The 138,227-nt window shown below is 32.9% G+C and overlaps 21 protein-coding genes, 2 long non-coding RNA genes and 1 other non-coding gene across 38 annotated transcripts in view; 13 read left to right on the top strand and 11 right to left on the bottom strand.

Annotated features, from left to right (window-relative positions):
• On the bottom strand, positions 1,242-5,774 carry LOC109334390 (putative pumilio homolog 7, chloroplastic). The gene is made up of 5 exons (XM_019570140.1): positions 3,974-5,774; positions 3,721-3,883; positions 2,338-2,501; positions 1,700-1,958; positions 1,242-1,530 (listed from the first exon to the last, which is right to left on the bottom strand). Exons 1-5 carry the CDS (start codon positions 5,407-5,409, stop codon positions 1,423-1,425), a joined length of 2,130 nt encoding a protein of 709 aa, XP_019425685.1. The 5' UTR covers positions 5,410-5,774; the 3' UTR covers positions 1,242-1,422.
• Positions 11,506-15,776, top strand: LOC109334392 (CD2 antigen cytoplasmic tail-binding protein 2). Its single transcript, XM_019570145.1, has 9 exons — positions 11,506-11,669; positions 11,999-12,230; positions 12,861-12,986; positions 13,071-13,223; positions 13,885-14,011; positions 14,203-14,244; positions 14,826-15,126; positions 15,316-15,393; positions 15,586-15,776. The coding sequence occupies exons 1-9, from the start codon at positions 11,593-11,595 to the stop codon at positions 15,650-15,652; spliced, it is 1,203 nt and encodes a 400-aa protein (XP_019425690.1). The 5' UTR covers positions 11,506-11,592; the 3' UTR covers positions 15,653-15,776.
• On the top strand, positions 17,587-27,759 carry LOC109334415 (calmodulin-binding transcription activator 2). 2 transcript variants are annotated; one of them, XM_019570181.1, is made up of 13 exons: positions 17,587-17,727; positions 19,294-19,413; positions 19,616-19,731; positions 20,001-20,089; positions 20,683-20,725; positions 20,974-21,151; positions 21,324-21,449; positions 21,592-21,905; positions 22,472-22,999; positions 24,443-25,131; positions 25,635-26,223; positions 27,051-27,374; positions 27,451-27,759. In XM_019570181.1, the coding sequence occupies exons 1-13, from the start codon at positions 17,688-17,690 to the stop codon at positions 27,562-27,564; spliced, it is 3,270 nt and encodes a 1,089-aa protein (XP_019425726.1). In that variant the 5' UTR covers positions 17,587-17,687; the 3' UTR covers positions 27,565-27,759. The 2 variants fall into 2 exon arrangements, with proteins under 2 accessions (XP_019425726.1, XP_019425727.1); XM_019570182.1 differs by lacking the exon at positions 21,324-21,449.
• On the top strand, positions 31,490-35,802 carry LOC109334917 (probable protein phosphatase 2C 9). Of its 3 annotated transcripts, none has more exons than XM_019570921.1 (6): positions 31,490-31,757; positions 31,939-32,023; positions 32,620-32,859; positions 33,350-33,626; positions 35,030-35,184; positions 35,553-35,802. In XM_019570921.1, the coding sequence occupies exons 2-6, from the start codon at positions 31,994-31,996 to the stop codon at positions 35,691-35,693; spliced, it is 843 nt and encodes a 280-aa protein (XP_019426466.1). In that variant the 5' UTR covers positions 31,490-31,757; positions 31,939-31,993; the 3' UTR covers positions 35,694-35,802. The 3 variants fall into 3 exon arrangements, with proteins under 3 accessions (XP_019426466.1, XP_019426464.1, XP_019426465.1); XM_019570919.1 differs by having other exon boundaries at positions 31,491-31,757; positions 31,931-32,023; XM_019570920.1 differs by having other exon boundaries at positions 31,688-31,705; positions 31,931-32,023.
• LOC109334854 (monoacylglycerol lipase ABHD6-like) lies at positions 40,584-43,744 on the top strand. Its single transcript, XM_019570841.1, has 6 exons — positions 40,584-41,126; positions 41,656-41,851; positions 42,140-42,232; positions 42,456-42,523; positions 42,849-43,024; positions 43,515-43,744. The coding sequence occupies exons 1-6, from the start codon at positions 40,672-40,674 to the stop codon at positions 43,646-43,648; spliced, it is 1,122 nt and encodes a 373-aa protein (XP_019426386.1). The 5' UTR covers positions 40,584-40,671; the 3' UTR covers positions 43,649-43,744.
• LOC109334855 (metacaspase-3) lies at positions 43,792-46,271 on the bottom strand. 2 transcript variants are annotated; one of them, XR_002106151.1, is made up of 6 exons: positions 45,810-46,271; positions 45,169-45,505; positions 44,971-45,091; positions 44,512-44,700; positions 44,282-44,423; positions 43,792-43,802 (listed from the first exon to the last, which is right to left on the bottom strand). XR_002106151.1 is itself a non-coding variant. In XM_019570842.1 (5 exons), exons 1-5 carry the CDS (start codon positions 46,204-46,206, stop codon positions 44,364-44,366), a joined length of 1,104 nt encoding a protein of 367 aa, XP_019426387.1. In that variant the 5' UTR covers positions 46,207-46,271; the 3' UTR covers positions 44,048-44,363. The 2 variants fall into 2 exon arrangements, 1 of the variants encoding a protein (XP_019426387.1); XM_019570842.1 differs by lacking the exon at positions 43,792-43,802 and having other exon boundaries at positions 44,048-44,423.
• Positions 51,076-53,250, top strand: LOC109334509 (7-deoxyloganetin glucosyltransferase-like). Its single transcript, XM_019570327.1, has 2 exons — positions 51,076-51,648; positions 52,156-53,250. Exons 1-2 carry the CDS (start codon positions 51,138-51,140, stop codon positions 53,094-53,096), a joined length of 1,452 nt encoding a protein of 483 aa, XP_019425872.1. The 5' UTR covers positions 51,076-51,137; the 3' UTR covers positions 53,097-53,250.
• On the bottom strand, positions 53,230-56,496 carry LOC109334511 (probable nitronate monooxygenase). Its single transcript, XM_019570328.1, has 6 exons — positions 56,240-56,496; positions 55,619-55,831; positions 55,124-55,219; positions 54,183-54,328; positions 53,771-53,990; positions 53,230-53,549 (listed from the first exon to the last, which is right to left on the bottom strand). Exons 1-6 carry the CDS (start codon positions 56,372-56,374, stop codon positions 53,367-53,369), a joined length of 993 nt encoding a protein of 330 aa, XP_019425873.1. The 5' UTR covers positions 56,375-56,496; the 3' UTR covers positions 53,230-53,366.
• LOC109333630 (tRNA (cytosine-5-)-methyltransferase) lies at positions 57,610-60,994 on the top strand. 3 transcript variants are annotated; one of them, XM_019569156.1, is made up of 11 exons: positions 57,610-57,765; positions 57,859-57,969; positions 58,177-58,270; positions 58,342-58,460; positions 58,556-58,678; positions 59,027-59,333; positions 59,463-59,557; positions 60,199-60,261; positions 60,421-60,485; positions 60,646-60,761; positions 60,795-60,994. In XM_019569156.1, exons 1-10 carry the CDS (start codon positions 57,703-57,705, stop codon positions 60,722-60,724), a joined length of 1,119 nt encoding a protein of 372 aa, XP_019424701.1. In that variant the 5' UTR covers positions 57,610-57,702; the 3' UTR covers positions 60,725-60,761; positions 60,795-60,994. The 3 variants fall into 3 exon arrangements, with proteins under 3 accessions (XP_019424701.1, XP_019424700.1, XP_019424702.1); XM_019569155.1 differs by having other exon boundaries at positions 60,646-60,994; XM_019569157.1 differs by lacking the exon at positions 57,610-57,765 and having other exon boundaries at positions 58,350-58,460; positions 60,646-60,994.
• LOC109334605 (probable DNA helicase MCM9) lies at positions 62,156-71,476 on the top strand. 3 transcript variants are annotated; one of them, XM_019570460.1, is made up of 18 exons: positions 62,158-62,590; positions 63,473-63,611; positions 63,814-63,880; positions 64,091-64,265; positions 65,215-65,314; positions 65,695-65,792; positions 66,053-66,118; positions 66,992-67,084; positions 67,658-67,774; positions 68,356-68,428; positions 69,073-69,139; positions 69,268-69,349; positions 69,454-69,575; positions 69,654-69,721; positions 70,253-70,362; positions 70,449-70,496; positions 70,578-70,730; positions 71,084-71,476. In XM_019570460.1, the coding sequence occupies exons 1-18, from the start codon at positions 62,257-62,259 to the stop codon at positions 71,161-71,163; spliced, it is 1,992 nt and encodes a 663-aa protein (XP_019426005.1). In that variant the 5' UTR covers positions 62,158-62,256; the 3' UTR covers positions 71,164-71,476. The 3 variants fall into 3 exon arrangements, with proteins under 3 accessions (XP_019426007.1, XP_019426006.1, XP_019426005.1); XM_019570461.1 differs by lacking the exon at positions 71,084-71,476 and having other exon boundaries at positions 62,157-62,590; positions 70,453-70,496; positions 70,578-70,691; XM_019570462.1 differs by lacking the exons at positions 70,449-70,496; positions 70,578-70,730; positions 71,084-71,476 and having other exon boundaries at positions 62,156-62,590; positions 70,236-70,362.
• On the bottom strand, positions 71,599-74,158 carry LOC109334606 (pentatricopeptide repeat-containing protein At4g31070, mitochondrial). The gene is made up of 2 exons (XM_019570463.1): positions 72,332-74,158; positions 71,599-72,188 (listed from the first exon to the last, which is right to left on the bottom strand). The coding sequence occupies exon 1, from the start codon at positions 74,111-74,113 to the stop codon at positions 72,335-72,337; it is 1,779 nt and encodes a 592-aa protein (XP_019426008.1). The 5' UTR covers positions 74,114-74,158; the 3' UTR covers positions 71,599-72,188; positions 72,332-72,334.
• Positions 76,085-79,805, top strand: LOC109334535 (gamma-glutamyl peptidase 5-like). The gene is made up of 4 exons (XM_019570360.1): positions 76,085-76,454; positions 78,958-79,113; positions 79,227-79,394; positions 79,521-79,805. Exons 1-4 carry the CDS (start codon positions 76,143-76,145, stop codon positions 79,620-79,622), a joined length of 738 nt encoding a protein of 245 aa, XP_019425905.1. The 5' UTR covers positions 76,085-76,142; the 3' UTR covers positions 79,623-79,805.
• Positions 79,891-88,752, bottom strand: LOC109334534 (dynamin-related protein 3A-like). The gene is made up of 20 exons (XM_019570359.1): positions 88,346-88,752; positions 86,086-86,368; positions 85,968-85,996; positions 85,762-85,863; positions 85,484-85,552; positions 85,343-85,402; positions 84,663-84,776; positions 84,441-84,489; positions 84,178-84,287; positions 83,397-83,489; positions 83,146-83,238; positions 82,926-83,063; positions 82,356-82,469; positions 82,166-82,261; positions 81,993-82,035; positions 81,679-81,827; positions 81,442-81,588; positions 80,966-81,018; positions 80,760-80,859; positions 79,891-80,538 (listed from the first exon to the last, which is right to left on the bottom strand). The coding sequence occupies exons 1-20, from the start codon at positions 88,709-88,711 to the stop codon at positions 80,278-80,280; spliced, it is 2,469 nt and encodes an 822-aa protein (XP_019425904.1). The 5' UTR covers positions 88,712-88,752; the 3' UTR covers positions 79,891-80,277.
• LOC109334034 (dynamin-related protein 3A-like) lies at positions 91,748-96,304 on the bottom strand. The gene is made up of 9 exons (XM_019569607.1): positions 95,892-96,304; positions 93,632-93,914; positions 93,514-93,542; positions 93,308-93,409; positions 93,030-93,098; positions 92,889-92,948; positions 92,209-92,322; positions 91,987-92,035; positions 91,748-91,833 (listed from the first exon to the last, which is right to left on the bottom strand). Exons 1-9 carry the CDS (start codon positions 96,255-96,257, stop codon positions 91,748-91,750), a joined length of 1,158 nt encoding a protein of 385 aa, XP_019425152.1. The 5' UTR covers positions 96,258-96,304.
• Positions 99,580-103,805, top strand: LOC109334593 (uncharacterized protein At4g38062-like). Of its 3 annotated transcripts, none has more exons than XM_019570443.1 (3): positions 99,580-99,683; positions 100,272-103,090; positions 103,557-103,805. In XM_019570443.1, the coding sequence occupies exon 2, from the start codon at positions 100,303-100,305 to the stop codon at positions 103,045-103,047; it is 2,745 nt and encodes a 914-aa protein (XP_019425988.1). In that variant the 5' UTR covers positions 99,580-99,683; positions 100,272-100,302; the 3' UTR covers positions 103,048-103,090; positions 103,557-103,805. The 3 variants fall into 3 exon arrangements, with proteins under 3 accessions (XP_019425988.1, XP_019425989.1, XP_019425990.1); XM_019570444.1 differs by having other exon boundaries at positions 99,602-99,688; positions 100,275-103,090; XM_019570445.1 differs by lacking the exon at positions 99,580-99,683 and adding an exon at positions 99,739-99,835 and having other exon boundaries at positions 100,275-103,090.
• LOC109334594 (beta carbonic anhydrase 5, chloroplastic-like) lies at positions 105,168-108,793 on the top strand. 2 transcript variants are annotated; one of them, XM_019570447.1, is made up of 9 exons: positions 105,168-105,429; positions 105,524-105,591; positions 106,066-106,233; positions 106,320-106,368; positions 106,527-106,640; positions 106,772-106,825; positions 107,586-107,668; positions 107,768-107,870; positions 108,216-108,793. In XM_019570447.1, the coding sequence occupies exons 1-9, from the start codon at positions 105,349-105,351 to the stop codon at positions 108,414-108,416; spliced, it is 921 nt and encodes a 306-aa protein (XP_019425992.1). In that variant the 5' UTR covers positions 105,168-105,348; the 3' UTR covers positions 108,417-108,793. The 2 variants fall into 2 exon arrangements, with proteins under 2 accessions (XP_019425992.1, XP_019425991.1); XM_019570446.1 differs by having other exon boundaries at positions 107,765-107,870.
• LOC109333598 (RNA-binding protein 12-like) lies at positions 109,670-110,421 on the top strand. Its single transcript, XM_019569109.1, has one exon. It carries the CDS (start codon positions 109,765-109,767, stop codon positions 110,200-110,202), a length of 438 nt encoding a protein of 145 aa, XP_019424654.1. The 5' UTR covers positions 109,670-109,764; the 3' UTR covers positions 110,203-110,421.
• Positions 110,870-112,236, bottom strand: LOC109333599. The gene is made up of 2 exons (XR_002106031.1): positions 112,034-112,236; positions 110,870-111,195 (listed from the first exon to the last, which is right to left on the bottom strand). It is a non-coding gene; the product is annotated as an uncharacterized LOC109333599 (long non-coding RNA).
• Positions 112,153-112,224, bottom strand: TRNAH-GUG. The gene has a single exon. It is a non-coding gene; the product is annotated as a tRNA-His (tRNA).
• Positions 113,650-117,134, bottom strand: LOC109334516 (root phototropism protein 3). Of its 2 annotated transcripts, XM_019570336.1 has the most exons (5): positions 116,915-117,134; positions 116,578-116,767; positions 116,288-116,357; positions 114,891-116,156; positions 113,650-114,391 (listed from the first exon to the last, which is right to left on the bottom strand). In XM_019570336.1, the coding sequence occupies exons 2-5, from the start codon at positions 116,682-116,684 to the stop codon at positions 113,840-113,842; spliced, it is 1,995 nt and encodes a 664-aa protein (XP_019425881.1). In that variant the 5' UTR covers positions 116,685-116,767; positions 116,915-117,134; the 3' UTR covers positions 113,650-113,839. The 2 variants fall into 2 exon arrangements, with proteins under 2 accessions (XP_019425881.1, XP_019425880.1); XM_019570335.1 differs by having other exon boundaries at positions 116,578-117,134.
• LOC109334517 (pentatricopeptide repeat-containing protein At5g09450, mitochondrial) lies at positions 119,982-123,204 on the bottom strand. The gene is made up of 3 exons (XM_019570337.1): positions 123,123-123,204; positions 122,204-122,471; positions 119,982-121,186 (listed from the first exon to the last, which is right to left on the bottom strand). The coding sequence occupies exons 1-3, from the start codon at positions 123,155-123,157 to the stop codon at positions 120,293-120,295; spliced, it is 1,197 nt and encodes a 398-aa protein (XP_019425882.1). The 5' UTR covers positions 123,158-123,204; the 3' UTR covers positions 119,982-120,292.
• On the top strand, positions 126,366-128,403 carry LOC109334424 (H/ACA ribonucleoprotein complex subunit 4-like). 2 transcript variants are annotated; one of them, XM_019570197.1, is made up of 2 exons: positions 126,366-127,937; positions 127,989-128,403. In XM_019570197.1, exons 1-2 carry the CDS (start codon positions 126,423-126,425, stop codon positions 128,169-128,171), a joined length of 1,698 nt encoding a protein of 565 aa, XP_019425742.1. In that variant the 5' UTR covers positions 126,366-126,422; the 3' UTR covers positions 128,172-128,403. The 2 variants fall into 2 exon arrangements, with proteins under 2 accessions (XP_019425742.1, XP_019425741.1); XM_019570196.1 differs by having other exon boundaries at positions 126,366-128,403.
• On the top strand, positions 132,210-137,006 carry LOC109334643. The gene is made up of 3 exons (XR_002106127.1): positions 132,210-132,363; positions 132,725-132,726; positions 136,994-137,006. It is a non-coding gene; the product is annotated as an uncharacterized LOC109334643 (long non-coding RNA).
• Positions 132,375-138,227, bottom strand: part of LOC109334642 (bifunctional riboflavin biosynthesis protein RIBA 1, chloroplastic-like) — a 12,204-nt gene continuing 6,351 nt past the window's right edge. The window contains exons 1-7 of one of the 2 annotated variants that reach the window (XM_019570522.1): positions 137,835-137,984; positions 136,475-136,859; positions 136,134-136,355; positions 135,442-135,764; positions 134,654-134,783; positions 133,750-134,046; positions 132,375-132,897 (exon numbers count right to left, since the gene is read on the bottom strand). In XM_019570522.1, the coding sequence (XP_019426067.1) occupies positions 132,649-132,897; positions 133,750-134,046; positions 134,654-134,783; positions 135,442-135,764; positions 136,134-136,355; positions 136,475-136,859; positions 137,835-137,899 (1,671 nt within the window). In that variant the 5' untranslated portion in view covers positions 137,900-137,984 and the 3' untranslated portion in view covers positions 132,375-132,648. Of the gene's footprint in view, positions 132,898-133,749; positions 134,047-134,653; positions 134,784-135,441; positions 135,765-136,133; positions 136,356-136,474; positions 136,860-137,834; positions 137,985-138,227 lie in introns of those variants that run through there. The other variant, XM_019570523.1, reaches the window with a different exon arrangement.

Below are 138,227 nucleotides of genomic sequence, written 5' to 3'. Positions count from 1 at the left end.
AAATAGTGTAAAAGTTATGTGGAAGTGCAACATTTCTTCTATGTTTCCTCTATATTCTATCATTTTTCCTCATTTCTTATTACTTATACTAAAGAGGTATTTATATATTATCGGTGTAAAAATTTATAATACAGTTGTTTTTACTTTTTGCTTATTTTTTATATAAACAAATGGCAGGTGTCAAAGTAACCGGTATTAGTTCAGGTATTTTTATATTACTTTTTGGATAGAGAAAATAACTATTAAGAGAGTTAACCTCATATGTGAATGTTCCAGACTTGAACATGATTACCTCCGATATGAGAATACATGTTAGAAAAGGCAAGTGACAATGCATGTGTTACACTATGGAAGAAATAGTTTTCTTATTGTTAGTGGCACTGCCATTAAAGTTGACTGCTATTGGTACTATTTAATAAAAGTATTTGGTTAGACACTTTTCCAAAATGTTGTTCCACCAATCTTTTCTATTATAGTGTTTTACTTAGTCTATTTTATATAATATATATTATGACACATGTTTTGTCTCAAACTTTATATTATTTTATGTATATCTCATTTTTATTGGTGAAAAATGTAAAATTAATATATATTTAATTCATGCTTTATTTTTATAACTAATGAGAAACAAGTGATACATTAAATAATACAAAGATGTATTTTATTATTTAGATTAATGAATTAGGAGAAAGTATTACTAAAATAAAATACACCTATTTATTTCTCAAGACAGAAGAAAAAAATATAATTAATTAATGATAGGCATAATTATTAAATGAGGAAATAAATGACCACATAAATTGATTAAGCCTTGAAATTGTAACATTACAAAAGTTTTGAAAATAAAAACTTAATGCTAGGATATGTATTATGAGGTTAAATATTTATACATGATCAATATATCATTTACTATTAATTTATATTATTTTTAAGAGTTAATAATAATTAAACATAAATCATGAACAAAACAGTGCATACATTTTTTTTTCTCGGAGGAAGAATATAAAAGGTGAAATGAAATAGTAAAACTATGAACATAGTATTTTTCCAGTCACAGTAAATATACTAACACTCTATACCCTGTACATTATAAGCCAGTGATAATACCATAATTAACATGATGATATAATATTCAAGAAGTTGAGATACAAAACAACATCATAGTACATATACAATGTCTAAAATATAATTCAAAGCAAAATTATCTGCTCTTTGATTCTCTCTATTTTCTTCTTTTTTTTATGAGCAGATGGAAAAGCAATTCTAGATAATAGATTCTTTGTATAGTTATATCAGCATCCCAAGTTACAGTTAAATAACCATGCAAAGCCCACAAATACACACATATATATAACTGTAGTGGCAGATTCCAAAATCACTTTTTATGTATAACAACACTTCTTGATGAGGGGAGAATATACATCATTTCTTCAACAGCTTCTGCGAGAAAATCTTCTTCGAATACGGGCTATTTCGTGATATTGTCTTGTGAGACTCGATCGCTTCAACTAGTGAACTATGCACATGGCCCTAGTTTAGAAGTAATGGTAATTGTGAGAAAAGTGAAGGAAGATAAAATGACAAATAGATTAAGAAATCGAAATGTTCATTGATGAAGCCGCCGAAAATGTTAAGATGGGATTGAAAATATGAAGAAGCAAACGAAGTGGCAAAGAAAAAAGGTGGTCATGTTACAAACCTTAGAATGTCGAAGAGCTGATTGAACAACATAATTTGCATGTGGATCTTGAAGCAACTGTCCGAAGCGATGAGCAGAGACGAGTTCAAAAATTACTCTTGACCGATTCTCGTCATTGAATACAGCAAGACATTTTTCAACCACATGGCTACCGAACTTTTGCATTGACAGGTGCAGATAGTTCCCTTCGAATTGTGAAATTATATTTTCGGTGGCAGATGGACTCCGTAACTCCAAGATAAATTGAACGACATAATTTCTGCAGAAGGCAAAAATAATCATGAGATCAAAGGGTGGAAAATCATAAGGGAAGCATAATAATATCTCAAAGTACAAGCTGGTTTCATAAAGATCAAAGTGCAGAAAATTTTCGATGTACAATTAGCCCTTAAATATGTAGGGGGAAAAACCAGTTCCGTATGAATAAAAAAATGTTTATGGCTATTTCAGATGGACTGCAACACCACATAGTTTAAGGAATTCCACAAATAGATGGAGCAAAATAGGTGATAATTATATATTGACTTTGGTTTCAAATTATACGTGTTGCAGTCTGAAAAGTAGACATTCTTAAATAAAAAAGTTAGCTATGAAGAATGTTCCATGTTTTATACATCTGATACTCTTTGAATAATTACCCAAATGGATCTTGAGCTAGCAGAAGTGCGTTGGAACATATTTCAGCGACCAGTTTTTCTCTATGCTCCCCATTCGAATGACCAATGCATCTTTGCAGAACACAACATCCATGTTGATGAGTTGCAATGTCAACACAATACTTTGCAGCAGCAACAAATATAAACTGCTCAATGCAAAAAACATACGAAATCAAATTTTTTGCACAATGTTCTGCATAATTTCATCAAACCACAACAATCAGGGGTAAAGGAATCACATTTGAGTCTAATTGACCTGCCCAATCAGCATGGCTATCAATTGAACTAGGGCCAATAAAAAAGCTTACATCCATAAAAATTCTTAGTGAATTTTAAATGTGAAATGGGATTCTATAACGACATTTCTCCAGGTGAGATGGAACTTGCCTTTTGTTGTATGTAACATTTTCATTACACAATATATACCTATCCTTAAACTACACAATTGACATCACAACAGACCCCACTTAAAAAAATACTTCAAAAGCCCTTTACCATAGATCATCATCACAAAGTAATTATTTTTAATTTATTATGACAATTTTAATGAAATCGACATCTTAAATCGGCTCTTGGAAGCCTCTCACATTTTATTTATCAGGAACACAAAAATTAAAAGATTGTGTATCCTGCTGCTATATTTGACGATACTATATAAGGGAGGTAAAAGATGCAGCCTAGAACTGTAAGTTAAAGAACAATAAAAATGAAGCACAGACACAACAATTACCTCACCACAAATGATAAAATGCAGGCAGACATAATCATTATACATGTTATCATAAATGAGTAAATTGATGAAACAAACGGATAGTCAAGAAAAATTACAGTCAAATTGACATGGTGATATCCAACATCTTATTTGAAATAACAAGCTTAGTCTATTTTGTGCACGAGGAAGAGTGCAAACTAAGTGAACAGAAATAAGTAATTCTACATGCTTAGATATCATGACGTGGTCAGTCCACAATTTTTCATTGCATGGGCATTATATGTTGGGAAAAATAAGTCTTGACGAGGCAAATAAAAATATGGGTTAAAACAATTTAGCCGAGCTATTATAACTGCCGGTAAAACAGAACAATACTTGACCATTATGCTAACCTGTGACATAATGAAGAGTTGTATATAAAGGAGCATGAGATATAAACTTTGAGAACATAATGAAACTGAGGGAAAGCAATTGTGATATTTCACACAAGATGGTCATTTATCAGTTACCATGAATCGATCCAAAAGTTGTAAGAACATAGCAATAAGAGTGAACTAAGCAGATAGGTTTCTATTCGCTCATAGCAACATCGTGTAAAAGATTGTTATCCAAATGTATAAACTTTAAATACTTAAGGATGGTAAAAGTCATGCCTTGGTATCTTCATTGCTTAGGCATTGCAAACAATGCTGAACCACATGATTTCCATTAAGATCTTTGATAAGAACCAAGAATCCTCGTTCAAGAGCTGATACAACTACTGAAATTTGCTGCTTAGTTTTGAGAGTTTCAATCAGCTTCTGTACCACACGAGTGCTGACAGAACAAACAAGGTAACGTCAAATTCAACATCACACAATCAAATATAAAATTTCAATATTTGTGTTACATAAGTTGCATGATTACCCGTGAGGGTTTAAAGAGATCCTGACAAGCTGCCCTAACTCTCGGGTAACCATGAGCCCTGTCTCTCGGGTAACCATGAGTATGATCTGCATCCTCTGCTCTTCGTTACACACATCCAACAACTTTTGCATCAGGTAATTCCCAAAAGGGTTAATCATAAGTTCCACTACATGATGAATGATCTCATTAAATATCACTTGAACATCGTCTGGTGTACCCTCATCAAACATTCTTTGCAGGAACCTACAGCCATACTGATCTTTGGCTATTAAATATATGTGACCTCGAACTTCTGATAGAGAATTAACATTGTGACCTCGAACTTCTGTTAGTAAAGGTAATGGGTAACCAATCCTAGGACTCATAGGATTTTCACAAGCTCCCACGACCCGTTGCAGGATGTCTATGCCAGTTTCACTCACAGCGTTCCGACACCTTGATCGATCTGAACCCCTTTTGCTCACACCATAATCTAAAATTTCACCTTGTAGGATGAAGCTCCCCTCACTTGTAATTGTATCTAGATTTCCTTGTGCGATTCTAGCATTCAAAGGTGGCACAGTTCTTTCATTACACGGAGGAAATCCATGGTGTAGTGAATCTTGATCACTCATATAAGGCCTTAAATTACGACAAAACGAATAGTCAGACGATCTTGGCATACCCCGTTCTTCCATCAAATTCATTCCATACTTCTGCGCATAAAGTGAAGCATCAACCATTCGATTTCTGCTTAAAGAAGCTGCGATCTCAGTTTTCAAACTTCCTCTACAATGGTCATCATTTATCAGCTGCCTCACGTGCCTTGGAGGATGCATTGAATCACGAAAGCTATTTAATTGAGAGAAAGTATTCTCTTGCCGCCCCGGAAATGTTTGTGATCTAAATAAATTAGCCATTTTATAGTCATGGCCTAGTCCTAACAATGCTGATTTCATTTCAGGTTCATGTCGAAACCCCCGATCACCAACATAATCTCTCTTGAAATTGTTATAATCCCCATGCTTAGTGCGAACACTCATTGGGTCATTTCCATTGAATGAAAATTGATACATATTAGGATTTGGTTTCTGATTAGCAATGTACATTTTACTGAGATTTGCGGCGAGTCCTAACTCATCGACGAAACCATCATTTGGTGATCCAGTGTCTGATGATGAATGCATAGCAGAGAACAAACTAGAGGAAGAACCACCAACAGAATCCAAAGAGAAACCACTAACAGGAGATGAAACACATGGATACTTAAAAGGATCATCATAATACATAATACCATTACCATTACCATAAACATGATCATCATCATCATGATGATGAAGGAGATTGTGATTGTTGTTAATGTGTGATGTTGCTAAAGGGATCTCCTCATCAAGCAACCTTTGAAGCTCATCAACCTCCCAAACATCATTCACATTATCTCTCATCTTTTTCCTCATAAACTACACAACCCTTTGACACAAAAACACAAACACAAGAAAAACAAAAATAGAAACAAACCCAGAGACAGAAAAAACAATCAGAGGAACCCCATAATCACAAAAAACAAAATTACCACTGTTTGATCATCTGGGTTGGAGAAAAACAATCAAAGGTGGAGTCTTTTGGTGATGAAAATTTCAATTACATTTGCATTATGAATTTGAGTTAATGGGTTTATGTTAATGAAGAGTTGGTGAAGCATGCAAAGATTCATAATATACGGTTACCATCCACCGTAGATATACGGCAAAACTCACCGTATATACTATTAAAGCTGAAGAAGAAGAAGAGACACACTCTCTCACCTTTCTATTTTCTCTTGAATATTTATAAATAAATGTTTATTTATAGTTTTATGAAAACAGAAACAAAAACTCAGAGAGAAGAGTGATAGAAAAAGAAACACACTATGTAGTGTTTATACTTTATACTCTATCACTATTCCTTCCTTACCAAGCTTTTAGACTACTTTTTTATCACATTTTTAAAAAAAATTGTATATTAAGTTATTAACACTTTACCCAAAAAAAACTGGTTGCGGACAGTTTAAAGATTTATACACATATAATTTATTATATGTTATTCATTTGAATTATTATTTTTTGAAAAGTCAACAACAATTAAATATCAATGATGGATAAACAATAATGATATATAAAACTCATACATTGCCGGTATATACATTTTTTTTTAAATTTTGATCATTTTTTTATATAAGTGTAATATATGAGGATGTAGATTTATTATTCATCTGTATTACTTTTATATAAGAGGAGTTATAATGATTAAACATAAATAATGAGTGATACAATTATACTATAAAAATATTTTTTTTTTTTTAAAAATAACACATATCACATTTTTATTGACTAGAGGAGATAAGTTATCTCCTGATATGAGTGATATAAGGAGATACATTATTCTCTTTTAAGATTGATGAACCTTCTTTACGATGCGTGTTGAACACGATACTGTTGAGAGTGGGATGGCGCGTGAACCGAACGAAAATGGGGAAAGAAAGATAAAATGAGAAATTTTCTGTTTCTAAATTGTAAGAAAGCAATCCTCCAAATTCCTTCGGCTGTTAGTGTAACCGTATTGTTCTTATTATTAAGAATGATTTTCTTCATTCCCCTCTTACGATTGGTGTTGGTTCAAGTGTTATATGTTTGATTCTCTTTAAGTAAGGTTTTAGGTTTAAGTTTTGTGGATGAAAAAAATGTTCATTGTGAGAGTTAGTTCCACGTACCTGTAAATATTCCCGGCTCTGACAGGATTGCCTCTGGTCCGAGGATACATGTAGTAAACCAAAAAATATTGCCCTCATTCTAACTTTCTTTTCCATCTTTGCCCTCATTTCTTTTTTATATATCGAATTGTATCGTTTATTCTCTAAGTAAGAAATTAATCTCTTCTAGGGTGTGTAATTGTCTTTCTTAATAAATATTGTTTTGATGAATTGAATCTTTAATTTGTCTTGATATCCACTAAAATCTTACACCACTAAATCTATACATTCTGACTTCATTTAGAATAATTTATAATTTAGTTAACAGCTAAAAAAATAGTTTTATAGTTTTAGATAATTGAATTTCTTAATTATATTATTTGAGAATTGAGATGTTGTATTGTTGCTATATGCATGGAAATTATTTTATTTGTAATAGCCGGATTTATTCAATGTTCTTTATGTAAAGGGGTTAACCTTTCTATGGTTTATGAACAATTTAATCACAAACAAACTTATTTCAATAATCTTAATAATTGAGGTTATAATAATGATTTAAGCTTATGATTTCAAACATTATACCTTATTATAATCAATAACCTACTTTAATTATAGAATAGGTGAGTTTTTTTAAAAATATTTATTTATTATCAACAATCAAATAAGAGATTATTTTAATTTAAAAATAAGATTGGTTTTTATGGAAAATATATATAATTCAGAAGAAGAAAAAACATAGATGTATAACTTCCGTGTTTCTGTTAAAATATATGATTTTGAGGTCACATAAAACAATATTTTATGCAAGTAAATATTTAGTTTTTATGTATTTTATTTTATATAATTATAATATTTTTTTGTATTTGATATATTTTATATTATAATATTTTATTGGATATACTTTAAAATTTAAATCATAATTAGAATATTCAATTTAAGGTAAGATAAGTAGTTTCAACTTATAGTTAATGTTTAATGGTGATTATCTAGGATTATATTATTATTTTTTTGTAAAAGCTCAAAAATATTAAGTGTCAAATGGGAAAGTAAGAATTATATCATGATAATAATTACAATATATTTCGAACTTTATAAATAACAAATAAATAGGAAGTGCTATTGTTATATCACAAATCTAATTAGAGTAGGTCAAATATATAGCAATAGATAAAAGTGGAATGTTTGAATTGCGTAAGCTACAAAACTTGTATTTTTTGGGTACCACTCAATGATAATATTCCGATTTTTATAAAAATAGTTTATGAAAATAGAATGTGTCATCGTCATTTATCCTATCTGTATATGAAAATAAACTAATTCATATATTAAGTGTCGGAGTCTATCAGAAAAAAATTATATTTATTTATCCTTAACCAATAGTATTCTCGAAATAATATAAAACATTAATTTATATTTTTTATAAATAATTCAATTAAGTAACATATTTTGATTAACTTAATATACCATTAAGGACACTAGTAATCAGAGGATCAACACCACTATATTTATTGCTCTATTCCAAACTGTATGAAAAAGTTTTGACCATAAAAAAACAAGAATACCTTGTATGGAGGGCTTAGGGAGTAAAATGATAAAAATGTTGAGGGTTCAAATTTCATTCGTCATAAAATACGAACATATTAATATTTATCGGTAGAAAAAGTCTAATCATGTAAGGTTTTACCTAATCCATATATATTATATTGATCAAATATCCTTTTCTTGTAGTAATAGTTGTTGTAAGAGATTAGTTAAAAATCTTTTAGCTAAGACCATGCAAATAAACCATATAAATCGTTGTATTTTTTAGGATTGTTATGAAGTGAGTCATTAGGCATAAAACATGTTTTAAACTTTAATATTGTGAGGTAGAAATGGCACCAAACAAGAAAAGCATATTATAATCATTTTAATTATTGAGTTTTCATCACACTCAACCTCTTCATTGCTTTTACAACAAACTAAAGTGATTAATGACCTAAAAAGAAAGAGAGAAAAAAGGATGAGTGATTAAAAACCAAACCACAACAATCATATTTATATGGAAAATGGTGAGAGGTTGACAATTGTCAACTTGATACACTCTTTTGAGCCGGCTTGGTCTCCAGGAAGAATTTTGTTTCATTTCATGTCCCGATCTAATTAAAAAAAGATAATTCATTAAAGAAAATAAAGTATCTCCTGATATAAAGAGATAAATTATCTTTTTACCGTTACTAAAATCATGATATGTGTCATATTTAATTATTTTTTATAAAATATTTCTAAAATAAAACAAATAGTACGCATGTCATACTTTTACTGACTGGATCAGATAAATTATCTTCTAATATAGGGAAATATTTTACTCTCTTTACTAAAAGATAATATGTGTTAGAATAAGAAAATGACACATTTTGCATTTTAGAAATTCCAAAGGCCAAAATATGGACTTTTAAATTGAAACATATTTAGCCTAAAAAATAAAAATAGAGATAGAATTGTAAATATAGTTCAATTGGGTTCCTTGGTGGGCAAGCAAGAAACTATGTGGGTCCATATGTGCCCACACATGAATTTTTTGAATTGGTCCACTCATGTCTTAAGAATATCCTATCAAAATTTGACACGTAGGTAACTAATTATTACTCTATGAAAGGGATGTTGTTCACATTCTCCTATCTTAATTTTGACCTTTTCAAATCCAATAGGTATATATCAACTAATGCATCAAGTGCTACATGTTTGATTCTTCTTAATTTTCCTTAAGTAATGTCTTGGGTTCGAGTTTTGTGGATGGAAAAATGTTCGCCGGGAGAGTTAACCCCACATAGTTGTGAAAGTTTCCGGCTCGGACAGGATTGCCTCTAGTGCGAGGATAATATGGGAAACCAAAAAAAAAATCCAATAGGTATATATTGCTAACTTTGTACATTATGGATGTACTTTAATTTTTATTTTTATATTATCTTAGGAAATTAAAAGTGTTAAAAAAATTATTTTTGTTTTATATTAACTATTCAAACTACTTCTATTGAATGTAAAAATAATTTTAATTATTTCAATGAATATTGTTATAGAGATATTTTAGTTAACATCAAATTGTAATTAATATTTTTAATAATTAAGTTAATATATATTACCTTAAGTTCATTATTAAGTATGTATTACCTTAAAGTAACAATTAAAATGAGATAGATAAGTATGTCATTAAAGTAATTATTTTTTTGTATGAATGGTACCTCTAATCCCAAATAAATGTATTCTTAAGAAAATAAACTTATTTCTACATATTACATTCTTTAGACAATTAAGGAAATACTAATAATTGTTTTTACAATTCCACCATTAGTTAAATTAGTATGAAATATGTTTATGTAGCTTGTAACAATTCTAAATGACACAAAAAAATATTTATTAGTTGACTCACGATTAAGTCACTCTCTTTAATACGTTTCATGGTACTGACCAATATGACTACTATTCGAAATGCCCACAATATGATTACTCGCTCGTGCCAATTCTATTTTCCTGTAATCCGACTACCAATGTTAATTCTTGAAATTCTCACAATTAGACTTTCAGTATCACAAAAAGAAAGAAAGAGAAGTAAGATAGAAATAAGTCAGCAAAGTTTATAAGGAGAAAGAAGAAGTCTAGTAAGAAAACACACAACTTGTGACAAGAAAATATAAAGGGGTGAGACTTCTATTTATAGTCTGAGTTATTTTCCAAGTTCATCTATCCCATGTGCGACTTGTGAGTAGTTTAAAAAATTCATCGTATGTGGGAGTTGTAAGTTTTTTTTTGATTACCTGTAAAAAAAAAAAAAACTACATTTCGAATTCAAGTGTATCTCACTTATTTTAGTTTTGTTAATGTGAATTGTCTCTAATCTTTTGAATACAAACCTCGCTGATCACCTTAATTGCAAATTCAAAGATGACATAACACATAGATCTTTTTAAATTTTACACAAATTACCCATAATTTTACAACTGTCGTTCTTTCAAATCGAATACTTAACCATTTGGTCATACTGTAATCTAGGGTCTTACACCATTAAACCAATACATTGTTAGTCTTTTGATAATATACACATATTTACATTTCTTACTTTATATTTTTAAACATGTATTGAAAAAATACATAAACTAATGACCCATTTTAAATCTCTTAACAAGCAAAAACTAAGGTCAAATTCTTAATTAATTAAATACACCATTTACCATTAAGGACATTTTCCCATTAATCATTGACTCATTGTCAAATCACAATAGAAAAATATTAAATTTCATCTTCCTTACACGCTTACAAATAATTTATGCAATAATTTATTATTTCATATAAACTAAAATTATGGATTCAATCAATTGAAACCAAAATTCAATTTAGTTCAATCAAATCCGTGAAAAAGAATAATAAAAATTCATTTTTTGAAATTAATAAACTAAAATAGAATTTAAGAATAAACAAACCTTTAAATACATGTAAACATTTGTACTACAACATCACATTCAAATTTTTTTCTTCAAAAAATTCAAATATCAAGTGTTAGTTTCTTTTATTTGCACAACTTAATCTCAATGATTAGTGAAAGACTAATATTGTTTAACATGAGACATTTAAAGTATAATGGAGTAAATCAAACTTTTCTTTTTTCTTTCCATATACACATAACATTACATGAGTCAAACCTAGAATTATTCAACTTATGTACCCTAACTTGGGCTAGGGCCCATTAAAATAATGGCCTTTTATTATTATTATTTTGAATCCATTTTCAAATACTAATTGTTTAAAAAATATTATCTAATTTAGCCAATATTTTTATTTAAAAAAAAATTGGAAAATTTTCATTATTCATCACATTGTGTGATAGAGGTTTTCGAAATTGAAATTGGAAGAGAAGAAATCGGTGGTTGTTTCTTCAATGGTGGGAGAATCATCTCGTAGTGGTTCTAAACGCCCTTTTCTCGATGACGTTGATGATTCAAAGTCTAAGCCACCGTAATTTCTCTTCCTCACCCATAAACCCTAATTTTACTCATTTATCAGATACGCTTCAGCTTTGATTTTCAGCTCCTCTTGTTTTATTTATTTTTAAATTCGGGGAACTGGGTATCCCTAACTTCCATCAAGTTAAATTTTTGTTGAGGGTTCACTTTAAACCCATGATGTTTTGTTTTGTTTTGTTTTGTTTTGTTTTATGTTTCCCATTAGTTGTGTTGTATTATTTGTCCCTTTGAGCTGTTTTTTTTTGTAGTTTTTATTTATTGATTTTGTGGAAATGGATTTTATGATCCTTGTATTGAATTCATGAATTTATTATTATACAGAGCTAAAAGGGTTAGATTTCCAAAGGGTAAGAAAGTGAAGCAAGGAGATGAAGTGGTTAGCACTCAAAAGTTTGAGGGTGAGGAGGATGCAAATGTCTTGATCAATCCTATTGCTGCTGCCAATGCTGCCAAAGAACGGTCGAAACATCGGAACCAATCTACTGCTGATCTCTTCATTGAGGAGAGTGAAACTGCCTTAAATGACTTATCTGAGGCTGAAGAATCTTATGAGGTTTGTTCTTAACTTTTTATTTATTTATTTATTATTATATGCATACTATAGCTTATGTGCAGATACTATTGTTTCTCACCAGAATTGAAGTCAAATTATTGTTATCTAGAGTGACTAACTCTTATCCGAAAACAATAAAAAAGAAAAACTCAAGTGACTATTGACTAGGAGTGTTGTACATTTAACAATGTATGGCCTTTATTTTTTAATGGAATCAATGATAATCTTAAGTAGGATAAAAGTGGTTAATAGATTACAGTTTATGTGATGTATTAATGTTGATGAAATATTCATTTTTCAATCTGCTGTTGAATGTTCCAGTTTACAACACCCGAAACTTTATTAATTTCCCATGCTCGATATTTACTTTTTTTTCTCGAAAAAATAAAAATATATTTGTTCTATGGAGTATTTTTGTAATGTAAATTATATGTTTGTGAAGTTTGTGGCATTTAGAATGTCGTTCACATGTTGTAGAGTGATGCTTTCATTTTGTTTTCAAGTTAGAGTGATTCTTTCTTGAATTGGCACTTTCGCAGTCGTTCTTATAGTCAAGGTGTTGCCACATACATCTGTTAATGGGTTTATATAAAGGCTAGGCAGGCAGTGATAGGTGATATATTTTGGCAGGAAAATGAAAACTTTGTTGATGACGGGATTCAGATTGAACCCTTCAACCTCAGTAAAGAAAAGGAAGAAGGTTTTTTTGATCCAGCTGGAAACTACGTTGAATTTGTCAGAGATAATGAGATTAAGGTGAGGCGTTTATATTGTTTTTCAGTTGTGATTTGTTACTAATTCATTTTGGTTATCTTGATAAATTATTAAGGACTCTTGCAGGATGCATGGCTTGATAATGTTGAAGTTGATCCAAGATATGCTGCATTAAGCTCTGTTGCAACCAATGATGAAGAGGAGATCCAAGACCTTTCTTCTAAAGATATTGGAACTATGAAGAGGCGCATTGCAAATGCACTTGAACCAGGAGAAACGGTGAGCTTACATTTTATCATTCCTAATTTTCTGGTTTTTGATATAGCATTTTGGCGTCATTCAGTCCATGTAGCCGATCCCACCTAGTGAGACTAAGGCTTAGTTGTTGATTTTGGTGTCTTTTTATTTTACTAAATCACGTTTCTACTCCATAGTAGATCATCAATTTAGTCAGACATATAAATTTAAGGCTGTGGAGTTGTGAAATTTCTTATTGAGAGAGTTTATTATCATTTAAATATACTTAGTTTAAAATTTTATCTTTTAAATGTGTAAAAAATGTGCAATTTGATATGTATTGTTTGAAGTTTGAACATGGAAATACAGAAAACAGGAGAAAGGTAGATTTTGCAGCTTACCCTGTAGCAGGTTATGTTATGCAATATTACTCATCCATTGCAAGCAGAGAAACACTAGATGATTCCTAATATACCCAAAATTAATGGTCCTGATGTTCTTAAAAATAAAAGATCAAAGACACTGTTGTAGAAAGTTATATTCAGCTGTTAACTAACCGCAGTATTAAGTTTATATCATGTTCAATTAGTTGGTCTCTTTAAATCTTGAAATTGAAGATTATTATACTTGAGTATCTTTATTTTGTTTAGAGGTGTTTGGGGATCATTTACTGGGTTTTATTATCTGTCACTTCTTCCCGTAGGTCTTACATGCCTTGAGAAGGTTAAAAGGTAGCAGTGACAGAAAGGCAAAAATGTCTGCTGAGACTAAGATTGTATTTGACCAGCTAACTGAGGATGCTATGAAGCTGATGGAGAATGGTGAATTTGGTAAGTTATTCGCTTATTCTCATTGGAATTTTTACATATTAGGCATTGCTGAAACATGTACTCAATATGAATTTATCATACCCTGGTAAGATCCTTATGTTGTGCAGATTGTCTTTGCTTTGTTGTTTTTTTAAGAGTTTAGTTTTTTGACATGTTGCTTAATTTTAGCCCCTTTGTGTTTTTTCTTGCAGATGTTTATCATGAAAAGAAAGAGGTTTTTGTGCGTGAGGCAGGTCAGTGTTATACACCTTTATTCTATTTCTATTTTCTCCACACCTTTATTTACTTTAAATTTTGCCACAGGAGTTTATTCGGCGAAATGGAGTTAATTAGAGGGTGGTAAGTTAGTCAGAAGGGGTCGTGGTAGTTAGTTAGAAGGGGGTGTTAGATAAATAGAGGGGAAAGGGTAGAAGAAATGGATGCAGATTGAGACCTTTGTAAACGAGCTTCTGCTCAGTCGTAAATGGGGAAACCCTTTTGTTAAGGGAGCAACCCTCGGAGAAGAGCTCTTTGCCCTTTTCTCGCTGACTCATTCTTGTAGTAAAGTTGTACTTTCCATTTCTCTGTTTTTCCATCTAACTCTAGCTTAATGTCCACAAAAACATTTTTTTGGGCCACAACGTAATAACTTTAGCTTTTACAAAAGTTGGTCCCTGATAGTATTAACTCTGGACATTTTCCTTGTCCATTGTCCCTTCCTTCAATGATGATATTGATACCTATTGCCTTATAAAGGAGTAATGTAGAAAATATGTTTATTTAGCAGCACCAATTGCTTAATGCTTATGCCTTTTTATAAATTTCCTTCTTTCAGAAGGATATGAGAAGTTGGCCCGAGCAAAAGGAGAAGGCACTTCTTCACACTCAGGCGAAGGGAATTCTTTTCTGAACGGGGACAAAAACTTGCTCTCTGATGGCCTGGATTCTGGTGTGGCCTCTGCATCATTCCCTACCACAGCCAATGGCACTTCAAATCCAGTTTTGGCCAGTGCTGACGTCTCAGGCAATGGAGCAGATGACTTTGATATGTTTGCTGATGATGATGCCGCCCCTACAGATGAAAATAATCAAGCTAGTGCAGTGCAAAATGATTATGTGTATGATGAATCTTCTGGGTACAACTCTCCCCCCTATATGTTTCGAGAAATACGATGTTAGTCACAGCTAGTGTTATTTAGGATAGCATAAAGAATGTAACGAAGTAAATTGATATGTATGGCCATTTCTTCTTTCTCTAAATGAATTCTTTTATAAAAAAGTTCTGACAAAATCTCGATACGACATCAAATTATTTGTTGCTCTAGGTACTACTACAGCAGCAGTCTGGGCTATTACTATGATCCAAATACAGGACTTTACTGCTCTGCATCATCCGGGCAATGGTATTGCACACTTATCTTATTGTCTATTGTGTGCGAGTTTCGTATCTTGATATTTGACCGCTTGATTTTATTGTTTTAAAGTGGAAGCCTCGTGGACTGAACCATCCTTTTTATCTGACCTCTCGATTTATTAGCGAGGGTCACAAACATGGCTTTGGAGCTCACGGGGAATGTTTCTTTGCTTGAACACAGGTATTCATTTAACGAGGAGACCGGCACCTATGACGAAGTTCAGGAGATTGCATCCAATGTGAGTTGATAGACTTGTTCCAGAAAAGAAGTGTAGACTACTATTAGAACGCATAGTAAAAATGTTGTGACATATGTACATACAGAAACATTCTTGATCTTTGCATGTACAATTATGTTGCTCCTTTTTCTTACTTGGGTGCTACCAATCATAATGCTTTTGAGTTTTATATCTTTAAAGTTTCTGTCACTAGAGCTTCATGCTTTTGGAGTAAAAATCACTTAGAATGTTGATCATTTTAGAGAACCATATTCAGTTTTGCCTTCAAATTAATGTTAATTTGCTTATACAATTAAATGATTGTTTTTTGACTTCTAACTAGTACCTTGTTAATTTGTTGCTCAAGTATGAAAAATATCATTTTTACACTACAAGATGATGTGATGTTAATGTATTATTACAATTTTTTATCATGCTTTCTGCCAAGGGACATATTCAAGTAGATGACATTAAATTTGTTTATATTTGATTAGAAAATATTTTATTATTAAAATTTTAAGTTAAATATATTTTTCTAACCAATTAAAAGTTGTGGGCTAATGTTGACTCCTTTTCCCCATTATTTCGAAGTATTTGGGATAACTAAAAGTGTATTATTGTGGAAATTAATCAACTATGATTTTTAATAAGTATTATTATTAAGAATTGAAATCTTGACCATTGAGATTACTTAAGGACCAGTGAAGTTTAAACCACTAGACTAATGTCTTTTTTGTACTATCATTCTAAGTTGATGTAATGATATAATTTAATTTTATTTTTGAAATAGGTGGTAAGATAAAAATATAACATTTTAATATAAGAATAAAACATGATAAAATTATGTTAACTACCTACAAATTTTGAATGAAGGATATAGATAATAATAAAAATTAGTTTTCGATCACTACAAGTTAAAAATACACCTACTATGTTAAAGTTAGGGTTGATACTCTTGTTTATCCAATTGACCTGATCGTGATTAGACCAAATAAGGTGATGTCTCGTTAGGTTTAGGGTCATTTCAAATTCAAAGATTAGTCATGATCAATATTTAGGGTTATGTAGGAGATAAACATGATCTGATTTAACTCCTATTATTACTTACTCATCATGTTTGTGTGCGTCTTTATTCAATTGTGTACAACGTAATGATATCTACTTGGTCGAAAATATTATTGATTTTCTATTTTTTTTATCATATATAGAATATTAACAATATGTATATATATCATTTCATATGTCAAATTACTTATCTATAATAATAAGTAATATTGAGAATATTTTATATAAAATGGGTATGCATTATATTTAATCAAATATAAAGTTGAGTTCAAAAGCTAACCCAATAGACATTTATAATCAGGTTAATTTCGACTTTAGGGTCAAGTCTGAATCTAAAAAAAGTAACTTAACCAACATTAAAGTTTGGGTAAGTGATAGATCTTACCCTCCTCATGCTCATTCTTACTTAAAGTTACATAATATCATAGAAAATTGTCCATAGTCAATCTAGATTTATGTTATCAACCTAATGGGCAGGTAGGTCCAGCAAACTCAAAATATGACTAGATAACAACAAGAGGTTCATCAAATATAAGTCAAATTAGTCATTTGACTTTAAATATAAGTCAAATTAGTCATTTTAACATGTTTTATAATACTTGGTATAAACTACTTTAACCCAAAAAAACTACTTTGATCTAAAAAACTAATTTGACTCACATTTGAATTTTTTAGAACAATTTAGGTCTTTTTTTTGTAAGACTAAACATGTAAGGTCGAAAAACATGAGAAACTAAAATATGTATTTAAATATAAAAAAAAAAAGTGTGGTGCACACCATTGGTAATAAATGTGAAACTACTTACATTTAATGTTAAATTTAGAAACTTATGTAATTGGAGAAATACAGCATCAGTTTTTCACTTTCTGACGTCACTGTGTGAGACTTAAAACAATAACACTCTCTTTCCTCGTTCTTTCTTCGCTCTCTTTCTTCAGATTGAAAATTCAACTCTCTCTCTCTCTCTCTCTCTCTCTCTCTCTATGATTCACTCTTCCCATGGCGGAAGCTGCTTCTTACGGATTGGGTCCTCGATTAGGTCATTTTTCTATTTTCCCTTTTTTTATTTCCTACAAATTGCTTGGATCCTATAATTGAATGCTTTCCTGTTATGGAATTTCAATTTTCACTTGTTTAATTATGTTTCCTTTTTCTGAATGGTGATGGAACTAACTCTGTTAGTTAATGAAATGGGTTTTTGTTGTTGCTAATTGACGTAAGGTTTGGGCGTTTCTCGGTGGAGCAAAACTGAGCTCAATCAATTTAGCGTTTTGAATCATTTTTTACCCAAATGTTTTGGGTTGTTTTCAAAAAGTGATTTTTTTAGGTGGAAGAGAGTGTTTTGTTGGCATTTAGAAAACTCTGTCTAGTTACTTGCTTTTGGGTTTGCATCAAATATTGCCAACTTGCATTTTGGTTGGCATGTTGATGAGTTTGTCTTCAATAACTTCTTAATTGTTGAAGAAGGATTGATTCAATTTTCCATAAAAAAATGGAAGGAAGTGGTGACCGGAAGGGAAAACCGTGACTTCGGCTACCCTCTCCCTGTGTGTGGCTGTGACTGGGTATTGACCGCCTCTGCCAAAAAAATGCCTATTCTGTGCCCACTGCTCAATGGCAAATATCTCACCCCATGTTTCAATTATGGCCTTTCTCCTTGCTGCATTTCATTTGCAGCTTTGATTGGTCAAGAATTTGATCCTTAGTTGAATGTCGATACAAGGTATGGTGGGCCTGTGTATTATCCACACTTCAAGATTAAAGAGCTCTTGCATGAGAGGACATGTTAGATACAAAAACCATTCACGAGCCTTCACAATAAAGCTTAAGTCTCCAGTAGAGTTGGTTATTGATATTAGATTCTATCCTGGTGTTTGTCCACCCCATTTGGCCAGTCATGCAAATTCCATGCCCCAAATGTCATCTCCATGACATGATGGGTATTAATAAGAGCTAAGTCTCACATAGTTGTGCATATGAGTAAAGAAACATTTACTCTAATATGAACTGATACCTCTTTTCATGATTTGATGGCTAGCCTTATGTTTTTGGTGGAGATGCTACTTATTCATCTTACAAATGATTGGCATAGTATGTTTTTGAGATATATAGAAAATGGTTTAACGTTTCTGAGTTCTGACCATACCTGCAAATGATCATGAGCTAGATTACAGGAGAAAAGGACCTGTTTTGTGTTTGGATTTGATTAATTTTAATCTAGTATAGGTTTTTAGCTAGAAACTCTCTTTGCACAATTTAATTTCAAGCTTTTCTGAATACAACAAACTAAAGCAAACACACATTTTAAAAAGGCTACACCAAACAGATTCTGAAAATAGTATAGTTGGTTGCTTAAGTGAATTTTGAACAGAAAGAGATGCTAAAGTTTTTTACTTGACACTTTGACCTCATATTTTCAGCTTTTGGTTGACAACACTGGTGCTCCTTTCATTACTAGATGCTAAAGTTTGTAATATTATTTACTGATGCATATTTCTTTGTGGCTATAGTTTGATTCTTTAAGCTTGCACAAATCATTGCATTTGCTTATTGGTATAATGCCTAAATCAAACATTTGACTGAACTCCGTAATATGAACGTGCAGATATTCAGCAATTACAAATTGAAGCCCAGCATCGGTGGTTGCGACCTGCAGAAATTTGTGAAATTCTCCGTAATTATCGGATATTTCACATCACACCAGAACCTCATAACAGGCCACCAAGTAAATAAGTTTGTTGTTGAATTTTATTAGAAAAAGAGCATCATATATTCTTGTTACAAGTTCAGTAGTTTTAGGAGTCTCGGTATTAATTTGCTGCTCAGGCTAAAATCTCTCCTTTTTAAGTGCAGTCCATCATTTAGCTCATATTATTAGCTTATGCTCATAAAGATGTCACTTCGTGACTTATATTTCATGATTGCAGGTGGTTCGCTTTTTCTTTTTGATCGTAAGGTTTTGAGATACTTTAGAAAGGATGGACACAATTGGAGAAAGAAAAAAGATGGAAAAACTGTGAAAGAAGCTCATGAAAAGTTGAAGGTTAGATGAAAATTTGCTTCATTTTTGAGTTTGTAGTTAATCAAAGCTCTGTAAGATGGCTTGAAAAAATTTCAACTAGTTTTGTCTAATTGGGAATAAGTGTTTATAAATGGGTGGCCTAGTGCACGAGGTCCCCACCCATTGTGTCCTGGGATGGATAGATGTACGCACCCTTACCCTGGCAAGCAAAGATGTTGAGGAGGGAAACAAGTGTTTATACGCTTTCATAATTATTTGCTGGGATTGTGACACCCTTCATGCATATTTAGGTGGGAAGTGTTGATGTGTTACACTGCTATTATGCCCATGGAGAAGATAATGAAAATTTTCAGAGGCGAAGCTACTGGATGCTTGAACCGTGAGTATGACCTGTTTTACTTCAAGATTTGTGTAATGATATATATTGGAAATGAAAGTACAGTCATATACCACAAGTATGTTGCTTTCTAATATTTAAGCACTGTGTTACTTCATTTCCGACCATATCTCAATTGTCAACTCTCAAGTCGGTATGTAGATAAAACCTTTTAAGGGTGATTTTTGTTCCTAAACATAGTAGATCTACATTTTTGGCTTCTGTTTGGTGTTTTGCTCGTCGATGTTTCGGAGGGTTTGCTAGCTTAGGTATACTGGTTGGGCAGCTTTATTGCATTCTTAGTTTTCCCTGTTCTATATTGTTTTTAGTTTGTTCTGTTTTGAAAGATTCCTAACCCCCTGGTTGTAATCCACCTATTTTCTCACCAGTAAATTTTTGTGCCACTGAAAAATATAAATGTTTTTAATGCTATTGGAGTTTTATCTATCTGGCTGTGTCTTCGCGAATTTTTAAATTTTCAATTTACATATAAAAGGGCGGTGCACGAGGAAGTTTTCATTGTACATATACTGAAATAATTTTGTTTCTTATAATTAATCAGAATATGGGTTTCTTGTGATATTGTCTTACTGCAGAGATATGATGCACATAGTTTTTGTTCACTACTTGGAAGTTAAGGTATTTTGTCGATTTCCTTTTACTTTATGTTTTTGTTTTTGTTCATGTTATCGTTGAAGAAAAAGCCCTATCTGTTAAAAATTTCAATTTATGATGCTTGATAAGATGCATAATGGTTTTTGAAAAGATCCTGAAATCAGTATTTTATTCTTGAAGTCAGGAAACAAGTATTCGAAGATGTTCAATAAAAAAGGATCGTTGTTTGAGTTGTGTATTTGGTGACTTATCGTGGGTTCTTTATCTTTCAGGGTAACAAGACAACTATTGGAGGAATTACAGAAAGTGATGATGTTACAACAGATTCCCAAAGGGTCACCTCTCCATCATCTGGCTTTCCTGTAAGTTATAGCACTGCGCCTTCACTGAGTACAGATTCCATGAGCCCAACTAGCAGCCTGACATCTTTACGTGAAGATGCTGATTCTGGTAATCTACCTAAATTTATTTAATGGGGGTTTATAATTTTATGTAATCCTTGTGAACTGAATTATATGCTAAGGTTTTAAATATCATGGTGTATTGTCACACCACATATTTAATTAAGAGTTTGTCCGGTTGTTCCATTTCGTCACTATGGTTTGATAAAATTTCTGTCCAGAGGATATTCACCAAGCAAGTTCTGGATTACGTCCGTTACGTGCGTCACAATATATAGGAAATGGTCTTCTGATGGACAAGCTGGATGCTGGATTGAACAGTTCAAATCTTCTTCATCCCATTTTAGGTTACCTTGCCTTTTTCTCTTCTTTTTAGCTGTCTTACATGATTGCTTTGTAATTAGCATTTAACTTCTATTAGCCAACCTCTCAACTCAAGTTCAATTTGACAATTAGGTTTTCTTTTGTATATGTTTAAAATATTTTCAGGTGGTCATGGGCAGTCATCAACTTCTGGAACAGATTATACCCCTCTTCTTCCTGGGGATAAATTTAGAGGAGATGATACTACTTACATTGATGGCCAGAAAGCACATGGCATGGCATCCTGGGACAATGGCTTGAATCAATGCACTACGGCATTGCATACTGATCCTTCTCTTATATCATTTCCTTCCATTCCATCCAGTTTGGTGGGGAACATTCTTGATCAAGAACATACCGTTTTCAGTGACCTGTTAGTGGGTAGAAATGGCCTCACCGGGGAGGCAGGGAGCTCTCAGTCTCTCCAATCAAATTGGCAGGTACTTACTGTTATTGCATGTCTGCTTGCTTCTCTGTCGATAGCATCATCTAGGAGACTGAGACTAACATTCTTTAGGACAGAAATGTTATCATCTCAGAGTCTTTTGAGACCAAGACTGATGTGAATGCTACTTGTGGTATTGATCTGCTTGTCTCAAACTAATTGGTTTTAAATTGTTTCTGCAATTTTATAAATGCTAGAATACATTTGAGGGTTTCTCTTCTTTATTACATTTTTTGGGTGTGACTTGAACCTTCTCCAGATGTATCTATATCAAACCTTCTACTGAGATGAGTGTTTATTAGTGTGGACTCTTCCTAAATACCTTGGTTTGTAGCCATGACAACATATTGGCTTGGTTTGGTCACTTGTTGTCAATAATTTTATATTTTGATTGCTTTATTTGAACCTGATATTTTAGCCTGGGGCTTGTTTGGTTTCTCCTATATGAAAGTTTTATACCACACCTATTAATCTATTATAAAAATAATTCAAAGCATACCAGTTTATTAGGTTTCACATCAATGTTTAACTATTTTCATCTTGTTATTTGACTTGATCCAGATTACTTTTGAAGACAATTCAGGACACTTGCCAGCCATAACCCAATCACCAAGTTTGGATTTTGGATCTGAATATAGCACTGGTTTACTAGGGAATGAAACTCATAGTGGAAGTTCTGAAATTGCTCCAAACCTGTTCAGCTTTCATGGTAAGCCAAAAGAGCAGCATTTGCAGCAATACTATCCAGAGCAGCATGCAGACGGACAATCTCAACTTGCACTAAAATTCAGTTCTGTGAATAATGTTCCTGGTGAAGAGAGTATTAACTTTGCCTTCACTGCAAAGCGCACATTATTGGATAGAGACGAAAGCCTGAAGAAGGTTGATAGCTTCTCTCGGTGGGTTAGTAAAGAACTTGGAGAGGTTGATGATTTGAATATGCAGTCCTCACCTGGTATTTCTTGGAGTACAGATGAATGTGGGCATGTGATTGATGATGCCTCATTGAGTCCATCCCTCTCCCGGGACCAGCTGTTTAGCATAAATGATTTTTCACCTAAATGGGCTTATTCTGAATCAGAAACTGAGGTACTGATCACATGGATAGTACTTTCAATAAGATAAGATAATCATGAGTGAAAAGAAAATATAGAGTAAACATCAACTTATACTTTGATATTGGACTCCATTACAGTTAAAGAATAGTTTTTCTTCAGCCAAAATTTACTAGCTATGTAGTTTCCTTCTTTTCTGTATCGGGAATGAATATTTAAATCTATATGATACATGGTATCTTTCATTGAGGACAACAATATAAACTGGATCAGAAATAAGAAAATAGAGAGTGAAATTGAAAGAACAGAGAATTGTCTGAGTTTTATTGAAGGATTTTCAATTTGGGATAGGAGACTCTAGATTGAGTAGGAAATGGATACAAAGTAATCTCCCAGGAAACTCGAGTCCTGGTCTCTCCCTCACCAAACTACCAGTTTCTAACTAACTTCCCTCCTTACCTCTTATCCTTAAACAAATTGGATATGACTATATGAGATCATGAAGAATAAAGTTTGGTGGAGCTGTTATAGTTAGTATTGAACCGAACAGTGATTAAAATTGGATTTGATCCCGTTTGAGCCACTTTGGCCACCGTTTTGGTTTACTTCCGGTTAAACACCTCAGTTTGGCCATAGCTGAACTAAACTTCAGCTTGGTCCCAGACAATCTGAACAGTTCAATCCAAAAATGACTGAGAAAGATCTTGTCATGGTCAGACACAATAGTCGTGGGAGAACCATGTAAGCAGATCACTTTGAGAAAAATCTCAGGAATGTCTTTGGCTGTAAAAGGACGACTCAGGGATATGAAATAGGCATATTTCGTAAACCTGTCTACAACAACCAGGAGAGGAACAACAGCAGTTGGAGAAGGGGTGGTGAACGGAGGAGTGGCGGTGCCATGAGAACCAGGATCACTGGCACAAGCCATAGAGGGTGCGATACCATATAAAAGTAACTACCTCTAGAGAGAGAGAGGGCAGAAGAGAGAATATTGAAAATGGAAATTAATCTTTTTCTATTTTTGAAAACTTAACTTATACAATGAGTAGGTATCTCTATTCATAGAGCTCAACTCTAACTTAGCCTAACTTACACAGTTGGCTTACAAGCTGACTATATCCGAACTTAACTACTATTCCTGAATACTCCTCGTATATACATTTCCAATAGGAGGTCTAACAGAAGAAAAGAGCTTTTTATTTTTTGCCTCTGGTATCTGTCATCTTGTCCTTGTATGATTATGCAGTTTTCTCGTTCAATTTTTCAATTTGAATGTTTTCCTTTTGTATTTATTTTGTTGTCACTCCTTACACCATGTTATTTCAAATACATCCTGTCAGCTTTAACCTTTTCCGTTTAGTATGTTATAAATGATTATTGCTTTTATTCATATTTATGTCTCTGTTGCTAACATGAAATGAGGAAGAACCCAGTGTAGTTTGACTTACATTTTATCCTATTTAAAATCATACAGGTGTTGATTATTGGAGCATTTTTGAAGAGTCAACCTGAGGGGACCAACTGTAACTGGTCCTGTATGTTTGGGGAGGTGGAGGTTCCTGCTGAGGTTTTAGCTAATGGAATTCTGTGCTGTCAAGCTCCACCTCTTAAGATTGGACGAGTCCCCTTCTATGTAACATGTTCCAATAGGTTAGCTTGTAGTGAGGTGCGGGAATTCGATTACAGAGAGAGCATTTCTGGAAATGTAGATTTCGCAGATATCTACCACAGTTCATTTGAAATGGCACTTCATTTGCAAGTGGAGGAGTTGCTTTCTTTAAAACCAGTGCACCTTCCAAATCAAACATTTGAGGGTTATATGGAGCAAAGAAACATAATTTTTAAGCTTATTTCACTGAGGGAGGAAGAGGAATATTCAAGTAAGGAAGAGCACAGTGTAGAGATGGATATATCACAACAAAAGGTTAAGGATCATCTTCACAGGCAGGTTAAAGAGAAACTGTATTCATGGCTTCTTCGCATAGTAACTGACAGTGGTAAAGGGCCAAATATCTTAGACAAAAATGGGCAGGGTGTGTTACATTTAGCTGCTGCTCTTGGTTTTGACTGGGGCATAAAACCAATTTTATTTGCTGGAGTTAATATCAATTTCCGTGATGTGAATGGTTGGACGGCTCTACATTGGGCTGCATTTTGTGGCCGGTAAGGGTCCTTGAGATTTTTTACCCTTAATTCTGTTGAGTCGATTGTTCATAAGTTACGTTTACTAGTGTTGTGGAACCTTCGTCTTCTACCTTGATATTCTTTGTATTTTCAGACTTTTTAAAATTGTTTACAAATTTAGTTTGTATTAGCGTATGAAGCTATTAATTTCAATTTTGTCCAGCACTGGGTTTTGGCATTTTGCATGATCAAAGTTCCGTTTCCCCCTTTATATTTAAACTTTCTTTGCGCTAAACTTTGCAGCAGTATTCCTTATGCATGTAAATTAGCCCACTTGGTATCCCTTAAGAAATTGCCTCTAATATGCCTTAAGAAATTGCCTCTAACAGATAAAGTCAGATTGCATCAGTCTCTAGGATTTATAATGCTTTTTTTATTAATCAGAAGTATTTATTTTAACTCTCAAACTGCTCTTGAATATATAATGTTCAGGATAACACAAATCGATTCCTTATTTTATTGTTTGTCCTCCTTTTGCTCAGAGAGCGGACAGTTGCTGTCCTTGTCTCCATGGGCGCGGATTCGGGAGCTTCGACTGATCCATCTCCAGCATTTCCTTCAGGTAGAACACCTGCAGATATTGCATCTAGCAATGGGCACAAAGGAATATCTGGTTTTCTTGCTGAGTCTTTATTAACCAGACATCTCGAATCTCTCACAATGGATGATCAACACAAAGGTGATAGGCAACAAATTTCAGGGTTGAACTCAGTGCAGACAGTTTCCGAAAAAATCGCAACACCTGTGTTCTACGGTGATATGCCAGATTCCCTCAGTCTCAAGGATTCTCTTACTGCTGTCCGTAATGCTATACAAGCTGCTGATCGTATACATCAAGTCTTCAGAATGCAGTCATTTCAGAGGAAGCAATTAAATCAGTATGAAGATGGTGATGATGAGTATGGGTTGGCGGAGCAGCAAGCGCTTTCCCTTATAGCTTCTAAGAAATGCAAATCGGGACAAGGAGATGGTTTAGTCAATGCTGCTGCAGTAAAGATACAGAAAAAGTTTCGTGGTTGGAAGAAGAGACAAGAGTTCTTGTTCATTCGTCAAAGAGTTGTTAAAATCCAGGTTCATTGATCTGCTCTATTTACTTGGAATTTCATTTTTAACACCATGGAAGTTATTTCAAGCAAACTGGACTGTTGTTAGATGCTTTTAATTTCCCATCGGATCATTCTATCAATTAATCTGCTATTTTATAAATTATAGGTGCAAAATTGATTACAACGGAGGGCTTATTAAAAAGTTAAAAACTCCATCTAAGAATGCAAATTTGCTCCTGTATTTTTCTTAATCTCTATCCCTCTTCTATAAGTTGTGTGTACACATGGTTCATACATTGGGATTGTCAAAATTGAGGATAATCTTCAGAATGTGATGAATCCCGAGGTTGAAAAGTTCTCCACATTTGGCTCACCCTTACATGGTTACTACTTGGTGTTAAATGTCTCATCAAATCATATGCTTGAGCACCAAGTGGAGGCCTTGAATAGAGTTGCATTTTGTTCCAACGAATTACATCGAATAATCATACATATGCATGTGTATATAGCACAATTTCATAAAGGTGTAAAACAGAACTGCAAATTAAGGACACACCCTACATTCACAAAAATGTTTAGGAGAGAGTCGAAAACAATTCAGAGATTTCCAACTAGCTTGAAGTTCAATTGTCTCTGACCCAAGTCAGACTATGGTGTGATTATGATATTGTGATTTGATCTTCCACCAATCCAGCTTTCCCTCACCTAGGTGCACCTTGAATATAATTAATAAGAGAAAAAGACTATAGAGATTGTCCTGTTTTCCTTGTTGTTTCTGTCACTCTCTCTTCTCTTCTTTATATTTTCGTGTCTCACCTGTTTCCACTGACTTTTGATTTCTGTGTTGTTAAGGCCCATGTTAGAGGTCACCAGGTAAGGAAGAAGTATAAAACAATCATCTGGTCTGTGGGAATATTGGAGAAGGTTATATTGCGGTGGAGACGCAAGGGCAGTGGTTTACGTGGATTTCGACAAGATGCCCTTCCTAAGGCTCCCAGCCAACAAAGTGATCCTGTGAAAGAGGATGATTATGATTTTCTCAAGGAAGGAAGGAAACAAAGTGAGGAAAAGTTCCAAAAGGCCCTTTCAAGGGTGAAGTCCATGGTTCAGTATCCAGAGGCAAGGGCTCAATACCGGCGGCTGCTAAATGTCGTTGAGGAATTCCATCAAACCAAGGTATTTATTTTCCTAACATGTAGCAGATGTCTGAACTCATTGTATTTGACTGAACACTCTTAATGATATGTGTCAGGAATGCAATATGGATTTGATCAATACTGAAGACACAGTTGAAGGTGTGGAGGATTTGATTGATATTGATATGCTTTTAGATGATGATAATTTCATTCCTATTGCATTTCATTGATTCTCTGCACTGTTTATTCTTATTCCTGTCAAACATCATCTTCATGTATATGAAAGAATGGTTCTATCTATGATTGGTTGGGGAATATTATAGCATAATGTATAATGTATAATGTATAACTGCAATTTGTACAAAAGTGGAATGTGGTAAGAGGAATGGAATCATAACCAGGATTATAGCATAATGTATAACCCTTTCCTCTTTCTGCTCTCATTCACATTTTACCTTTTTTTTTCTTCATATTATATAATTTTATTTACAATAATAAAACTTTACTCTAGTTAGGTGAGCTAAGATAGATGCAAGTGCTTGTTTTTCTGAATTTTATTTTATTTTCACAATAACAATCTACATACATTATAGAATATATGAATATTCAAAGTATGAATTTTATAATTTCTATTATTAATATTTATCAACTAAGTTCAAGTCTATAAACAATAGGATTTGTATTATATTTATTTGCTTTCCTAGGATCAAAGTGAGTTATCAAGTATTGTGTTGATTATCACTACCTAATTTTAATATTATAAGGTCAAAATCTAATAAATAATTAATAACTTAGCTTAAGTACTCATAAAAATAGCACCTAAGTTATATATATATATTTCATTCCTCTTTTCATTTTTTCTATTTCTCGGAGAATTTTCCCATCCAAGCTCGGATGTTGTATTATATTATATTTCTCTAATGAAACATGGTTGGTGAATTTTGTTCTCAATTTATTCCTATACCAGAAAAGTATTGTAACGAGTAATATTTAAAAAACCATGTATACTATCGAATTCATTGTTTTTTAAATTGTTTTCATTTGATTATAAATTTTATTTTTTATCTATACATACACTACTATCTCAATGAGTGGTTGAATTTATACCTATAATAAAATGATAATATAAAGTTAACTATACATATATTATATCTAAATTAAATACTATTTTAAATTTATATATATTAGTGCATTGACAAGCACTTTGTGTCTGTCGAGCCATATTTTTTCTAGTATTGAATATTTAGTTTTTATATATTCTGTCTTAGAGAATTATATCACATTATTTTTGTGTGTTGATTTTGCGTGATATTATATTTTTTGTGATAAAAAATATGAAAATGAATTGTGATATTATTAAAAATTGTTATTGAAAATTGTATTGGTGATTCGATATTTTTAGTGTATATAATTTCTTATAACTTCCATTAATATTTTTATTGTGTAAGAAAATATTGTAACAATAGTTAAAGAAGTGTAAATAAGTAAGTGGGAATTAACTATGTTGATAGTTATAATGTATTTTGACTTTATATAGTATAGAAGTATAGATATAGATAGGGATGATAAAAAACTCGTACTTGTAGGTATCCGTAGGTTTTACAAAACAAGTTTTTAAAAATACGTAGTACATACAGGCGGGTACAAGTATTATGGTACTCGTGCCCGTGGGTACCCATTATTTATATGAATAATATATTATATTTAATTAAAATAAAAAGTACATTATTCTAACATTCATTATATCATGTACATTGTTTATATATTTTATTGAGTTTGGTGGTAAAACACCCTACAAATATTATTACATAGGTAGAAACATGCATGTTTTACAAACAAAATATATACTTTTGTTAACGAGATAAGAACAAAAAATCACACAAATAAAAAACACTAATAAATTTAACATTTTTGTCAAATATTCAATCAAAAGGTACAAAAGTAAGTAAGTTTCATATCATTTGAAATATAATAGAATTAAAAAATTAAAAATTCATTTATAATACAAGATGATATTCATTAATTATACAACTTTTGTAAAGTAATTTGACCACTCAGGTTTTAGTGGCATCTTGGTGGACCTATGGTATATAATTTAGGACAAAAAGCCACAAAATAGAGTACGGTACTTTCTGGCTTTATGAGAAAATTGTGACCACTCTCCATTCTCTATTACTAACACAATTTAACTTCATTCTATAATTAAGCCCCACAAAGTTCCTTGCATTCAAACTTGCTTTTGTTTCAAAAATAATTAAATATATTAATATAAAGATTAAACCCATCACATTTTTTTGTCTTCAATTGCAGATTTTATGCTTCTATGCTCAGAAATTGACAACAAAGTAAATGTCCTGTCAGAAAACTCTAACCTGCAGGGTTGACTTATTTAATGCAAATCCGTATAAAGCATGAATGTATCAATAATGTAAAAGTTTTATACATTATTTATTTATTATTTATTATTAATTTTTAATTATTATAAATCTTCAAACAATTAATAGAAATAAATAATAAATATTGTATTGATTATGTATAAATCTTTAAATATTAGATTCTTTTTTATTGTTTAAGCAAGTATAAAAAAATCAAGGTACTAAAAAATGTAAATAAAACAATGTTTCTTTTGCTTTCCCTTAAGGTTAGAGTTTGTGGTGTGAGGTTAAAAATGTTGCTCATTTTTTAAGTCTTCCAAGTCCTAACTCTTGCACATGTTGTCTCAATCAATAATATAAAATTAATTTTTAGGTGTACAAATTATTAAATTGGATTTTTGTAAGTCATTTTTCACCCATCAATTTATTCTCTATTGTATTTGTATTATTTTACCTCTATCAATTAATTTATGGTCAAATCCTATTAATCAATACTTAATATTCCATCACCTAGCTTATTAGTTATTACACCTTCCATTTTTATAAACATGTTTTTTACATAAGTCAATAAAATCATTGATTTTTTGTTTTAAACAAAAAATTGTTCTTTTTAATAAAGAAATGATTTTTTCTCTGATAAACAAGTAATTAATATTATTTTGAGTTTCTAAATCTAGAATTATACAGTAATACAATTTCATTTGAAAAAAATGACAATTATAAAGAAATGAAAGAAATAACTTTTAATTATACCATGTAAACTTTGAATTTATTTATTATGAGATAGTTGTGATAAACAAAACTCAGGTTCCTTTTGTTTTAGCTTGGAAAACATGATTTCATAAACTGCATTATGCCTGGTGGCAAGTTTGTAAACGAATCTTATTTTTTCATTGATTTTTGAGTTGTTTGGGTATAAAATTTTAAAAAAATGACTTTTAATTTATGAAACTACCATAAATTAAAAGTGATTATTTCATTTTCTAGTTAAGAAATACTATCCTACATATATTCTTTATTATTTTTATTATTCTTGTTTGACTATTCAAAGTCAACATCTAGAAATTTATATCTTTAGAAACTATAATGTGATAATATACAGTATATTAAATTAAACACTGTCTGGGAATAATTCTTTCACAAACTCCAATTTTTAGATTATCAAATATACTCTTTATTCATAATTAGTTCTAATCCAAAAGTGAAATCAAATTATTGTCAAAATATAAAAAGTGTTTAGGTTATAACACTAAAAATATATGTACTGCATTATAAATTTTGTTAGATTGCTATTGCATAATTTATTTTTAATTATAATTAATTCTTAAATATAAATAAAAAATAGGTAATATATTGACCATTTATATTTAAATTAGAATAAATAAATATTATAAGAGAGATAATTCACTTATAGTAAGTTTAAAAAACATATTTCACATTTTAGCCATCCATTCTAAAATTTTTAATGATTCAAATTTAATTAATAATTCAAATCATTAGATTTCTCCATAATTAATGACTAAGATATGAAATAAGTTTTTTTAAAGTTAATCGGATCATCTCGCGTATTATAAGATTGTTTTTTTTGTTTATCACATGTATATTCGCATCGAAGACAATCATATCCAAAATACCTACAACCATGTGAGATTAACTCTTTCCACAGTTATTTTTTTCGAACCTATAAATTTAGGTCAAAAAATCAAGTATATACCACTTAACAACAAAATGTAGGAGCAATGAAAGGTGAAGACAGCTGTGATATTAAAAAACAAAAGAAAGTGGAAAGTCAACAAGAACAACCTTCCTCAGCCGTTTCAGTTTGGCAGCCATTGCAAACAAAAAACCAAGACTTTCTCAAACTTCACATAAGCGGTTACAACCATTATCTCATCACATAACCCTTTTCTATTCTTCTTCTTCTTCTCTTTCCTTCATAAAAGTCCCTTTTTTCCTCTCTCTCATTCATTCATTCATTGGTGACTACCCACTTCCTATAAATTTGTTGCGTCTCGTTTTCTTCACTAAAAGTTTTGTTTTTTGGATTGGTTAGTGAATTTGATCATCTGGGGTGTTGAAAAAAATTAATTTTTTTGTTTTTCTTTCGTTTTTTATGTTAGAATTGTTGCTTATTTGAGTGATCGGATTTTTTTATAGTTGTTGGAAAATTGTAGAGTTTTTCTGACTTCATTAATTTTTGATTTTTTTGTTTGTTTTGAATATTAGCAGAAGAGTTAGATGTTTAGTGATAGACTGAAAAGTTGAGGCTGGGCTGAAATTTTTTATGGATAGTTTCTGTTGCTTCAGCCCTCAGGTGAGAATTTCTATCCTCCTTATCATTATTATTTTTATATTTTTTTTTCATTTTGTCTTTGGAATAATCAAATATCCATGTATATGCAATTCCTTGAAGTTTTAGAAGCCTTTTGTCCTCTGATTAAACAGTGTCCAAAATGATTTCAAATTGTTTTGTTTATTTGGGATTAAGCTGTTGTGAATGCCTCTGAAATGTGACAAATTTTATTTTATAAGCTCACATGATGAAGAAAATTGAAACAGAAGGATTGTATTTGTGTTTTTGTGGTCATCAAGTAACCTTGGAACAGTTGCTGATACTGACAAGGGGCTATGATCATGGATGAATTTCTAACTTTCTTTACTTCCCTTGCGCCCCGAAAATAATTGGCATTATTTATTGTCATGTGTTTGTTACTTTACTAAACCGGAGGATTTTTCAGCATTCGGTATTGGTTATTCTGCAGTAAGCTAGTTTTATAAGATATACGGCTCATTTCGAATGGTTGCCAACCTTACACATCAATTCTGTCGATCTAATGTGCTTTAATATTTATTGTACTAATATGTTAACATTAGATTCTTTCCGTGTTGTATTTTAACTCGTATTTTTAGGCGGCTGGAGGGCGTTCTTCTTCTATCTCTGGCAAGGGCAAGAGCTATAAGAGCCCAGTCAAGTATGGCTTTAGCCTGGTTAAAGGGAAAGCAAACCACCCGATGGAGGACTATCATGTCGCAAAATTTGTCACGCTCAATGGCGAAGAACTAGGACTTTTTGCTATTTATGATGGACACTTAGGAGACACTGTACCCGCTTATTTACAAAAGCATCTCTTTTCTAATATATTGAAGGAAGTGAGTTGTTAAATCATCAAGCTAAAGATATCTTACATTGACTTTTGCCTTAATTTCATTTGGTTCCTCGTTAAATGTGTTTCCCTTCTTTTCTGTTTTATGATGCATATAGTATGAAAACTTTATTTTTGTATCCAACTTCCCATACTTTTTGTAACCATTGAGGGTTTTTGGTTCCGATTATTTTTGAGGAATAGTGGTTGTTGCTATTCCAAAACGATAATCTGCATGAGCTCGAAGGTTACTGGCAAGACCTGAGTTGTTTTCTACTGCTGCTGTTTTTTGGTCGAAAAAACACTGAATTTTTAAGTTTGAGTTTTGGACATTAAGATTACGATTATCTGGTTATTTGATGCAATTTGTAAAAGGTCTTTCTGGTCAGAAAACTTGTAGTTTAGCCTAATTTTCCTTTTGAATCTTTGTAAAGACTTTTGGCATAAATTGACACAGGAATTGGAAATTGCACTCAAACAATATTTGATTATTCCAGGATGAGTTCTGGACTGATCCAAGCAGTTCTATCATCAAAGCTTATGAAACAACAGACCAGGCCGTTCTTTCTCACGATCCTGATTTAGGGCGAGGAGGATCGACTGCAGTGACTGCAATTCTTATAAATAATCAGAAACTATGGGTAGCAAATGTTGGAGATTCACGAGCGGTTCTGTCAAAGGGAGGGGTGGCCATTCAGATGAGTATCGATCATGAGCCCAATACTGAAAGGGGTTTCATTGAGAACAAAGGCGGCTTTGTCTCAAACCTTCCAGGTTCTTTAGTAAACCTTAATGTCTACTAGCTATTGCTAATGTGTTGCACGATTTATCTTTTCATTTGTATGGTATTTCAATTTCAATGACGTCTTGAGCTTGGGAAAGGTGTTTATGTATCATGAGTCTCACTGGCATTTTCAAATAGGGGGGACATACACACATCTTATGCTACAGCGTAGCTCGACTTTCCTGTCTTGAAATTCATTTTTTGCTCTCTTTCTTGTCCATAAAGCACGTCTACGACTGATAACTGCAAATTATTACAATCTTGAAAGTGAAATTACCACTTGACTCAGGTTTTGATACTCTATGCATTGCTTACATTTATAAGTGAAGAACAGGTTCAATGAAAGTTTAAACTTTATAAACCATCCCTTTTTTGTTGAGATTTAGTGGTTGTAACCAGAATGTGTTTGTGTATTTACATATTCAATAGCGAAACAACACGCCTTTAGTTGTCTGGATAGTCAAACTTGTTTCACATCAGTCCCTGCAAGAGATAGGAAAAGGAGTGACGTAAAACAAGTTGTAATAATTTAAGTACTGACTTGTGAGTTTCTATATATTTTAAGTTAAGGACCAAATGTTAGGGTCATGTTTTACCAAAGTCTTATTTTTGCCACATTTATTACAACCTTGCCTTTTCTTCTTTCCCAAACAAATCTTTCGATTGTCCTCCGTAAAAACTTCTTCCTTTTTTTGTCACATTCCATCTAACAGAATGCAGAACTTCTATTCACAACTCACAAGTTTAATAAGTTGCATGGTATCTAGATTTGCGCGTAACCCTTATGCTACTTAACTCTAAGTTTAAAACCCTGCTTGAGATCTGAGATTTTCAACATGTGAAGAATGTTTGAAGTGTTTAATACTTCTAGGTAATGAGTATTTAAATCTTATATTTTGATTGTAATTTATGTAGCCGACACTAACTCCTCCTTGCCCCTCTCTCCATTTGATGAATAGAAAATAAGATAAGTCGTCAATACTTTATGTATACTTATATTGCATGTAACCAATCAATTTGGTTTTTCTGGAATCATTTGTTCCTGAAAGAAAATTTTCACTTGCCTCATAAGTTGTTCCAAAAAATTTGCGAACGAGTCGTGGTATTATCTTTAGAAGTCATGCTACTCATTTTGACCATAATTCAATTCAATATTGTGTTTTTGACATCCTTCCACTTTGTAGAATAGTTTTAGAAATTTTAAGTAGCAATTTCACTAACCATAGCTTCCTACACTTAGGGTAAGGTTTATATAGCTGGTAGAGACCCAACATCAAACCCAAGTTTTGGCATGTTAATATAGAGGTATATCTGCAACATTAGTGTGAAAGTGTGAATCCTATTTCTTGGAGTGTTGTGTATTTTTCTAATAATTCGGTGGATGTTATATCAGGAGATGTTGCAAGAGTGAACGGGCAGCTTGCAGTTTCTCGAGCATTCGGAGACAAAAACCTCAAGTCACACTTGCGAGCTGATCCTGACGTAGATCAAGATGATATTGACTCGGATACTGAGCTTTTGATACTTGCTAGTGATGGTGTATGGAAGGTTATCCATCAACCTATCTCTCATTCTATTATTTCTTAAAGGTTAAACTATACTATTGATCACTATTCGTGATGCCCGTTTTCAACTTCGTCCATGTACGTAAAATAATTTCAACTCGTGCCTATACTACTTATATCACAACACTTTTAGTATAGGGATTCTCATCATGTATAAGGATCAAGGTGAAAATTATATCATGTAAATGGAAAAGTAAACATATATGCTATAGTTTTATACTTACAAACAATCATGTTATATAATAATAATAAAAGGGCAAGGACCATAATGAACATAATTATAGGGTAAAGTTGAAAATGAATATGAACCAGAAGTATACTTTAATCTTGAAAATATAACTTATATTTCAGGTAATGGCAAATCAAGAAGCAGTTGATATTGCAAGAAGGATAAGAGATCCACAAAAAGCAGCAAAACAACTAGTTGATGAGGCATTGGACAGAGAGAGTAAAGATGATATATCTTGCATTGTAGTTCGTTTCAAGGCATGAAAAATGGACCATAAAGTACCCCTAAACTTTAAGGGTATATATATATATATATAAGTATATATTCAAACTATCATGACTTCCAACCCTACCATTTGTTTGGAATTTTATGCAACATAGGATTTGCACCTTACTTTGTAACATTTAGTAGTATTTCTTGATTTCTTTTGTGTAGATTCATACCATAATTTTTTTTTTCTTATTTGTAATTTGCTTATTACTTGGAGCTGTGTGAAGATGGACATATTATAGTTAACATTGAACATGGGAATTGTGGGTTGTTAAAGACACAAGGTATGGTATGCCATACTTCAAATTAAATGACTAGCTTGAGTGGATGTTTGATAAAATAATTACTCATTTCGGTCCTTCGTGTTTTTTTTATCTTAATAAATTTAAATTATTAATTTAGTCTTAGCAATTTCAATCTGGACTCATGTTAGTCTTTCCGTCTTTACTAGTCAGATAATGTTAACAGTTTGGTGTACCTGGGTGATAGCAACCTCTTTGGGTGGTTCCTTTTTGGATGATTGTTTCTTGGTTGATGTATTTGATATGTGTTGTGGATTGTATTGAATAATAATGCAGCGAAATTATATATATTTTGTGTATAGTGGATAATAGAAGATGATTAAGATATGAAGAAGGATGACACACAAATAAGAGTTTGATAAGCCAATATGAAGTTCGCCACAATAGGAAAAATATTTTTAATATAGACTTTAATGGTGTGGAAGACTTTATATACTTAAAGATAAATCATAATACATACTAAAGATGATGAACACTATCATCATATATAGCTAAAATCTTTCATGTCAAATTATCAAGAAAAATATAGATAAAACTAAAGCGGAAGCGTACCTTAATATATTCATAGAGAATATGGTTAATGAACATTATAACATCATTTGTCATGTATCCATCAACTCCATGTTCATTGTTCTTGTATGCAAATGCATGTTCATATAGAACATGTAGGTTCTTTGGTGTTCCAATTGTAGACCACCCTTAACCTTAGTTTCTCCTCTAATGGGATGAAGAGAATGACATGTTTGCATGTATGTTGTAGTTTTTGTTGTGTTATGTGTTGTCTACAATTGGGGACCATAACCCCTATTTATAAGAAGTGGATATCCTACCATGAAGGGTGATACTACTTCATTTCTTATTCCAATTTTGTCCATCATAAAATAGAAATAATACTTTAGGTATCTACATAATAATTTTCATGATAATTATGTTTATAATCATATACCTTACATGAATTAGATCACTTTAATTTGGCTACATAAAATAATGACCCTAACCACACTTAAACATTACATGTGTGACCAAAAAATTCGTACACAAATGTGATACAAACAATGGTGAATTGTTTGATAAGTCAGAGTGTAGTTTGCCACAAGAACTTCTGAAGTTCTTGATAAGACCAAGGGGGTTTTGGTTCAACCAAGAACTTATGACACAAAGCTCACTAAAGGATTAAAATGCAATTAATGTAAATTCAACTTGTATTTCTCATATCAATCTCGGTTACAAATAATTGTGTGGCTGACCACTTGGCTCCATAAAATTAACATTTGGAATGACACTTGAATGACCTAATTATGACAATGAAAATCAACTAAAGACGGATTGTAATCAGCCCCTAATCCCACACGAATTTCTCTAACAAAAGAGTTATTATTTTGAATTCAAAAAGACTAAAAGGAAACAAATAAAACACTATTAACTATAATTATAAGTCACATGGTAACCGAAAAAGGAAACAAATCATACCATATCATCTCCTTGAATCACATGGTCACAAAAGGAAACAATTCATCTCTCCTTAAATTATATTGCAATCCTCCAAGAAAGGAAACAAATAATCATATCATATTCTCTTAATTGAATATCACTCCTACTTTAAGAGGGAAATAAATCATTCTCTTTTGATTTACACACCTACTTTTAAGAGAAAAATAAATTATTCACATGACATCTTCCCATAAAGGGAATAATACCATACCACCTTCTCTCTTCATAATTGATGACAATGTTTTCATATGACACAAATTATTTCCTTATTTGATATGAAGGAATATGTGAACATAGGTCGCATGGCTACCGACAATGTTCTTGGTCCTAATTGCACACTCTTCATTTTATTGAATATAACATGATGATTTGACATGAATTAAACCTGTTCATCATATTATTTTTGAGTTTGGCTATGGAACAACCTTTTATTCTTTAAGTGTGCCTTTAACAAATGTCTTTGAGTTGGTGCTTGTCCTTCAAATTGTAGAGTACCCTCCTTTGGTTTATATGAGTGGACCTTTAACTAATGAATTGGCTAAACTTCTTATGTCCACATGTTTTTTCTGAATCAAAACGATGTCATTTTGATTCGAGAAAAACACACGTGGGCCGCTGACATGTCTGACACTTCCATGTGTATGAAAGACGTATGACCAAGTCAACAGTTAATGATTGATAGATCAAACCATTTATGTTAACTGATGGATATGGACAGAAGGACTAACATGACTACATGAGTCCATATTAAAATTGTCGGAGACTAAATTAATAATTTAAATTTATTAGAGATTAACTTGGTAATGTTGAAAAAATATGAGATACCGAAATAAATAATTACTCTATTTTTATTTTATAGGGTTGTATTTGATAAGGTATATATCCATATATATGGAAGGGGTGCATCAAATATGGATTAAGCCACATTGAAAGTGCTATAAGTTAGGGTAGAGGTGTTCAATTTCAGATTGTTTAATTATTATTAATTTAAAAAAATAATATATATGAATGGTAAATGAGATATAAATTTTTATATTGATAATGCATATTTATTATACTCTTAATTTTATATTAAAACAAGTTGAACTGTACTTTTTGAGAAAAAAAATTATATGTTCTTTTTATTGAATTTTGATTCATTTTTATACAGAATCCCGTTGAACTATACACAGTATATTTTATGTTTTTCACACTCTAAATTATAGTTACTTTAATTTGTGAATTGTATTATTGATGGTGTGTGTTGTAATATTGTAGATAGTTGTAGATTAGATAACAAACTTATTTGATAAAAAAATAAGTTAATAGTCTCGTTAAGATTCTTTAGAAAAAATCTCTAACTTATAAACTTTACCATAGTACAATATAAATCATATGTCCCAAAAATATCAGAGCCATACTCATTTACAGTAATAAAAAGAGAAGTGTTATGGAAAGCAAGACAAAAATTAAAATAAAATGATAATTATATCATTCTATTTATATTTGTAATGATATTTTTATTATTCAAATTAAGTATAAAAACAATGTCTCTCTCTAGTAATAGAAATAGAAACATCATATCTCAATATACTTAGTCAACCAAATTAAAATAAATAATATAAAAATGTTAACTTCTATTTTTATAATTTTTTAATTGGATTGAAATAACAAGTACCACATATAATAATCTCTTCAAATACATTTATTATTTTAGTCATTTGAATTATTTTAATAATTTTTCATTTTTATAAATCATTTATGGATATCATACATTCCATTTTTTAATATTACTTTTGCATTCAATCTTTTTCATAAATTATATTTTCAAATAAATAATACATTTGAGTACTGTTCCACGCATATAAGTTAGTTGAGTAATTGAGAGCACATATTTCATTGAGAACAACGTTCATTTCCATAATTAAAAATTATTTTTCATACAAATTAGTCCATGTAACAAAAAATATATAGTAATAACCCATGTAACTGTTGCAAATCACTAGATAAAATAGAGAGAAAAATTTATATTATTATATTATATATCATTCATGTTTTATGAATGTTGATTCTTCAAAAAACTAATATAAAGGAATTGTGAATAATGTATTAACTATATATAAATATAATGACAATATATAAATATTATACTATAAAAATATAAACTATTTTATCATTTTATTATTTTCTACATTTTATAATTTTTTTTAATATTTACTTGTTTTAACTTTTCTAATTTTAGAAGAAAAAAGAAAAAAAACTTTTTTTAGACATTAATCCCAGTTGGTATGGTTTGTTTTTTATTTATTTATAAAATTCAAAGTGCATGTCAAGTTGTATTCCATAATATATAAATTGTCTATTTTCAATTTAATTAACAAACTAACACCAATTCAAAATAATTCATATTCAGAAACTCAACAAAAGACTAGTAGAATGAAAATGATAAAGTAATAAAAACAATTCAACTGAAAATAACCCATATGAAATTTCTTTTACTCCTTTACCACATACAAACTAATGATTTTTAAAAAAGAATTAAAGCATGAAACCATCTCATTGATTTGATGGTTTAAACCAAAATCACTTATCTTTTATTAAAACTAGCATGTTAACTAATACTATATATCTGACAACTCACATTCTTATTTTGTTGATATCAAGTATATATACACAATTTTTATAAATGTGTATTTGGATGTTTTTTCGTGTGAGTCAAAGTTACTCTTCTTAGGATGATGAAGACAGAAAATCAAAGTAGGAAAATATATGGAACATTATCGATGCATTGACGAAAAAGAGTAAAAAAGAACATGTCAAAGTTTCTTTGAATTATTAATGAGATGTTACAAAAAGATAAAATAAGAATATGAAAATTATATCGCAGTGGTTACTAAATAAATTTGAGTAAAATTATATATGATCAATTACTTAAATATCTTTTAAATATATTTTACATTTATATATTAGTAGGTATATAGAAATTACTATTATTTAATTATCTAAATAGTAGAAAAAGGAAAACAAAATAAAGCTGTTTAAACCATTAACCGCCAAAAAAATGACAGAAAAGTTTCAGTTATATTTTTCTGTTTCTCCTTTTCCATTTTCCTGCATGTTTTTCACGCACACCCTCCTGATTTTCTTCACAAAGTTGATATAAAGTTTCAAACTTTGTGTTTTTTCATCATTACTCAACATGGTTCTTCATGCAATGTTCCCTAAACTCTCAAGATGTTTCAGTTACACTGCTTCAAGAGATTGGCTTTACCGTCAATCCTTTTCCGTGGCTGGTCTCCGTTCAGTCGCCACCAACCTTGGCGACGGAACCACCATGAGTTGTTGGGTACCCAAGATCAACCACCCTTCCAAGCCAACCCTTGTTCTCATTCATGGTTTTGGTGCTAATGCAATGTGGCAATATGGTGATCATCTTCACCATTTCATCACACACTACAATGTTTATGTGCCTGATCTTATCTTCTTTGGTGAATCCTTCACATCAAGGCCAGAAAGGACTGAGACTTTTCAAGCTCAGTGTTTGAGGAAGCTTATGGAAGCACATGGAGTTCATAGAATGAGCTTGGTTGGAACTAGCTATGGTGGATTTGTTGGATATAGTATGGCTGCACAGTTCCCTGAGGCTGTGGACAGGTTTGGAGGGACTACCCTTCTTCATTTTTTATTTTTTTTCCTTTGATATATGTTTGAACAATTTGGTATCTGAGATTACAGAAAATTTGGTGGATTGAAATTTCCCAAGTTAATCTTCAACTTATTGTATGGAATTAGTTATATATGCTTAATGTTTTTTTGTAACACCTCAACCCTGACATGCGACCTCTCATGTTCATGAATACACTGAGCGTGCCACCCAGAAGCTTAAATACTTCATGTAGTATTTTATTCCCCATAAAGGGGAGTCTTCCGCGACTTGAACGCGTGACCTCATAGATAAATAGTCACTTTACCCATGAATCGCCTAGCCAAAAGTTTATATAAAAGCTCTAATCTGATAATCCAATTGATTGAATCATAACTATTTTGCTAAGATTGGCTCTGATAGGTATATAATGACATAAGCTATTAAAAGTAGCTTATTAAATATGAAACTATAAACTCATAGCTTATCAAAAATACATTTTGCCCTTTCTTCTCATGTGTTCTGCATTTGTCCCTACAGGTTGGTGCTGTGTTGTGCTGGTGTTTGTTTTGAAGAGAATGATATGAAAGATGGGCACTTCGCGGTTTCGAATTTGGATGAGGCTTTTAGCATTTTGTTGCCTCAGACACCAGATAAGCTCAGGGAATTGGTGAAGTTGACTCATTGGAGGCCTACTATGGATGTGCCTTCTTTTTTCCTTGCAGATTTCATTCATGTATGTATTCCTCTTTTTTATTTTCTATATATGTTTTTGTGCATTGGAGCACTTCATAAATGAACATTGGATTGGAAATTTAGATTGTATATTTTATATTGTTGGTTAATGTTTTGGAACAGTTTGGTTGTTGGAAAATGCTGCAGAAACCTTGATAATAACTTCATTATTAAACGCCGAGTTCCTTTCACATTCTTATCCCTCCCACGTAACTGACCATATCTACTGAGATAAAGACTTGATTATTGTTGTCTTATTGGCTATATACGTGTCTATAAATCTGGACAGGTGATGTGTTCAACTCATGTCGAAGAAAAGAAAGAACTGATTGAGGCAATACTAAAAGCTCGACAACTTTCCAATCTTCCTAAGATCACACAGGTATTGATCCTTCTTTACATATAGTTAATTTTGTATCTTGTTCATGCATTTTTCACTACTTGAATTCAAGCATGAAGAAGTGTACAAATAAATGTATACTATATCAAGCACTCTAGTTATCTATAGGAAAAAAATAACAAAGCTAGCAGATTAATCACATGCTTCACTTTCTTTTACATTCTTAGTTATTTTGAATATTTACTAAGAATTTACAATGTAACAGCCCACACTAATTGTATGGGGAGAGCATGATCTTATATTCCCTCTGGAATTGGGCTACAGATTAAAAAGGTAAGATTTCATTTCATTGGAAGTCGTGCATGATATCCACGATTTTGCTAGAGAGTGTGTAAGAAAGTCGTGGCTCTGGTCCACGAGATTGGTGGGAAATCGCATTTCCCATCCACGACTTTGGTAAAATTGTGGATCCTATCCACGACATCCATAAAAACTATACCATTCCCGTAATTAATTCAAAACCTATATCAAATGTGGGATAGTGTAGTCAAACTACAATACCCACGTAATTTTTCCCATATTGTTGCTTATATATAATTTGCATTCAGGCATCATAATCTTAAACTAATAAGTATATATGGACTTTTATTTGGAGCAGGTATATAGGGGAAAGTGCTGAAATTGCAGTGATTAAGAATGCAGGACATGGTGTGATCTTAGAAGAGCCTAAAGAATTTGCAAGGCACTTGAAGTCATTCCTTATTGATACACAGTCAACTAGTCTCTCTCCACAACTTACTTTGAGGGAGAAAATTCAGAAGATATTTGATATCAGTAAGTGAAAGGGTTTGTTTCCTTTACAATTTAAAACTTTATAGCACCTAAAAGCTAGAACCAACTTATCTGCAAGTTATTTCAGCAGCTTTCTAATGAGCTTTTAAGTTGGAAGTTGTAGAGGTTTGCTTTTATTAGTACATAAAAATGAGTCTTAGTTATACTCTTGTTTATAACACCAACACCATATAAGATGAACCAGAAAACTTGTTTTTGTTAAGATGTTAACTTGTGGCACAAGTTTCTTCCATTTCTTTTAATAATGAGTCATATTAATGATCATATTTATAACAAGGGACAAATCTAAATAATAAAGAAAGCATCAAAATATGCATTTCTTACACTTTTTCTGTCCTATTTATGGTGTATATATATCTAGGGTATGAACTTGTGGTTGTGCACAAAACATTACTCATTGAAAATTGATGTTTAGAATCTATGTATAGTGGCTGATAAAATCTTAACACATGTTACTTATTTTACAATGCAGGATCTATCTGGGGTGCACTAGCATTATGCTGTGGTGGTATCATATTGGCTGAGTTACTTGGAACTCCTTTGCTACCATTAATGGTGATAATGTTGTGTTATCTATGTGCTAGGTTTCTATTTATATATGTTTGATTATGCTAAAATAATTAAGAGGCATCAATGTGGATTGATGAATCTAAACATCTTTTGCTTGCTTGGACAAGAGAGTAGTAATCTTGTTTATGTAACCCTAAAGACCATAAATGCTTGAATGTTGTTGTTTTTAAGGTGACGAGATTTGTTTCTTCTCTCGGAAGTGGTAATGGTAACTTCTGATAGCACCGTAAGTAGTCTCATAATTCATCTATATGATAAACCTTTTTTCTTTTAAACAAGCTAATTAGTAAGGACAAAGTACATATTTAAACATGTTTTTAATTTAGGTAAATTAGAGATTTTTTATTTTTGGATGCTGTAGAAAAAGATTCGGTTTTTGAGTAAGAATTTCATAAACCTGCAGAAAATTCATATCTGATTTTTTTACTTCAATTTTTATACAAAACATACTATTATTGATAGTGAAAAAGGTTATAATGTGTTACCTTATACAATGTGGTTTATAATAAGTTACACACAGAAACTGAAAATGTGATTTAGATAAGTCATACATAAGTGCTGAATGAATTTTACATATATAAATAAGAGAGGCTTATGCTTCTAAGTCTAGATTTTATTGTTGGGAATGACTTAATGCCTCTATAGGAAGAACAAATAGCAGTGAACAACCTCATTATATCTTGGCACTATTTTTTATTATTTCAGCAAGACCAACCTCATTATTTCTCTTATCCATTTTCTTTTTCCAGTGTTACAGCACAATAGTCTTTGAGTAAATGTCAAACTTTTCAGAACATGACAATTGTGGCTCCTGCAAAAACCATTTTAGAATATCATTCAAGTTATATAATGGTATATATGTGATCAATGTAAAGATAGAGAGTAAAGTGATGAAATACATTAACATGCTGCTGCTGAGTGTTCATGTGAAACTCTTGGTTGTTTTGGCCAAATATTCCTTCTTTAGTCTCACGAATTTTTGAGCGCATCACATGAAGCAAATTGCCATAAGTCAATTTTGGTTTATCTTGCATGGCTTGGATGAAACTGTATGTCAAGGCTCCAGTACGTTCCATGCCACTAAAAGCCTAATTAATCAACAAAATCAAACCCTTTGTTCTAAGAAACAATTGTATTCTAAATTTCTAATTCACATCAATCATGATTCATGGTTTTAAACCGCAATTACTTAACATCATTGTAGGAAAATACTGTCGGGTCGGGTTAGGATGTGGTTATTATAAGTCTATATAAATACCATAATATTACGACCACAATTGCAGTTTGAACCAGTCATGATATCAATGAAACTTCGGGAATGAATTTGAAGGGGTAAAAGGAAAGGATGCATTACTAACCGATGTGTCTGCAGCACTTCCATCATCATCACAAGCTGAAATGCAAACTGCTAGCCCTCCTCTTGTACCTTTGTAACCAGCTCTATGGCTTCTATGATCTTCCCATCCATAATAACCTTTTCTGTTGGAACTTGAACAAAATCAAATCCAATTTACCAATGATAAAATGCATTAGCCTAAAGAGATTTTGTAACTAACCGGTTTATTCTGCACATAAATGGTAGATCAAGAGCAGTACCACTAAAGCATGTATCAAGAACAGCATGAAGTTTAGCACCAAGAGGTAGAGGCCTAACAATGGTAGCATTGATTTCGTCGTCGATTATCTTCCCCTCATGCTCATAATCCACAGGGCATATTGCTTCATCATATCCATCAACCTCATCCATGCTGTGATCTACTGCTCTTGATCCATGTCCTGAGAAGTAGAAAACCATTGAGTCACCGGGTTTGCAACCTTCAACCAACCACCTCATTGCTGCTCGCATGTTATATTTTGTTGGGATTCTTAGTGGATTTTTCTCATCTGGGTCATCTGCAACTCATTTCTCAGTGTTAGAATTATATAGAATGAAAGAAAATATCATTCATGGAAACTGGTTTAAGGCCTTATTTAATGCCCTAGTTAGAAAATAATCATCTTCTCATAAGACATAAGAATCTAAATTATAACAAGAATAGAAGTTGTATAAGATATGAAACATCTAAGATATACTAATGATGGCAATAAACATTGGTTATTTTTATGCCAATAATAAATGGAAATGAACAATGAAAATAAATAAGCATTGATTATTGTTATGCCATAATATAGAGTTGAAAATTAAAGCTAGTAGTACCTGTGAGCATATTAATGGAATTTCTAGGGAAACCCAACTTATCAGTAAGAAAGTATTTCATGCAGTGAGCATCATTCAAAGAACCCTTAAGACTCTTATCATCATTACCATAACTAATTCCAAATATCACTGCCCTCTTGTTACCATATGCAGAAGGAGGAGGAGTTAACACACACTGTGGCCTAGGCTGAGGATAATGGAATTGTTCAGGTCTCACATAGGTAGGGCAGTTATTATAAGATGGTGTATTATTCCCATAAGGGTAGTTAGTTTGGACTAAAGGGGTTGCACCTTGGCACCCTGAACATTTAATGGATGAGTTGGTGTAGCCATAAGGTTCTAGTGGCACTAGGATTGGCCTTGAACATTGTGTGCATCTTGCTCTTCTAGTTGCCATGTTTTTTGGAGCTTTGAAGAGCAATGGAGAATGAGTTTACAAGTTAAAGGGTTGGTGACCTTCAACTGGAGGGTTTTCTATTTAATTCAGTGGGATGAGCCCTTTTTGGATGTGACACAGAATCTTGAATCAGATTCTAGTTTGCTTTTTTTTCTTCTAGTGGACAAAGAATATATCAAGAGAGAATCAAGTCTAAAATTTCAGGATGAGGTGTGAGAATTTCAAGTGAGTGCTGAGAGACATGGGTGATGAATAAAAATAAACAAATTATTGAAGGGTGTATAGATGAAAAATATCTACCTATATATTTAATACCTTTAGGGTCTTTTTGGTGGGTATGATAGGATAAAAATTTAAAAGATGATATTACAAATTGTAGAAAATATTCATGGTAAACTATTATATTGTATCGTGTTTGTTTTTGATGCCCAACATATAACAATGATATTGATAAGGTAGTGAATAATGGTAGTGTGGTGTTGAGATGTGAGAGTATGAAGGGAAAATTACACTATCATATTCTTCTCGTTTATAACTCAATTCCTCATGGATAGAAAATATAGTAGGTGAATAAGATATAATAGGTGAACATAATAATTTTATTCTTTCTTGCGAGCTCATCAAACTCTATATTACAACAAGGCATGTTATTTCTTTTGTCCATCTTGTCTCGGTCATCAAATTAAATGAACTAGATGTGATTTTCCTCTTAGCCATGCATATTTACTTGATGTATTTGGATCTCAACATGTTGAAGATAGTTAGATCATGAGTCACTACCACCAAATGATTTCTTGGTGTGAAATTGAAAGATGTGGTAGTATTGGTCACTTGTTTAGTTATTTGATTGGCTAGTTTCTACCCATTAGTCACAAAACTCATTTTTTTTTCATATGAGAATAAAGTACTACTCATATCAAGAGATACAATTAATTGCTTGCTAGAATTATGGTCTATTGGTCTTTTAAATTTTGTAAGCAATTATGTAGAGAGGGTGACTCATAAGCATTAGCTTGGTTAAGGGAAACCATGGGATTTATAGGGTGAAAAAGAGTCTTTATTATTGGAAAATTTCACACCTATGCTAATAGATTCGAACTTGAGCGATTTATTGATGATTTGTTAAAATGGTAGGAGTCATGGATAAGATAGATCTTTTTGATAAACAAAAATGAATGAGGAATTATAAACTTTCTATATTGAATTGAGTTACAAGCAATAATGAAATCACCATTTATATACTACAATGTCTTAATCGATTAACGAAAACAATATTACAACTAACAAACTGAAATTAATTAACAACTTTAACCCAACATGAATCTTGAGTGAAATTAAGTGGAAGTATGAACTAAGATTGTAATCGAATCATTTTGTAAACCATAAAACAATGAGCTTCATTTTATTTAGAATACTTTTCATATTTTTTTATTTCCAAAAATAAAACCACTTGAAGAAGTTGAAGAAAAGGGTCATATATTCACTATGGCAAAAGATGTGATGGTGAATGGATGTTCTCTATTTCAATATTAGAGTGAACATGTTCCGTTTGAATTCATGCTGAACAAAGAAAGTAGACAAAGATTCTTATATAATGAAATTTATGCACGTATGTTAATGTCTACAAAAAAAAACAAAACTATATTGTCTTCAACATAATATATACTATTCTTGCGTGTCATGTACGTAGAAAAGATATCACATTGCTTATGGAATATAATGTTAGAGAATATTTCCATCCGAAATCCATAGATGAAACACGAAAGTCCTTATGACCATGGTTTTGTTCCCATAACCTAATGTTTATGCTCATACATAAACCCAAATGGAACAACCATGATCCAGACCGAAGAAACCCCAAATGAGTTCATTGTGAAGACAAAGAACATGCATTGTTGAGCCATTTCCGAAATCTCGAAGGTATGATGGTGAGATGATCTTCCAGATGATAGAGCACCGAATGATTTTCCTTAGTTTTTCTCTAGAGGGGAATGAGAGAAAATGCCTTAGTTCTTGAGAGTGTCTTTTGTTTGTGAGGAGCCTTATGTTATATGCCAAATTGATGAGTTGATAGTGTTATATCCTTATGGATAACACTATTCTCATCTTACCTTATTCTCCTCAACCTTACACCCTGAAAACTTGTTGATCTATAAATGGGGACCATAACCCATAAAAGTAACCCCGTAGTAGTTACTATTTTAGTTGCAATAATTCTAATTTAGTCCCTCCATCAAATCAGAAATTGCCTGAAGGTATCTACATTTATATTATAACTGAAGATCATTTTATATTTTGGCTAATTACATAATGGCCATAACACAATTATGGAATAATATTTAGGACCCATAAATTGTCAAAATTCTAACATATAAGTCTTGTCCTATGTAGATTTAGGCCACATTTCTCAATCTTAGGGTAAAAAAACCGATATAGATAAGTTCTTCAATTTCATCTCACTTGGGTAGCTAGAATTTAAGATATCACATGATGGAAGTAATGACAATAATAGTAATAAGGTTTTCATATGTTAAGAATGCTTTAAGGTAGTAAATGTTTATTGAAGAACTAAAAATATCACGTCACAAATTCATAAAACATATAACAAATCATTTATTTACCCATGTAAATTTAATTTCTTAACTAAGCTTAGGCTACAACACATTAAAAAACCGATAATAATATTGGTAAAAAGTAAAAACTAGTAATGGTAACCCATAAATAGCATAAAAATCATAAAAAAAAGTTCTTATAAAAAGGAGCAGAATATATAGTTCTTTATATAATGAAATTTTCTTCTATAAAAAATATCATCATGTTAACAAAAAAAAATGTGAACATAAGGTGAAAGTTTTCACACTTTATTCTACATGGAGAATAAAATCTGATCACAAATTTGAGAATTGTCCATTCCATCATATTGAGAAAACAATGATAATTTGGTTAACAAAAGTATTAACTAATTTGTGCTATGCAACCCTAGCTGTCTAACTCTCTTTCTCTCTCTATATAAGACGACTTAGTATGGGATAATATATTCTTATTCTCGCAAGCGAATATATTGTTTATATGATTTGAACTCATAACTTTAATATTACAAAACAAATAATTTTACTATTGTGTCGAGTTTTACCTTAAAATCCTTGTTTTAAATTGTTGGTTTAGAAAGATTATTCCCCATCTTAAAACTAGTTTAATTCTTTTCCTTCAAAACCGTTATTACCATACCCATGCACACCTTTCAATAATACTACACCCATTAACATGATAATATAATGTGGTTTGTTGATGAAGATAAATGGCTTAAGAAATGGAGAGCAAAATATTGTGGATTCGAGTTTCATAAAAATAAAAATAAAAAGAATCATAAGGTAGTTTGAAGGTGTAAAAAAATTGAGTTTCATCCACAACAAAAAATACTAATATATAAAAAAAATCTCATACTACTTCTTAAAAATAATGGCAGGAACATGGAAGCCCATACAAAGATATGATGAAAGATCACTTGATAGAAAATAACTTTTTTATATTATTTTGTATCTAATTCAATTAAAAATATCACTTAATTAAAAAAAATTTATTAAAATAAAAATAGTTTTCTCATATTACTTGATGAAATTTGGTTAGCTTGAGACATAGAAATATGAATTTTTTAGGAGAGTTTCTAATTGTTTGCTGGAGAACATAGGTAAAAAAACCTTGCAATGAGTCCAGAACAGTGTATAACATTACATTTCAAAGGTTGGTCTTACAACTAAAGAGAGGTGAACAAGTATATGCTCATAGCTTTGCATTAATACATTACAAGGGCATATAAAAACATGTAATATTATTACTTATGGGATCATATATCTCCATTCATGTTTCACTTAGTGTATCAATCCAATAAGAAAACTTTATTCATTTAAAACAAATTATAAAACACGAAATTAATATTTTAATATTATTTTATGAACTTTGATTGATTTGAGATATGAAGACATAAAACTTATAAGATAGGTGATCCATGCACGTATTCTTATACTGTAATAATCAAACGGGACCATCATAATCTTGACAAGCACCAAGACAAATCACTACTCCACCACTTGTTTCTATGTTAATGTGACAATTTAAATATTAAAGAGACATTTTGTCTAAATGTATAACCACGCGTTCCACGATAACACACATCTAAAAGGATCTCTTACTTTGATATGATATGATACAATTTTCATACAATTTAGATATAATATAATATTTATGTATTGTTAGTGCAAAAATTTATTAGTATTTGTTGTGACTATAACTCGAACTTTCAATCTTCTTCACTTCATTCCTTCTCCTAAAGACAAATCATTAAAACACCTTATGACTTTTTTTTTATAAATTTGTTATGGATGAGACTTGAATTCATAACCTCTTTTACTTCATTTCTTAAACCACTTCATCTTAACCATTGGACCACGTTATTACTCCCTTTATTTCAAATCAATAATAAGATTGTGTAAGAATTTAAAGCTAAAAGACTAGTATTAAGTATGAAAATCTAATACCACATTGAGTTTGAGTTTGCTAAGCTATAAATCCATAACATTGTTGCCCCTTTAAGGACTGGTGTCCACAATGACTATCACTTTATCATTATCGACACTGATGCAATGCTAGCCCTTCTTTTTTGGCAGTTTCAGTCACATAATTATTCAACCATATACCTTAATTCATCTTATAGGTAGCCCTTTTCATCATGACGCAATTGATTATACACCATATAATAATTGTGGAATGTATGTCTTCCCTGCATAACATGTATACCCTTATCAACAATGTAGTGCGGTTGAGATACATACCCTTAATAATAAGATACATATCCTTAATGAGATACATATCCTTATCCCTTAAACTTTGCCTAGACTTAACTCCAAAAACAAGAAGAAGAGAAGGGTCACTCTATGGAGAAAAAGCCTCATGCTGTGTTGATACCATTTCCAGTTCAAGGCCATATAAATCCACTCTTCAAACTAGCAAAACTACTTCACCTAAGAGGCTTTCACATAACCTTTGTTAACACTGAATACAACCATAAACGTTTGCTTAAGTCAAAGGGTCCTAATGCCCTTCATGGCTTCCATGACTTTCACTTTGAGACTATCCCTGATGCTCTTCCTTCAATGGACAATGATGATGTTACTCAAGATGTAGTGTCTCTTCTTCAATCAACTAGAAAAAACTTTCTCAACCCTTTTAAGAACTTGCTTGCTACACTTAATGCTTCTTCTGCCTTGGATGGTAAGATACCTCAAGTTACTTGCTTGGTTTGTGATGGTACCATGGTGTTTACTATAAAAGCTGCTCAAGAACTTGGAATCCCTATTCTAATACTTTGGCCTGCCAGTGCTTTTTCATTGTTATCCCTTGTGCACTTTAGAACTCTTCTTGATAAGGGTCTTATACCACTCAAAGGTAGTCTTAATTCATGTTCTTTCTCCATGCAGCATTGTTTTATCAGCATTTTTTTTGGGGTACTAGGTATCCCTTCATCGTATAGATAAGAAACTAGTCCCTTTCGGGGTACATGGCTGCCCCTTTAACAAGTGTTGCTCTCAGAAATCGACTCTTGACATTTTGTCATATTGAGGATCTAGCAGAGTCTTACACCACTAGACCAATACCTTGTTAATCGTATCATATATGTATTAACATCGTTAAGGACTAAGTTGGTTAAATGTATTAGGGAAGAGAAATCTTTGTAATACACTCTTTGACATAAGAAATGGTTGCATGTGTTGTAGGAAAATCAGTTCTGATTAATAATATGAAACTTACCTATTATAGACTGTCCTATCTTTATAGGTGAATGTGGTTGGGGATATGGTCCCAAGAAAATAGCATTTATAACACATGTGTTAGGCTTACTTAGATATGAATATAAAGTTCAAGCTAATGATTTTTTGTAAACATGAAATGCAGATAAGAGTTATCTGACAAATGGGTATTTGGACACCAAAGTGGACTTTATTCCAGGTATGCAAAATTTTAGACTCAAGGACCAGGTTGATTATATAAGGACAACAGATCCAAATGATTCTATGCTACACCTTTTCATTGAGATGGTAGATGAAATTCAAAGATCAGCACCAACTATTGTTTTCAATACTAGCCATGAACTTGAGAGTGATGCATTGAATGCTCTCTCTTTTATGTTCCCTTCTCTTTACACCATTGGCCCTTTTCCTTCATTTCTCAACCAAACTCCACAGAACAACTTGCCAACTTTAGGTTCAACTTCAAGTCTTTGGGAAGAGGACACTGAGTGTCTTGAATGGCTTGAATCAAAAGAGCCAAGATCAGTAGTATATGTTAACTTTGGCAGCATCACAGTTATGTCTCCTGAGCAACTTCTAGAGTTTGCTTGGGGTTTAGCCAACAGCAAAAAAACCTTCTTATGGATCATTAGGCCTGACCTTGTTATTGGTGGCTCAGTAATTTTGTCATCAGAGTTTGTTGATGAAACTAGAGATAGAGGCCTAATAGCAAAGTGGTGTCCACAAGAGAAAGTGTTGAACCATCCTTCAGTTGGTGGATTCTTGACTCATTGTGGATGGAACTCAACTACTGAAAGCATATGTGCTGGAGTGCCAATGTTGTGTTGGCCATTTTTTGCTGATCAACCAACAAATTGTAGGTACATTTGTAATGAATGGTGCATTGGAATGGAGATTGAGAATAATGTGAAGAGGGATGAGGTTGAAAATCTAGTTAATGAACTTATTGTGGGGGAGAAAGGAAAGAAGATGAGGGAGAAGGTCATGGAGTTGAAGAATAAGGCAGAAGAGGACACTAGAGTTGGTGGTTTTTCATACAAGAATTTGGACAAAGTGATTAAGGAAGTGTTACTAAAACCAAAGTAGATCAATTAATGTTTTCCTTTTCTATAATGCAGTACTATGATAATTCATGTACCTTAAATATGTTTTCCTTTTGTTTGTTCTCTACTTCTCTAGTAATATCAAAATATTACATATCTCCAAATGAACAACATTATGAACATAAATTCAAAAAATTTATTATGAATTTTGAAGTGTTACTCTTGAGTATTGTTATTCTGGGCCACAACCATATTTGCAAGACTTGTTACACTGAAAATTATTTTGACTATGCTACTCAATGTAAAGCTACTCTTAATTAAAGTTTTGTTGTATAATAAGTTGAGCCTCTTCAACTAGTCTCTTAACCACTTCACCAGCAGATATAATTTCGTTGATGAGACCAACACCTTGGCCAGCATACAGAGCCATACTCTCAAGATCTCCTGTAGTTGTCACGTTCGGGACTGTACCAGCAAAACGCCGAATCTCTTTCTCCTGTTTGATGGCAAGAATATAGTAAAGCGCAAACGTTGAGCATGGACATGCTTATAAATAATTAACAACTTACTTGATAACTTCTAATTCTATAATGCAAAGTACTTTGTGTTATACACTCGAAGTTGTATAAGAGTTGTCGAGCCTAGACGAGTGTGAAACATTTTCCGAGTATATAAATATGCTAGCACTATTGGAGTATACATAAATTGTAACCATACCACGCCATTAATTGTTGAGTGGCCTATGACAGGCTGGTTGGCTTCATTTTCATGTGCTGGAAGGGATTTCCAATCCTTGTAGAAGGGTGTCTGCAATACGCGATGCGGTGCACCAGGCCATCTCGCCCGACCAAATACATTTGTGTACTCGGTTTCGGCCATTTCAACTAACTTCCTTTTGTATGAGGGATGAGCATAGCTTTCATTTGTTGCGACAAACCTGCAAACAAAACTCTTAGCATGGAACATATATATATTCATTATCGAACCTGGCAAGGAATGAATTGTGTAATTCATTACCCTGAAGCAACTAAACCTAAGTTGAACATATACCATAAATGCTAAGACATTCCTCCAAGAATATGAGAACAATTTCCTTAAATATGATAAGAAAAAATTAAATATGTCGAACCTAGTGCCCAGACAGACGCCACGGGCACCAAGTGCCAGAGCCGCAACATAGCCTCTAGCGTCTACAATTCCTCCAGCTGCAATAACAGGTATATCTCGGTCACCAACTAGTTCGACCACCCTTGGCACCAATGAAATCAAACCATCCTGCAATTAAATGCAGTGGCAAGCTATGTCATCTCTGAGTAGCTGAATCAAAAAATATAGTGTAGTACATCATCCACATCAACTACCGGACATTAATAAAGCAATGATAGACGATAAAAAAGAAGGATTCCTCTAAAGAATGAGAGAGCATTGCATATGTAAGTGACTATTTTCCAATGATAACCAAGTGAGAACATGAAACAGTAAATACTCAAAAGACTGAACATGCCTCATAAAAAAATCTTATAACTAGAGAAATTTTCGTTATGTATGACGGTAGAAGATTTGGTGTTGTAACCTCATTATTTGCAATAAAAAAGCATTAGATGATGAAATTTCACATTTTGATTCACTACTTCTAATGAGTTTTATACAGTTCAAAACAGAAGCTAAATGATCTAAAAATCACCACATATAAGATCGAACCCGAGAGCTGAGAGGCAAGGTGCCGAAAACTAGTGAAGGTTTTGTTGGAAAAGTTTCTCATGGAAAAAGAATATAATGCAACTTACCAAACATCTACAACCACAAATGCATATGAATCTCCATATCTTACTAAAAATGTTCCAACTTAGTCTTTCACTATTAAACACAGATATGACAGTTAGACTCAAAATTTTGTGCCTCTTCAGTTATTTGTAACACATTAGCCAAGGTAAAAACTGTAAGAGATTCTCAAAAGTAATAACTAATAACAGCATTCTTCTCTATCCTCTTATGCTTTAATTGATACAGTAAATTACTAACAACTCTTATTTATCAAAACTAGGATAAAATTATGACAAGCATGCACACCTGACCAATGACATGACCACCGGCTTCCCGTCCTTGTACAATTATCCCATCAACACCTGCATCAATTGCCTTTTTTGCGCCTTCAAAACTCCCGACCTATGATCGGATTACAAGCAAGTAACAAGTTAATTACATACCGATAATAGAGAATAATGAAAATAACGACATGCTAAGTGCTACTCTAGCAGGATCATGAGTTCTAAACACAGCAATGCTAGATATTTTTATCTGAACTCAGTTTAGCAAAAGAAAAAGAAAAAAGTGATAACAGGCTGAGAGGTTTACTTTCTTTAAACCAACTTTATGTTTAACCGAGTTCAACGAAAGCAAAACAGGCTCAGTTTAATTTTAACTAAGTATCAGAGAAACATAAGCAGAGTCATTAATTCACTAAGCAACTAAAATGAATACCAAAGTTTTAATATCATTGTCTCTTATGAATTGCATATAGTTGGTAGTTTAGTATCATAAATAAATTAGCATAATAATACTCACTTGAGGAACAACTTTGACACCAGCAGAATGAGCCTTAACTACCAATTCCCTTGTACAATCACCCCAATAAACTTGCAAGACTGCAACTTTTTCATCAAGAATGACCTTCAAGTTCTCCTCATGAGGAAATGCTAGAACGACACCAACCCCGAATGGTTTATTGGTTAAGCTCCTAGTCTTCCTTATGAGCTCCCTCAAATAATCTGGTGATTCCTACATAAGAAAAAGTCAAGTAGATTAACAAAGAAGAATCATGACTTTCTTACCATACTTTGTAATCCTTGATCAAAACCTTTTGTTTGGAAACAATAAATGTTTACATGATAGCTGATTAAGACTTAGGTCTAAAAAGTACTGTGATCAAAAAAATGATAAGATTATATATATATATTAAACAAAGAATGTTTACACTATAAAACAATGAACTTGTACTACAACTTTGCACATTGCATATGATACTCTTAGACCAGAAACAATGAACTGCTACACATATTAAAGAACACAAAGCAATCATAAACATCAAGCAAACATAGAGTATTATACATACATATATGTATATATGTATGTATACATGTATGTATAGGTATGTATATATATGTATGTATATGTATATGTATTTACCCAGTCAGGGGATCTGAGAAAGGCAAGAGCACCAGAATTGGCAACAGCAGCAACAAGGTGAGGACCAGAAATATCAGGGCCTAATGGAGCTTGAACTATACCATATTCAAAACCTAGTATCCCTTTCCAACCCATGTCTCTCTCTCTCTCTCTCTTTGATCCTTCTCTCACTAACACCAACCAAAGACTAGTTTTTTGTTAATACTATGTGGGATCATGTCACACATTCACTTCACCTTTTTGTATCCATTATGAAAAAGAAGCAAAAATCAAATGAAACACAGCAAGAATACTATATCACAAGCAAAATAATGAGATAGGCTATATATATATATATATATACTATTCACCATTTGATTTCCATCATTATTAACTATTAAAATAGAAGTAATACAAATGAATGATAACAAATCAGATAAAAATTGTATTATCAAAGGGGTGGGATTGGTACAAGTGGAGGGTAAGGGAGTATGATAGGCTTAGAAAAAGGTATCTTTATGCAAGATAGGATTGAAATACAATATTCTAGAAGTTGGCATAACAAATTTGGCTAGTGAATTTGACTAGGACTAGTTACCTAGAAAATTGGTATATAACAAAATTAGTTTTTGTTTGATCTACAAAATTACCTACAAATAAAAGTTATGTTTGTGTGTTGTCTCTGATAACTACATACTTTGATTTGAACAATTTTATTAATAGATAATATAAACTACATTAAGCAAGTTTGCAAAATTGATTTATACACCATTAATTTGATCAAGTGCATAAAAAATTCAGAACAATAAAAGCTGATTATGCACTCATTTTTTGGAGAAACTTGTTCCATTTATCTACCACACCATAAACATTATAAAAAATATTTCTAACACAAGATTTGCATATAATGTTACAACCCAACTTGACATCATTTTTTTAATCAAATGGGCACAAAAGTTTGTTAAATTATTTTAGATATTAAACAATTTTTTTTTTACTAAAACTGAATACTAAGTTTTATACTAAACACTAATTGATATTATAGGACTAATTATGATATTTACTAGAAAAAGATGAATACAGTGATATTAGGAAAGTATTTTATGTTATTACTCTATCATTTATTATTCATTTTTAATTTCAATTATTATTAACTCTTAAAACTAATATAAATGAAAATTCAACGTATAAATATTTATGAATGCATATATATTAGTTTGTATTGATATAATGAGTGTTATTTAAATTGAGACATCTCATTTTCTATAATTTTGTGTGACTCTATATATCAGAAAATATTGATTAATTAAAAAAATATTTAATAATTATAATTTTAATTTAAATATTTTTTTTCAAGACAGAAAAAGTTGGAAACTTCCTTTCAACCAAGCTTATTATTTGGGTGCCTTAACTGATCTTAGGGTTAGAATTCGACGCTCTAAATCCATTTCCCGCCGAGTAGTAAACGGACGAGTCAATCGGAAATGGCAAAATCTGACGGCGGCGGTCGGAGAGTGCTGGAATTTTACAGCGGAATCGGTGGCATGGTACAACCCTAACCAATCCTTAACCCTAATTCATTCATACACTTATTCATGCATTTCAACACTGAATTCATTCATTCATTGTTACTCTGTTAGAGGTACTCGTTGATGAAAGCTGGGGTGAACGCGCAAGTGATGGAAGCATTTGAAATCAATGACATTGCTAATGATGTTTACCAGTTTAACTTTCGCCACCGTCCTTACCAGGTTCCTTGATTTTCCCTTTCCTCTTTCACTAACGTTTCCTTAATCGCTTTTCAATTTTGTTATTTTCAACTTACTTAGTTATTTATTGTCTAGAAGAGATTATAAGGAGATTATAACTAGCTTATAAGTAAGGTAGATGAGAGCTTATAAGCTTCTTGATAATAACTGTTGATGCTGATTGTGATTTGCTTATGTTGCTTGACTTAGGGAAATATTCAATCCCTAACTGCTGCTGATCTTGACAAATATGCTGCTGATGCATGGCTTCTTTCTCCTCCTTGCCAACCTTACACACGACAAGGTAAATCGTTACTTTTCTTATCATTTTATTTTTTGTTGCCTAGCAAAAAATTCTCAATGATCTCATATTAGGTCTCCAGAAGGACACTGGTGATGCTCGAGCGTTTTCTTTTCTTCAGATTCTTGAGCTTATACCTTTCTTATTGCAGCCACCTAGTATGTTGTTTGTGGAAAATGTTGTTGGATTTGAGGTTTGTCCTGTTCAATCTAACTCATTGGCTAACACTCTAATTATCATCAATAATTTTGTCTACTCATTTTTTCTTGTTTCCTTCATTTGTTACAGACATCTGATACACATGCAAAACTGATTGAAATATTGGGAAAAACGAATTTTATCACACAAGAGTTCATTCTGAGCCCCTTGCAGTTCGGAATTCCGTATTCTAGGCCCCGTTATTTTTGTCTGGTAGGTTTCTTGAACCTTGCCATATTTTTTTCATCTGAATGTAAATAAGTGTTTCGTAACGCATATTATATCGTTAGTCAGCTGGCATTAGAAAATATGTTTTGGGATATGATCATATAATTGCAACCTTTTGCAACTGTGCCTACCTTTCTTAGTTGTTTTGAAAAATTAGAGATGTGCTTCTATCTCTCTTATGATTCATTCAAAATGAAATTAAAAAATAAAATCAATTTGTTGGGAAGCCAGCTGATTCAATCCCAAGACCATTATTTATTCATGTATCTCAAACTAGTATTCTTGATTAAAAGTTTTTGTAATGATGGGCTTGTATGTGTACACAATTTACAGGCCAAGAGAAAACCTTCATCTTTTGTAAATGAAGTTTGGAACAGCCAGCTGATTCAATCCCCAAGACCATTATTTGAGCCTTTTGATACAGTGGCTAATGACGGCGATCTGTCACAAGAAGATGGCCTCAAGTTGTTCCAGTCATGTCAACCCATTGAGAATTTTCTTGAATTGAAGAACACTGGCAATGATATAGATGTTGAATCTGTAACTTCAGTGACTGGTTTATCCAATGATGTTGAATGTGACTCTTTGGACCAGTACTATGTTCCTTCAAGCTTGGTAGAGCGATGGGGAAGTGCTATGGGTATCCTTGCTTCATTAATTGGTTAAATCGTATTCAAATCACCATTTTATAATCTGTTCACCATGTAATCTTAAAAATAAGTGTTATTAGTTTTTTGTTCTTGATTCCCATTTCCTTAAAAGAGCTTAGATGTTGTCTATCTTGATTCAAAGCGCTGCTGCTGTTTTACAAAAAGTTATTACAGATATGTGAAGGGAACTGGTTCCCTTTTAGCGACTGTCGAGGTTGGGTTTCTATTAAGCACAAGTCTTTCTTGACCATTTGTTTATTATGTTCATAAACAATGCAATTCACTTCTTGTCTTTGAAGCACTCGTATGATGTTCTGTGCTTATGAATATCCTTCATATTTTATTATGTTGATAGTTGTGATTTTGATGTGCTAAAATAATGATGTAAACTTGGGATGGATACCCATTGGGTGTTAAGTGTTTTTTAGTAGTTGACAAGGGATATGCAGTCAATTTTTAGTTTGCTTTGAGACATAATTACTATGATGCTACAGTTCAACATTTAGTTTCAGTTTCTTTTATCAAGAAAATCTATACCTGACTGAAAACAGTGAAAAGTACTATTTTTGTTAAAATTGATGTTGGAACAAACTAAGAAAATAAACTTGGCAAACCTGGATTTAATGTTCCCTAAGGTATGGTGCTGCTTGGTGTTTCAATATGTTTCATTTTGGAAATAAAGTTAAATAACAAGTTATCAGATTTATGTTTTTTTCTTGTATATATATTTTTAATTGTTGTTCTTGCTGCTGTTGTGCTATATATATTTTCATAACTATTTGGTAGCTAATTCTGTCCCTGCGGAACTGGTTAAACTCTTTGCTCTCCTCCATAACTTCAAATTTAAATGTGCAGCCAAAGAAGAGGGACAAAGCATCACTAAAGGAGCAGCGCCTTAGGTATTTTACCCCGAGAGAGGTGGGTTTCCTTAATATCCCTTTACTATCAAGAATGTCATACAATACATTTTTGTGAGTTAAATCTGTGTATGCTGCACTTGAATGAATGTGGCTGTAAACATGTCTTGATTTCAGCACATATGACTAACCTGCATGTTGTTTGTAATCCTATTACCAGGTTGCGAACCTTCATTCGTTCCCTGAAGATTTTGAGTTTCCAGAGCACATTAGTCTTAGACAACGGTATGTTGTTTCATTTGTTCAAGTTTTTTCCGCATTCTCTGATGAAACACCTTATTATTGTTGCATTATTTCAAAATACCTGCATTTATTGGCATGCATTGTTATTAGAGAACAGTTTAAGCATAGCAGTTATTTGAAAGTACATACATTGCTTGTGCAGGTATGCATTGCTAGGGAACAGTTTAAGCATAGCAGTTGTTGCTCCCCTGCTGAATTATCTTTTTACTGAACCTGTGTGATTTTTCAATGACATCATCATCCATTCAACAGAAGCATATATTTTCTACCCATGCCACAATCACCAATGATTTTGCAATGATATTGAGGTCATGCATGGATTTGGATTTCGACATCAACTCTATCATTTATAAAAGAGCTTTATGGCGTTGTTTAATCTTAATACAAGACCAGATCCCAGAAAGACTAAAAGAAAATCATGCAGGTTCAGGCAAATCCACTATATATAAAAAATCAAAATTTCATGACCTTATTTGTATGACCAGGAAAAAGTTTTATATGTGGCTGACTCCATCTTGTTGTAACTAGGTCATGGAAGATGGCCATTTATTTGAATTCTATTTTCAATCATGGGGATTATGAAACGTTCAAATATTTTATATTGAATTTTGTGGCCATTATTTCATAATTACATATGGATTCAAATGTACTTGTGAAACATAATAAAATAAAAAAGATAGTGTAGTGCATGATGCTTTTGTCTAATAGGATTTAGAGAAAAAATATATACATTTTTATTCTCCAAGAGATATTGCAGAAGGGTAAGATCTTGATGAGACAACAAAGATGTTTTATGTTATGAGTCTTACATTGAATAGAACAACAAATTCAATATGGTATTTGAGGTTCTCTTCCCTAATAGATTAGTTTTTTGGGTTGAGTTCTCTTTATATATTTAAGTTCTAATAATTGGTGTTTTTATTTAGAGTTGTGTCATAGAAAGGGCTACCTATAAGTTAGATTAAAGTACTGATAGGTGAATGAAACCCTAAAAGAGAAAGGGTTATTATCAGGTTAGTGTCGATAGAGCGAAAGTCGCCATGGATATTGGCCTTTGAAGAATATCAAACTCAATGTAATATTTAAGTCATGAGATTCTTCCACCTAATAGACTAGTTTTTTGGATTAAGTTTTCCTCACGTAATTAAGTCCTAGCATGTTACTAAATATTTACGAATATGAGCAATTAAAATAAATAGTATAGGGTTATAGCATTATTGAGTGCACACGATGATGATTTATGAGGCATAGGCTATAGTTAAATATAACATGTTTTACTTTCATTTTAATTATCAAACATGTATGCTTCATGCAGTGGTATGTTACACATGCTCTAAATGTAAAATTTAGGTCATGATTTAAGGTGTGCTTAGAAAATAGAAAGTGTATTCTTCGTTCACTGATTTTACTTGACTAACAAAGCATTGCTATATTGATTCAAGGTTTTATTGGATTCCATAAAAAAATCAAATATTCAATTTTTATAACCAATATTTTCTAGGAAGATAGTTACACATTCGAAAATGATTAGTTTCTTACAAATATTAAGTGTTAAATAAAAAAACTGTGCTTTACTGATACATGAGAATTGATTGATGTTTAAATTGAATCACAAGACTTGATTCTGAAAAGTCACATATAAACTCCACTTCATTATGCAAGAATATTAAACAAAATTATGAAGTAGTGTTATATTAGGGTTCATGAAAAAGAAGCAAATTTTGAACTTTAACTCCAATTCGAAACCCTAACAATGATTGAGAAAGATGAATGTGAGAAATCAATGGCGAGTTACCTTATCCGCCATCACTCCGACCAACTCCGCTCCATCGCTTCCTCACCAGACCCCAACCTCCACTTCCCTCTCTTCCTCGATTTCGCTGAATTCATGGCCGATGAGCCTCGCATCGCTTCCCTTCTCTTCTTCCAACCCAATACTTACTTCCAATTATTCGATGATGCTGCCCTATGGGCTCATAAGATCATCTTCTCTGAATTATTTACAACTCATAATGATAACAATGTTGTTGAAAAGAATTTCATTCATGTTCGTGTTAACATTTTTGGTTCTCCACTTGAATGCCCTGGTTGGTATAACCTGCCACTTTCACTTGTTTTTCATAATTCCATTTTTAGTTAAATACATGTGTGGGGAGTGAAATGACTATAAATTTCGGGCTTGTTTCGTGGTCGCCATAAAGATATGCCGAAATAGTAGGATATGATATGAGTATGATAAGCTCTTATTTTGTCCGGTGTTTGGTGCACAATGGTGTTGATGTGATGGTTGCAACGGTGCGGTGGTAGTAGTAGTCGTTGTAAGGATATGAGGGAAAATCATGCCATACTCTTATCCTTATGAGATAGTGTTATGCTATTGGCTCACTAAACTCTTGGTTGCAATTGGATAAGATAGACTATACTATTATGTCTGTCCTATCTTGCCCACAAAAAGAACCCTCGGTTCCTAAGATTGAGATTGATATCATCAAGACATATGGTCATGAGATTCTCTAACTTTGCACAACATCATTTAATTTCGTGAGTATGAACCTTATATAAACTTTTTTGTCAGGGACTGAATTGACTGATGATATGCAAAGTCAGGGACCAAATAGATATTTTAGTGATCTCAGAAACCAAATTGACAATTTACTCAATACATGTGTGAACAGTTAGTTCCTTGAAAGTTTTTTGTCACTAAGTAAGTGTTTGGAAGTTTTTAAACGTCACTGCATCAATATTTTTAGAGACTTAGTTGGTGACTTTAGGGATTTAATGTGATACAATGTCGTGGTGTTTTACATATTTTCAAAGAATTTATTTAGTGACAAAATTATTGCAAGGATCTAATTGACATGTGTGATTGTGTGTATCTTGGAAGACCCCAGTGATGGGTTCATTCTGCTTAAGAAGGACGAACCCCCCCAGCTCACATTATTTTGTTTTGTTTGAATGGTTTTAAAAAGAGACTTTTCCAAGCATAGGACGAGTACGAGTACAGCACCGTGGAATTCTTCTTACTCTCAAAGGGACTGTCATCAGGTCTGGAGCTACCAAGATGCATGAAGGTGAAAGGAAGTATATCTGCCAGAAATGCCAAAATAGGTATTTGCCTAAAAAAATTTATTTTTATCAACCCTTAATTCCTCTTGCTCACGTTTTTTATTATTTAATCTTGATTGCTTAATTAATCTTCCCCAGTGGTTATGCTCAAATAAATTTGGTAAAAGATATCTGTTTTATGGCCATGTACCCCTGTATCTCATGACGAGTTTGTTGGACATCAGTTAACAAATCATGTTTGCAGCTTCACAGTTTATCCTGAGGTTGAAGCTCGAAACTCCATACAATTGCCTTCAATTTGCCCAACTCGGGTATTTTCTGCTTCTGAGTATAACTCCTGCATTTCCCCTTATTACAGTTTTATCAGGTTATCTTCCAATTTGATCAGGAAGCTTAAATTGATTTTGAATCTTTTATCCTCTGAATATTCATGTGGTCATTTTCTACCAATCTGATATTAGTATACTTCTGAATTGGTAAAGAATCCTTTTTCATTTGGCTACTTTTGTTCTTAATGGCAGAAGTCTAAACCCTGTGGAGGCACAAAATTTCAGTTTGTAGAAAATACTATAGTATGCCATGATTATCAGGAGATCAAAATCCAAGAAAGTACACAGGTGCTAGGTGTCGGGGCAATTCCTCGTTCAATTCTTGTCATCTTGAAGGATGATCTTGTTGATATTGTTAAAGCCGGAGGTATTTAGATTCACGTCAATTTTCACTCATTGAAAATTATTGTGTGACATACATGTGGTATTTTATCACGGGTCCTGGTCTAGGTTCATTAGTATTGAAAAAACTAAAGACTACTAGAAACTTTCAAGTTAATACTGCGTAGCCCTATTTTACATCTAGCAATATTGGATATCCAAGCCATAAACTATGAATTTCACATTCCTAAAATTATAAGCAATGCATCCTGGGATTTTCTTACCATGGACTAGACAATTACTATCCTTCCATGTCAGCCTCTGCCTTATTATTTTGGACTTTTCAGTCTTTCAAACTTTTACTGAAGTGAAGTTGTTAATATGGGGGAATCTCTCGTTATTCTTATATGTTTGTGTTATAAGATGGCTTGTATTTGATATTGAGCTCAGACATATGATCTGACTTGAAAATGCAGTGATTGTAGAGATTAGAATGAATCTCAGTGACAGTGGGCATTAGGGTGCGTTGGGATTAAGGTTTGAAAGTTGAGTGGCTACTCATCTTCATTAATCATAGTATTTTCGTGTCCGTGGATGTAAGTCGAGTATACTTAACTCAAATCATCTACACCCTATATTCAGTGTTCTTCCCTGGTTAGAACAGTTTGAAGGCAAACAGGAATCCTTGTTGTTTGTATATTTTTTGACTCTATCTAGGATTGGATCTTTTGGGCATGGGATTTACTTTTCAGTAGAAAATGCAATTTTTCTAGCAGTAGTTTACAGTAAGTGTGATGGCCTGTCACAAGCTTAAGTTGTACTTCTGGAAGAGAATATTAGAATTGATTTTAGGTAGTTACACGAAAAAGAAAAAGTAATCAAGGATTATTTATCTTAAAATCAAATCACGTGATAATGGAATTTGCTTTAAATTAGGAATTGATAAATGCAATATTTTTGTTGGCTAGGGAGGACTTACTATATTTTACTTGCAGATGATGTGATTGTCACTGGTCTCTTAACAGCAAAATGGTCTCCAGAATTGAAGGATGTGCGCTGTGATCTTGATCCTGTTTTAATAGCCAACAACATAAGGTGAAAAATAAAGTTTTCACTGCATTTGCCTTCAAAAGGCCCGTTTAATTCTGTTAGAAATTAGACTGAAAGGTCACAGTAACTGGTGTCATTGATTTCTTCGTTGGTCCTTGGTATTACTATTGAATACCCACGATTCACTGTTCTACCCCTAATTTCTCCTAAGGTAACCCTTAATAATAGGTTCTCCATCAGAGAGTAAGTTTCACACTTTATATGTTCTAATTTAATATTCCAAAATGAAGCAGTGGTTGAGTGCTTTCACGAATTGAGCTTATGCTTTTAATTTTAGTCATTTGCTATGCATCTATTGGAACTTTGGAAGGAAAGCTAAAAATCTGATCAAGTTTATTTTAATTATATTTTGTTACTCTTGTCAGGAGAACCAAAGAACTGAAGTCAGATATTGATATTTCTGATGATATTGTTATGAAATTCAAGCAGTTTTGGGACCACTATAAAGATGCACCTTTAAAAGGTGGTATTCTGATAGAGCATGTCATTGGTATCCCTTATATCATTTGAATTCATATTTTTGAACTCTGACTACCTCCCCCAATATTGTTGTTTTATATTGCTCATACTAAACTGGATTGTACAACACAACATAGAACCTATAATATTTGTCCAACTCTGCCCACACCCCTCACCCTTCCAAACTTGGTTAATGACTGGAAAGTTGTGATTTATGAATTATGTTCCTTGAGATGACATTTTCAGAGCTGTTAAATGATCCAGGGAGGAATGCTATTCTACGAGGAGTTTGCCCACAAGTATTTGGTCTTTTCACTGTCAAGCTAGCTGGTAAACACATACATCTGGGTTGTGTCTATTTATATTACATATCCATTCAGCTTGAAATTAAAGTATATGTTTGTTACTTGCTGTTTCTCTTAAGGATTTGCTTGAACATGTTTTCTTGTTATTATTGATGGATCAACACATGGAATCAATCTATGATGGGGTCCCTTGATGCATAACTATTTTAAAATGTAAAGCATAAAAATGCAAAAACTGCAGTGCATATTTGAAAATTTATGGAAGAGAGTTAAGAGGGGAATAAATGAATGAAGATTTTTAAATTGAAATTGAATACTTGTGAATATTAAAATGATTCATTCATATAGAATGAACTTGTGAACACAAAATGAGTAGTTCATATAGAATGGAGCCTTCAATTGATCCAGGTATTTGGAAAGGGGAATCCTGTGGATGAGATATGGCCTCCCAAGATACTGCTGAATCTCATTCAAAAAAATAGGAACCTTATAAAGACAATAGTAGGAAATACACAACTTTAGAATTTATATATGGAAAAAGAAGTGTGGTGTGGGGACCCAAATTTATTTTGTTTGAAATTTCATGTCAGTGACCTGTGAGATAACTAGGCTCGGGAGTTACGGCCGCTATGCCTTTTTTTATTGTGGATAGGGACATGGAGGATTTGTTCTTCTCAAACTGAGAATTATTTTATCTTTTTGCTAAATTAGAACGACAGTCAGTCTTTTCTTCTTTAATAGAGGGTGAGCCTCCGCGCAACGGTAAGGTTGCCTCTTAGTGACCAAGAGGTCACGGTTTCAAATCCCAAAAGCCTCGTGGACTGGACCGTCCTATTTTTGTGTGAATCATTGTCATATCTTTATTTAAACTTTTTATGTCTTATGTTTCTCCGATCAGTTGCCTTAACACTTATTGGAGGTGTGCAACATGTTGATGCTTCTGGAACAAGGGTGAGAGGGGAGTCTCACTTACTCTTGGTTGGTGATCCTGGTAAGGGCTCCATTGCGATTATCCATTACTACTAGAACTACTGGTTTTGCTATTGCCTTTTGAAGATAGTAACATAGGTTTACATTTATTGCTTGATGAGTAGTTGAGTACTACAACACCCTGTAGTCTGTACACCACTGAAAATGACATGAAGTAGACAAAAAACAAAGGTTAGGTCTACCATTCTGGTGACGACATGTGGCAATTAGGATACTTAATGTAGCTTAGAAACCACCATATTGCTCAAGTTCTATTGTTGTGCTTCAGTTATGCCACTACTTGTTTAATAGTTTCTAATTAGACAAAAGGAAGTTTTATACGGACTGATTTCAATGTGTCTTTGTTAGAATTTATGTTTTTAAATTTCTATATGCTGATATACTGCCAACAAATTTGATGATTCTTCACCTTATGGCTTGAGTGTGTGCTATCTATCCACTGCAGCTTTATTAATTATATATTTGAAAAGTTGTCTTCTTTCTTCAGTTCTTATCATTGGATTAAGGAATAACAAAAGTGGAAATTTTCAGTCCTAATTTGTCTCGCATATTGTCTTTGCATGTTTGCTATTAGGAACTGGAAAATCTCAGTTTCTGAAATTTGCTGCAAAATTGAGCAATCGATCTGTTATTACCACTGGGTTAGGAAGCACCAGTGCAGGATTGACTGTTACTGCAGTGAAGGATGGAGGCAAGTTTCCATACAGTTTCTTCACAATAAAAGATCCTTTTCCGTCATTCATGCCTTAGCAGTTAGTACTTTCTTTATTTGTATCAGACTTTTTCCATATCAATGAAACCCTTTTCTGTTTTGTATTAGAGTTTTAAATATCATTCAAAATCTTTGTTTCTGTTTGAATTCATGTCTCACTATTAAAGTCAGAATATTTCAATGCTCTTCAGTTGGGATTTTCATTATTTAATAAAATTCTGTTGGGGTTGCTTGTTCAGCCCAGTAACATTGTTGTTGAACTGTGAACATGAAGGAATTATTATATTAGTTTTTTAACTGTTGATTTTTGTTATTGTTACGTGTAGGATTTTTTGTTTATGCAACGTGTATTTTTTGCATTCAGTTTGTCATGTACTTGCCTGTCATGTCATTTTCTGATTGGTAAGGTTGTTAAAGTCACAATCTCGCGATTTAAGTGTACTTCAGTTTAATTGTACATAACTCACATTATTTAACCAATTACAAATTTCAACATGCATGAATCTGCATACCTTGTTGTTGGTTATACTAAGTGCAAGGCCAATTTATGGATTCTTTAGGGGAGTGGGTGTTGGAAGCAGGGGCCCTTGTTTTGGCAGATGGAGGATTGTGTTGCATAGATGAATTTGATAGGTAAGCTCTTCAGGGTAATTGCTTGGCTTTGAAATTTTTCCTGGAGGTTTTGTCCTTGACCAAATATTATATATAGCCAAGGATTATCACAATTGTGGAGCTGTAAAAGGCAATCACAGTTTGAAATTTTAGATTGGATATCCATACTGGAAATCCTGTTTGTGACAATTACTAAAAATAATCATCTGGGTTTTCTCTATTATATGTTTATGTCTTTTGAAAATGGTGACTCACACAGTAACTTGCAAAGTAAAAAGCAATTACGCTTGCTCTTTGAGGGGCTAGATTCCTCCAAATCTCATTCTTCATACTGAATTCTTTCTTACTTCCTTTATTTCCCTGCCTCTCTTATATTCCACCCGATTCCCTCCCTTGCTGTCCTGCCCAACCAACCACTGCAGTGTGTGCAAGGTCGTTATGGTACAGTCCGTGTTCCCATTCTAACCCTTATTCCCACCATCCTTGCTGTCTTGCGTTTCCACTCCCCTATTGTTCTTTCTGTCTCCCTTAATTTGCACCTTAGTGGTCGTTTGAGATCTAACAGATGCTCTCATGAAAAGTTCACATCTAGTGGAAATTCTGGCAGAATTGTTGATTATTTAGCATGATTGCATTGGATATGAAACTGAAAGTTCTTTCTGCAGTATGAGGGAACATGATAGGGCGACAATACATGAAGCCATGGAACAACAGACAATAAGTGTTGCCAAGGTAGAATACTTGACTACACTATGGAAATAAGAATGAACTTCACCTTTCTTTAATAACAATTTTATCTTGTACTGGCAGGTCTGTGGTCCAGTAGCATAGCAACTGATTAACTCTCTTATTTTATCCAGGCTGGTCTTGTCACAACACTCAGCACTAAAACAACAGTATTTGGCGCCACAAATCCTAAAGGACATTATGATCCAGATCAACGTATCACTGAAGTTTATATATATATATACTACATTGATTGCTGCCAAATTTATGTAGTTTTCAATAGCTGTGGTTCAATACTTGTCTTGCTTAACATAAGATAGCCCTGTCTGTCAATACAACACTCTCCGGTCCTTTAATTAGCAGGTTTGATATCGTCCTCGTGCTCTTGGATACAAAGAATCCCGAATGGGATGTAGTAGTTTCATCTCATATTCTTTCTGAGGTAATCTGAACCCCTGCTCAATTCATACAGTTTCCTATGGTTGCAGATTCTAATACTTGTATGGAAACTAATATCCAGGCAGAACCGGATAGAGCCAACAATGATGAAGATCTAGCAAACATCTGGCCTCTTTCTACACTCAAGAGGTAAAGTATATCGCTAATGACCATGGTTATCATTGTTTTCAGAAAAGAAAAAGATGTTTGGAATTTAGAATCCTATCTTGCATTGGTGCTACACCGATAAGGGATGCGCAATTCTTGGTCATATTTAAGCTCTGTCAGCAAATTAGAAATTTGTGTTGCCATTATGAAGCTGCTCATAATTTTAGGCTTACTTGTCATCCCCCAACCTTTTCTGTCATTTGCTTCGAATGTCATATATTGTGCACAAAGCTTTCTAACCTAGTTTGCTCATCCGATTCCTTTTTCTTTTTTGCTGAGTAGACTCTTATTAATTTCAAAATTAAGATTTAAGGTAAACCATTCTTTTCATGGACAATTAATGATAATATATTGACCTTAGTTATCTGCAACGTTCATTTGCCATTAACTTCCTTTGGTCCTACAGAGTGCTTTCAAATTAGGCAGATCTGTTTTTTCCGAATTCCCTGATTTCAGTGTTGATGGCTATGTAAGAGACTTTGGTTACTTATAATAGGGAAATGAATCCTGCAGGTACATAAACTATGTAAAAGAAAATTTCAGACCTATCCTCACAAGAGAGGCTGAAATAGTTATATCCTGCTATTATCAACTTCAAAGGAAATCTGCTACTGATAATGCAGGTTTGAACTGGAAACATATCCTTTCTAAATTCAGCCTAATACTTCATCAATTCATGTCATTTGATTTTCTTGGAAATTTGATGTAGCTAGGACCACTGTTCGAATGCTGGAAAGTTTGATACGTCTAGCTCAAGGTATGTGACTGGCACTGTGGTGAAACTTATCTGGTCAACTTCCTGTCTCCCTTGTGTGGTTTGACTTCGTTAATGTCACAGCTCATGCAAGGCTAATGTTCAGAAATGAGGTAACTCGATTGGATGCCGTCACAGCTATTTTATGCATAGAATCCTCGATGACTACCTCAGCTATTGTGGATTGCATGGGGAATGCTCTGCATTCCAATTTTACTGAAAATCCTGATCAGGAATGTATCCTTGCTGTCTTTCTTTGCATAATTTAGCTTCACATAAATTTCATACAACAAAGGCGACCAAGCCATATCCAATAGTAATTTCATTTTCTCAAACATAACATGTTACTGATAAGTAGTGTCTACATTTAGTTTGGATGGGAAATTTTGATGTCCTCTTTTCACATAGAAATTTCATTCACCTTAGTCCATTTTTCTGCATATAGGAAAATAGGGGTGTAGATTTTGTCAGCTTTGGAGTTAAGAATGCATGTGAATGACCTACTATTTATGTGCATAAATGGTGTTGTGTACACTCCACAATATTTTAATTTTGCTTCAACACAAGAACTTAACTACATAATTAAATAGATGTTAAGCAAGAAAAGTTGATCCTAGAAAAATTGGGATCAATAGATGACTTCTCTCATATGAACAACATGGAAGACTGAAGACCAAGGAAGGACAGCAAAATGCAAGAGTCTTGTAGATTAAATGACGAAAGTGATTTTTTTGGGATGATTTTGCTAATTTTATTACAGTGGAATAGATTGCTTTAGCATTGAAGGATACTGAGAGGAAATGATATTATTTTGGTGCCTTTCATATCTTAGCTTTGTCTATAGTTTTTGTCTCTGGTGTAATTGTTCTCCACTCAGGTTGAATGCTTCTGAGATGTATACTTTACAGAATGAAAGTAAATTTGAACAACAATGACTTCCTTAACAAGTAACAGATTTGTAGCAAATTATTTTCCTTCATGATGATGAATATGAACATGTTAGTAGAGTTACTACATTTACAAATCACAATCAACTAGATTTCAGAGCAATATTCTAGAAGTTACATTATGAACTAAAGCCTGTGGCTTTTGAACCAACGAGAACCTTACCAAAGAGCACATAAATTATTTCTCTCCCTAAGAATAGCAAGAGAAAGCAGAAAGACTCATAACCCAATTTCTCAATACCCTTTTTAAGCACAATAGGGCAATGATGTGATACATCTCTAGCCAATGCCTATTAAACCAACCAACCCCACAAAGAAACCCATTCATCAATAGCATTGTCAGTTGAGAAAAACCAAGTCAATTTGTTCCCAACAAGCAACAACTTTCACCCTCCATGCCTCCCAAAGGGTAAACCTTTATTACAAGATGATGGAACTTTTTTCCTTGAGGCTGATGTTACCGATAGAACAGATGCTTTTCTCTGACTAGAAACATTTTTTTTACTAATTTCAACCAATCTTCAAGTTGTTCATTTAGAAAAATAATAATAATAATTTTCAGTGATCAAACTCTATCAGACAGATTACATGTTTTTTGGTTGAGAGGCAAAACAGAGTAAAGAAAAAGCATTCTGTCAAACCATTTCAGGGTCAGCATGTCTATCAGGTAATTAACTAATCATTCATTACATCCTTCAACTTGCACTCATCTTTTCATGAAACCCACCTGAGTGAAGTTAAACCCATTGAACATTAAAGGAGTTGGTGCCGAAATAATGTCAACACAAACCCACATGAGGACAGTAGTGCTAAGAACATGTGAACTTGTTGTCTGTCTTTGCAGTTAAGCAAAGATATTAGTTAAGAACAGAACATTGTGCTTTGCTAGAACATCTAATATCCAGCCTCAATTCTGCTGAATCCATAGCATTTCTTTAACCTTTGCAGTTTCATGGTTTCTGTCACTTGTTCTATACCAAGCCAATGACCACGCTCGGCACAAATCATATTCAACAATGTGTAATTAGCAGCGTTATTTGGTTCTGATCTTATAAGTTGTGGAGCTAGCATTTCTGCAATGTCAAATCTTCCATGAAGCTTACAAGATGATACCAAAGAGCTCCATATTCTTGCACTCGGTTTCATAGGCATTGTTCTCAGTATTTGCAATGCATCTTGAAGCTTGCCCGACCTTCCAAGAAGATCAATCATGCATGCATAGTGCTCTATAGTTAATGGAATTTCGGAATCGGCACTTGCTTGTTTGAATAGAAATTCTCCCTCCCTTACAAGGCCAGCGTGATTGCATGCAGATAAAACCGCAACCAACATGATTGCATCAAGCTTCACTCCTCTCTCTTTCATTTCATAGAAAACTTGTAAAGCTTGTTCACCACATCCATGAAGGCCATACGCACTGATCAAAGTACTCCATGAAACAGAATCTCTACTCGGCATTTCTAAGAATGTCTTACGGGAACCATCTAGACAACCACATTTGGCATACATATTTATAAGTGCATTGCCCACAGAGGTGATAAAGATAAAGCCCAATTTTAAGATATAACCATGGACTGCACAACCATGCTTCAGTGAAGAAAAGTTTATGCAGGCAGATATTACTGCTAGAAGAGTTACAGAGTTTGGTTTGGTTTCCTCGGCCAGCATCTTACTAAAAAGCGTCAAGGCTTTGTAGCTGTCCCCTCTTCGAGAATAACTCCCGATAATTGAACTCCATAGCACTACATCCCTAAAACAAGACCCTTCAAAAATTAGCTCTGCAAGATGCAGTGACTCTCCATAATGACAATACATATTTATAAGAGCTGATGAAAAGCTATGACTTGACTCAAACCCGTGACGGAATCCATAACCATGAATTTCCTTTCCATGCTTAACATGTGCACAAGCTGGTAAAACAGCAATCAATGTTACTCTATTTGGCTTAAATCCATTGGCTTGCATTGCTCGAAGGCACGCAATAGCAACATCATAATCTTGATTAGCAGTGCAACCAGATATGATAGCAGTCCAAGAAACCTCATTTTTCACCTCCATTCCATCAAATACACGTAAAGCCACGGAAGAGTCATTACACTTAAAATAAAAATCTACAAAAGCTGTTGATAGAAACACCGACTTTTCTATCCTGTCGTCAACAATAACAAGACCATGAATCTGTCTTCCAACCCATGAACCCATTTCCCTCCCACAATTCGATACCACACTAGCTAACAACTCCGGCTTGGCAGCAAAACCAAGCAAGTACATATCTTTCAACTTTTCCAAAGCTTCTTCCAAGTACCCATTCTGCAAATAACAATTAATCATGGAATTCCAGGTGACAGAATCTCTATGAGGCATTGTGTCGAACACTTTCTGTGCCGATCCAACATCACAAAACTTAGCATACATTGAGATAATGGAATTGGACACAACACAATCAAAGTGGGAACCTTTCTTGAATGCCAAGCAATGAAGCTGTGTGGCAAAAGAATGACACTGGACAAAGGAGCATGCCTTGATGACTGATGGAAGAACAGAGGAAATGGCATGGTGATGGTCAGAAAAATGGAGTTGTTTGAAAAGCTCAAGTGTTTGGTGATAAAGACCCTTTGAAACCAAGGTTTTGATATGGTTGAATAAGGTCGAGGCTACATGAATGCTCATCATAGTTTAATGGGTGAGGATTCAAATTCCATCGAGTTTCATATATTCAGCAAAACCCGAGAAAAATACTTAAAAATTAAATTTTAATTTATGTATATTTTTTTTTTAACTAATCAGAAAGCCGTAACATATAGAATGACACTAAGTGTGAAATAGCATATGTATACCCGAGCAAAACTATGCTACAAGTGATTAGTGATTTTATTGTGCATCAATGCTTGGACTATTGTCTATCAATTTTGTTATTTTATGTTGAGCTCATAGTGTAAAGATTTGTACATAATCACTACATTATCCATCATTAATTTATATTATTTTTCAAAAGTTAATAATGACGAAAAATGAATAATGAAGAATGATTTATATAACTGTTATTACGTACATTTTTTTTCTGTTTAAGAAAGAATGTAATAACTATTCACTCTATTTCAAATTGGGTTTGTAGTTATGTTGATATTGTCATTATCTTGGGGGTTAACATGGGTCAATTATGAGTATCACTAATTAGAGTATCTTTCGAGGTGTAACCAATTTATTGGTCTTAAATGGGGAACATAGTTAAATTTCTATTTTCAACTATTTAACAGCGCTCGCTTGATTAAATACTACTAAAGGTGGACATTTAACATCACTCGTTTGAATGGGTACTTTTGAAATTAGATAAATGATAAAGTCTACTTAAGGACAAAAGTGAAAAGTAGAAAATTTGTGTAATTTACTTGGAAATATGAACAATTATAAAATAAGTCGTAAGACTCATTTAAGGACGATAAATAAGTTGATGCTTTAAAGTCAGTGGTGCAATTGCATATATGGTGCTACAATTAAGGACATTAGTCATTGGTTTCATTTTTATAAGGACAGAATAAAAACTAATACTATCCACAATCATGACCAAGTGAGTTGTTATTGTTGCAATGTGAGATGTGAAGTTGTATCATGTTATCTTATTCTAATTTTAAAACATTGTTTCTTAGTCAAGATTATTTTTAATATGATCATATTTGTGTAATCGTTGTTAATGAAGGTTGAGTGCGATAATTATCTACACTCCAAAATATTTATTAATACTCATTTTTCTTGCTACATGTTTATTAATACTCCTCCTCCTTCACCAATCAAAATTTTGAATTTATAAAATTATCACACTCATCCATAGAGAATGTAAACATGCACCTAAAGTTAAAAGCAGCACTAACATCAACTTAATTTATTATAATAAATTTCATTGGATTAAAAAATACCAATTTACTCACACAACACAAGCGATTCTCTCATAAGTTAACTCTAATATATTAGAAAAGCACTTTTGGATGAAACCATGGGTCGCTTACTCCTTTTAATTTTAACAAGAGAAAAAGATACCTCTATTATGACAATGATTCTATGTCTTAAGATAATTTCGTCCTCATGTATCTATTTAGCCAATCAAATTACATAAAATAATGTGCAAATATTAATTCATATTATTATAATATTTTTTTTAATTAAGTTCAAATTTTTAATTGAATGGGGACAACAAGTGGGACAAGAACGGAGACAAGTGATCCTCATCTATGTACTAAAGTTATACAAATTTTTTACACTATCATTACATCATTTATGATTCATTTTCAAATATTATTAACTCCTAAATAAAAATAATACAAATAAATAATAAATTATATCGCAAATACATTGATATTATACTATTTTATTAATGAGTGTAAAATATATATATTGACAGTGCAAAGATTTGTACGCATGCACTTCATCATCCACCGTTCATTTGGATTACATTTTCTAAAAAGTCAACAATAACAAAAAATCAATGGATTGATACAACGACAATATATAAAACTTATACACTATAAGTACATATATATATTTTTCTCTTTGTTAATAATGCACTTTAACATAAGGTAAACCTCGTAGTTAACATAAATAACATGTCCACATTTATATCCTAACATTAAGTTAACTCATTCACGTGTTTCCACCACTTTCTCTCTCTAAAATCCTAGAGAGAGAAAACAAGAAGAAGAAGAAGAAGATGGGAAGTGAGAAGAGGTATGTAGTATTAATGTGTGGAGAGGATACAGATTACGTGAGGAAGAAGCACGGAGGGTATTTTGGGGTATTTGTAAGAATGCTGGCGGAGGAAGGTGAGAGATGGGAGGTGTACACGGTGGCGCGTGGTGAGTTTCCAGAAGAAGACAAGTTAAGTGATTATGAAGGCTTTGTTATAACTGGAAGTTGCAATGATGCATATGGAAATGATCCTTGGATTCATCAACTTATCAATCTCATTATCAAATTGAATTCAATCAATAAGAAATTACTTGGCATTTGTTTTGGTCACCAGGTAAGTTATAATCAAACTCGTGTCGAAAGTTTTAAGGATAAAAATATCATTATCAAATATTACTTATTTCTCTCGTGTTGGAGGGGTTAAGATTCTCTCGAAGAGACGAATGCTTTAGAAAAATAAAGAGAAATACAATACATCTATTCATTTGGTTACAACGAAATTACATTTTTATTATTATTAAACAATATATACTTGTATTTCCATTAATACATCATGGGTACACTTTGATGATATATATTTTGATGTTTGTGCATTTTTGTTTCAATGTAGTTTTAGTTCCTCTAATTTTTTCATTAGTTACAAGTACTTTTACTTTCATATTTCATTGTAATTGGGCACTATATATATATATATTAATTAGTCTCTTGTCCAAATCAATTCTTGTAAATTTTGAAAATAGGGAAACTTTATTATTTTTATATGGAGATTTTTGGTTGAGAAATTGGGATTTTAGATTCTTTGACTTCCTTTTTTTATAAATTTGATGACTTTGTGTCATATTTATAAAAAATGATTTTGTGATGAAACATGTTGTCCACCTCCTAAGCATGCTTTTGTATGGTATGCATACAAGTATATAAAAAGTAAAAGGAAAAAATATATACTTTTAAATATGTAATATAATAATATTTTTATCTTATAAAAAATAATAGATGATTTCTTCTATATTTGAAATGATTCTTTTCCATTTTTTGTTGTAAAATCTAAGGATGGAAATTTGAACTACATAGACACTACATTTATACAAGCCATTCAACAACCACATTATATTCCTCAATTTTGCTATTTTCATTCCATTTAGATGTGCATGTGTAAAAAGAGAATAAAATATCTTGAGATAATTTATCTCTTCCAGCCAGTAAAAATATGGCATGTGTACTGTTTTGACACATATCAAGATTTAGAGGTTGTAGAAGATAATTTATCTCCTTATACCAAGAAATATTTTATAGGGATAAAAATGAAAAAATGTTGTATGTAATATACTTAATACAACAATAAAATTTTGTTTCAAAATATATGTACACTTATAATTTCAAAATAGTATTAAATTATTATTATTTTCAAAAATACCCTTATAGAAGAGTAAATAATATAAAGTTTAAATGGTAAAATAGACTCTAAATATTACTTTTCTGAATTTTAATAACATTAATTCTTCTCTTTTGAATTTTTTTTGTACTACTAAGAGTATCTTCACCCTAAGGGTTAGTTTGTGAGTTGAATTTGGATTTTAGAGGAGAAGGAAAGGGAAGACTTGGGCCATGAAATATATTTGTGAGATGACTTCCAAACCTTCTTTTTTCCTTCATTCCCCTCCAAAATACAACTCTCAAACTAACCTTAAGGATAAGGAACTAACCCATTTCGAGACTGTGTGATTATTCCTCATAACAAGTGTCACTTACAGTAATCGTACCGTTAAACTTTTGGTCATCTTGAGATCTAGCGGGATTTTATATCACTAGACGTTTGTTGGTCTTCTCTTTTGAGTTTGAAAGAGAGGTAGGATATCTTATATCTTATGTTTACATTTTATGATACATTATTTACAGCTTAATGGTCCCCCATGGGTCTCTTTCATCTAATATCTGACATTTTCACGTGTTGAAATTTGATGAATGACATTGAGATTCTTTTTTGAAATTAATGAAACGTTATATGTACATGTTATAATTTAATTTTCTGCATGTCCTTTATTAGGGTACTGATTAATTGTAGGTACTTACCCTCAATGGATTTGTTTTTTTCTGCTGTTTGGCTTTTTAATTTGATGCCATCTACCATTATTTTCAGCTTCTTCTGCTTATTTTGTTTATATTCCTAGTTCAATATCTATATGTTATTAGTATAAAAAGTTTAAACTTTTTTTAAATCAATGATTGTTAACGTATAAATGATATAATAAAAGTGTATAAGACATTAAAGTGGTGTAAATGTTAAATATTTAATTTAGTTCCTTCTTTTGGATAATGTTTATTATTGGTAACATGAAATTATTAGTAAAGTGTGATTATATACTTGGTTGTAGATCACGTACCATGTTGGATTTTCACATGCTTCATTCAAGCATCATCTAAAGATTATGGAATCTCATTATTGATATGTCTTTTAATAAATAGGAAGAGACATGTCAGATAATGTTTTGGTCAGTGCAATGGATTAATCAAAAAAGTATAAGATCCAAATGCAAAACTGAACTTACCCCATTTACTCTTTTTAACTTTTTATTATTCCTTCAAAGTTTGCCTTTTATTTTATGCTAAAATTTGTGTTTAATCCCTAAAAACATATAAAATATTGATTTTAGTAACTCACTTTTTCTTCTCTAGTTTTTAGTTGATCATTTTCTTTATAGCTTCTATCGATCATAAATCAACATCATAATTGGTCACATCATTACTTACTATAACACATGATAGTATTTAACCGATTGTTATATATACGAAAATGCTATGAATCCTAACGAGAATGTGAATGATGTTTGTTCGATCAGATACTTGGTCGTGCATTAGGAGGGAAAGTGAGCCGTTCTCCAAGTGGATGGGACATTGGTGTTAGAACCATAACCTTTTCATCATCCTCACTTTTACCATTCTCATCTCTCAAACTCCCATCTAATCTTTCCATTATTGAATGCCACCGTGATGAGGTAGTAGCTCTCTACTTATACTATGTTTGTATAGTATAATCTTAAACATGTTTGGTTATTTATACAATGATGTATGTATATTTATGTGATGATTTACAATTTGATGAAAATAGATAAGAGAGTTACCTTCAAAAGCAGAAGTGATAGCATGGTCAGAGAAAACTGGAATAGAGATGTTTAGATATGGAGATCATATAATGGGGATTCAAGGCCACCCTGAATACACCAAAGACATTCTTTTACACCTCATTGATCGTCTTACTCAACGCAACTTCATCATTGTATATATCTTCATCTTCTTCATTATTACATGTTATTTATCATTGATTTTGAACTAATAAGATTCCCATTCATGCATATTCTGTGGTTTGTAGTTATTGATTATTAAGGATGTTTTGGTATTTCAGGAAAGTTTTGCTGTGGAGACAAAGTTAAAGTCTAGAATGTGGGAGCCAGATAAAGAAGCATGGCAAAGACTTTGCACCAGTTTTCTTAAAGGTCGATTATGACAATATAACAAGAGATATTCTTGAATGAATTTGTCATGTGAAAGTAGAAGACAAGTGTAGGGAACTAAATGTTTGTATGTGTTAGTTATGTTTGCATGAATTGAAACAGAATTATCTAATTAAGACAAGTTATGCCTACTCTTTTCTTATTAACTACGGAGTCTGATTCAATTTCCATGTGCATTTCCCATAGCTACTTCAAGAAACATCATATGTGCAATCCCATAGCCAATGTTGAATATGCGATTAATCGCGATTTAAAGTACTATTTTCAAGGGATGAACTCTTTAAAACAATTGCAATCTGAATCAAAAGGGAAATCCCTACATCTTATCCGATTTTGAAAAAGTAAGGTCATGTAAATCGATGTTTAGAAACATGATTCCCAAGAATGTGAGAACATCTTGCTCCTATTATTCTTTCTGAAGTCTTGTAATCAATGCCAAATTGCCAATACTGTGAGAACAAAAGTGAACTAATAATGTAAAGGAAAGAATTGACCAACATTGAACTCCATTGTAGTAAGGCAATAGTAATTTCATGCAGTCTAGCTCCAGGAGGCAGAATTCCAAATCCCAAAATTTGCGGCGCAATCAAATGAATAAAATGCCTTTGGCTTGAACTACTTGGACAAACGAGCTCGTTCAGCTACAGCTCATACATCAACCATGGGATAAAACTGGCCATTTCCATTGGAATCCGAATTGGCGTGCAATGGTGATTGAAGCTCCCCAGAATGGGAAGACCTTTTCGACTTAAGGTTCTTAGGAGAAGCTCCATAGTAGTCTCCAGAACTGCTGCTACTAGAATACATCGATGAAGTTGGTAATCCATGAATTTTCGGCAAACCATTTGCTTCATGCAAACTGGATCCTCTTTCAACTGATTCAGCTTCAAGAGGCAGCTCCTCCAAGTCCTATCAAAACAAATTTCAGTCATCAGATAGTGACAATACATCGTTAAGTGTTGTAGGGTAGTAAAGCTATGCTTTTTGGGTCAAGCTAGAGTAACCAACTTGTCACACAGAATCAAGTAGAACAAAACTTGTCATAACTAGAATCAAGAAGAACCAAACGTTCCATGTAAATTAACAGAATTTGGTAAAATATTGCTGATTAAAGTATTAGGACTACCCACCTTAAAAGCCTGCTGATAAGCTCGAAGCAGTTCTCGACAACGCTTTCTTTTCATGGCTACTTCATCAGGTTCTTGCAACATCTCTTCAAAAAGATTGTCCCTGGTTTGAATATACAGCATAAAAAGCACAATCAGCAAGCAAGGACAGAGAAAACTTTATATATACATCAGAATGAATTAGCAGGCGCATAACCGACATATGTTACCTGTATAGCTTTTTAATGAACACATTGTGAAGCTCTCTCTTGGTGTTGTTTACCTGATAAGACACAGTAAAAGACAGTTGTCAGGATCTCTGCAACACAAACAGGAAATCATGTAATATCAACACAACAACTGCAAATAATGGTCAAATATTATGAATGTTAAACATTTTTTTGGATAAGCTGAATGTTAAACATTTTTTTGGATAAGCTGAATGTTAACAAAATAACTACCATCACCACCACCCAAAAAAACTCCTAAATGGTCAACTACAGAGTTCATGAACCTAAATTTATTGAGATAAATTGCATACTCATAACACTTTTAATCATGAAACAGAATAAAGCTGCCTACGAACTGAGTATGAAAGTGGAAATTATTATTCTGCATGCTGCACAACACAACATTGGAATTGACAACAGGAGACTACTTGTTTTAGATTTAGAATACTTAATCTCAAAAGAAGGATATGAAGTACCAAGAAGTGCATAATTGCTTTCGGGACAAAATCCTCAACATTTTTCCTGACAATGTCATAGTATGATTTCAAAAGCAACTTTGTTGCTGTAATTTCAATAGTTTCCGTCTCTGAATTGGTGTCAGATGGCCTCAAGATAGCTGGTGGCTACAAAAATCAAAGCACAATAAGAAAATGTATACTTGAGGAATATATTGATCAAGCTGGTGATTAAAGAAATGTGTCAATCATATATACCTCTCTCAAATGGATCATAGAGAATGAGTGCTCCACATTGTGAACTGCTTCAGTATGTGGCTTATTAGCTATATTCTCCTTCACAGACACACGGCTATCACCTCGACTAAAAATGGATGAGATACCCCAGCTTGATCCACCAGTGTTTCCTGGAAAAATTTCATGCACTAAAAATTGTAAGTATCTTAAAATAATAATATACATCAAAAGCGCATGATTAAGGACTGGACAACCAAAAGAAAAGCATGAAAGCAAATATGTAATAGAAATAATGTAATCACAAACTCAAACATTAAATATAAGAAACAAATTACCAGAGGGTACACCTTTCTCAACATCTGATGCAGCACGGACACCCTGTTTTTTATTTATGTCATCAGAATTGAAGTGATAACGAGATACTAATTTAGTAGCCCTTATATTGATTCTCATTAACTAAAATATAAAAAGAAAGTTCTGGTTAATCAAGCAGAAGACAATTACGAACCGGATCAGCAACTCCTCCATTGGCTTGTCTTGCAAGAATAGCCCCAGACTTCACATTTCTTTCAGAAGCTGACCCCTTATCAGATTCTAGAGCATCCTATAGGACATTAATAAGAAAATTTTAGAACAAAAAAAAAACGCTGGCATAAAACATAGGGTATATTTGGAATTAAAGCCCATAATATGTATACCTTAGCCCTGGAAGCTGTCAAAGCAATCCTAGAAGACTTGGTCTGTTGCACTGCAACTTCCAATGCCTTACTTCCCCCAATAAAATTTGGGTGAGAAGTGTTAATGTAGTCCATCTGAAAATTTGGGTAGTTTAAAAAATAAATAAATGATGTCTGTGGAAGTAAATTGAATATTCATTCTGATAAACACATGTTTTATGAGAGAACACATGTTTTAACACAGTAAATCAAGCCATTTTGACCTACTGAACAAGCATTAGGTAAAACTCATTTCAGTTTTGATGAAATTTCAGAAACCCAACGCCATGAAGGAGTTGGGATCAATACAAATGAGACAGGTCAACTGGTCAGGACTGCATGACTACAGTTGATCCCAAACTACAAGGAGAAAGTTTTATCAGTTTCAGGTGATCAATTTCATTTCTATTTTGATTATTTTTTTAGTCAAATGAAGTTTTGGCCTAACCTATTGAATTTTAATAAACTGTTATTCACATGATGATTGCAGTAAAAGGTAGAGGATGGAGCAATTGTAAATTTATACTTCAAACAAGTTAAATTTCAGCAAACCTCCATTTCTATGATGTGCGCAATCATGTTCTCTGAGGGTTCAAGACCTTCTCGTAAAAAGTTCCCTATAACTTCATCCATGCGCTTTCGCAAGAAAGGGAATCGCTGCAATTCAGTTGCCATACATCGATGGCTGATCTGAAGATAAGGAATTTTGTTTAGGCACATACTTGATAATGCAAAACAGCAGAGATGCCAAGCCTTAAAGCACTGCACTTACCTTCACTAACTCATCAAATATAAACCTGGCACACTGAAGACTTGGATCCAATAAACGAGATATTTGCCTTCGCACGAGGAGTTCAAACGGCACCTGGTTACATGGAAGTAGGAAATTTTCTTTTACATATTTTGGTAAGACTGTCACTATGATTCACAATTTTTTTAAAATAATTTACAAAACCAACTGAGAAAATTTCAATATATAATTTATATCTTCTTTTTTTAAGAAAAGAGGCAGACAAGACCTACTTCTGGAACAAACAAAGCTGATTTAGGCCCACTTGCATTCTGTATGGCAGTACGTATGTCATCTTCAGTCAAGTCTTCACATGGATCCACCTCCTTCAAGATAGCATTAAGGTACAGAATAAGTCTCAAAGGAACTAGTTCTGATAAAATGAACAGAAGCAACACAGGTCCTCTAGGATCTGTGGTGTCAAATACTTGCTTTTCCTATCGCCTAAAAGTCTACACCGTATAAATTTGCTAATAATAAAATTAATTTGTTTCCTTTCCCTAGAAATACTTTGAATTTTAATCTGTATAATCTATATTATTTATTTCCATTGTTAAAACTGACCTCACCTAGTGAAATTAAGGTTTGGTTGTTGTTACTTTAATTGTTAAGAAAATCATACATAAGAACAGTGATATTTGATAGTACAATTTATTTAATAATGTTTGAGTAATATTAAATAATATGAATAATAACCAACAAGGATTAGGTTCAGTGGTGTAAGGCCAAGGTTCAATCTCTGGAAGCGACACTTGTTGGGAGAGGGTAACCACATGTCCCGAAAGGAATTAGTTCCTTACCCATAAGGCACCCTTGGCTAACACCAAAAAAATATAATAATAAAAAGTAAATGGGTGATTAGATCCATGAAATGTGATAAAGGGAGAGGAATAATATAGTTCATCCTTGGTTGATTTATTTTAACCTGCTTTATTTTCCATCTCTTATTTAAGCATCGCATAAGAGTAGATATCTTTTCTATTTACAACCATACAGAAATCCAGAAGTGTATACCTCCAAACTCCTCACAAAGATGGATTGAAAAATATAATGGATTCGTGCACCGCCAGATAACTCAGATGTAGACATCTCCTCATTCTTTCCCTCAACCATGGAGGAAAATGCTGTTAGAAAGAAAATGAAGATATCACTTATTGAATTAGAAAATGTAATTAGGTAGAGTAATACTTCATAAATACAAAAAGAAAGAAAATATGAGCTTTCAAATGGAAGGATGAAAAGGAGATAAGAAACCAGATAGTAGGGATGTTAGGTACCTTCAGAATATTTTGAAAGGATATTCAGGAGAAGAGCACCCTGACCAGCCTATTGGAGATGAACAATTATATATAAAATAAGGCAAAAAACCAGCCAAAAGTAGAAAAAAGGTGCTTTTTAATTACAACAAGATGTGTTATACAGCATATATAACTATTTAAATATTAAACAAGTCATAGGGGCATATCAAGATTCAAGACACATCCAATATTAACACATGCCTTGGATTCAGTGATTTCTCCATAGCTAGCATGTTCCTTCGCAACAGTGACTAGTGAAGTGCTTATACGTGCTCTCAGCCCTGGTAGCACAGCCTTGATATGTTGTGCTAGAATCTACAAATTGATGGACAGGCAAATGTACACATTACAGCATGTATCGCTCCAAAAATTGCAACTTAAAAGAATTTGCACTGGTTTAACTTTTTATGCAATTTGTAAGAATTTAGTTCATTTTACTGTATACATCAAGAATCATCTAACAATTTTCCATTTCCAATGATGACAAAGCATAAATTTAGTCTGGGAAAGTTATAACTTGGTCATAATCTCTTCAAACTCACCCCAAGCAACAAATAAATCATGATATAAAGTTCATTTTGAAGCACCCAAAAAAAAGTTGGTTATTCCAACTCTCCTTCCTCTCCCTTTTCAAAGGATGATGCAGCTGATTAAAATAAATTTCCAAAACCACCACAAGATCAGTATTGATGATGGAACAAGTACATTTCTTTTAAGCCAACCTCCTATAGTCAATAGATATTTTAAATCAAGCCAAGCAGGAAGTCTTTGCATGCTTGCCACACAGAATATTAAAATTGAGGCAGCTGCCAGCATTTTAAAAAGTAAAATACATAGGTAAAGACAAATTGTGTTCTCAACATTGGAGTTGAAGACTATACCTTGTTCAACCTCTTTGCCAGTTGAGGAACACCACAACTATCTGCTACACCACTGTATACCTAACATGAATAGCATAAATGGATTTAAAACAGTATGTAAAAGTAAGAAGGCTTAAATATAAGGCAGAGGAACTTCCTTACAGGACGACTGCGGAAAAATTTCTCTTCACTAACAAGAGCATCCTTTATACTCCGATTCATTTGAATGTCCTAATTTAATGAGACAACAGACAAACCAATTTTCAGTATCACACATTGACCTGCATCCTAATGAAGCAAATTACATGTGCATGTTTACTCACAAAGTTCTCTTTATGAACAGTACATGTACCGATAACAAGTTTAACAAAATATCAAATTGAAAACGTGCAAAGGAATAGTCAAATGCTGCCTTCACCACAGAAGGATAACATCATTACCTCCTGACTTCGATTTACAACGCCAACATAACCAAGTCGGAGGGGAATAACTTTTCCTTGTAACAGATTCCGGGCATCAGTACCTCTGTCCATGATATCCAACTGCATTTCAAATAATACATGCCTATCATTGTCAAACGCTGCAATAGCATAACACATTTCACAAATACACAGACAAGTGAGAATATTAGAAGAGTATACTGAACCTTTGTGATTACACCAATTGTTCTATTACCTGCAACAGAGATATAAACATTTAAAAACATATCAAAGAGATGTGAAAAGATTAAAGTTTTAGGTATATGGAATGGAAGCAAAAGCCACCATCAGGATCGGCAATTCCTGCCATCTGAAGAGCGTCTGAATTGGCCAAATCTGAATTTGCTGGTGTAACAGCAAGAATGAGACAGGTTGGAGTTTTGATATATGACATGATCATTGTTCTAATCCGGGCTTCAATGTCAGAAGGTTGATCACCAACTGGAACCTTCGTTAAGCCTGGGAGATCTACAAGTGTGATATCAAGAACATTGGGCGAAAAAATCTTCAGTCGAATCTGCTTGTCAGAGACACCTTTGTTCTCTCCTACTTCCCTATCAGTTTCAGCCTACAAAAAGAGGATAAAGATATTACAAGTCCACGGTGGGATATTAAAGAAAAGGAAATAAACTAATAACTTTATAATGTATTATTACCGCATCACACCGCAATTGCGGTGTGACACTGAATCACAATGATGTGACCGCAACGGACCGCAACGTAACTGCATCGGCTGCATCAATATCAAAAATATTTTTTTACTCACAATATAATTCACACCGCAACAGCCACAATCCACATCGCAACGGCCACAATGACCGCAATCGCAGTAACCACAATCGTTATCGCAACCGCAATTTAAAATATTGCTTGTGAAGTATATGTGCTATGCAGATGCGAATAATGGAAATCTCAAAGTCAACTGTTTTTCACGCTTAAAACATGAAAACCAGTTCCAGTGGACTATGGACCTTCAACCAGGACAACAATGACAGGTCAATATCGGGGTGATGTTGATGGTGCATTGAAAACTGTAGTGACAAATGAGAAAACAATACCCCTCAAAGCTCATTCAACTAGTCTACATTTATTTTTAATCTAATTCACTAATCTCAATGGATCAACTCTCCAATAATAATTTGTTCACTATATGGTTGCTCTATGATTGGACTAATGGATGCAATAAACTCCTAAGGTCAACTTCAAATATATGAACATGACCATCGAGGATCACTGCCAAATTGTTTCACCTAAGTTGAGTAAGTTCAACCCGGTTCGGTGATGATTAATTTGGTTGTGTCCCCTTATTGTGAGTGAAGGATAAAGGCAACTACTTCTCTGGATGGAGAAAATAACCGTCATGATTCCTGACCGAAAGTGGTCACCCTCATTTTCACAAAATGGCATTAAGGACTCTTCCTTTTATTCAGACGTAGACAAGTCAAACCAAATGTTACAATAAGGAAAGGAGTGTCCGATAGGATCTAACCCATCAAGATACAAGGTCATGCTTAGCCAAACAAGCATGACATTTGAGATTAAATAATCAAGAGAACTACTGCTCTCCAAGGCTATGACCTGGATGATAACCACTTCATGTCAATCCCCCGGCATTAGAAGAGCCTTCTAATTAACAAACTCATGCTTGTTCCACATCCCTATGGCTAATGGATCAAGGACTAAATATATGCATGTAAATTGTCCCAATGAACAAACTATGTTCTATGAGATTGAACTTGAGACAAAAAAACCCTAAACCCCAACTCTTTTTCTTTACTCACTCCTATAGCCTCAAGCCCTCACTAATATTCTCCATGTCACTTCTAAAAGTCAAAACATAAAAATTACGCACCACACTCCTCAGCGACAGTAAACCATAACGTGGAATGCTAAGTGTGTGTTTGGGTAAGATAAAGATATTTTGAAATTTCAGTGAATCCAAAATGAAAAGGAATTAAATTGCATCAATTTATTCCCCTATATTTCGAAAATTACTTTTTATTTCTAATTATATGCTTGACACTTTGTCCAAAACATGTAATATTCCGCTCTTCAGCACTCTCATATCTCCTTGCTGGCATTCATCACTCAAGCTAGTAATCAAAACAAAGAGGTATTCAGTTGTTTTGTTACAAGATAACACATCAAAATTGTGTGGGTGAATCGGAACGAGAGTGCTCGCACCTCCTCCTTCCATCACCAGTGTTGGTTCACAGGCCAACTCCAATAGAATATTTGAAATTCCAGGTCTCCATATATCATTTTCAATCCCACATTTTGATATTAAAAACACACTCAGCATAAATACTCCGAAATTTCAAAATTCTTTCATCAAACATCCAAACCAATAATTTTAACTTATATACCATTTTAAAATCACAATCCTCCCTCAAAAAAATTATTCAAACACACGGTACAAGTTTCCTATCTCCACTAACTAAAAATCTCAGCAACTACAAACAATAAAGCAAAAACACCTCTCTACAATTAAACTTCAACAAAACAAAATAAGAAGAGATTATTATACAACGATAAGATATATCACCTCAATTTCCCTACGAATATCAGCGAAATCGAAGAACCTCTTTCCAGGCAAATGAAGGAACTCGCCATACTCATCTTCAGAGCCATCGCTCTTCCTCTTTGTTTGAACCAGCTGGAGAACGAGAGGGCGGCGCGTGCAAATATCATTTCCGCGAGGGAGAAAGTCACGGCCGACAAGAGCTTCGAGGACGCTGGATTTACCACTGCTCTGGCTGCCGACGACGGCGACCTGAGGGAGGTCGATGGTGGAGTGACTACCGAGACGGGAGAAGATGTCCTGAAGACGGTTAACGAGGGAGATGACGGAGGAACCGAGAGGAGAAGTGGAAGAAGACGGTGGTGGAAGTGTAACTGCCTCCTCCGCCATTGATTGAATATTTGATGGTTTGAAAAGAAAGAAAGAACCCTCATTTGAGTCATTTCAATTACTATAAACCTTTTCTTCTTTCTTACTGCGCAGTAATTTCGTAATACAAAATTTTTACTGTAACTATAGTTAAATTAAAAACAAGTTTACCTAACAATTTAATGCAAATTATGCAATATTAGTAGGGAATAATATATCTTCTCATATCAGGAATATAATTTATCTTCTTTGACCAGTAAAAGTATAGTATGTGTATCATTTTGTTTAGTTTTAAAAATATTTTTATAAAACATGACATTTGTCATGATTTCACTGGCAGAAAGAGATAATTTATCTCTTTATATAAGGATATATTTTATTCTCATATTAACTATGTGATGAAGTCTAAATTATACTAACATCTTTGAAATTACACATACTATTCTTTCATTTTTAAATATATATAAACGACCTCTAATTTATATGTTGAAATGAGAGATAAGTGTAATATTTAATAAAAATTGTGATAAGTCTAATTAAGTTCAATAAAATATTGTATATTATGAAGATAAATCGAAATAGTATACGAGTCAATATATCTTCATTGTTTTTGATTTGTTATAATATAATATAATATAATATAAGAGTAATTTAAACAATATCTCCTTAGAATTACTAATGTATTTTCTAACGAATAAAAATAATGAAGAGATATTGACTCTTATATTATTTAGATTTATCTTCGTAATATAACATATATGTTTAACTTCACTACATTCATTATCATAGAAAGATAGTTAGTATAATATATGAATATAAATAGGGGTAGTTTCTATAAATAATAAAATAAAATAAATAATTTGTATAATTAGCTATTTAAATAAATAAAATAAAAATAGAGATATTTATTGAGTATATGTTGAAAATTATTATGCTTGTGTTGATATATATATGTTGAAAATTATTATGCTTAATATATTAAATTTCGATGAAATGAACCAAACATTGATGAACTGATTTGGATCGATCAATTGTTATGCTTGAAGTTAAAATATTATGCAAAATAATTATATATAATAATCATAGAATTTCTTTTATTTTGAACTCCAAAGGAGGATTAATACACAATGAGCAGAATTTTTTTTCTTCTAACATAACAACTTTGACAACTTAATATTATTGAATAGCTTGATCGATGATGATAAAAAAACTTCATTATAATTGCAAAGTTCATCTTCATCAAAACTGAAAACTTCATCTCACACTTTTACTCTGTCTTAATCACTTTTTGCTACTTTTTTTTAAAGAGGGAGTAATATTTGCTTGTTCAAATTAAAAAGCAAAAAATAAAAATAAATAAGTGAGAATAATATGGGATAGGGGTTAACCAATTATATTTGATTGAGTTCATCAATACACACCCACATTTTATTTGTTTTATATGGTATAACTAATATTAACTAGTTAAAATTTATAAGTTAGGAGATAAAAATTAAAGTTAACAATCTATCTAATTGATATAAACTATATGATAATTTTAGTTTATTATGTATAAGTCATAAGCTACCATAACTAGATTATTAAATATAAATTTATAAGTAACATTAAACTAAGTATCTTTATTAAACACTGACACGATAAATATTTTTTTATCAAATAAACCAAATGACTAACTTAGATAAAATAGCTACGTATAATTGACAATAATTGTCTAAATATAACCTAAAATTTTCTAATAATTAACCTTCAAATTTATTATTTATTCATAGTAGGAATCACAATATGAACCTAGTTGTAGGAGTACTTGCCTGTAATACTCATAATCATTAGGTTTGAGTCCTTATTTTTGGACTCACGTATAGTTGAGACTGAGGATTTTAAAAACCCTATGTTGAACAATTTTGGATCTGGGTAATAGGATACTTAGATTTGTGCATATCCAAACCTGTAATTCCTAATATATATATATATATATATATATGAAGATGAATTTGTTTACACCCAAATAAATGAGTGGGTGAAATAAATGATGAGAGAAAAAGAGAAATCTTAAACAACTTTTAAGTTTCACGCATTTGGTCTGTTGGATTGAAAAAAGTGGATGACTAAAATTGAGCGTAACTTAACTTGAGTATAAACGGATCTCTCCTCTATATTATATATATATACTCTATACTATATATAAAGTCAAAATATGGTGTAACTTCCGTCATGGTGTAATTTCCACTTCCTATTTTGTCCATTTCCATTATTTAATTTTTACAAAAAACCATATAATCCTAATTAACAACTACCAACATATTAATTAACCACACATCTCACCTTAAACTAAACATTATCATAAACGCACAAAAACTATAATATAAAGTGCATTGAATACAACAAATATATTCTAATTACAAAAAATAAATTATATTAAAATTAAATACGTAGTATCAAGCAATATTGAGTGTAACTACCACCCTGAAGTAATTTCCTTTTTCTGTTTTATCCTTAACCTTATTTAATTTCTATAAAAAACCATATATTCCTATGTAACGAGCAAAGACATATTAATCATTCCTCTCACATTAAATTGAACATTATAATAAAGAAAAATTATAATATAAAGTACACCAAACATAAATTATTTATATATTTATTGTCTTATTTTAAATTATGTTTTTTAGTCTAGAATTAAATCACAATTTAAAGTTGTGTACTTATACTTTAATTATATTTTATAATTGTTATTATCATTTTTCTTCTTCTTTTATTGTCTATATTTAAATTACAATTTAAAGTTGTGCACTTACTTTAAATTATGTTTTTCTTCTTCTTGTCATTTAAAATATTTTCTGAATTTATGGGTAGGGCAGATTTACGGAGACAAATCTATGATCCCAAAATGCTCCAATGTGACAGCTCTACCACCCATTAGCATTCATAATTCATAGCAAAAGTGAAATAAAAAATAGAGTTAATTATACCGACACCCTCTGAGTTTTAGTGAAATTACATAAATCACCATCACTTTTTTACATTTACACAAACATCCCCTTAATTTTTATACTTTCATTACACTGACCAACCACCATTGCATGAGGAAATAGCTTTTATACTATATCGTATCTCATTCTTTCCCTCAACCATGGAGGAAAATGCTGTTAGAAAGAAAATGAAGATATCACTTATTGAATTAGAAAATGTAATTAGGTAGAGTAATACTTCATAAATACAAAAAGAAAGAAAATATGAGCTTTCAAATGGAAGGATGAAAAGGAGATAAGAAACCAGATAGTAGGGATGTTAGGTACCTTCAGAATATTTTGAAAGGATATTCAGGAGAAGAGCACCCTGACCAGCCTATTGGAGATGAACAATTATATATAAAATAAGGCAAAAAACCAGCCAAAAGTAGAAAAAAGGTGCTTTTTAATTACAACAAGATGTGTTATACAGCATATATAACTATTTAAATATTAAACAAGTCATAGGGGCATATCAAGATTCAAGACACATCCAATATTAACACATGCCTTGGATTCAGTGATTTCTCCATAGCTAGCATGTTCCTTCGCAACAGTGACTAGTGAAGTGCTTATACGTGCTCTCAGCCCTGGTAGCACAGCCTTGATATGTTGTGCTAGAATCTACAAATTGATGGACAGGCAAATGTACACATTACAGCATGTATCGCTCCAAAAATTGCAACTTAAAAGAATTTGCACTGGTTTAACTTTTTATGCAATTTGTAAGAATTTAGTTCATTTTACTGTATACATCAAGAATCATCTAACAATTTTCCATTTCCAATGATGACAAAGCATAAATTTAGTCTGGGAAAGTTATAACTTGGTCATAATCTCTTCAAACTCACCCCAAGCAACAAATAAATCATGATATAAAGTTCATTTTGAAGCACCCAAAAAAAAGTTGGTTATTCCAACTCTCCTTCCTCTCCCTTTTCAAAGGATGATGCAGCTGATTAAAATAAATTTCCAAAACCACCACAAGATCAGTATTGATGATGGAACAAGTACATTTCTTTTAAGCCAACCTCCTATAGTCAATAGATATTTTAAATCAAGCCAAGCAGGAAGTCTTTGCATGCTTGCCACACAGAATATTAAAATTGAGGCAGCTGCCAGCATTTTAAAAAGTAAAATACATAGGTAAAGACAAATTGTGTTCTCAACATTGGAGTTGAAGACTATACCTTGTTCAACCTCTTTGCCAGTTGAGGAACACCACAACTATCTGCTACACCACTGTATACCTAACATGAATAGCATAAATGGATTTAAAACAGTATGTAAAAGTAAGAAGGCTTAAATATAAGGCAGAGGAACTTCCTTACAGGACGACTGCGGAAAAATTTCTCTTCACTAACAAGAGCATCCTTTATACTCCGATTCATTTGAATGTCCTAATTTAATGAGACAACAGACAAACCAATTTTCAGTATCACACATTGACCTGCATCCTAATGAAGCAAATTACATGTGCATGTTTACTCACAAAGTTCTCTTTATGAACAGTACATGTACCGATAACAAGTTTAACAAAATATCAAATTGAAAACGTGCAAAGGAATAGTCAAATGCTGCCTTCACCACAGAAGGATAACATCATTACCTCCTGACTTCGATTTACAACGCCAACATAACCAAGTCGGAGGGGAATAACTTTTCCTTGTAACAGATTCCGGGCATCAGTACCTCTGTCCATGATATCCAACTGCATTTCAAATAATACATGCCTATCATTGTCAAACGCTGCAATAGCATAACACATTTCACAAATACACAGACAAGTGAGAATATTAGAAGAGTATACTGAACCTTTGTGATTACACCAATTGTTCTATTACCTGCAACAGAGATATAAACATTTAAAAACATATCAAAGAGATGTGAAAAGATTAAAGTTTTAGGTATATGGAATGGAAGCAAAAGCCACCATCAGGATCGGCAATTCCTGCCATCTGAAGAGCGTCTGAATTGGCCAAATCTGAATTTGCTGGTGTAACAGCAAGAATGAGACAGGTTGGAGTTTTGATATATGACATGATCATTGTTCTAATCCGGGCTTCAATGTCAGAAGGTTGATCACCAACTGGAACCTTCGTTAAGCCTGGGAGATCTACAAGTGTGATATCAAGAACATTGGGCGAAAAAATCTTCAGTCGAATCTGCTTGTCAGAGACACCTTTGTTCTCTCCTACTTCCCTATCAGTTTCAGCCTACAAAAAGAGGATAAAGATATTACAAGTCCACGGTGGGATATTAAAGAAAAGGAAATAAACTAATAACTTTATAATGTATTATTACCGCATCACACCGCAATTGCGGTGTGACACTGAATCACAATGATGTGACCGCAACGGACCGCAACGTAACTGCATCGGCTGCATCAATATCAAAAATATTTTTTTACTCACAATATAATTCACACCGCAACAGCCACAATCCACATCGCAACGGCCACAATGACCGCAATCGCAGTAACCACAATCGTTATCGCAACCGCAATTTAAAATATTGCTTGTGAAGTATATGTGCTATGCAGATGCGAATAATGGAAATCTCAAAGTCAACTGTTTTTCACGCTTAAAACATGAAAACCAGTTCCAGTGGACTATGGACCTTCAACCAGGACAACAATGACAGGTCAATATCGGGGTGATGTTGATGGTGCATTGAAAACTGTAGTGACAAATGAGAAAACAATACCCCTCAAAGCTCATTCAACTAGTCTACATTTATTTTTAATCTAATTCACTAATCTCAATGGATCAACTCTCCAATAATAATTTGTTCACTATATGGTTGCTCTATGATTGGACTAATGGATGCAATAAACTCCTAAGGTCAACTTCAAATATATGAACATGACCATCGAGGATCACTGCCAAATTGTTTCACCTAAGTTGAGTAAGTTCAACCCGGTTCGGTGATGATTAATTTGGTTGTGTCCCCTTATTGTGAGTGAAGGATAAAGGCAACTACTTCTCTGGATGGAGAAAATAACCGTCATGATTCCTGACCGAAAGTGGTCACCCTCATTTTCACAAAATGGCATTAAGGACTCTTCCTTTTATTCAGACGTAGACAAGTCAAACCAAATGTTACAATAAGGAAAGGAGTGTCCGATAGGATCTAACCCATCAAGATACAAGGTCATGCTTAGCCAAACAAGCATGACATTTGAGATTAAATAATCAAGAGAACTACTGCTCTCCAAGGCTATGACCTGGATGATAACCACTTCATGTCAATCCCCCGGCATTAGAAGAGCCTTCTAATTAACAAACTCATGCTTGTTCCACATCCCTATGGCTAATGGATCAAGGACTAAATATATGCATGTAAATTGTCCCAATGAACAAACTATGTTCTATGAGATTGAACTTGAGACAAAAAAACCCTAAACCCCAACTCTTTTTCTTTACTCACTCCTATAGCCTCAAGCCCTCACTAATATTCTCCATGTCACTTCTAAAAGTCAAAACATAAAAATTACGCACCACACTCCTCAGCGACAGTAAACCATAACGTGGAATGCTAAGTGTGTGTTTGGGTAAGATAAAGATATTTTGAAATTTCAGTGAATCCAAAATGAAAAGGAATTAAATTGCATCAATTTATTCCCCTATATTTCGAAAATTACTTTTTATTTCTAATTATATGCTTGACACTTTGTCCAAAACATGTAATATTCCGCTCTTCAGCACTCTCATATCTCCTTGCTGGCATTCATCACTCAAGCTAGTAATCAAAACAAAGAGGTATTCAGTTGTTTTGTTACAAGATAACACATCAAAATTGTGTGGGTGAATCGGAACGAGAGTGCTCGCACCTCCTCCTTCCATCACCAGTGTTGGTTCACAGGCCAACTCCAATAGAATATTTGAAATTCCAGGTCTCCATATATCATTTTCAATCCCACATTTTGATATTAAAAACACACTCAGCATAAATACTCCGAAATTTCAAAATTCTTTCATCAAACATCCAAACCAATAATTTTAACTTATATACCATTTTAAAATCACAATCCTCCCTCAAAAAAATTATTCAAACACACGGTACAAGTTTCCTATCTCCACTAACTAAAAATCTCAGCAACTACAAACAATAAAGCAAAAACACCTCTCTACAATTAAACTTCAACAAAACAAAATAAGAAGAGATTATTATACAACGATAAGATATATCACCTCAATTTCCCTACGAATATCAGCGAAATCGAAGAACCTCTTTCCAGGCAAATGAAGGAACTCGCCATACTCATCTTCAGAGCCATCGCTCTTCCTCTTTGTTTGAACCAGCTGGAGAACGAGAGGGCGGCGCGTGCAAATATCATTTCCGCGAGGGAGAAAGTCACGGCCGACAAGAGCTTCGAGGACGCTGGATTTACCACTGCTCTGGCTGCCGACGACGGCGACCTGAGGGAGGTCGATGGTGGAGTGACTACCGAGACGGGAGAAGATGTCCTGAAGACGGTTAACGAGGGAGATGACGGAGGAACCGAGAGGAGAAGTGGAAGAAGACGGTGGTGGAAGTGTAACTGCCTCCTCCGCCATTGATTGAATATTTGATGGTTTGAAAAGAAAGAAAGAACCCTCATTTGAGTCATTTCAATTACTATAAACCTTTTCTTCTTTCTTACTGCGCAGTAATTTCGTAATACAAAATTTTTACTGTAACTATAGTTAAATTAAAAACAAGTTTACCTAACAATTTAATGCAAATTATGCAATATTAGTAGGGAATAATATATCTTCTCATATCAGGAATATAATTTATCTTCTTTGACCAGTAAAAGTATAGTATGTGTATCATTTTGTTTAGTTTTAAAAATATTTTTATAAAACATGACATTTGTCATGATTTCACTGGCAGAAAGAGATAATTTATCTCTTTATATAAGGATATATTTTATTCTCATATTAACTATGTGATGAAGTCTAAATTATACTAACATCTTTGAAATTACACATACTATTCTTTCATTTTTAAATATATATAAACGACCTCTAATTTATATGTTGAAATGAGAGATAAGTGTAATATTTAATAAAAATTGTGATAAGTCTAATTAAGTTCAATAAAATATTGTATATTATGAAGATAAATCGAAATAGTATACGAGTCAATATATCTTCATTGTTTTTGATTTGTTATAATATAATATAATATAATATAAGAGTAATTTAAACAATATCTCCTTAGAATTACTAATGTATTTTCTAACGAATAAAAATAATGAAGAGATATTGACTCTTATATTATTTAGATTTATCTTCGTAATATAACATATATGTTTAACTTCACTACATTCATTATCATAGAAAGATAGTTAGTATAATATATGAATATAAATAGGGGTAGTTTCTATAAATAATAAAATAAAATAAATAATTTGTATAATTAGCTATTTAAATAAATAAAATAAAAATAGAGATATTTATTGAGTATATGTTGAAAATTATTATGCTTGTGTTGATATATATATGTTGAAAATTATTATGCTTAATATATTAAATTTCGATGAAATGAACCAAACATTGATGAACTGATTTGGATCGATCAATTGTTATGCTTGAAGTTAAAATATTATGCAAAATAATTATATATAATAATCATAGAATTTCTTTTATTTTGAACTCCAAAGGAGGATTAATACACAATGAGCAGAATTTTTTTTCTTCTAACATAACAACTTTGACAACTTAATATTATTGAATAGCTTGATCGATGATGATAAAAAAACTTCATTATAATTGCAAAGTTCATCTTCATCAAAACTGAAAACTTCATCTCACACTTTTACTCTGTCTTAATCACTTTTTGCTACTTTTTTTTAAAGAGGGAGTAATATTTGCTTGTTCAAATTAAAAAGCAAAAAATAAAAATAAATAAGTGAGAATAATATGGGATAGGGGTTAACCAATTATATTTGATTGAGTTCATCAATACACACCCACATTTTATTTGTTTTATATGGTATAACTAATATTAACTAGTTAAAATTTATAAGTTAGGAGATAAAAATTAAAGTTAACAATCTATCTAATTGATATAAACTATATGATAATTTTAGTTTATTATGTATAAGTCATAAGCTACCATAACTAGATTATTAAATATAAATTTATAAGTAACATTAAACTAAGTATCTTTATTAAACACTGACACGATAAATATTTTTTTATCAAATAAACCAAATGACTAACTTAGATAAAATAGCTACGTATAATTGACAATAATTGTCTAAATATAACCTAAAATTTTCTAATAATTAACCTTCAAATTTATTATTTATTCATAGTAGGAATCACAATATGAACCTAGTTGTAGGAGTACTTGCCTGTAATACTCATAATCATTAGGTTTGAGTCCTTATTTTTGGACTCACGTATAGTTGAGACTGAGGATTTTAAAAACCCTATGTTGAACAATTTTGGATCTGGGTAATAGGATACTTAGATTTGTGCATATCCAAACCTGTAATTCCTAATATATATATATATATATATATATGAAGATGAATTTGTTTACACCCAAATAAATGAGTGGGTGAAATAAATGATGAGAGAAAAAGAGAAATCTTAAACAACTTTTAAGTTTCACGCATTTGGTCTGTTGGATTGAAAAAAGTGGATGACTAAAATTGAGCGTAACTTAACTTGAGTATAAACGGATCTCTCCTCTATATTATATATATATACTCTATACTATATATAAAGTCAAAATATGGTGTAACTTCCGTCATGGTGTAATTTCCACTTCCTATTTTGTCCATTTCCATTATTTAATTTTTACAAAAAACCATATAATCCTAATTAACAACTACCAACATATTAATTAACCACACATCTCACCTTAAACTAAACATTATCATAAACGCACAAAAACTATAATATAAAGTGCATTGAATACAACAAATATATTCTAATTACAAAAAATAAATTATATTAAAATTAAATACGTAGTATCAAGCAATATTGAGTGTAACTACCACCCTGAAGTAATTTCCTTTTTCTGTTTTATCCTTAACCTTATTTAATTTCTATAAAAAACCATATATTCCTATGTAACGAGCAAAGACATATTAATCATTCCTCTCACATTAAATTGAACATTATAATAAAGAAAAATTATAATATAAAGTACACCAAACATAAATTATTTATATATTTATTGTCTTATTTTAAATTATGTTTTTTAGTCTAGAATTAAATCACAATTTAAAGTTGTGTACTTATACTTTAATTATATTTTATAATTGTTATTATCATTTTTCTTCTTCTTTTATTGTCTATATTTAAATTACAATTTAAAGTTGTGCACTTACTTTAAATTATGTTTTTCTTCTTCTTGTCATTTAAAATATTTTCTGAATTTATGGGTAGGGCAGATTTACGGAGACAAATCTATGATCCCAAAATGCTCCAATGTGACAGCTCTACCACCCATTAGCATTCATAATTCATAGCAAAAGTGAAATAAAAAATAGAGTTAATTATACCGACACCCTCTGAGTTTTAGTGAAATTACATAAATCACCATCACTTTTTTACATTTACACAAACATCCCCTTAATTTTTATACTTTCATTACACTGACCAACCACCATTGCATGAGGAAATAGCTTTTATACTATATCGTATTCGACTCATATATTATTTGGACTTGTCTCCATAGTATATCATGTTTTGTTAACTTAATTGCATTTATAACATTTTTTGTTCAAAAAATCGCATTTATTTCTCATACAAGGATGGTCGTATAAAAAAATTAGGGGAGCTTGTGTAGGTGTAGAAAAGTGAGGGGTGATTTGTGTAATTTTGCTAAAACTCAAGGAATGTCAGTGTAATCTATAAATGGAAAGGAAGCATTTATTATTGATTTGAATATAAAAGAATAAAAGTGTCTGTTGTTTGTTCCCTAGGCTATTCAAATTTTCATAGTTGCGGCCACAGACAGATCCACACTAACAGTAACAACATAGGTATTACAACTTCACCATTTTCATGATCCTAACATGTTTGATGAAATGCACCTTACACTTTTACATTCACAAATACACAAATAACTCTTCATTTTCCTTAATCTAACTCTCCATCATGCTTCCTTAGTTTACTTCTTCAAATTTCAGGTTTTGTTTCGATATATATATATGTGTCTTTCTCTGTGTGTGTGCTTATCTATTATTATGAGTACATGTTTGAAATTAAAACCATAACTTTCATGTATAGTACCATCATATTTTTGAGATTATGGAGACCCTTTGTCTAAGCTTTAAACAAGTGAGTTATAGATCATGTAAAAATGATATTTTTATTATTATTTTTTGAATAGATTGAATTCACTATTTGTGTTTGTTTAAAATCAAAAAATCATTTTTTTTACTTCAGAAGCTACCTATGTTAATGGGAAGCCACTGAAAATAGCTTTTGATCATTGAAATTTTGTTACCCAAACATACCTGTCAGTATATTTAAGTGATTTTGTTGAGAAATAAACGAAAACAATGGAATAATAAGTCTATTACTATAAATCGATCTATTGTCATATTCTATAGTTTAATGTTTCAGGTTTGAAATCTGTGTCCGAGAGAGGAAAATGGATAATCTCCAGAGAGAGTTGGATGATGTGAAAGCAGAGATGGAGAAGCTTAAGGCAGAATGCCTAATCAAAACTGAAATCATCAATAGTTTGAAGAAAGACCGCAATGAAGAACTTCTTAAATTCCTAGAAACTAAGAAGCAGTCTGAGAAACAGGCCCACGAACTCGATCTTAAGTCGGAGGAGATATATGAACTGAAAAAAATTAATGAAAATCTGAAGTCCAGTTTGCATGAAAAAGAAATTCACATTGCACATTTGAGTTCAGAGAACAAAAAGATCCAAGCAGATTGTGCTGATAGATTGTTGAAGTTGGAAGAAAGCAGCAGAGAGATGGTGTTGGCATTAGATGAATTGACAGTTAGAAACAATCATCTGGAGCAGAATGCTTGTGACAGCAGCAAGGAAATTTCAGGCCTCAAGGAACGATTATCGGTTGTGGAGAAAAAGTACTCAGAAGCAGAAGAGAAAGCGCAGCAAGCTAGAATGTTAATACGGAGAGAGGATGTGATACTGCAGTTAGAGGAAGAAAATAGGAGTGTGCAGGACAAAATCAAATGGAGAAATGAACAGTTCAAACATCTAGAAGAAGCTCACGAAAAGCTTCAAGACCAGTTCCGATTAAGCAAAGAGAAGTGGGAGAAGGAGAGATTTGAACTACTTTGCAAAATCTCTTCCTTGCAGATTAGTTTGGATTCTCAAACTAAGATTTCGGAGGGGCTTCAATCCCGTTTAGAGATGTGCAACCATGCACTGGCTCATGCAGAAGGCAAGAAGAAACTCCTTGAGGCTGAAATATCTGAGTTCAAGTCTAGCTTCAAGGATGTTTTTGCTCAATGTGAAGAAAAAAAGTCAGAGATACAGCAATTGACTGCTTTGAGGAACGAAGAGATAGCACAATTAAGAGACTCGCTGGGAGAAAAAGAGATGCTGGTGCAAGAATTGGAACATAAAATTGTTCACCTCGAACAAGATAATCAGGAATTGGGAAATCTACTTAAAGAATTCAGGGAAGCTCAAATCCAGAATGCTGGGGCGAATTCTTTGGTATCAAAGCTCCGGAACAAGCTTAAACGGTTGGAAGAGGTACATAAAAACTGTCCCTCAATTCTCAAGTCTAAAGAATCTCAATGGGATTGTCAAGTGGAAAAGATGGAAGCAAATATTAGTACTTACAAATCTACATTGACCGCTAAAGAACAAGAGATAAGGGAGCTTCAGATGGAGCTTGAAAAATGTTATCTCACAATTGAAGAGAATCACATGGGACTCTTGGTTTTCAAATCAGAACTTGCAGAGGTTTACTTGAAAAGTGCAAAATCTGATAAAGAAGTCCCTACAAATGAGAATAAAGGTATGATTCTTAATTCCACAGAGCAATTGAGAGAGAGAGATAATTGTCTTGAAACTATCGCACAAAAACATTATATGTTGGAGGCCGAGTTTGAACAACAAAAGGAAAGGCTTGAGGAATCATCTAAAGGTCAACTCATATTGAAAGAGCAACTTTTGCAGCTGGAAAACACCCTAAAATATGAAAGAAGTGTTGCATTTGAGATTCAAGAAAAACTGAAAGTTGAAATCGCCAATAAAAGCGATGACCTATATCAGTTAGACTGTGAAGCACAGAAATGTAAGTCTGCTGCTGAAACCCTTAAGGTTTCCTGTGAAGAACTTCAGGGAACTTGTAAAAAGATGGAAACTTCTCTTCTTTCACAAATTGAGAATGAGAAAGCCCTTAAGCTTGAGAATGAAAACCTTCTTTGCAATGCCAAACATCAAGAGAGGAAAAGCAAAGATCTTCAACAACAGATAACTTTATTAGAAATGCACAATGCAGAGGGAGTGAAGGAAGCTGAAAGATATAAACAAGAGAACGATGAGCTTGTTCAAATTGTAGAGGATAAGGATTGTTGCATAAAAGATCTAAAAAAAGATGTAGCCATTGCCTGCTTGAAGCAAGAATCGATGAGAAAAGAATTAGAAGATGTAATGCTCACAAAACTTGATGTAGAAAAAGCCCTTGAGCTGGAGCAAAAGACGCTTTTGAAGATTAAAGATGAGAGACATCAAACTACAAAGCACTTTGAGGAGCTTGCCACAGCAATGGAGCAAGATTTGTTTGATGCATTGTGTTTCTCTTTCTCAAAACAAGTGGAAAAGTGGGTTGAGATTAGTATGCTCACTGAGGCCTTAAAGAATGCAGAATACTTGACAAAGCAAGAAATTGAAGAGAAGAACATGAGAATAGTGGAATTGGAATTTGAAATGAGTTCATTGAGGGAGAATTTTGCACACACTGATGAATTGTTGTTCCATTCAAAACAAGATGCAGAGCAGCTTCAAGCATCATTGGATGCCATGAAGCTGGATGTTGAAAGCTTGATGGATAAACAACAGACTATGGAATGCATAATTACAGAGCTCAAGTTTGAGAATGCAAATTTGCTCCAAGAAATCATGAAATTATCCACAGAAAAGGAAGATATGTTGGTTTATGTTGAAAACATTTGTGGCAGGGCTGGAGAGTTGTCTACTGAGGATGTACAATTGATGGAGACACTGGAGAACATATTGAAGCATTTTGTAGATGAAAATGTGACAACAACGGATTCAGGAGTGTGTAGCAAGCTAGATGCTTCTACTACAGATAGTGTTTCTTTTCCTCCAATGATAAAAAAACATGAAGAAAATATTGATGGACGGTTGCCACTGAGAGAAATGAACAGTTTGCAAATGTAGGCGTGAGAAGAAATTTGTGCTCTTGCTGAAGAAATGCCACAAGGTATGTTCCGAAATAATTACCTCTTTGCATTGCACATCTGGTTATTTACTGATTTTTAATGCATATGTAGACAAACTATCTCTAAAAACTAGATTTTGATGCATGATTTAAATCAAGACAAATCAAGACAAATCAAGAAGCTTATAGTAATACTTTTCTGAGCTTGATAAAAGAGTCATTTGCCATTCTATTTACTCTGAGCACGAGTAATTGTAGGCTAACCGCATAGGATCCTAGCCAGTGTATATTGTGTTCAAAACAGGGTTAACTGAATTTGACATGTGAATACTTCATGCACCCATATAATTGCGACAACCGATTCCTGTAAAAAGTTGTTGCTAATTTGTGCAAGAGAAAACTAGTTAGTACGATGACTACTGTCGATTGATATTGTAAACCAGCGCCATTCCATGATATACTGTGTTTTCCTTGATAAGCCATGTAATAAATTCTCTGGAATATGCAGGTACTGGTGGTTTCACAGGCAAGCTGAAATCATGAGAGGGGTCATCTTACATCTGCAATATCAAATGGATATAAGGGTGGAAGATAAAACTGTGATATGACCCATGTATTCTTTTGTTTCATTAATACACGTTCCTTTCATAGATGTTTAGGTTAGTTGAGTAGTCACTCATGTCTATTGAACAATGTGTCTATAAAAACCTTCTGATTCTTGAGCAATGTGGTTCTATTAGATGATTGATTTTTTTGAGAATTTATGCACAAGTTGCATTCATATTTTTATCTTGCTCAACATAACTTCAATGGTTCAATTATTAACTTCAGAAGTTACATTCCTATACCCTCCACATAATGATACCTTTTCCTTATACACTTTTATCTGAGTGTTCATTTGACTGTGAATTCAAAATTAAGTCTCCATCTTTTGATTTATTCTAGTATTGGGTAGTGAACTTTTGATTAAGATAAAAGTGAAGGGTATCATTCTCTAACATTGTTAAGTTGTGAAGAAAATGAGAATGTTGAATTTTCACATTTTTAGATTGGAAATTTTGGATACATATAAGTTTTTACTTGAATGGATTTTCATACCCTTCTTTTTCTAACCTCTAGTAAATAATATTTTTTGGAAAACCAGTCACAAAATATTTTTATATGAAACAAATAAGACAATCCAACATTAAAATGAAATTTATCAGGTCATTACACTGTGGAAAATGTGCTAAAAACATTCCTCTAATGGGTGTGATGTCCTTAATTGTATCATCTTGTTGCAATTGCATCACTCTCCTTCAATGCTCTAGTTATTGAGAGTATTTAAATAATAATAAAGATGGAAGAGAAAGAAAATGATGAAGAGGTGAAGTATTATTTGATTGTGGAATATTTTAAGAATAAAATATCAGTTGCACAATTGAAATAAAATATGGAGAACTCTTTAATTTATCTGATAATAATGTTAATAATTGAAAATAAATTGTGTGACTTATGTAAGATAATAGTAGAGATGACAATAAAAATTGAATTTGTGGTACCCGTCCAAACCTAATCCGAATTTAACGGGGAAAACCTGAAGTGTGTAGGTTCAAGTTTACCCGAGCTCAAATTTCGGATTCGAGTTTGGATTTGGTATAGTTGATACCCTACTCCGAATCCGTTCCTGAAACCGATTAACATATGTAAAATTATTAAATTATACATATAAATTTCACCATAATTATAGAACCTATATATATAGGTTCAACTTCGTTTAATTATAGCACAAATTTTGGGTTCGGATTTTGGATTTCAAGTTTAGATTTAGGTAAGTACAAACTCGACTCTGACCCACCCTAAGGTTGATAAATGGGTTATACTACTAACATGCTCTAACCAAACACAATTGTAAAAGCAAAATAGATTAAATAGATTTTTATTACAAATGATAACTTTAAAGTTAGGACATCTTAATTCTTATCCACCATCCATGACCACTTTTTTCTTTCCTTTTGTGGAACTTTCCATTAAAACCACACACGTGTCTGAATTATTCCAATCACTTTTTTCCTAATAATCTAACCAAAAAAGTAGATACCTTGATGCAAAATCATGAGGAACTCGTTAGTGATAACTGAACTTGTCACTGTGCAAAAGAATATTATATTTTTTCATTCTTAAATACTTTGGTTTCTCCGTCTTTCTTGGACACAAATTCAACCAACTCACACTAATAACTTTTTTAATATACTTTTTCCAATTCAAAATTATGTTTCTTTTTTTCATTTCCAAATTTTCATTTGAATCTGTGTTCTCCAATGGCTTCACCTCCACCATTCTCTGTCTCAACTGATTCCTTTGCTTCCACTCATTGCATTGTTCCTCTTACTATATCAAAGGTGTAATTTTTTATTCACAAACATGTTTATTTTTTATTTTCAGATATGCCCTTTTTGTACTTGTTCTAAGTGTGTGGTGACATTGTTGTGGCAGATCTTTGGTCCTAGTGTGAAATTAGGGAAAATTGAGCATACCCATTTGAGAAAGTTGACACCTTTAAGGTCAGTATGCGCAGATTTTATTGCTTACTTGATTTGATGTTGTTGGATTTGCAAACTTGAGAAGTTTTATCTTAGATTTTCACTCAGGATTGGTGTAATTTTCTGAAATTCCTATTATTTAGGGAGAGTTTGGTGGGTAGACAGAATATGATGTAATAGAACAGTGGAAACATATTGTACTAAACAAAGAACAGAACTCATATGTTTTGTTCTGTCATCATATTCTGACATGTCTTCCAAACTCTAGGTGTATAACAAATAATTAGTGGAACAAAATCTTATCATATGTCATAGTTTGAAATCAAATCTGTTTAGATTATTTTTACGATTTTCATGTCGGCCTTTCTATTCAGAATATCTTCAATTTCGTGTCATCACACATCGTGCGCAGCTACAATTTTTATATTTGTAATCTGTATGGACCTAATATTTGACTGGCTTAAGATATTCATATACCTTGCTTATTGTTTGCAGGAGAGATCAAGGTTTTGCTTTAAAGGCCTCTAAGCGTTCTATGGGATCTCCAGAACTTACACAGCAACTTAATAATAACAAACTCGAGACTTTATCTAGAACTGAAGATGGGCAGGATATATTTAATGATCTGAAGGATAGGTTTTTAAGTTTTAAGAATAAATACACGTAAGCTTCAGAAAAGCCCTTGTCCGAAATTTTCATTAAAGATGCCTAAAGGAAACTTATTCAATATCGATTCTGTTTTCTGGCAGGGAAAACAATGATCAGTTTGAAAAACTTGCTAAGGCTCAAGCACCAAAGGTAAGTTTCTTATCTTTCTATTCCCGCAATCTTTTGGCTAAGCCTTTAGTTGTTTATTGATTTATGGTTTGTTGCTTATTCTTTGTAGTCTATTTCTTCAATTTGTCTACTGAAGCATTAGCTAAAATAAGCATTATTGTCTAACATTTCCCGGACAGTTCATGGTTATTGCCTGTGGAGATTCTAGGGTATGCCCCTCAACTATTCTAGGATTTCAACCTGGAGAAGCATTCATGATCCGCAATGTTGCTAATTTGGTTCCTCCATTTGAGGTATATGTTTCGTTGCGATCAATTTATTTGAGTTATTTAGTTGTTTGCATTTACCAAATTATTATCATCGCTAAAGTATGAATAAGAGAGATACTCTACTTTCCTCCTCTAATTTCTTTTCCCTGATACAGAACGGGCCAACAGAAACAAACGCTGCACTAGAATTTGCTGTAAACACCCTTCTGGTAAGCATTTTTGTGCACATCTTGTTTTTTGCCTACAAAGTACAAGGCAGGATTTATCTGCATGATTTCATAGTTTCTTATGTTTTTTTATATCAATTTATCCATTACGTATTTACTTAATTAATTACTTGTTGAAAAAGGAAAGACTTAGTGATTAATGGTTTGTCAATGGACATGATTTATGTGAGAGCATTATGACATCGTTTGGTCCATGTAGCCGACCCCATCTAGGCACCTAGTAGGACTAAGGTTTGGTTATTGTAATTACTTGTTCAAAGAATTACTTTATTTATTATTATTTTATTTTGACAAGAACCCCACCTTGTTTGGTTAGCACAATTAAGTTAGATCCTTGAAGTATGATTTAGGCCAAATTAAAAATGTTAAGGCTTTGAATTTGTCATCATGAACTATTGATAGATTTGGATCAAGGTATAAAATGATTTTGGTTAAAATAATGGATTATCTTATGATAATTGTAACCTCGTAAGAAAATATTGAAATTGAAGACTTCGGTATGGGAATGAAGCCGGAGAAATATTTTGTTTCATCCCAGTATTATTAGGTTAATTGCTGAATACTTACTAAGCATGAGCATGTCTGAAGTCAACCAATGATATAGTCACATGGCTTGTTTCAAGAAATAGTTGACCTTTTAAGATTCTAAATCTTGATTTTATAAGATTCTACTATTCTAATAGCCGCTCAGAAAGCCGCAAGACTTCTTGTTTTTTAACCGAGACAAAATTGTTCATCGCAGGTTGAGAACATCTTAGTTATTGGCCACAGCTGCTGTGGAGGTATACGTGCCCTTATGAGTATGAAAGACGATGAAAATGCAAGGTAGAATCGCTTAATCTGGTTTAGTTATCCCTATGCTTTCTTCAGTAATGTCCTATATATTAACATTTTGGCTTGACATTTTTTGTTTTTGGCCAGTAGCTTTATAAAAAGTTGGGTTGTTGTTGGGAAGAATGCAAGAATAAAAGCCGAAGCTACTGCTTCCAACCTAAGCTTTGATGAGAAATGCACGCATTGCGAGAAGGTGATACTTTTTGTGTTCAGTTTTGAATGTGATATAAAGTTTTTTGAACTGTCCCCAAATAAGGCTAGATTTGTTTATGGTGTTTGCATTCCTTCAAACAAATGAGTATTTTTGGTAAATTCTATATTCAAACAAATGAGTGTTTCCATTACCTTAATCTTCTGTTTCATACTAATTCACATGATCCAACTATGTTAATCTGATATTGATGGTATTCGTGAGCCTGTTTCTGGATCTCTACTTTACGGATACAAAATTATTTCGGGTGCTATTATTCCTACTTCTGCGACTAAGTTGGTTATGTTGAATACTTTGAAGTTTTAATGCTGTATATTTGTTGTACAGGAATCAATTAACATATCCTTATCAAACCTTCTTACTTACCCATGGATAGAAGAAAAGGTGGCAAAGGAAAAACTCTCTGTTCATGGTGGTTACTACAACTTCATTGATTGTTCATTTGAGAAATGGACATTGGATTATAGAGGAACCAAAGTGGAGGAAAGAGGCATAATTGCTACCAAAAACAAAGTTTTTTGGTCCTGAGTTTTACTTCTATTTTCTTCTATGATGTATTGCATTGATTTTCATACAACTTTGCCTCAAATCACAACAATGTCTCAGCCCAATTTTCCACCTTTGCTTACTATCCCATCATCTCTTCCTACCAATATTCCAACACATCAAATATTCTCTCATCCACTTCATGAATGAAGCTACTCACTGCTTTTTTATACTAGATATGAAGTTTATGTTATGCATTGTCCATGTAGCCGATTCCACCTAGTCAGATAAAGACTTGGTTGTTGTTATTGTTGAACCGTTTATTTATTTGTAACATTTCATTTTCCTTTGTTTTCATTTTCTCCAGACTTGTTTGAATGCATGGGATAATATCAATTTCTTCATCACTTATTGTACTATGAGACCTGTTCTTATAGAACTATAGTTTATAATAAATAAACCATATTATGTGTATTTATGCACATTCAGTAACATTATTGGATTAAAATAATCAAATTGAATGATATGAAATCCAATGACATTGTTGGAAATTTTTGGAGTCAAATAACATTGCTGTTTAACACAATTTATTTTGGGTACCAATTACATACAAACTAACTGAACACTGTTAAATTGAAATAAAACATTGGTAACAAGACAATCTTTTCAACATATTTTTTATTAGGTAAAGATTCTTCATTCATGTCTTATGATATATTGGGTTAAAAAGTGTGTTGCTAATCTTTTTCCTAGGAAAATCAAGATGGGCAAAACAATATACATAAAAAACAATGGATTTATTACTGTGTTTACTCATTTTCATGAGCTTATACACCTAATTTTCTATCACTATGGCAAACAACATGGTTTAAGTCTAATGATTTCTTTTTGTGCCAGAAAGTATTAGAATTGTCCTCTATTATATCACAAATCTAAGTTTGATTTCCATGTATTATTGTATGGATAAATATTATTGACTATTATTGACTTTTAGACAAAAGTACTACAAATCAATGGTAGATGATATGCCGACGTTGTAAAAAACTTTACACTGTCAATGTATAGATTTTAAATTCGTAGAAAAAACCAGTCCAATTAACAACACACAAGGTATGAGTTGGCCATCCTACATATGAATACTTTGGTCTTCTAACTTGTAGTAGCTTGCCAACTTATCAGTCCAACATAATAAAATATTTCTACTGAAACACAAGAAGGTGAACTAACAAAATAGATTTTCAAGGTTCTTTTTGGTTCCTTCACATCTCTATAGCTCTATATAAGACCAAACACTACCCTTTAACTTCTCACACAAACTCAAAGCAAAATCTCCATTTCCACATCATATTCCATATATCAAAAATCTTCATTTTCAGAATCCATATTAGCCATGGCATCAACCAAATTGTTCATCACATCTTTCCTCCTTGCTTTGGCCTTGTCAAGCATGAGGTTCAGCCTAGGAGCTCGCCATCTTTTGCAAACAACAACTTCACCAAATTTCCCAACCATACCCACTTTGCCTAAACCAACATCATTGCCACCTTTGCCTTCAATTCCAACATCATTGCCACCTTTGCCTTCAATTCCAACATTGCCACAAGGAAGCAATGTTATTCCAACCTTGCCCACTATCCCATCTCTGCCTAAATCTACTACTACTTTGCCTCCACTTCCTAGTATGAACATCCCTACCACCATTCCAACACTTCCACAGGTTAATCTTCCACCATTCCCAGCCACTTCATTTCCCAACATGCCCTCAATCCCAAATACTTTCCCATCTATTCCATTCTTCTCTCCACCACCTTCAACCAAAACCCCTTAAGTTTGCATGATGTGGCCAATGGAATGCATGCTATATATATATGTGTGTGTACCTTTTTACTTTGGTGTAAGTGAGAGAGTTGTATGAGTTTATTATTTTATCTTTGTTGTTTGGTGTGACATGCAGTGTATTTTCTTGATATTTCTTGTACTTTTTATCATACTACAGATTGTGACTTATTATACATTTATATAGTTTGATGTTTTCTCTTTTTAAACCCTTCTAAGTTATAGCATCCTTAATCAGCTCTCTAATTTTGTTTTACATGGATACTACCTTACAAAAATTATTTTTCCACTGTTATAATCTAACCATTCATTTTGCATGGAAACCATTTTTTAAAGCATGTGTGTATGATTGGATTATAACACTAGACACTCAATTTTTATTTTACAAGAGAAAGGATCCAGTTCCAAAATTTCTCTAAATTAGCATGAGGAATTGTTGCAGACAAAACACAAGAAAAATTACTACTGAGTGGTTTATGTCTGCTATTCCAAGTCTTTGGCTGTGGCAACCATAGGAAATGAATGAGTCACACAATAATTCACATTATTGGTTAGTCTAAACAACTTCAACAATACCATAGTGCATATCATTGGGCATTAGGTACTATGCATGCAAGACAACTATACCAATAGAGAAGAAACATTGGTCAAAACCAGTAGACAGAGCAACACAAAATCTATCTTATAATGTTAACAAATGGCCATAAATATTGAAGATTTAGTTTGAATAAGTCATAAACTCTGGTTTCAGTTTCACTGATATCAAGTCATACAAACTGGCCTAACATACCAATAAACAAAATTGAATCCATAAAACTTGTGTCCTGAGTATGGCATAAGAAAATTCAAAGTATAAAGTATCTATGCAGCTTCATATTTGGGGTCTGCTGTGACCAAGTGATATGCTATTACCAATACAAAAATGAAGATGCCAAGAGTGTTGGCAATGAATCCCAAGGCTTGATCATCAATCATCTTTCACTTCCTGAAGGAGGCAAGAAACAGAGAAAGGAATATGCACATCAAATACAAATCACTAACATAATTGCAAGTATCATAATATCAAATTCCCATCATTTGTAATCACAAAAACCACATTAAAACAATACCCCTTGGGCCAAGAAACTAAACACAAACAACCGATACCAAATTCCACCATCACAATAAATAATTCCAGTAAATCTCTGTGAATATGATTCAGAAAACACACATCATAAACAAAACCTCATATATCATGACAGATAATTCATAATACTAACAAGTTTCCCTTCAGATTTCGGAAACATGGTAAACCTTGACTCCATAGCTAGGAACCCCTTCATGGAACAAACAATGCACACATTTATCCAAAACTAAACAGCCACAAAATATTATTTACTTCGCTCGTTGTAACGAAGTCATGAAAACCCTTTCACATTACTCTCGAATCACTATACGAACACGTAGAGTGTGAACACCTGAATTCAAACTCCGGTAGCTGCACAATTTCCCTTTCCTCCTCTCCCCATAAAAAAATTGATCTATAAAAAAAACTAACGAATCACTAAACAATACAACAACTTAAGTACTGCAACATGAGTGAATTGTATTAGAATCAACATTAACCAATTTCCCATTATATGAAAGTAATATAGATCATAGATTCAAACAAAGCGTATAAAACTAAAGACAATTGAAACTGAACCCACTATTTTTTTTACAGAGTTTTCATCAAAATGGAACCAAAATGCAATCTTGCTCATGCCTTTAAAAAATATATGAAATAACAAAACCTAGCACTTATACAATATATATATATATAAAGGGATGAGTGAGAAATTGACCTTATTGTGTCGCTGAATCCGAAATGTGTGAAATGAACAAAGTGAAAAAGAAACTGAGTTATTCTACGGTGGTGAGATCGTAAACGGCGTCGTTTTAGTGATTCAAAAAATGAATAAAATGTGGCTGCTGGGATTCGAGCCCAGGTCTCCACGGCCACAACGTGGAATTCTTACCACTAAACTACAGCCACTTTTTGTTTTTACATTCAAATGAATTGCATCAAGTATATGTGATCAATTCCCGTGCATCGAGTAATGTAAGACTCGGCTAGATTCCCAGGATGACCAAAAGATTAATGGTTCAATTACTGTGAGTGACATTTGTTAAGATGGACAGCTACGAACCTCGAAAGAGATTACTTCCTTACCCGTGATGGATACTCTTGATAGTACCAAAAAATATATCTGATGTATTGAATTACACACATAATCTCCTTAGCATATGTGCTAAACCTATGCAATTAGATTATTGCATTAACAAGCTTATATACCTCTCATATAAAAAGTATAGTATAAGCTAAAAAACATCTTTAATTTATTAGTACTATGAACAAAAAGGAATACAAACATGTGTAACTATGGTTTGAATGTAGATTATCTATCCCATTAAGTTGTTTTATTTTCTATCCTCTCAAAATTGTATACATCAATAAAAAGATCACCTATCCCTTAATCTTGTCTCATCATATCTTCTCAATCAAATCGAAACTGTACACTAAATAAAAAGTAATGTTGTTAAATGTTAAAGAAAAAATATGTTCTATAAGATTCGAATAGAGATCATATATCCCATTTCATATCCTGTCGATCAAAATTGGACACATCAATAAAAAGTTAGGTGTTAAATGTTGAAGAAAAAAATCATGTGTCATTGTAGTTGATGTGTCAAAATATAAATGTTGGGATATAAGGAAGGACTGAATAGTGGTTGTGAATTTCACATAGTTGATGAGGGATATATTAGTAAAAGTGATATAATAATCATTGTAATAAGGAGAATGGACCAATGCTAATTCATATGTACCAAGCAAAGATAATCAATTCTAACTTTATGAGCTAGTCACATTATTACATGAACACAAAATATATGCTAAAAGATAACACTGAGTTATTAATAATATAACTACTATAGTCTTTCAAATTTTCAACCATTGAAATAAATTTTCTTTTATACTATCAAGGGCATCCCTCACTCTTTTCAGGTGTCATTCCTAATAAGTATTGCTCTCAAAAATTGAACTCTTGACCTTTTAATCATCCTAGAAATTTAGTAGGACTTTACACCATTAGACCAACACTTTGTAGGTGTAAATTGAAATAGATTAGCACTTCCTTTCATGCATGAAGTCCTTGTCTTTATATTAGCAAGCAAAGCATGCAATTAATCAAGAATCTCACACTGAGATTAACCATAATACACTGCAATGATAGCTTCTAGAATCTCATGTTTTATATATATCTAATCAATTGAAGGGCCCTTTAGTCAATCATGGTCACTGTTAATCTGTCAAAGTCCAAAAGTAGTTACAATAATATCATGTGTATGCTTAACTTTTATACTAAACATTAACATGTTTTCTTTAAGAAAATAAAAACAGCATAAACAAAGTGCATATTTGTAGTTTAAGTGGCAGTAGAAAAATCACCTGAAAAATATGATTTAACTTTGGTGACAAATTACAATTTATCTAGAATCATGAAGAACTTGAAAGCTTCACTAATTTACTATTGAAAACAAGAAAATGAGTGAAACATGAGCAAACAGGAACTAAAATCAGTTTGAAACTTGAGAATTTCTAATCTGTCTCATGATATAGAATTTCTCCACCTTCTAGTAGTCTTTCTGTTCTGTTCATCAGAAACTGGAACCTTAGGTGAAAGGCATTGATGATTCTCAACATGAGTCATCTTTGTAAGTTTGCTTAGTTTTTTCCATCCACTACTCCATGCTGATGTTTGCTTCTGCTTCATCATCACCTTATCAAATTGTTTCTGCAAACTTTCCATATCATTTTGAAGCTCCAAGTACTTGGTTTTCACACTCTCAAGTTCAAACTTGAGTGTGTTTATGTCTTTTTTAGCACTTACCCATCCTTCTTGGAATGATTGTGGTGTCCCTTCAAGAAGTGCTTTTCTGTTTATAACAATTGGTTGAGTATGAGAATCAACACTTTTCACAGAATTGTTGGCTAGTGCATTGCTGATTTTGACTTGTTCTGAGAATAGAACTTGTACAACTACCCTTAATGGAAGCCTTTCATTTTGTGCAGCATGCATGCATGCATCAATGGAGAGTTTTTGACAATCCATTACCCTGCACAATCTCTTCCTTTCATGCTCAGATAGTGTTGGATGTGCCTGTTCATTTGTTTCATAATAGGGTCAAGTTTTTTAGTATGAAATTCATGTAAATATCACCATATACCCTAAACCATGTTTATGGGAGAATAAAGAAAACATATGCTATAAATCAAACATGTTCCCACTAAAAAAGTACTTTATTATCATGAAAACAAGAAGCATGCTAAGGACACAATTTTTTATTTCAAGTTTCACCATGTTGTTTACCAAAGTTTCATCTACAGAGAGCGACTCACGTGAAAACAATGCGCTATTGTAAGAAATGAGAACAATTAATATAGATCATTGGATTTTATTTGAACGGTTAAGATTATAAAATACATGTGCATGACTATCATATGACCAATAACTAACTTTTAATGCTAACCATCCATGATTGGTCGTAGGGCTCAGATTTATTGTTCTCACGGTTTTTATATGAAAACTGTTCTCACTTTTCGTCACGCCTATATAATAATCAAGGTGCAAGTAAATCAATTTTGTTTCAGTAAATTACCTTAAGATAGGAATCAATTGCTCTATAAAGTCCATCATCACATGTTCTAGCAGACTCAGGCAAAGCTTCTGCAAGTACTTGAAACTTTGTCATGGAAAGGTTTCTATCCCTTGACACCTCAGTGAGATAACTATCAACAATCCTTGCCACTCTTGCCTTAGCATTTACACTACCACCACCCATATTATTCTCAGATAATGATTGTCTACTTGGACTTGGACTCTCACTTTGTTCTTGAACAAGAAAATGCTCCAATAGCCTCTGAAGAAGATCCACATCATACATAGTTTCACTTTTATCATAAGAAGGAATAAGAAGATCAGAAAGTGTAGCTTGCTCAAATTGCATACCAACCCTTTTCTCCAATTCAGTAACTAGTGCAGCTGAAACTTTTAACATGTTTGCCATTCTCAATAGCCTAAGAAGAAAGCTGCATGAGACACTGTCCTTTTGAGGTGGAATAATGCTTATTAGGCTTTCAATGATCATTCTTTGTTCCTTAGCTTGAACACTAGAATTCTCATCTTTAGTTCCAGCTACAATCATATCAAGTGCACCTTTCCAACTAGTTCCACTACTAGTAATACTACTACTATTAAAGATGCTACATTTACTTGTTTCATCACCTTGGATAATTGTTGTGTCACTTACCAACCCTGGTAGCCATTTAGTTGCATAATGCATTATTGCAGCACCAATCAATTCGAATCGCATACCCTTTACCTTGATAGCAGTAATGACTCTAACAAAGTGATCAATCCTAAGGATTGAAACATCTTCAAACCACCAATCATTAGGAACCTGCTGATTGCTGCTTCTACTTGGACTTGAAGTACTTGCTGTTCTTCCGGTGTACGACCACTTTACTCCTTTCGGATTAGCACAAGCCTTCCAAGCTATGGACTCGCTGCAGCGGCGAACAATTTGAAGGTTCTCGGCCCATGGTGAGAGCTTCTCACAGCTTTTGAGCACTACTATTGAGTCTCTCCATGAAGATAAAACAACATAGCTGAGGAATGCTTCTGTTTTGAATATAAGGTTCCCTTCTTCTAAGTCTTCTGTCATTTCAAGATACTCAGAAGCACATCTTAGGCCAGAGATATTGCCCGCGGTTAAATCAACAGCAACTCCATAACAAAACTTCGCCGCAAGTTCAAATGCCTCGGGCCCTCCAGGGATATCATCCATAAGTATATTATTCAAATCACGGTCCCTTGATTCATTTATGACCCTATTCAGCTTTCCACTTCTAGATAGCAAGGGATACTTTCACAACAAAAAATGTCACAATGTTCAATAGTACAAATGAGTAGTATGGTACTATAGTATCTAATCTCTTCATATAAAACAAGTAAACAACATAGTAATTTTCAAAAGAGAAAAATATAGCTACCTACCTTATGCATGTGGAATTTAGCTTCTCCAATTTGAACTAAAAAGTCACTTGGAATATCAGTTGCAACATACCTACATGAAAAGAAAAGGAAAGACTATATTCTTAAGCTTCTTAAGCAGCTTATGGGTTAATTAACAAGACAAAACACTATTATAAGGACTTTCTCATATCAGTTCATTAGAAATAGCACAAAAGATTAATCTTTTATTAGAACAAGAGATTAATAATATCTTCAAAGGATACTATACTATACTATACTATACTAATTATGCATTTAATTAACATACTTACCAAGAATGGCCTCTTTGAACAAACCCTTCAGTCCTGACACTATGCTTGCTTGAACTGAGAATTCCAGCACCATATTCCTGTCCTGCTTCACTCCCTGATTCCCACATGCTTGAAAGATGAAACAAGATACACAATATGAACAAGCTCTAGATTTTTCTCTTATCAAAGTAGCTTTAACTAAGAGAAGTCACTGCCAAAAACAACAAAGGAAAGAGCAAAGTAACTTAGACAAAAACATAGTTCATCAAATAAGGAGGATCCCACATGGGGTGTTAGAGTCATGAGTTATCTCAAACTTGTCCTTTTCTTCACAAAAGAATACAATGATAACTCTTACAGACTGTGATGAAATGGGCACACTCAATCAATATATATTGTTATAGTGAATGAATTATGATCATTATATGAGTTTTCTGTTTCTTTCAGCTTTGGATTTAAGGTACCCTTTTATGAGTCAATTACTATAAAGACACCAAAGTTTGAGTTTCTTTATGCCTGAACTGACCATACATGTCTAATACCTTTTCACCTTTTTTATTTCCTTCCTCCTTTTTGGTGTTATTGAATTTATTACATCACAAAAAACATCCTTTTGACTATGAATAACTCATTTCCATAACAGGATTTTTGGGTTTGTAATACTTGAAAGTTGGATCCATAATTATATTATTGTCACTTGATTACCAATGACCTCACCATTTACCTTCTTACCCTATGGATAAGGAACTAATCTCTCTACGAGTGTCGCTCTTAGGAATCGAATCTTTAATCTTTTGGCCTGTCTGGAGATCTAATGGAGCCTTATAAAGATAGACGAATACTTTATTGATATTTTTTATGGGTTGATTAGAGTGTAAGTAACAAAAGGGTAAAAAAAAGTATAGCTTTTTATCAACATGAATAGATTTAAAAGAAAAAATAAAGTGAAAGGATAAACAAGTAGTGGTAGATAGGAGGCAAAATCACTATGACTTGTGGCTATAGTGGTACCAACATCTATAATTGGCAAAATCCACATATGATGCATTTACTGTTTGGTATGTTTTGGTCTTTGAAAATGAATGGTTAAGGTGAGATAAGTCAAAAGTGCACAATAAACTTGTTTGTGATTAGATGCATAGTGTAAGAAATTGGTTAAAAGGAGTTACAGCTTTTGTAAATTACATTAACATTTTGTGGTGTACATTTCTTCGTGCAGAAAAAAATGTATGCAATGACATTGTATGAGTTTTATATACTATCATTATATCATTTACCATTGATTTTTAATCATTGTTGAATTTTACGCTGTCAGCGTATACACTTTTACCCTCTTCTTTGAATATGGCTATATGCTCATAAATTACATCAAGGTAACTATGGTGTGTCTTTTGTACTTGAATTGTTGGAAATTCAATGTTTGATTGTGTCACTTCAAGTTGTACTTTACATGGTTGTCATTCCAAATATTGTCCCCAAGAAATGGATGGTTTTGGTTTCACTTCACTGAAAATAAATCTAACAACCAATCAAATCTATCTCATTCATATCTTTTATGCTTATTCAACTAACATTTATTGACTATTTGTTAGAATACCTAGCTACATAAAATTCAGAATTCTTAGTTCTTACTGCTAAGTTTTTATCACAATTGCAAACTAGAAGAATTAGTGCTTTTTGATGTGTTGCATGTAATATTTACTTATTTCTTTTCTCTATTTTGCTTTTTATTTTATCAATATATGAGTGAATACTATAAAATGGTGATAATTATATGGAACATGTTTTAAGGATAAGAGTAACACCATACTGATAAATGGTGAATTGATTAATTTTCTAAGGAACATTTATCTTTTTTATTTTCAACCTTTAATCTATAAGCTATATTAAGATAAATCTAACTATATCTTGGTTGGTAAGAAAGAAAGAGTGTTTTCTAAATACGAGTATCTTCTATGGTAGTATTGGAGAGTCCAATACTAAATGAAAATTATGACACCTAACGAATAAAAATTATTTTTCTCCTCTCTTCAAATACTGAACTTTCCAATACTAGACAATAGTTACACTCGTTTCCCAAAGTACATGGTGGGAGTTGTGGTGGGTAGGTGGTGGGAGTTGTGGTGGGTAGGCTCCAACCCTTACTTCCACATGCATCTGCCATTGGTTGTTGGGTTTTGACCAAGCATAGTATACCCAACCCTTAACTAGAACCATTCCATTTTCTTATGCATGATTCATTAAAGACCCATAATCCCAATAATATATTTCTTCTATTGTATACTCTAGCATTATGAACTGGCTTAGAAATTTGTATCAAGTTGAACCAATCATTCAATCCACCAATTGTATGGGTTCATGCATGTTTTACTTTTAATTTTTGACATCCACATTCCATTAGACTTAGAATTTAGATTTATAGTTCATAGTCAAATTTTGCCATTTATGGAACCAACTTAAGTGAAAATGAAAGAAACTAAATTATTGTTACATACTTGAGTAATCTCAAACATCAATGTTAAATGCTACAACATATACTATGCATGCATATATTGAGAAAGGGTATGTTGATATGGTGATTATTTAGGCAATCATTTGAAATAAGGTCCATACATTGTTGTTTCTATTCATTAGTATCTGTCAAGCTCATCAACTTTCATTCCATAAGGCCAAATGTTGGCATGTGTTCTGTCTACTTTAGGAATTTATGAGACTCTCTAAATTATATTTTCAGGAGGAAAAAATGTATGCACTGATAGTGTATGAGTTTTATACATTATCGTTCTATTATTTGTCATTTATATTTTATCATCCTTAACTATTCAAAAAATAATAATACAAATGAATAGTGGATAATATACTGACTGTGTAAAATCTTTGTATTGATAATGCATAGATAGTAGACTTAAATTCTCAACATATATGTGGGTATGGAGAAAAAATGGTTTCTTGCTGTTTATTACAAAAATATTATTTTGGCAATTAATATGTGACAAATTTTAGTTCGTCTTTGATTTTTAAATAACTTTTTTGGTATATGTAGAGATAAAAGATGAAAAATAAGTGAGATAAAGATAATTTATTTGTTATAAGAAAAGAAGTAGAAATTGAATTATGCATACAACACTATTGATGTTATTATTTTCTTTTTCAAGGCATCTTCATTTTTTTTAGGTTGTATTGGGCCACACCAGTTCATTGATGAAAATGGATAATGAAGATTTTTGTTTTATGTTACAATGAAGAACACACTTGATTTGCTTTGCACTATCACAACCAAACTAATTAAAGCAATAGTGTCCTAGGAATGAAAATTCTCTAATAACATCAATTGTAATAGAAAAGTATTTGAGATGAAAAATGATGATTCTTCTATGTTTGGGTGCTCATTGCACAAGTGTGCATGGCAAAACCTTTCAAGTTTGATCATCACAGTAGCATTACAGATACATTATCAGAAAGATGAGAAGACCTAAGGCTCTCACAACACCAAAAATGATAGCCAAGGGCAATGTATATAATGATAAAGTTAGAACTTAAAAGCAATGGATTCTTAGACATCCATAAAAGCAGTGCAAAATACAAATACAAACTAAATTCCCTTCTGAAGGCTGTATCAATGAATCCGATGTGACACGTATTAGATACCAGTATGACAATTATTTTGAAATATCGGTTTTACATGGATCTCAAATCAGTAAACCGCGTAAAAGATTTACGCTTAAAGAACTCCTAGTTAATTATTTCCTGGATTGACGTTCTTCTCGATGAGAATCATATTCAAATTGTTGGCTACTTCAGTTAACCCGATGTCCGTAAATGCAGCCATAATCCTGTCACATGCAACGATATCAAAATTTGTCGTAGTTGAGTGTATCCATTGATCAATGACTTCACTGGCTTCTTTCGTATGGCCAAGCATCAGATACGAAGAAAGAACACTGATATAGTTCCTGCTAGTCATTTTCTGTTTGGTCATTCTCAAGGAATTCCATATCTGATCAATTTTATCCCTACTTCCCAACCCAGCATATAGAATGATTAAGAAGTCATACGTTATCCATTGACTTTGAGTGATCCTTTTTTCCGTCTCAACTATCGCAGTGGCACCTGCATTATCAAGATGACCTACAGTGACATATATATTGGCAAGGTTCAAATATCTTATCCAACTTTCATTAGAACCAGCCTCGCAACTCATTTCATCGAGAATCCTTCTAACTTCATCAATGTTAAGAGTAGAAGCACATGAACTTATCCATAGGTTGTAAGTGAAGATATCGGGGGCAACATTTTGTTGTTTCAGTTCTTCAACAACTAAAGGCACCTTTTCAACCTGCCCGACTGACATGTATAGAGTCATCATTTCGTTGTAAGTAAGGGCGTCAAAGGAGAGGTCTGAATCCTTTATCCTTTGGTAAAGTTCCTCGGCCTTTTCAGTCAATTTTGCTCCTGCATAAGAATGGAGGAGGGCTGTATAAGTTTCTTTTGTCTTTGCAGCAAGAGGTAGACTCTCAAAGTAGCGCTCTGCAGTATCAATGCCAAAAACTTTGGTCATCAAATCTATGCGAACCACATAGTCGGAATCCGATAACTCATATTCTTCATTGGTAACCATCCATTCTGATATCTGCAATCATCATTGGTCACAAACTAAAAAGCCATAGATCATCCAATAGGAAAAAAGAAAGTCATTCACAATAAAGCTTTCCAAGTCCGACGCAATATCATTACTAGAAAATTTTGCAAAACTACTCAAACTGAAATGGGTTGAAATCCACAATTTTTTGGGGCAGACTAATCAAAGAAACTAAACTGAATCAGAAAAACCAGCCAAGAATAACTGAATGGTATTGATTCAAATTTATTCACTTCAGGAAATTTCTGTAGTGTTGTGACTAGTGATGGCCAGCGTATGTGCTGAGATGTACCAAAGGCCCTACTTAGTGCATTACTGAACACCATCAGGAGACCCTTCACTTTAACAATTATAGGCATTACAGGAATCATTAAACTGAAATAATTCTTCAGAACCTTACAGAACTACTAATAGTCACGAGTGAAAATTCAAAAAATGCTTAAATTTGTTAATATAATATGTGCTTCATTTTTAAAAGAATAACATCCACTAAGTTTGTATAAAGCAGAGGGTGTTTGGTTCAGAGTATTTTTTAAGGAAAAAACAGTTGTTGCTGTTCCAAAGCGAAAATCTGAAGAGGTTCAAAGGTGTTTAACAACAACATAAACTCTGTTTTCTATAGTTTTTGGACATTAATGAAATACAACCTTAACCTTGCATATTTCCATTTCCTTCTGCTAGGTAGCCGTCCATAGTTATTTCATTCTTTTCAACTCTAAAACACTTTTCAAAAGTTGGTGTTGTTATTTAGGTGCTCATGGTGCTATTTTCCAATAAAAATACAACATGTATAAAATGTTATATATTATGTCCAAATCGAAAGCAGCACCGAGAGAACAACACCTAAGCTTTGTCCTTTTGCATATTGATATTGGCGAGCTAAAATGCCGCTAAAAGTAATCCTGGAGCTAAAAGTTACAAAACTACATTCATGTATTACTCTATTTTAACCCATTTTCATGTCAAGCACCTAAAAAATGCTATGATAAAGGAAAGAAAGGGACAAACCTCAAGAGCATGTTTGTAACGCTGAGATCTTCTGAGGTCTTTGGATATATCCCTAAGCTGAGGTGCCGTAATCGGAGGATTTCCTTCTAACACCCATTTTTGAAGAATGTTGGTAGCACTTCGCTTAGGGAGCCTTAGCCTCAAAATTCTGCTTTTGAGATCATCGCCATCTTCCACCACAGAACTCGAAGATTCATCAACAAAATCACTACTCACAGCACCCGAAGACATAAATCTTGGCTGATACACATAATTGCTACTAATACATCTGCATTACAGGATCACACCAATTGCAATTGGGTCAGCATCAGTGAGCAAAACTAGCAATAGGCAATAACATCAATTTGATCCCTAAAATTGACACAATCGGTTAATGCCGTGCCCGCAATTACAAAACATAAATTTAGTCTCTCACATTGCACATTTTCAATGAATTTGGTCCATAACAAGAAAATTGAGTAATGAAATTCTTAGAACTTTTTTCCTACACCACCATCTACAACTTATCTTCCCTTCTATCTCTCAGTTCTCTTCTTATATCTCTCTACACCTTCTGCACCGAAAAAACAAGGTGTAGTATAAACATATTTTTTCAAAAAATGTTATAGGGTTTTCAAGGGAATGAAATTAACTATGTGTGAAAAGTCATATACCACAAATCTCTATATATTTTTTTTTAATCATAAGAACCAAATTGAATGATGCATCAATATCAGGACATTTTAGTAATTTCAAACTTATTGGGTATTGAGAAAATACGAAAAGGGAAATGAAAGTTTGGAACTTGCATATAATTGAATTAAAGGGATTAAGAAGGTGAAATTATGATTCAAAATTGAATAGAAAAATAAAGTATAGAAATTGAGATAGTTGATTGTTGAAAAGGAGTGAAGGAAGAAGATGGAGGAGTTTGAGTTACCGTCTGAGAGAGATGAACAATGAACGAGACGCCATTACTGCGTTTATCACTCTCTTCCTACAAAATCATTAGTCAATGTCATAATCTCACCAAATATATTGAAGTGTTTTTACTTTTTAGCCCATTAGTTCTTTTCTTTTCTTTTTTGATTTTGGGTTTATATAGTTCAACTAGGGAGGACAAAGAGTACCCGGATCCATATTTTCGGATGGTAGTCATGATACTCGTTGGTTATATTTATAACCGAGTAAGTGTGTATCCATATTTTTGGACTCATTGTAATTATAATTGAAGATTTTGAAAGTCATTGTTCAATAGGTCTTGAGTAACAAAGTAACGAGACTCTAGAATATCATGACACACAAGTTCGCAATTCCTAAATATATATATATATATATAAAAGTGTATTATCATAATTTTAATGTTATATTAGTAATTCATAATTGTAATATCATGATAATTCACAAATCATAAATATGTTGTTTGGTTACTAAGCAACAATGTTAAATTGTTAATCCTTAACTATGATGTAATGTTATATTGATTCAAAAATTCTTGGTAAATAAATTATAGGTAAATTTTCATTATAATATTGAAGTAATGATTTTGTTTTTTATGTTAGTTTTTTTGGTATAACCAATGTTATCCAATTACCATATGTTTAAGGAATTAATCTCTTTCAGATGTTTAATTGTCCTCTAACAAGTGTCGCTCATAGGAATCAACATTTTGACTAATGGATTATTATGATTTCTCATGATCCAATGAAATCTTACACTACTAAATCAATATCTTATTATTTGTTTGAATAAAAGAAATTGTATTTAATGGACAATTTAAATTATGATTAATCAACATTTCAAACTGGGTTAAAATCATGTTTTCTAATATATTTTTCTCATTTTAATTGTCTAAAATAACATATAATATTATAGGAAAAACAACATAATTATTTTTGATATTTTCTAAAAATTTTGGATGCTCGTGGATAAGTTGGGTGCCTAAGTAGCTAAGGGAAGCAGACCCACCAGATATTCACTCGGGTTCAAGTCGAGCGCTAGGGTGGTATGCATAGTGCATTATTAGGGATGACAATGGGTACCCGGATCAGTGGGTATCCACAAAAAATATCCACAACGGGTTGAGTTTGAGTTTGTGTTTTCGGATTATGGATAATAAGACCCGAGATTTGAAGACTCGTCGTTGGATGGGTCTGAGTCCGACAATGAGGTACACAGATCCATGGGTACTCGAACTCGCTATTCCTTCATACATATATATGTGGGAGGAGACCACTTACTCTATGAGTAAGTTTAAACAACTTAATCACCATCTTACCTATCAATTCTAGGGAAATCCAATGGTTTGCATTAATGAGTAAATCTGTACCATTAGATTTCCCTAGAATTGATGGCTAAGATGTGGAATATGTGGATCTTATATATTGTTAATCCATAATGTTATATTGTTAATACGTAAATATAATTGATATGTTGTTAAACAATAATGTTTAAGTAGTAATGTGATGTTATGTTGTTAATTGATATATGTAATATAATACTATGTTGATTGAACATTTCTTATTAAACAATTTTATGTCATAATGTTGAAGTAGACAATTTAAAATATGTTTAAAACTTTAAATTATTTTTTATAATTTTTCTCTTGTTGATTATCTAAGTCACATATCAGATTATAGTAAACAGATACACAATTACATAAATTACTGGAAATTATTTTTAATATTTTTTAATTTGTGGGTATTCATAGATCCGTTGGGTATCCAAGGGCCCGTTGGTAGCAGACCCAACGAGTTTCAGCATGGGTCTAGGACAGGTCTGAGTCCAAAAATAAAGCAACGGGGTGGGTCCAATTAATGCACTACCCAAACTTAACCAAACTACTTGCCATCCCTATGCACTACTAAAATTCATCGACACCGATTGTGATCCTTAATTCTGATGTTGTTAATAATGATGTTGACATGTTCTCAACCTAAACAAAATTAAAATGATAAATGAAAGAGAAAATTCGTATTCACCATATTTAGAGACGCTGAATAATATAATGACAACACATTGAACCTATCCAATTTTGATTATTTCATTAAGGAAGTAACTTCCTTCCTCTTTGATGAAATAAACTCGATGAAATAAGTTCTCACGAATCATAGTCCCCTCACTCAATAAAAGAACAAGCAACGAGCCACCACATCTTTGTTGTTATGTTTTGTCATATTGTGGTTGTTGTCATTTGTTGCTGCATCATCGCTTGTCAGTGATACAAAAATAAAAATGACTTTATTACAAGAACTAAGGATGACAATTGGGTCATACGAACACGAGTAGTGTTTACCTATGCCCATGCTTGTATTGTTTATGTGCATCTATACGGGCAGTGGGTAGTGTACCCAACATATTTTCAATTTTAATTATATATATATATATATATATATATATTTTGTAATAATCAATATATAAAAATAATTATTACTAAATAATAAGTTATGATATGAGAAATTTATGATTATAATCCATTCACTCAAATTTGGTATGAAATAATAATAGAGTAGATAATATATAATCTTAAAATAATAATAAAAAATTATAATATATATAAAATATTTAACTAAAATATAAATTTATAAATACGTGGATACCCACAGAGGCGTACATTAATTGTTCTCACTCATAAGTTATTATTTTGAGTGTATGTTGCAAGTATTTTTACGTGTAATAATGAGTCAGATATTTTTATCATCCTTAATAAGAATTGATAAGTAGATACCTTAGATAATAAAAAAATGACAATTTTTTTATAAGACTCAATAAGCAGAGAGAATAGACAATGGATAAGGAAGAATAAGAAGCAATATCAATGAAAATGAAACACAGAAGATAAGAAATTTGATTATACATGTTAAACTATCAACCTTATTGAGAGGAGCATCCACGAATTTTGAAATAGATTAATTTTTTAGCAAAAAAAATAAAAGTGCGAGTAATATAAAAAAACTATCACACCTTATTAATGAGAATATTGAACAAATAATCAACCAATAGTAAAAAAACAATCAAACCCTACTTGATTAAAAAAAGAAAATAGTGGTTTTGGGCCTTCACAATTGGGCTTGGATATATGAATGATAGAGTTATTAGGGTTTTACAAATACACAAACGGCGCGCTTTTAATAAGTACTTCAAAACCTAAAACCTAAAACCCTCACACTTCACTTTCACTTGAGTGTTATTATTCTGAGCCTCCATTTTGTGTTTCCTAAAACCCTAACCCTAAAAAACCATGTCCCTCACCGATTCCACGAAGAAGAAGAAGAAATCAAGCGACAAATCCGATTCCATCGATGATTTCACGATCAAACCCCAAAGCTTCACTCCTTCAATCGACACTTCGAATTGGCCAATCCTGTTGAAAAACTATGACCGTCTCAACGTTCGTACCGGTCACTACACTCCTCTCCCTTCCGGTTACTCACCATTGAAACGACCCATTGCTGAATACCTGAAATACGGTGTTATCAATCTCGACAAGCCCGCTAACCCTTCCTCTCACGAGGTTGTTGCATGGATCAAGCGAATTATTCGTGTCGAGAAAACCGGTCACAGCGGTACTCTTGATCCTAAGGTTACTGGTAATTTAATTGTCTGTATTGATCGGGCTACGCGGTTGGTTAAGTCTCAGCAGGGAGCTGGGAAGGAATATGTTTGTATTGCTCGGCTTCATTCTGCGGTCCCGGATGTCGCGAAAGTGGCGCGTGCTCTCGAGACGCTTACTGGAGCTGTTTTCCAGCGTCCTCCGCTTATATCGGCGGTTAAGAGACAGCTCAGGATTAGGACTATTTATGAGAGTAAGTTGCTTGAGTATGATGCTGATAAGCATTTGGTTGTGTTTTGGATTTCGTGTGAGGCTGGTACTTATGTTAGGACAATGTGTGTTCATTTGGGTTTGGTTCTTGGTGTGGGTGCTCATATGCAAGAGCTTAGGAGGGTTAGGAGTGGGATTATGGGTGAGAAGGATAATATGGTAACTATGCATGATGTTATTGATGCTCAATGGGTTTATGATAATTATAGGGATGAGACTTATCTTAGGAGGGTTGTTATGCCGCTCGAGGTTTTGTTGACTAGTTATAAGAGGTTGGTTGTTAAGGATTCTGCTGTTAATGCTATATGCTATGGTGCGAAGCTCATGATTCCGGGGTTGCTTCGGTTTGAGAATGATGTTGAGGTTGGGGAGGAGGTTGTGCTTATGACTACTAAAGGTGAGGCTATTGCGCTTGGGATTGCTGAGATGACTACTGCTGTTATGGCTACTTGTGATCATGGTGTGGTTGCTAAGATCAAGAGGGTTGTCATGGATAGGGATACTTATCCGAGGAAATGGGGTTTGGGACCCAAGGCTTCGTTGAAGAAGAAGTTGATTGCTGAAGGGAAGCTTGATAAGCGTGGGAAGCCTACTGCTGATACTCCACAAGAGTGGCTCAGGAATGTTGTTTTGCCGACGGGTGGGGATAGTGTTGTTGCTAGTTTGGCTGCTGCTCCCGAAGGCAAGGCTGTGGGAGATGTGAAGGCTGAGAAGGGAGAAGATGGAGAAGGGCGCAAAAGGAAGAATGATGAAAGTGGTGATGTCCTAGCTACCCCTCCTGCTAAGAAGAAGGTGAAAGCGGATCAAGATGAAGAGGCTGAAGTAGAGAAGTCAGAGAAGAAGAAGAAGAAAAAGAAGGATAAAGAGAATGGGGATGCTCCAGCTTCAGATGAGGAGAAAAGTGTAAAAGAGAAGAAAAAGAAGAAGGACAAGGTTGAAGATGATTCACCAGTTGTAGAGAAGTCTGAGAAGAAAAAGAAGAAGAAGGAAAAGGTTGAAGAGGATTCACCAGATGTGGACAAGTCTGAGAAGAAAAAGAAGAAGAAAAAAGACAAAGAGAATGAAGATAATGCTGCTGAAGTAACAAATGGAAAGGATGAAGGGAAAGCTGATCGGAGCGAAAAGAAGCATAAGAAAAAGAAAAACAAGGATGCTGATGAAGAGTAGAGAAAGGCATTCTCTTAGTGTTTGGTTAATTGGACTTGTTCCTGTAATGCCTGGTTATTTATCATTCCTATCTTCCTGTTTTGTTTGTTAAGGATGGTTTTAATTCAAATTTTTCGTAATTTTATGATGCTTGACCCCACAATATACTGCTTTTAGAACATGTAGTATGCCTAATTTTATGGGTTTGGATGAGAATCCAGAGTCTTAAATTATAATGCGATTGTGTAACTTTAGACATGTCTATGATGAGGGGTTTTCTCTTACAGAATTTATGGTAATCATTGCCCAGTTGTCAGTTTTTGATGAGCATTGTGTTATTTGACACATGATTTGGTTAAAATTGTAGTACTGATGATCATTATATAACTGGCCAATAATCGAGGAGAAAATCACAATACTATCCGTTGTTTGCTTGTTGTCAACTGTTACATTATTGCAGGAATGTTCCAAGAAAGTGAGTTCCTTTATTAGCTCACATATCTGTCCGGAAAATACCAGGAGACTAATTCCGAGCTTCCTAACAAGAAGCTGTTGACGACTTAAGGTACGGACTGAATTGTTACGTGTATTTAATACACACACGACTGGGGGTTGGTATATAACCAGTTTCTGTACTTTGTTAGTAAGTACAATAGAACGAATTATTTGCATTGTGTTTTTTATTAATGTCGGTTTCACAGGTTTATTCTTCTTTGTTTGCACAAAACAAAGGTAGGCTTTTGAGCTGTGCATGATTTTCTTCCTCAGATGAATGTTGTGTTGTCATTGTTGTGTTTGAGCCGATTAAAAGGAGGCCATTTGACAAAATCGGTTTTTTTCCATTGACTTACATCCATCCATTGTATGTCATTGTTCTTGTTCCTTAGATAACAAAGTTTGTGCTCCTTCTGCAGTGCAAGTGGGAAATCGTGGGATAAGCTTGAGCTCCCTTTGTACGGTATGTTATAGAACATCGTCGTTAACATCACTTGCTAATAATAGTTGGTGTGATATATGGCCATCTGAAATTTTTTCACTGATCATGATAGTAGTAGTGAACAGAACTGGGTGTTTTATTAGGGCTGGGTTGTTACCTATTGGTTATGTGTGTATTTTTTGGAGTTGGGATATTTCGTTAGAATGTTATGCCATGGTACATGAATTTCACTTCACGCCCATGTTAAATGATTTGTACAAGTGAAGGCTCACAAATTAGAGCTCAAGTTTAAATAACTCTTCCAACTTGTTATTGTTAAAAAACTAAGCTTCAAATTTCGAATCCAAACTCTTGTTCAACCTTTTGTGGGATAACAAATTTTTTTTGAGGCATCCTGTTAACAGGTTATAACCTTGAAAGTTTGATAAGTTTCCAAATGAAGCTGAAATATCACAAAAAGAGCATTTGCTCAAAGCATTTTACAAATTCTTAATGTGGAAACTAGAATCCATGGTTTTGGGAGCTTATCATTGATCTTGTGTGGTATATATGCATATGCTGAGCATGATCCATGTGTTGATCTTAACCATTGCACTTTAATTTTCAAAAGCAATAAAAAAAGTTTCTCATTTTTTAGTTCAGTTTGAAAATTGTATCGCCAAATTGGCATCTCAATCGCCACTGCCTACACCTCCTTCACCCATCACTACAACATTGATGATCACCATCTCGGAGCCACCCCTCCCAATTACCATCGCCGGCACCACCACCACTGTGATTATCACTTTAACATCCTCTAATGACCCATAGCTAATGATGTTGCCATCATTATCGTCATTGTGATTGTAATTATCATCGTAGCCACCACTCTACAACCACTAACATTGTCGTCACGAGTACTACTTCTGCTCCAGCTACCACCATCCACTCCAATTATCAACCTCAAACACCACTAGTGCAACCACCAACTTTGGATGACTATCATCATCACCACTCCAAGTATCTTGAGCAACATCATACCCTCTTCCACCTTCACTACCACCCTAATGACCATTACTCTCATCCTATCCATTGCTATCATCTTTACTTCAATCTTTATAAACACAACTATATCATCCATTGGATGACCACCACAATCACCATCCCAACCACAATCACCACCACTAATCCAATGACGACAATCACCGCCCCTTGATGGGATGGTGGTTGTATAAGTTGTCACATAAAAAAGATGAAGAGTGACACATGACAACAACAATGACAAGAAAATAAGAATATTAGTTAATAAGATGGTGAAGAGTGTTGAAGACTGCCAAAGTTGTCACTAAATATCAATAGTAATCTCTTCTAAAGTAATAGAGATGTAAGTAATTTTTTCTTTTATATTTTAAAGGTAAAAATGTAATTTTATTTTAAATAAAAATGATATAAATGTCAATATATATTGTTTTTCCTTTACCGGGTAAATGCATATGAAATTATAGTAGAGGGTGCATAACCCATTTTTCTTGATATTTTAATGTTTTGACCATTCTAGCTGTTCATTCCAAGTATTCCCAACTCTCCTATTTAGTATTCAATGTTCTACATGAATGATGTAGATTGGGACACTGCTGAGATGTAAAAAGAGAACAACAACCAAGCCAAGAGAAATGTTATATAAATGTACTATTCTTATTCTATATTGTTGGAATATAGCTCCAATGTTCTTTTAAAAAATAATATATTTACAATATATCATCATTTTTCAAATGATAATCTTATTTTATTTCAGTGATAATTATGTCATCTGAATTGAGAAATATTATCTTCAAAGAATCCTAATATCTTTGTGGATTTGATATCATCTTAAACAATTATTATTATCATTTTAATTAAGATTAAGAGTCTATAATTCTTCAACCATTATTTTACATTAACCTTGTAAGTAAATAAGTAGTATATAAGGACTGTGCATGTAGGGACATGTTATATCTACATAAACCATTTATAATTTACATAGATATTATATCTATACTATATATAAATGAAAAACATAGTGTAACTTATAAAATAACTATCACCAACATATTAATTAACTATATTTTTCCCATTAAATTGAACATTATCATAAATACAAAAAAATTATAATATAAAATACGTCAAACAAAACAAATACATTCTAATTCTAAAAAATAAAATATATAAAAATTGAATAAGTAATATCAATATATCATGCAATATTGATCAACATACATAAACTTCCAAATTATATCCTTATTCTACTATTATTAATTAACATCAAACATGCTCCATATTAAATTAAACATTACAGAGATAGAATTGCATTAAAAAACACTTCAATGGATGTGATATAGAACGATATAGCGGTATGATTCAATAAGAATAATAATAACAATTAGTGATAATGAAATCACTAATAAAAACTAAGAGAATAATATATCTCATCATATTATGAGATAATATATCTCCTCTAACCAGTAAAAAAAGTAAACTAAAAAAAATCGATAAAGCCATGTTTACTCTAAAAGAACAAAACATAAGCGAATAAAAATAGCTATAGTTGGTCAGGTTTTGGGTCTATCCTTTGGATATATGGGTAATTGAAATTATGGATTTTAAGATTTAATGTTGGATGAGTTTGGATTCGGATAAAGAGGTACTTAGACTGATGGGTATCCGAACTCGCTATTCTTTCCTATATATATTGAAAATTCATAAATATGATTGTTATGTTGTTAAACAATGATGTTATATTGTTAAAATGATGTAATGTATATTGTTAATTGATACGTATAATTCAATATTTTGTAAATTGAATAATTCTTAATAAATCAATTTTACATCATAATGTTGCAATAATTAATTTAAAATGTGTTTAAAACTACATGAGATTGTAGAAAACAAAAATACAATTATATAAATTACTTACAATTATTTTTAATATTTTTTGAATTTATACGTACTCGCAGATCCGCTAGGTAGCCAAGGACCCATGAGTATTAGACCTAGCGGATATAAGTATGGGTCTGGGTCAAAAAATGAAGCAACAATCCGAATAATGCACTACCCAGACCCAAAATGTATAAAGGCCTAATGCAAATATAGAATTATGAAGCCTTTTCTCTAGCTAGTAAATCAGTAGCAAAAAAAAATGAATGTCAAAATACTACACTAACCATTGTCTGAAACAATATTGCTATAAAACATGTGATTCTTTCTGTTACTATAAGGCAATTGTAATACATGGTTCTTTCTAAAGGCTTAAATGAAAGAGTAACCTTAAATTTGTGAAAACAATGCTCTTATTTATATAATAGTAAATGACACTAACTCACTTAGTTTCAAAGTGAGTCATGTTTGGAGAAGCCTATAATTCCTAGTAGAGCCTGCTTGAAGAAAAATCAGGTGAATGAATTGAAATAATCAAATCACATATAGGCTCATGTTTCTGTCACTTGTTGGATTCATCTATTGTATGTAAACCACTTCCTCTTCTGCTGCGTCTTGATCGGTATAATTGCGTATATCTAACCGAAAAATGTTATGAAAAAAGCAGGTTTATAAGGCATTAACAGCGTTAGAATCATCAACATTGTCATTACTGCTAAGTTGGTCGTTAAACTCCAAGCCATAGATGTGTCCCATTTTCACTCGTTTGGTCTCCAAATATCTCTTGTTTTCGGAAGTTATAAGAGTTAGCAAAGGGATCCTACCAGAAACTGTCAAACCATAACCTTTTAGACCAACATATTTTGCTGGATTGTTTGTCATAAGTTTCATAGATCTAACCCCCAAGTCCCTCAATATCTGCAAGTACAATCGAAAAATCGTTAGATATCATTTCAGTGAACTTCATTAAATATTGTGAATCATCATGCATTAAAAACAAGTTATCTATGAGTGTATAGATTTAGTTTGTGATACAACTAGTTGATAAGCTAGCCTGAAACTTGTAAGCTAATTGAAAGCTTATAAGTTCGGAGTTGAAAGTTGAAACTGATAAGCTAACTAATCAAATCGAAATTGTTTGATAAAATTAGCTAATAGGCGTAAAATGTAACATAAACCCCAAACTTATAAGTCATAAGCTACCTTAAGTGTGTGTTGGATAAGGCTGTGAGGTAGCTTATAAGCTATTCAACTACCTTATTTGACAAAAATAAGCAACTTGGTTATGCTTGGCTGCTAACTTAAGTCCATGTATGATAAGCTACTCGAGACAGATTACGACTTATAAGCTAGGGGCTAACTTATTAGCTCATAGTTTTTTGCCCCGAGCTTATAACCATTCAGCTATCTTAAAAGCTCTCACCTGACTTATATGCTTTCAGCTAGCTTATAAGCTAGTTGTGCCAAAGAGAGCCCATGTAACTTATCAAATATGAGCTTATAATCTCGTAACTTAATGAAATAAGTCCTTTTACAAAACTGAAACGAGTAGTTTATTGGGAGGCAAAGAATTTGGGCCTATTGTGTGGAGCGGAAAGGGAAAGTTCCATTTCCATCCCATTACAATATTTGTTAAAAATGCTCCCGAGTAATGGAAACTTATCCCCTTCCATTTCATTTCATTACACTCTATCTCATCCATTCTTTCGGTTAATTAAATTAACCATTGCCCTGAGGACAATATTTACGAAAAGTGTTAAAATATATTACCTGTGCCCCAATGCCATACTCCCTAGAGTCAACAGGCAATCCCAACTCTTCATTGGCTTCTACAGTATCTCGTCCGTCGTCTTGTAGGTTATAAGCGCGAAGCTTGTGGCCCAATCCGATACCCCTTCCTTCATGTCCACGGAGATATATTAGTACACCCTTACCAGCAGCTTCAATCTGTTGCATTGCCAGTGCAAGTTGATTCCCACAGTCACATCGTGCAGATCCAAATATGTCTCCTGTTAGACACTCTGAATGTACCCTCACAAGAACATCTTGTCCATCTCCAATGTCACCCTGTTAAACAATAAACAGTCAAAATCACATAACGGCTTAACGTTGACTACCGAAACAATCAAAATCTGAATCTGAAAACTCCAAGAAAATTGGAAAAAAAAAAGTCTAAGATTGTAAAACCTTCACGCTCCCACTTACTATTTACCAATGAACACCTTGAAGGCAGTTAAGAAGTTAATAACGCACAAATCGGCAGAAGAAATATATTTAGATAAGTGAGAAATAATATTACTCTACCGCATTGGCATATCATGCTAAAATATTTCTTCTCTACCAAGTTAAAATCATTCATCAAGCTACCATATTTCTTGTGTCACTTTCATGAGTTCAAATTTTATCTATATATAAACAACTTCACCGAAAAGCAACTGTGCGATGTAACACAGGAGGGTCGTTGTGAATTGTGATATTTAAACTGCCTCCAATTTGCCTGTGAATTTTAACTGCACTTGCAGAAATCATTTAGCCTAAACCGTGCATATAAGGTTTGATTTACTGTAGATGAATGTTATACCTATATCCACTAACCACTATCAAGAATGATAGCAAGTGTTGCCAAGCATATCTACTTCAAAATGATTATAAATTAAGAACATGCATTGCACACCTTAACCATTGCAATATGCTCAATCCCGTCTACAAGCGACCGATAACAGTAAGCTGTGAATGGCCCCCATGTTGTAGGTATGCGAGCGGCAGCGGCACGATCTACTAATTTATCTCTCTTTCTTCTATATCTGTCATAACAAGAACTGTTAATCTCCTTGCAACGTAACCAATTAAGCAGTAAGAGATACCACATGCAGCAAAAAAAACTTATATAAAGAGAAGTTTTAAAAAGAAAAGTTTATTTAAAGATAAAGAAGAAGATGATTTCCATTTTTAATGATTAAAAAAAACAGTGAAAATAATAAAAGAAGGTCCTAAACTAGAATACCTCATACGAAATCATTTCAATTGAACGCTAGAATCGTCAAAAGTCAAAACACAAACTGAGTACCATAGATTCCAAGTTACTTTTAGTATGTAGTCAGGATTTAGGCATGCAAATTATATCGTACTCCTTTCATACATATAAGAGAATGTAAGAAATTTAACTTATAGTATCCAGGCTTGAAAGCGAAATCTAAACATAAGTACAATCATAAAAATTCATCTGAACTTTATTGCATCTTCCATTAAATATACCATATGATTTGACAATGTTTTGCATTTATTGTTGACTATCAAACACAACATTCACCTTTTATCCGAGTTTAGGACCGGCTATGTATAACATCAAACACACATATGTAGGATATATGATGGAACATTATTGCATCGTCCAGTCCATGCATCTGATCACTTGTGTGACTAAAGCTTGATTTTTGTTATTCCATTAAATTAACCACATACCTTATTAAGTCAGCAATAGATACAATTTTCAAATTTTCCTGTGCTGCAAACTTGCGAAGCTTTGGCAATCTAGCCATGGAACCATCATCATCCACAACCTCACATAGAACTGCCGCTGGATCAAGACCAGCAAGTATGGCAAGATCAACTGAAGCTTCTGTATGTCCAGCTCTCTTCAAGACACCACCTTCCCTGTATTTTAGTGGGAAAATATGGCCTGGGCGGTTGAAATCGGCAGGTGTTGAATCTCTAGATGCAAGGGCTAAGACCGTCTTTGCCCTATCCTGAGCTGACACCCCTGTAGTGGTACCATGTTTAGCATCCTACAAATAAATTGTAAAATATTGAAATGTATCAAAATTCAATAATAAAACGCCTTAAATACACGAAAAGATAATTCATATAGCAACACAATCCATGATAAAATTTCATTAACCTTTTTTGAATCGAAGCCATTTAGGTAGATGATAACCAATGCCCTTAAACACTTAGGCACTTAGACTAAAAGCTATCAAATGCAACAAACTAAATGCCTTTACAAGTGCAGCATAGATGAAACAATTTTAGTTAACTTTCTCATAGGGTAATGAAATGTGTAGTCTCTACCCGACGATAACAACGGAAGGCCTTAGTCACAGAGATATGGCATCAACTGACATTAAAGATATATGTAATGTAAGAATAGTACATACCACTGTCACAGTGAACGCTGTACGAAGTTTCTCATTATTCTCCTCACTGTTTACCATTAAAGGAAGTTCCAATCTATCAAGAGCTTCCCCTTTCATGCTCACACAAACTATCCCAGTTCCGTTCTTCACAATAAAAGCCATGGCCTCTGGTGTTGCCAATTGTGCTGCCATTATCAAGTCTCCTTCATTTTCTCGATCTTCATCATCTACAACCACTACCATCTGCATCATTACTATCAGTTAATAACGATAAGTCAAAACTTTAACACTATGCATTTTCCACGTTCTACAAAAAGTTATTCGATGAAAGAAATTATTTTGGCAAGAGTAAGAATACCAACTTTTCCCTGGCGAATGTCTTCAATGGCCTCAGAGATGGAAGCAAAACCTGGTGTTGGTTTGTCCAAATCAAATTCATTCGTGTCATCAGAAAAATCACGTGTTAGTGCTGCATCAGCTGCCAGTGTTCCAAATGCTATTGCATCAGGTTGTACCTCAATTCCAGTAGATTCGTCACCGGCTAGATTTTCACTTTTCTCAACATCTTTGCTGTTTGGATAAGAAAGTAGGCCACCTCCACCAGAGACCAATGTAGCTTTAATTCTACTAACAATGTTGTCGTTTGAGGAAAATTTGGAGTTCAGTCGGACAAAGCGCAAATCGGATCCAAATCCATTTACAACAATGGAATTTATACTGGGCAATGATTTGATGTGTTTGCTAGCCCTACATTCAATAGAAGAAAGAACAGATAAAAGATGAATTCATAAATTTACTGACAAGGGGACAGAATGAACATCTATTCAGCTACAATAATATCTAGATCCAGAAAGCGTAGTAGGTTTCATCAAGTTGATAAGCAATGAGAGAAAGTTTACGTTGAACTTAGAAGACACTAAAAACAACAATAATCAAGGCCTTTGCTCATTAGTTTAGGTCGGTTGCTTGGATCAAGCGACACCTTTATCTTTGTCATACACTATCTTTATCGTCCCTAGTTAAGTTAGACATAAAGGATTAAACCAACGAAGTGTTGGTCGTCAGGCCCCACTAGATCCCCAGATAGACCAAAAAGTCAAAGTTTGATTCCTGAAACGGCACTGGCTGAGAGGGGCAGCCACACATCCCGAAAGCCGAAAGAGATTGTTCTTTATACAAAAAATCAGGGATGGTTATTTACATGATAAAAAATGGCGGGCTTGAACTTGATAACTTGAGATTGAATTAAAATCAAACATGCAGGGTGCTCAGAAGATATTCCTAGTAGGAAGTTTTAAACTCAAAATTCAAACATTGGCTTCATACACAAAATAAAGAACATAACTACTCTGTACTTAACACAATACCATAATTTGTGAAACCAGTATCTATTATCTATTACAGACAAGTGTTGCTCCAAAAAAACATAATTTTTCTGAGACAAACTCACATGTCCAGATTCCAAATAAAAAAAAAGTCAACGAAACAAAGAGGGATCCAAACACAAAAACATTATATACACAAAATGGTGTATGATGATTAATCCACAGAAATGAATATGCAACATTTAATCCCATAGAGGAAAAATTTCAATAAAAATGAAAAGAAAAGCAAAAAACTTTATTAGACTAAACTGAAACATGCAATCAGAGATAATAGAATCAAGCAATTATATCCAAATCCCATATGGTTCATTCAATGAAGAATAAGAGAGAGAAATACCGTGTGTGATAAAGGGTTGGTGAAGAAGAAGAAGAAGAAGAATAAAAGAGATTGAGAGAAGCCATTGATTGGTGAAGTGCCTTTGGGTAGAAAGTTTTGAAGCCAAAATGCAATGGTGGTGTGTTCTTGTTTTGTTAGTTATATTTATTATGTGCAAATATTATTAGAATATAAACTTTCATATAATATTTCTCTCCTGATAAAATTGATATATGTCACCTATAAATCAATCGAACTATAACATTTAAACATAGAATATGATTTTATGACAACACATGTTACTTAGAACTTAGGAGTACATTAAAATATTTAGGAATCTCCAAGTTGGATAGGAAGTAACAAGGAACCACCTTGTGTTGTGACAACGTTAGATGAGATCATGTTACTCACTAC

Source organism: Lupinus angustifolius, chromosome LG19 (genome assembly GCF_001865875.1).
Source record: "Lupinus angustifolius cultivar Tanjil chromosome LG19, LupAngTanjil_v1.0, whole genome shotgun sequence".
NCBI lineage: Eukaryota > Viridiplantae > Streptophyta > Magnoliopsida > Fabales > Fabaceae > Lupinus > Lupinus angustifolius.
This window is presented reverse-complemented; position numbering and strand designations above follow the sequence as displayed.

Bases quoted from the DNA above. Each gene is read 5' to 3' on its own strand.
- LOC109334390 (XM_019570140.1), bottom strand. From the start codon at position 5,409: ATGAGGAAAAAGATGAGAGATAATGTGAATGATGTTTGGGAGGTTGAT. The intron at 3,884-3,973 runs GTAATCATGCAA...TTGTTCTGTCAG, and splicing joins ATCTCTTTAAACCCTCACGG to CACTCGTGTGGTACAGAAGC. The intron at 2,502-3,720 runs GCATGACTTTTA...TGCATTGAGCAG, and splicing joins TAAGCAATGAAGATACCAAG to TTTATATTTGTTGCTGCTGC.
- LOC109334392 (XM_019570145.1), top strand. From the start codon at position 11,593: ATGGTGGGAGAATCATCTCGTAGTGGTTCTAAACGCCCTTTTCTCGAT. The intron at 11,670-11,998 runs GTAATTTCTCTT...ATTATTATACAG, and splicing joins GATTCAAAGTCTAAGCCACC to AGCTAAAAGGGTTAGATTTC. The intron at 13,224-13,884 runs GTGAGCTTACAT...TTCTTCCCGTAG, and splicing joins CACTTGAACCAGGAGAAACG to GTCTTACATGCCTTGAGAAG.
- LOC109334415 (XM_019570181.1), top strand. From the start codon at position 17,688: ATGGCGGAAGCTGCTTCTTACGGATTGGGTCCTCGATTAG. The intron at 19,732-20,000 runs GTTAGATGAAAA...ATGCATATTTAG, and splicing joins AAGCTCATGAAAAGTTGAAG to GTGGGAAGTGTTGATGTGTT. The intron at 20,726-20,973 runs GTATTTTGTCGA...TTTATCTTTCAG, and splicing joins TTCACTACTTGGAAGTTAAG to GGTAACAAGACAACTATTGG.
- LOC109334917 (XM_019570921.1), top strand. From the start codon at position 31,994: ATGGATAGTTTCTGTTGCTTCAGCCCTCAG. The intron at 32,860-33,349 runs GTGAGTTGTTAA...TGATTATTCCAG, and splicing joins TTTCTAATATATTGAAGGAA to GATGAGTTCTGGACTGATCC. The intron at 33,627-35,029 runs GTTCTTTAGTAA...ATGTTATATCAG, and splicing joins CTTTGTCTCAAACCTTCCAG to GAGATGTTGCAAGAGTGAAC.
- LOC109334854 (XM_019570841.1), top strand. From the start codon at position 40,672: ATGGTTCTTCATGCAATGTTCCCTAAACTCTCAAGATGTTTCAGTTAC. The intron at 42,233-42,455 runs GTATTGATCCTT...ACAATGTAACAG, and splicing joins ATCTTCCTAAGATCACACAG to CCCACACTAATTGTATGGGG. The intron at 43,025-43,514 runs GTAAGTGAAAGG...TTTACAATGCAG, and splicing joins TCAGAAGATATTTGATATCA to GATCTATCTGGGGTGCACTA.
- LOC109334855 (XM_019570842.1), bottom strand. From the start codon at position 46,206: ATGGCAACTAGAAGAGCAAGATGCACACAATGTTCAAGGCCAATCCTA. The intron at 45,506-45,809 runs GTACTACTAGCT...AATGAGTTGCAG, and splicing joins TTCCATTAATATGCTCACAG to ATGACCCAGATGAGAAAAAT. The intron at 45,092-45,168 runs GTTAGTTACAAA...AAGTTCCAACAG, and splicing joins TTTATGTGCAGAATAAACCG to AAAAGGTTATTATGGATGGG.
- LOC109334509 (XM_019570327.1), top strand. From the start codon at position 51,138: ATGGAGAAAAAGCCTCATGCTGTGTTGATACCATTTCCAGTTCAAGGC. The intron at 51,649-52,155 runs GTAGTCTTAATT...CATGAAATGCAG, and splicing joins GGGTCTTATACCACTCAAAG to ATAAGAGTTATCTGACAAAT.
- LOC109334511 (XM_019570328.1), bottom strand. From the start codon at position 56,374: ATGGGTTGGAAAGGGATACTAGGTTTTGAATATGGTATAGTTCAAGCT. The intron at 55,220-55,618 runs GTGAGTATTATT...ATCCGATCATAG, and splicing joins GTGTCAAAGTTGTTCCTCAA to GTCGGGAGTTTTGAAGGCGC. The intron at 53,991-54,182 runs GTTCGACATATT...TTTTGTTTGCAG, and splicing joins GGCGTCTGTCTGGGCACTAG to GTTTGTCGCAACAAATGAAA.
- LOC109333630 (XM_019569156.1), top strand. From the start codon at position 57,703: ATGGCAAAATCTGACGGCGGCGGTCGGAGAGTGCTGGAATTTTACAGC. The intron at 58,271-58,341 runs GTAAATCGTTAC...ATCTCATATTAG, and splicing joins CCAACCTTACACACGACAAG to GTCTCCAGAAGGACACTGGT. The intron at 59,558-60,198 runs GTTGGGTTTCTA...TTAAATGTGCAG, and splicing joins CCCTTTTAGCGACTGTCGAG to CCAAAGAAGAGGGACAAAGC.
- LOC109334605 (XM_019570460.1), top strand. From the start codon at position 62,257: ATGATTGAGAAAGATGAATGTGAGAAATCAATGGCGAGTTACCTTATC. The intron at 67,085-67,657 runs GTAAGGGCTCCA...GTTTGCTATTAG, and splicing joins ACTCTTGGTTGGTGATCCTG to GAACTGGAAAATCTCAGTTT. The intron at 69,140-69,267 runs GTAGAATACTTG...TATTTTATCCAG, and splicing joins AGACAATAAGTGTTGCCAAG to GCTGGTCTTGTCACAACACT.
- LOC109334606 (XM_019570463.1), bottom strand. From the start codon at position 74,113: ATGATGAGCATTCATGTAGCCTCGACCTTATTCAACCATATCAAAACC.
- LOC109334535 (XM_019570360.1), top strand. From the start codon at position 76,143: ATGGGAAGTGAGAAGAGGTATGTAGTATTAATGTGTGGAGAGGATACA. The intron at 76,455-78,957 runs GTAAGTTATAAT...TTGTTCGATCAG, and splicing joins GCATTTGTTTTGGTCACCAG to ATACTTGGTCGTGCATTAGG. The intron at 79,395-79,520 runs GTATATATCTTC...TTGGTATTTCAG, and splicing joins CTCAACGCAACTTCATCATT to GAAAGTTTTGCTGTGGAGAC.
- LOC109334534 (XM_019570359.1), bottom strand. From the start codon at position 88,711: ATGGCGGAGGAGGCAGTTACACTTCCACCACCGTCTTCTTCCACTTCT. The intron at 84,288-84,440 runs GTACCTAACATC...TCTTTCTAACAG, and splicing joins CCTTTCAAAATATTCTGAAG to CATTTTCCTCCATGGTTGAG. The intron at 82,470-82,925 runs GTTTGCTGAAAT...CCAAATTTTCAG, and splicing joins CGCACATCATAGAAATGGAG to ATGGACTACATTAACACTTC.
- LOC109334034 (XM_019569607.1), bottom strand. From the start codon at position 96,257: ATGGCGGAGGAGGCAGTTACACTTCCACCACCGTCTTCTTCCACTTCT. The intron at 93,915-95,891 runs GTGATATATCTT...CTCTTTTTGTAG, and splicing joins ATATTCGTAGGGAAATTGAG to GCTGAAACTGATAGGGAAGT. The intron at 92,323-92,888 runs GTATAGTCTTCA...ATCAATTTGTAG, and splicing joins TGGCAAAGAGGTTGAACAAG to ATTCTAGCACAACATATCAA.
- LOC109334593 (XM_019570443.1), top strand. From the start codon at position 100,303: ATGGATAATCTCCAGAGAGAGTTGGATGATGTGAAAGCAGAGATGGAG.
- LOC109334594 (XM_019570446.1), top strand. From the start codon at position 105,349: ATGGCTTCACCTCCACCATTCTCTGTCTCAACTGATTCCTTTGCTTCC. The intron at 105,430-105,523 runs GTGTAATTTTTT...TTGTTGTGGCAG, and splicing joins TTCCTCTTACTATATCAAAG to ATCTTTGGTCCTAGTGTGAA. The intron at 106,826-107,585 runs GTAAGCATTTTT...TGTTCATCGCAG, and splicing joins TTGCTGTAAACACCCTTCTG to GTTGAGAACATCTTAGTTAT.
- LOC109333598 (XM_019569109.1), top strand. From the start codon at position 109,765: ATGGCATCAACCAAATTGTTCATCACATCTTTCCTCCTTGCTTTGGCC.
- LOC109334516 (XM_019570335.1), bottom strand. From the start codon at position 116,684: ATGTGGGAATCAGGGAGTGAAGCAGGACAGGAATATGGTGCTGGAATT. The intron at 116,157-116,287 runs GTAGGTAGCTAT...TTGTTGTGAAAG, and splicing joins CTAAATTCCACATGCATAAG to TATCCCTTGCTATCTAGAAG. The intron at 114,392-114,890 runs GTAATTTACTGA...ACAAATGAACAG, and splicing joins CAATTGATTCCTATCTTAAG to GCACATCCAACACTATCTGA.
- LOC109334517 (XM_019570337.1), bottom strand. From the start codon at position 123,157: ATGGCGTCTCGTTCATTGTTCATCTCTCTCAGACG. The intron at 122,472-123,122 runs GTAACTCAAACT...CCTGTAATGCAG, and splicing joins TTGTTCATCTCTCTCAGACG to ATGTATTAGTAGCAATTATG. The intron at 121,187-122,203 runs GTTTGTCCCTTT...TGATGATTGCAG, and splicing joins GTTACAAACATGCTCTTGAG to ATATCAGAATGGATGGTTAC.
- LOC109334424 (XM_019570196.1), top strand. From the start codon at position 126,423: ATGTCCCTCACCGATTCCACGAAGAAGAAGAAGAAATCAAGCGACAAA.